The following is a 144,179-nucleotide window of genomic DNA, read 5'->3' as shown; positions in this document are numbered from 1 at the left end:
TGCAACCTCTTTCTCCTTTTCAAGTGTGAAAAGGTAAAGTATCTGATTTTTAAAGCCCTGGATCAGTGTATTCTTTCTATTTCTGTCTTTTCCCTTCTTATAATTATTCTCCCCTTTTGGAGTTCTGTGGTGTCTGTTTTTAAAGAAAGGAAGTAGCTGGGCATGGTGGCTCAGGCCTGTAATCCCAACATTTTGGGAGGCCAAGGTAAACGGATCACTTGAGGTCAGGAGTTTGAGACCAGCCTGGCCAACATGTCAAAACCTTGTCTCTATTAAAACTACAAAATTAGCTGGGTGTGGTGGTGTATGCCTGTAATCCCAGCTACTCGGGAGCCTGAGGCTTGAGAATCACTTGAACCTGGGAGACAGAGGTTATAGTGAGCAGAGATCGGGCCACTCCACTCCAGCCTGGGCAACAGAGCAAGACTCCGTCTCAAAAAAAAAAAAAAAAAAATTGGGCGCAGTGGCCCACACATGTAATCCTAGAACTTTGGGAGGTCAAGGCCGGCAGACCACTTGAGGTCAGGAGTTCGAAACCAGCCTGGCCAACATGGTGAAAACCCTGTCTCTATTAAAATACAAAAAACTTAGCCGGGCATGGTGGTGGGTGCCTGTAATCCCAGCTACTGGGGAGGCTGAGGCAGGAGAATTGCTTGAGCTGTGGAGGTGGAGGTTACACTGAGCCGAGATCACGCCACTGCACTCCCGCCTGGTTGATGGAGCAAGACTCCATTTCAGGAAAAAATAAATAAATAAAAAATAAAGGAAAAATAAATAAAGAAAGGAGGTGCATTTCTTTCTCTGTCTGAATGGGTAAGTGCTAATTATATTTTGCAGAACTTATGTGAGTCTACTCCCCCAGAGTTTAGAAAGAGCATAATTGTCTTGGTGTTTTTCCCTAATCTTCAGAGTATGCTGACTATAATGCTTAACAGTGCTTTCATTTTTATTAATACTAGAGAAATTCAGGCCTTTAGTGCTTTTCACTAAAGACTGTGGGAAGATGGTATAGCAAGTAATTACATTTTACTTCTAGCCCTTGTTCCCAACTGGTCCATTACTTCTTGATAACTTAATAAAGCTAAGAATAAAGTTCTTTCAGATTATTGAATAACTATTTTTTCTTTTAAGAGTCAAAGTCTCGCTCCATCACCCAGGCTGGAGAGCAGTGGCGCATTCACAGCTCACTGCAACTTTGAACTCCTGGGCTCAAGCCATCCTCCTGCCTCGGCCCCGCAAAATACTGGGATTAAAGGCATGAACCACCATGCTTGGCCTAAAAAACTATTTTTTCTGTCCTACAGAAATTATTATTGTTAGTTGAGGTTTTGTTCTGAGAAATACCAGACTATGGTAGAGCTCCCAAAAAGTTTCTCAAACAGTTTCATAAACCTAAGAATCTGTTCCATTGGGTTGCTTTTGGCCTCCAAATGTTTGAATTCATACAGAGTTGCCTAAAACAGTGAAGTAGGTGACTTAATTTTCCTTCTGCTATTGCAGAAGGATACACATGGAGGCAGTACAGTCTAATGGAGTCTGAGATTTGGAGTCAGCCTGGCATTTACCACCAGGATCTGTTGTGGATTATTAGTTGCATGATTATGTCCACTGGTGCAAATTGTTAAATCTATACCTCTGTTTTTGCCTATATAAAACAATGTTTTGTGAATTAATAAAATAATATTGTACATTTGGAAGGGTTAAATTAATTTTATATTAGTAAATATTAATAAATCACTTCTGAGTGGCAGACATTTGCTATATATCTCCATCCAGATGTCTTAGAGGTACCCAAACACAAAAAGTTCAATGCATAATTTGTTATTTTCCATTTTAGATCTGCTCCTCTCCCTACAGTCTTTTTTTTTTTTTTGAGATGCAGTCTCGCTTGTCGCCCAGACTGGAGAGCAGTGGCGTGATCTTGGCTCACTGCAACCTCTGTCTCCTGGGATCAAGCCATTCTCTTGCCTCAGCCTCCCAAGTAGTTGGGATTACAGGTGCACACCACCACACCCAGCTAATTTTTGTATTTTTAGTAGAGATGGGGTTTCACCATGTTGGCCAGCCTGGTTTCTAACTCCTGACCTCAAGTAATCCATCCACCTCGGCCTCCCAAAGTGCTGGGATTACAGGTGTGAGCCACTGCACCTGGCCCCTACAGTCTTTAAAAGGAATAATTCATCCTTCATGCAGTTGCCTTAGTCAGAAGCCAGGGACTTAGCCTAGATGCCTCCATCCTCTCTACCCATGGCATCCAGTCAGCACTAAACCGTGTTGATTCTATTTCCTACATATGTTCAAACCATGTCCCCTTCACTTCATTCTTAATTTAGGCTCTCATCATCTTTTGCCTGGACTATTACAATTGCCTCCTAACTAGTGTTTCTGCCCCCTCCTGTGTATCACACACATTAGTGACAGAATGATCGTGGCATTCCCATGCTTCCAGGTGCTGCAGCTCCTCAGGAGACGTCAAGTGCTTTATGGCATGTGCCTGCGACCTCTATGACCTCTTCTTTCACTGCATCTCCATGTGCCCTCTGTGAGCCAGCCACACCCCATGTGTTTGAAGTTCCTCTTCTTTTTGCCTGTAATGTCCTTTCTATCTCCTTGGCTGTCTACCAAATTCCTACCTTTTATTTTAATTTAATTTAATTTTATTTTATTTTATTTTATTTTATTTTGAGATGGAGTCTTGCTCTGTTGCCCAGGCTGGAGTGCAGTGGCACGATCTTGGCTCACTGCAAACTTCACCTTCTGATTCAAGCAATTCTTCTGTCTCAGCCTCCCGAGTAGCTGGGATTACAGGTGCCTGCCACCACGCCCGGCTAATTGCTGTATTTTTAGTAGAGACGGGGTTTCACCATATTGGTCAGGCTGGTCTCGAACTCCTGACCTCAGGTGATCTGCTTGCCTTGGCCTCCCAAAGTGCTGGGATTACAGGTGTGAGTCACCATGCCCAGCCCCAAATTCCTACTTTTTAAGGAGCTGCTTTTGCCATCTTGTCAATAAAGTCATTCTTGATCCTCTTTCACTCACTCTATACTGTCTCTTGCCACTCAGCCTCAAGAACTTCTTCTCTATCTCCTTCTCCTTCTTCTTTTTTTGAGACAGAGTCTCACTCTGTCAGCCAGGCTGGAGTGAGGTGTCACGATCTCAGCTCACTGCAAACTCTGCCTTCGGGGTTCAAGTGATTCTCATGCCTCAGCCTCTCCAGTAGCTGGGATTACAGGTGTGTGCCACCATGCTTGGCTAATTTTTGTATTTTTAGTAGAGATGGGATTTCACCATGTTGGCCAGGCTGGTCTTGAAATCCTGGCCTCAAATGATCCATCCACCTCAGCCTTCCAAAGTGTGGGATTACAGGCGTGAGCCACTGCACCCGGCCAAGAGATTCTTCTTTTCTACTTCCAAAGCACCTTCTATTCAACTCTATCTGGAGACCGTACATGTCTGCATTTAAGAGCCCAGACTCTGGAGTTAGCAAATGTGGGTTTGAATCTATCACTTATTAACTACGTAAATTTTTTTCTTGTTTTTTTTCCTTTTTTTTTTTTTTGAGACCGTCTCACTCTGTTTCTCAGGCTGGAATGCAGTGGTGCAATTTCGGCTCACTGCAACCTCCACCTCCCGGGTTCAAGCAATTCTCTGCCTCTGCCTCCCGAGTAGCTGGGATTACAGGCACCTGCCACCACATCTAGCTAATTTTTGTATTTTTTTTTTGAGACAGAGCCTTGCTCTGTTGCCCAGGCTGGAGGACAGTGGTGTGATCTCGGCTCACTGCAAGCTCCTCCACCTCCTGGGTTCATCCGCCATTCTCCTGCCTCAGCCTCTGGAGTAACTGGGACTACAGGTGCCCACTGCCACACGCAGCTAATTTTTGTATTTTTACTAGACACGGGGTTTCACCGTGTTAGCCAGGATGGTCTCCATCTGCTGACCTCGTGATCCACTCACCTTGGCCTCCCAAAGTGCTGGGATTACAGGCGTGAGCCACTGTGCTCGGCAATTTTTGTATTTTTAGTAGAGACCTGATTTCACCATCTTGGCCATGCTGGTCTTGAACTCCTGACTTAGTGATCCACCCACCTCAGCCTCCCAAAGTGCTGGGATTACAGGCGTGAGCCGCCAAGCCCAGCCATAAATTTTTTTCTTAAATTTTTTTTTTTTCCTGCTCACCGTCCCCCATTATATGACCTCTTTAAGCCCTAGTTTCCTGTTCTATAAATGGAGATAATATTTGATACATGGTAAGCACTTAATATAGTAATAAGTATTTTTATTGTTGCATTATTTAACTTTATTTTAATTGGTGATTTGTATGTATGGCTTCCTCTGCTGTCCATGAACATCTGAGGTCAGAACTTTGCTAACTAATTATTTAACAACATTAAGCGCTTATTATGATGTGCATATGTAATACATATGTGCACTTATGTAACCCTCTCAATGTTCTACCTGAGTCTAAGTTTGCTTGACTCCTAAATTCATGCTATTTTACCATACAGCCTTTTGGTTTTAATAGTAACCTTTTTTTTTCTTTTCCTTTTTCTTTTTTTTGAGACAGAGTCTCACTCCCATCATCCAGGCTGGAGTGCAGTAGCATGATCTTGGCTCATTGCAACCTCTGCTTTCCAGTTCATGCAATTCTCCTGTCTCAGCTGGGATTACAGGCATGTGCCACCAAGTCCAGCTAATTTTTTTTTTTTTTTTAAGTACAGATGAGATTTCACCATGTTGGCCAGGCTGGTCTCGAACTCCTGACCTCAGGTGATCTGCCCTCCTTGGCCTCCCAAAGTGCTGAGATTACATGCATGAGCTATTGTGCCCAGCCAATATTAACCTCTTTAGAGTCTTCTTACAATTCTGTGGTTCCATAAAAATTTATCAACAATAGTCTGATGCTTATACAAGGCAATTATTTCTAAACATTACTTTATTGCTTGACATAATGTAGAAATGGGATCAATCCAGTTAGAATTCAGGGACCTAACAATTGAGTTGCTTACAGGATTGTCTACAATGTATTAGTGAGTAATCAGGATTTAACCATATATTTGAATATATTTGGCTTTGTCTGCACAATCATCTTGATCATGATTCTAAACAGTCAATCAAATATGTTAGTTCGATCAACTTGTCAATTTATTTTTAAGAATGCAACTAGTTAAGTGACTCGGGTAGCTAGCTAGCACAGGTGATTTATTTTCCCTGTGTGTGTGTGTGTGATTATTATGGATAATTTCATCTTCTCCTTCCTAGAAAGTTTGTAGTCTTTATTAACTCAAATATTTGTATTCATATACTTTATTAGCCTTCATCCTACTTAAATGAGCGATACACACTTAATTTGAAACACCGCAACATTTATCTGTCTCTCTTTTTTTCAGACAGGGTCTTGCTCTGTCACTCAAGCTGGAGTGCATTGGTGCAACCTTGACCTCCTGGGCCCTAAGTGATCCTCCCACCTCAGCTTCCCAACTAGCTGGGACTACAGATGCACCACACCGCGTTTGGCTAATTTGTGTGTGTGCATGTGTGTAAAATTGTAGGCCGGTTTTGAACTCTTGGGCTCAAGTGATCCTCCTGCCTTGGCCTCCAAAAGTGCTGATTACAGGTGTGAGTCACAGTGCCTTGCCATCTCTGTCTCTTAATATGTTATAATTTCTTTTTTTTAAAATTTTATTTATTTATTTATTTTAGAGATCGGGGGGTGGCGGGGGGGGGTCTCACTATGTTGCCCAGGCTGGTCTTGAACTCCTGAGCTCAAGTGATCCTCTGGCCTTAGCCTCCCACAGTGCCAGGATTGCAGTTCTGAGCCACTATGCCCGGCCTGTTATAATTTCTAGTTTCAGAATTTCTGAAAAACAGTTTTGGTATCCCTCTTACCTTTTCATTATTCTTTTTTTTCTTTTCTTTCCTGGTCTTCTTTTTTTTTTTTTTTTTTTTTTTTTTTTGAGACAGAGTTTCTGCTCTTGTTTCCCGGGCTGGAGTGTAATGGCATGATTTCAGCTCACTGCAACCTCCTCCACCTCCTGGGTTCAAGCGATTCTCCTGCCTCAGCCTCTTGAGTAGCTGAGATTACAGGCATGCAGCATGCACCACCAGGCCCAGCTAATTCTTTATTTTTAGTAGAGATGGGGTTTCACCATGTTGGTCAAACTGGTCTCAAACTCCAGACCTCGGCGATCCACCCACTTTGGCCTCCCAAAGTGCTGGGATTACAGGTGTGAGCCACAACACCCTGCCCCTTTTCATTATTCTTAAGTAAAATTTCAACATCTTATATTTACTTGAATAATATTGAGCGACAAACTTCTAAAATAATAATCATTATCATCACTCATGTTTCATATTTCCATTTCCTGCACTGAGATCCATTAAGTGTTTTGGCCTCCACAATAGCCTCTCTTCCTCTTGCATCCTGTAAATAGGGTATTTTCTAGGTTTGGTTCTGTTCTTCTCTATTTACATTCTTATCCTTCGGGAATTTAGTTCAGTTTAATCTTCTAGGCAAAAAAAAAAAAAACTCCAAATCTTTCTCTCTGCTATTGTCTTTTCCATGTAACAGGCCCAGACTTGACTCCCTGAAAGCTCAGCTGCTCCTTGAACTACAACATGCTTGAAAATCAAACTCGTTTTCTTCTTTACAAACTGACTCCTCCTGATTTCTCTTTCTCTGTCAATAGTACCATCAGTCTCTCAGTCACTCTCAAAACTTTCAGGTTTTATATAACACATTTTCTTTATTCATTCATCTTTTGATTGACATTCAGGCTGTTTCTGCATCTTGGCTATTGTGAACAGTGCTGCAATGAATATAGGACTGCTAATATCTTTTGAGATCCAGAATTGAATTCTTTTTTTTTTTTTTTTTTTCTTAAGACAGAGTCTTGCTCTGTCGCCCAGCCTGGAGTGCAGTGGCACGATCTCGGCACACTGCAAGCTCCGCCTCCCGGGTTCATGCCATTCTCCTGCCTCAGCCTCTAGAGTAGCTGGGACTACAGGCACCTGCCACCACGCCCGGCTAAGTTTTTGTATTTTTTAGTAGAGACGGGGTTTCACCATGTTAGCCAGGATGGTCTCGATCTCCTGACCTAGTGATCCACCCGTCTCGGCGTCTCAAAGTCCTGGGATTACAGGTGTGAGCCACCGCACCCGGCCCAGAATTCAATTCTTTTATATCCCAGAAGAGGGATTGCTTGATCTTATGTTAGTTTTATTTTTAATTTTTTGAGAAACCTTCATACTGTTTTTCACAATGGCTGCACCATTTTGCATTTCTACCAACAGTGTCCAAATGTTCCAGTTTCTCTACATGTTGCCAGTACTTGCCATCTTTTATTTGCTAATAGCCTTCCTGACAGTTGTGAGGTGGTATCTCACAGTGGTTTTGATGTGCATATTTCAGATACTGGCCATTTGTATGTCTTTTTAGGAGAAATGTCTATTCAAGTCCTTAATTTAAAAAAAAAAAGAAGGAAATTCAGCAATATGCAATAACATGGATGAAACTTGAAGACGTTATGCTAAGTGAAATAAGCTAGTCACAGAAAGACAAATACTTCATAATTCTACTTACATGAGGTATCTAAAATCGTCCATTTCAATGAACCATAGAGTGGAATGGTGGTTGCCAGGGGTGGGGGCGGGGGGTGTGGGAAGAGAAAATGGGGATTTACTAATTAATGGGCATAAAGTTTCAGATAAGCAAGATGAATAAATTCTAGAGTTCTGCTGCACAACATTGTACCTATAATCAACAATAATGTCTTATACACTTAAAAAAATATTAACAGGGGCTGGGCACGGTGGTTCACGCCTGTGATCCCAGCACTTTGGGAGGCTGAGGAGAGTGGATCACCTGAGGTCAGGAGTTAAGAAACCAGCCTGCCAACATGGTGAAACCCTGTCTCTACTAATAATACAAAAATTAGCCAGACGTGGTGGCACACACCTGTAATCCCAGCTACTCCGGAGGCTGAGGCAGGAGACTGGCTTGAACCTGGGAGGCGGAGGTTGCAGTGAGCCAAGATCGCACCATTGCACTCCAGCCTGGGCAGCAAGAGTGAAACTCCATTTCCAAGGGAAAGAAAAAAAATGAACAGGGTAGATCTGGTATCATGTGTTCTTATCACAATACAACAAAACAAAATAACATCTTCAGGTTACCTTTCATCTCTTTGGTTTCCTTGGCAAGCAATCACCAAGTTCTAGAGCTATTTCCTTTGTTTTGGTCCTGTCTTTGGTACTGCTATGATCACTACTAAAGTGGACCCTGTTACCACTTGTGGTGCTGTAATAATTACCTTCTAATGGACCTCTGTATATTCAGAATCTTTTCTGATTTATTCTACATGAGCAACCTTCTTAGTACTCTACTACTCAAAAAGCCTCTTAATGACTGTCCACTGTTTCATAGAAGGAAATGGAAACTTCTTGACTTATAAAACTCAAGACTCTTAACAATCAAGTTTCAATTTGCCTTTCTTTCCTTCTCTTTTCCTGTTTCCTATCATGAAACCCCCTCTTTCAGCCAGGCCGTTTTGCCTATTCTTTCATGTTATACTCCACTTTTTACCTGGCTTCCAAATTCTCCCTTACTCATAGCCTATCCAGGACCTAATCATAATTTAAAGCTCAGGGAAAGAGGCTTCTCCTTCTCCTTCTCCTTCTTTCTTCCCAGCAAGGTTTCTTTGATTTAATTCAGAGCCATCTCATCTAGTTTTGAATTCCTGTATAATTTATCATACTGACATTTAGTGCCTTACTTTGTCAATTAACTTTTAATGCATATGCCTTAATTCTTTAATACATTGCTAATTTCTTTTCTTTTCTTTTTTTTTTTTTGAGACAGAGTCTCGCTCTGTTGCCCAGGCTGGAGTGCAGTGGCATTATCTCAGCTCACTGCAACCTCCGCCTCCTAGGTTCAAGTGATTCTCCTGCTTCAGCCTCCCAAGTAGGTGGGATTACAGGCATGCACCACCATGCCCAGCTAATTTTGTATTTTTAGTAGAGATGGGGTTTAACCATGTTGGCCAGGCTGGTCTCAAATTCCTGACCTCAGGTGATCCACCCAGTGTGGGCCACCGCGCCTGGCTGATATTGCTGATTTCTTGGTGCCAAGAACACATATACCTATATATCCATTAATACATACAATAGTGTCTTGAGCCCAAGAGTCATATACATTAAATTAAAAATTGGGACATATGGTGTGTGAAAATTTGTCTGTACACAGGACTGCCATTTTAACTTCAAGTACTCATGACTCATGGGGAACCCACCCAAATTTCGTGATCAGTTTATAAGTCCTTTGTGTTTGTGTATTTGTTTTCTAACTAATGTGTCTTGCAGCACAGTAAAGCCGATGTTATTTGGCATATATGAATGAAAAGTTTAACTTTTTTTATCTTATCTGATTTAACACAAAACAAGTAAATCAAAGCACGAAAATCAAATACATTAAACCTCAGAATATTCTTAGCTGATTTATTTTGACAAATGTTTAAATTATTTAGCTATTCTGAATTTATTTGATTTTAATTATTTATAGCAACACACTATAGTGCATTACTAAATGTCTTAAGGAGTGTTTTGTAAAAGTAGGCAGTATCTCAGTAATGATATCACTATAACTCTGCCATTTAATTTTTGCTGACAAGTGGCGGAGCCTGTAAGGATAATCGTAAGAAACATTAAGGAACAAGGCATATGCAGTTGATACAGGATGGCGCTGTATTTGCCTTTTGAATTCTTTGTGCCACTATAGTTTTTCAATACTTTTCAAAACTGCCAGCAGTTCAATAAGACTTTTAGTTCATTCTTGAGCTTAAAATATCATCTTCATATGCACTCAATACTATATGCCCAAATTTCTCAAGTGCTTACTTACTTACTTACTTTTTGCCAGCAGCACTTTTAAAGGGTGTTCCATTACATCCTAAATGTCCAAACCCCTTCTCCTTTTACTTCTGCCTGGAAAATTTTCAAAAGCACTTCAATTTTTAGGGACTGGGCATGGTGGCTTATGCCTATAATCCAAGCATTTTGGGAGGCCAGGGAGGGGTGGATCACTTGAGGTCAGGAGTTCGAGACCAGCCTGGCCAAAATGCTGAAACCCCGTCTCTACTAAAAATACAAAAAGTAGCTGGGCATGGTGGCAGGTGCCTGTAATCCCAGCTACTTGGGAGGCTGAGGCAGGAGAATTGGTTGAACATGAGAGGCAGAGGTTGCAGTGAGCTGAGATCTTGCCACTGTACCCCAGAATGGGTGACAGAGCGAGACTCAGTCTCAAACAAAACAAAACAAAACAAAACAAAACAGCACTTCAGGTTTTTTGTTTTGTTCTGTTTTGTTTTTTTAGACGGAGTTTTGCTCTTGTCACCCAGGCTGGAGTACAACGGTGTGATCTCAGCTCACTGCAACCTCCACCTCCCAGGTTCAAGAGATTCTCCTGCCTCAGCCTCCCAAGTAGCTGGGATTACAGGCACGCACCATAATGCCTGCCTAATTTTTGTATTTTTGTAGAGACAGGGTTTCACCATGTTGGCCAGGCTGGTCTTAACCTCCTGACCTCAGGTGGGCCGCCCACCTCAGCCTCCCAAAGTGCTGGGATTACAGGCGTGAGCCACTGTGCCCAGCTAGAACTTCAGTTTTTTAACAAGAATGCAGTAATCTACAATGTAGATTTTACATGGAATGACTCTAGATAATGGGAATAGTTTCCTTAGGCATTTTCCCTTGATTTTTTTCCCTTTGACAATTCTTAACAGAGGCTACTTAGTTATTCCTCAATGAGAAGGAGATTAACATAAAGAGGGCTATAGTAAGGCGTTCCCAGAATTTGTTGGCTTTGAGAGCAATACCAAAAGTAATCAGTGTATTCATTAACTCTGGATAGCAGCTGCGGGAAATACCCACTCTAAGATGTGTATTGCTAACAAACACTGGGACTATGATGTAATCCTAGGGCTTGTAAATAACTCAGAAAGTTATAAACCCTTCAGCACTATTCAAGTGAGGAAGGCACTATATTTTACAACTATAAATACTCTGTTTAGGCCGGGTGCAGTGGCTCACGCCTGTAATCCCAGCACTTTGGGATACACGACGGGTGTATCACCTGAGATGAGGAGTTCGAGACTAGCCTGGCCAACATGGCGAAACCCTGTCTCTATTAAAACTACAAAATTGAGCTGGGCGCAGTGGCTCATGCCTGTAATCCCAGCACTTTGGGAGGCCAAGGCAGGTGGATCATGAGGTCAAGAGATCGAGACAATCCTGGCCAACATGTTGAAACCCTGTCTCTACTAAAAATACAAAAAATAGCTGGGCATGGTGGCGCATGCCTGTACTCCCAGCTACTCGGGAGGCTGGGGCAGGAGAATTGCTTGAACCTGGGAGGTGGAGGTTGCAATGAGCCGAGATCGTGCCACTGCACTCCAGCTTGGGGACAGAGCTGTCTCAAAAAAAAAAAAAAAAAAACACTACAAAATTGGCTGGATTGCTTATGCCTGCAATCCCTGCACTTTGGGAGGCCGAAGTGGGTAGGTCACCTGAGGTCATGAGTTCAAGACCAGCCTGGCCAACATGATGAAACCCTGTCTCTACTAAAAATACGAAAAATTAGCCAGGCATGGTCATGGGCGCCTGTAATCCCAGCTGCTTGGGAGGCTGAGGCAGGAGAATTGCTTGAACCCCGGAGGCAGAGGTTGCAGTGAGCTGAGATTGGGCCACTGCACTCTAGCATGGGCAACAAGAGCGAAACTCCATCTCAAAAAAAAAAAAAAAACTACAAAATTAGCTGGCCGTGGTGGTGCATGCCTGTAATCCCAGATACTTGGGAGGCTGAGGCAGGAGAATCACATGAACCCGGGAGGTAGAGGTTGCAGTGAGCTGAGATCACACCATTGCACTCCAGCCGGGGTGACAGAGTGAGACTCCAACTCAAACAGATAATAAATAAATAAATAAATAAATACTCAGGTTACTGGAGAGATGGAAGCTACCGCAGGAAAGGGTCTTTCCAGTTTACATCACCCCTTTGGGTTTCATTTATGTGGTAACAGGATGGCTTAGCGCTTGATCCCCTTCAGTTTCCTTCTAGTGTGCCTTCCTCATTTGCAAAGGCTGGAAAGCAAAAATTTTAGATTTCCCAAACTCCTAGTGGCTATGTGTTTTTTAAAAAAACTTTTTAGTATAGACATTTTCAAACAAACATTTACAAAAGTAGATAGAATAGTATAATGTACTCCACATAAGCAAAAGCTCTAAAATACAGTAAGATGAGTGTGCTCAAAGGGGTTATCTTTTATTTTTATTTTTATTTTTTAAGAGTCGAAGTCTTGCTCTGTCACCCAGGCTGGCCTCAAACTCCTGGGCTCAAGCGTTTTCCTGCCTTGGCTTCTCAAAGTTGCCGGGATTTCAGTCATGAGCCATAACAGCCAACCATGAGATTATCTTTTATGTCACTCTAAACCTAACTAAGCTTTATTTTATGTACTATTTTTTTCCCATTTGTTTTTCTTTTCGTGTACATTTTAAAAATTGAGTATAACTTAACGTGCACATAAAAGTGTGGGTCGGTGAATTTTTACGTATGTATATACCATGTAACCACTCCTCACGTGAAGATATAAATTATCCTTTATGTCCCAGAAGTCTCCTTCCTGCTCTCTCCCAGTTGATATTTCTCCACAGTGTATTAGTTTCCTAGATTATCACAGACTGGGTGGCTTAAACCAACAGAAATTTATTCTTTCACAGATCTGGAGGCTAGAAGGTCAAAATCAAGGTATGGGTGAGGTTGATTCCTTCTGGATGCTCTGTGGGAGAATCTGTTCCATGCCCCTCTCCTAGACTCAGGTGGTTGCCAACAATCCCTGGTGTTCCTTAGCTTGCAGTGACCTCTCTCCAGTCTCTGCCTTCATCGTCACATGGCATTCTCCTTCTATATCTCTATGTCCAAATTGCCCTCTTCCTTTTTTTTTTTTTTTTTTTTGAGACGGAATTTCACTCTTGTTGCCCAGGCTGGAGTACAATGGCATGATCTCGGTTCACCACAACCTCCGCCTCCCAGGTTCAAGTAATTCTCCTGCCTCAGCCTCCTGAGTAGCTGGGATTACAGGCATGCGCCACCATGCCTAGCTAATTTTTTGTATTTTTAGTAGAGATGAGATTTCTCCATGTTGGTCAGGCTGGTCTCGAACTCCCGACCTCAGGTGATCTGCCCACCTTGGCCTCCCAAAGTGCTGGGATTACAGGTGTGAGCCACCGTGCCTGGTCCAAATTGTCCTCTTCTTATAAGGACATCAGTCATTGAATTAGGTCCCACCTGAATCCACTCTGATCTTATCCTACTTGATTACATTCTCATAGACCCTATTTCCAAATAAGGTCACATTCACAGGTACCTGGATTAGGACTTTGACATATTTTCTGTGGGGACACAATTCAATTCATAACACCAAAGGTAACCACTATTCTGACTCTTATCATAATGGGTTAGTTTTACCTTCTTGGTTTTCTTGAAATTCACATAAATGGAAGCATGCAGTATGTAATGGCTTTTGTCACTCAATATTATGCATGTGAGATTCATCTCAATTTGTTTCCCATAGCAGTACTTTGTTCTTTTCATGCACTATAGTATTGTAGGAATATACAACAGTTTATTCTGTTGACGGGTACTTGGGTGTTTTCCAGTTTGAGACTATAATTAATAAAAATGGAGCCGGGTGCAGTGGCTCACACCTGTAACCCAGCACTTTGGGAGGCTGAGGCAGGTGAATTGCTTAAGCTCAGGAGTTTGAGACTAGCCTGGGCAGCCTGGCAAAACCCTGTCTCTACAAAAAATACAAAAATTAGCTGGGCGTAGTGGCACACATCTGTGTTCCCAGCTACTTGGGAGGCAGAGGTGAAGGATCACTTAAACCTGGGAGGTGGAGGTTGCAGTGAGCCAAGATTGTGCCGCTGCACTCCAGCCTGGGTGACAGAGTGAGAAACTGTCTCAAAAAAAAAAAAAGATTATGAACATTCTTGTGTTCTTGTAACATTAATGCGAATACGTATTCATTTTCTCTTGTGCATACACCTAGGAGTGGGTTTGCAGGGTCATGGCATATGCATATGTTCAGCTCTAGCAGCTATACTGCCAAAAAGTTTTCTAAACTGGTTATACTTCTTTCTATTCCTGCCAGCAGTATATTAGAATTCCAGTAGTTACACATCCTTATCAATTTTGGTATTATCATTTAAAAAGTTAGCAGTTCCTTTGGGCATGTAGTGGAATGTCATTGCATTTCTTTGATGACTAATGATAGTGAATATCTTATGTTTATTGATCATTTGGATATTATTAATTTGGAACTGTGTTTTATCCATAATACTTCTGATACCAACTACTGTGATCTGTTTCTACCCATAGAACACTTCTGGCACCAAATGTGTGGGTTTTTTTTTCCCTGACATCAACTAGCTCTCCAGCTCTTCAGATACCAACTGGATTTCCTACAGTTCTATCTGATGTTATGTACTTTGAGTTGGCATCGGATGCAACAAATTAAGGGTTCAGTCCTACAAGGCTGCCCGCACTTCAGATGTCAATTGCACTGAGGGCCTCCCTTCTTTTGAATGACCAGCTATAAATCGGGAGTTCCCATGATCCCCCCCTCAGGTTCTATAATTTGCTAGAACGGCCCACAGAACTCAGGAAAACTGTTTGCTTACATTTACTGATCTAGTATAAAGAACACAACTCAGGAGCAGCCAAATAAAAGAAATATATAGGGCAAGGTATGGGGAAGAGGCATACAGCTTCCATGCCCTCTCTGGGTGCCCCATCTTCCCAGCACCTCAACATGTTCACCAACCCAGAAACTCTCCAAACCCCATTGTTTCTGGTTTTTATGGAAACTTCATTATGGTGGCATAATTGATTGTATCATTGGCCATTGGTGATTGAACTCAATCTCCACCTCTTCCCTCCTTCCCAGAGGTGAGGTGGGGGCCAAAGTTCCAACTCTCTAATCACATGGTTGATTCCTCTGGCTACCATCCTCCAACCTACAGCTATCTAGGGAACCACCAAGAATCACCTTATTAGTGTTATTTTAGGTTTAGTTGAAAGGAGTTTACTATGAATAACAAAAGACGCTCCTCTTAGGTCAGAGATTCCAAAGGTTTTAGGAGTTCTGTGCCAGTAATTGGGATGAAGACCAAATACGTATCTTTCATTATATCACAACATCACAGATGTCTTATTTTGTGAAGGGCCTATAAAAATAGAAATTTTTTTTCTTTTTAGTTTTCCCTTTTTCTTTTTCTTTTCTTTCTTTCTTTTTTTTTTGAAACGGAGTCTTGCTCTGTTGCCTAGGCTCTGGAGTGCAGTGGCGCAATCTCAGCTCACTGCAAGCTCCATCTCCCAGGTTCACGCCATTCTCCTGCCTCAGCCTCCTGAGTAGCTGGGACTATAGGCACCTGCCACCACGCCCAGCTAATTTTTTGTATTTTTAGTAGAGACGGGGTTTCACCGTGTTAGCCAGGATGGTCTTGATCTCCTGACCTCGTGATCCGCCCGCCTCGGCCTCCCAAAGTGCTGGGATTACAGGCGTGAGCCACCACACCAGGCCTATAAAAATATTCTGCTGGCTGGGTGTGGTGGCTCATGGCAGTAATCTAGCAGTTTGGGAGGCCAAGGCGGGCGGATCACCTAAGGTTGGGAGTTCGAGACCAGCCTGACCAACATGGAGAAACCCTGTCTCTACTAAAAATACAAAATTAGCCGGGCGTGGTGGCGCATGCCTGTAATCCCAGCTACTCCCGGAGGCTGAGGCAGGAGAATCGCCTGAATTCAGGAGGCAGAGGTTGCAGTGAGCTGAGATCATACCATTACACTCCAGCCTGGGCAACAAGAGCAAAACTCCGTCTCAAAAAAAAAAAAAAAAATTTTGCTGGCCAGTTGTGGTGGCTCATGACTATAATTCCAGCACTTTGGGAGGCTGAAGCTAGAAGATCGCTTGACCCAGGAGTTTGATACCATCCTGGGCAACATTGTAGCAACCCTGTCTCTACCAAAAATAATAATAAACTAATTAAATTTTACAAAGAAAAAAATTAACACAAAGAAAAATGAGCAAAATTTTTTGTCTACTTTTTGCTTGGGCTGTCTTTTTCTTTTGGATTTATATCAGTTTTTATGTATATAGATATAAGTCTTTTGACCGGGTGCGGTGGCTCACACCTATAATCTCAGCACTTTGGGAGGCCGAGGCGGGCAGATCACTTGAGGTCAGGAGTTTGAGACCAGCTTGGCCAACATGGTGAAACCCTGTCTCTACTATACTAACAAAAAAAATTAGCCGGGCGTGGTGGTGCATGCCTGTAATCCCAGCTATTTGGGAGGCTGAGGCAGAAGAATCGATGGAATCTGGGAGGCAGAGGTTGCAGTGAACCAAGATCATGCCACTGCACTCCAGCCTGGGCAACAGAGTGAGACTCTGTCTCAAAAAAAAAAAAAAAAAAAAAAAATTAAGATGTGAGTCTTTTGGCAGATGTATGTATTGTAATTTTTCTTTTTCCTCCCGAGACGGAGTTTTGCTCTGTCACCCAGGCTGGAGTGCAGTGGCGCAATCTCAGCTCACTGCAACCTGCACCTCCTGGGTTCAAGCAGTTCTCCTGCTTCAGCCTCCTGAGTAGTTGGGATTACAGGTGCCCATCACCACACCTGGCTAATTTTTGTATTTTTAATAGAGACGGGGTTTCGCCATGTTGGCCAGGCTGGTCTCGAACTCTGACCTTGTCATCTACCCGCTTCAGACTCCCAAAGTGCTGGGATTACAGGCATGAGCCATTGTGCCTGGCCTAATATTTTAAAATAAATAAATCTGTTGCTGGATTTAAAAAATTGTTTTAATGGCTCAACACTTTTATATTATAGATTAAGTAAATGCAAAATTCCATTTCAGGCAGTAATGTCAATTAGACACCTGAATGACCCTTCAAACTAAACAAAATATAAGGCACATAAAATAATTTAAAATGCATTACTGAGCTGATGTGAAAGTAATAATGTTAGCAGCGGAACATATCCAAGTCACAGAGCACCAAAGTATGTTACTGACAGCAACTACATAAAGGTCTGTAGCAACCTCAGTTCTTGCCTCTTAAGAAGAAAGAATTCACCTGACAGGCATAAAGCAGAGTGAGAGATCCAGGCAAATTCAGAGCAGGAATTAAAGTTTATGAAAAAGTTTTAGGGCAGCAATGAAAGGAAGTGAAGTACACTTGGAAGAGGGCCAAGTGAGGGACTTGGGAGAGTCGAGTGCACAGTCTGACCTTTTGACTTGGGGTTTTATATGTTGGCATGCTTCCAGGGTCTTGCATTACTTCTCCCCTGATTCTTCCCTTGGAGTGGGTGTCCACATGTGCAGTGGCCTGCTGGCGCTTGGGAGGTGAGCATGTGCGCGTGTTTACTGGAGTTGTATGCATGCTCATTTGAGGCATTCTTCCCTTACCAGTTAAGTGTTCCTATAAGGTCATATACCAGTTAAACTCCACCATTTTGCCTCTTAGTGCGCATGTGTGAGCCTGCTTGCCCAACTCCTAAGATCTTATCAGGAAGCTGCTGATCACGAGCTTCAGGTTTTTCTATATATTGGGAGACTGCTTTTGCCTGGTGCTGGCTGCAACCAAGAGAGAAAGTTAACAACTGCCTGACCATCACCTGATGGTTGCCTAACATTTCTGGTAGAGCAAGAGGCCCTCTCCTGCCCTGCTCATACCTGACTAATTACTTACTGTAACAATAACTCTGCAGAGGCCTCCAAACAAAAGAAAACTCAGAGACCTTGAGAGGTAATATGATAAAGACAGTATTTGCCCTGGAGTTTTCTGCTAACTCTTGAAGAATGTGAGTCTTCTGCTTTGAAGACCTCTTGGAGCTACTTCTTTAATTATAGAAGTTAAAGTCCGGGACATACTTGGGTGAGAAATTTAGAAATCAGCCTTCTTGTCAGAGGCATTTGGACCAGAGCAACTCCATCTTGAATAGGAGCTAGGTAAAATGAGGCTGAAACCTACTGGCTGCATTCCTAGATGGTTAAGTCATTCTAAGACACAGGATGAGATTGGGGTTTGGCACCAGATACAGGTCATAAAGACCTTGCTGATAAGACAGCTTGCAGTAAAGAAGCCAGCTAAAACCCACCAAAACCAAGATGGCCACAAGAGTGACCTCTGGTGGTCCTCACTGCTACACTCCCACCAGCGCCATGACAGTTTACAAATGCCATGGCAACATCAGGAAGTTACCCTATATGGTCTAAAAAGGAGAGGCACGAATAATCTACCTCTTGTTTAGCATATAATCAAGAAATAGCCAGCCAGGCTTGGTGGCTCACGCCTGTAATCACAGCACTTTGGGAGGCCGAGACGGGCGGATCACGAGGTCAGGAGATCCAGACCATCCTGGCTAACACACTGAAACCCCGTCTCTACTAAAAATATAAAAAATTAGCTGGGTGTGGTGGTGGGTTCCTGTAGTCCCAGCTACTCAGGAGACTGAGGCAGGAGAATGGCGTGAACCCAGGAGGCAGAGCTGGCAGTGAGCTGAGATTGCACCACTGTACTCCAGCCTGGGAGATAGAGTGAGACTCCATCTCAAAAAAAAAAAAAAAGAAAGAAAATATGAAGCTCCGAGGCCAGGCGCCATGGCTCACATCTGCAATCCCAGCACTTTGGGAGGCCAGAGCAGGCGGATCACCTGAGGTTAGGAGTTCGAGACCAGCCTCGCCAAAATGGTGAAATCCCCATCTCTACAAAAATACAAAAATGAGCCAGGCCTTGTGGCAGGTGCCTGTCATTCTAGGTACTGGGGAGATTGAGGCAGGAGAATCGCTTGAACCCAGGAGGAGGAGGTTGCAGTGAGCCAAGATCATGCCACTGCACTCCAGCCTGGGCAACAGAACAAGACTCCGTCTCAAAAAAAAAAAAAAAAAAGAAAAGAAAAGAAAATATGAGGATCCTTGTTAAAAAAATTATGAAAAATTTCAAGATGGCAGTAGTAGGCATGGTGGCTCTGCCTGTAATCTCAGCACTTTGGGAGGCCAGAGCAGGCAGATCACCTGAGGTCAGGAGTCCAAGACCAGCCTGGCCAACATGGTGAAACTGGTCTCTACTAAAAATACAAAAATTAGCTGGGCGTGGTGGCGTGCACCTGTAATCCCAGCTACTCAGGAGGCTGAGGCAGGAGAATCGTTTGAGCCAGGGAGGCAGAGGTTGCAGTGAGCTGAAAAAGTGCACCATTGCACTCCAGCCTGGGCGACAGAGCGAGACTCAGTCTCAAAAAAAAAAAAAAAAAAACCGATGACAACAGCAGAGCATGAGAGCAAGTGCTATGGTTTAAATGTGTCCCCACCAAAATTCAAGTGTTGAAACTTAATGGCCAGTGTAATGATAGTAAGAGGTGGTGCCTTTAAGAGGTGATTAGCTCATGAGGGCTCCTACCCTTTGGAATGGGATTAAGTCTTTTAAGAGAGGATTCACATAGGTTCAGGTTGGCTTGCCTTTCTGCCTTCACCCTGTGAGGACACAGGGATCCCCCTCTCCACAAGATACAGCAATAAGGTCCCATCCAGGAAGCAGAGAGCAGCCCTTTCCAGACAACTGAACCTGCTGGTGCCTTGATCTTGGACTTCTCAGGTTCCAGAACTATGAGAAAATTAATTTATTTTCTTTCTTTCTTTTTTGAGACATTCTTGCTCTGTTGCCCAGGCTGGAGTGCAATGACTTGATCTTGGCTCACTGCAACTTCCGCCTCCTGGGTTCAAGCGATACTCGTGCCTCAGCCTCCCAAGTAGCTGGGATTACAGGTGCACACCATCATACCCAGCTAATTTTTTGTATTTTTAGTAGAGACAGGGTTTCACCATGTTGGCCAGGCTGGTCTTAAACTCCTGACTTCAAGTGATTCTCAGCCTCCTAAAGTGCAGGGATTATAGGCCTGAGCCACCGTGTATCTTCTTTATGAACTATCCAGTATTTTGTTATAGCAGCACAAACAGACTAAGACACCAAGCATGGGGCCCTTTGTGACTACATAGGTCGTACATCCACAAATCTGGCCCTAGGTACTATACTGCTGAATGACTGTTACATAATCATTAATTATATGAAACAACAATAATACTGTTCTGTGGTGGGCAGGCATATGAAAACCTACCCCAAAGGCCGAGGGAGCTGAGAGACCATAGAAAGAGGCTGACAAATCCAGTTTCTCATAAAGCAATATTTAACAGGACTTACTAACAGAAGCTTTGTCTCATGCAACTGCAAATTTGTGGATCCTTGCAGTTACCCCCAAGACCCAGGGCTTATATTCAATAATAGGGAATTTGCCGAAGGGCCGGACATACAGTAAGTATGTGAAACTATAAATCTTAAGAGGCATTCTCGGAACTGGAGTTAATCACAAATCAACATGGATTAGCATATGGAGTCGATTTAGCTTCCACAAATCTGTACTTTGCAGGTGAGAAGAAGCAAGCTAGAACTAAATTACTAGATAACAACAGCATATAAGCTGGGAGAGTTATAAAGTATTCTAAGTTTCTTGCATTGTTTGGGAAGAGGATAAAACTTTTGATTAATTTTAGACTTCGCTAAGTTTGCATGTTAGAATAGCTATGACTACTATGAGAGAATAGGCATAGGTAACAAAACTTCCAAACAAGAGAAAAAACTCAGCCAGTTCAAAAGAAGGCAAGACAGAGAGAGACAGAAACATTAAGACAAGTTGCAAACTACATAGTAATTTGGTATAAATAAATCAAAATATGTCAGTAATCATCCTATGTGTAAATAGACTAAACTGTCCAATGAAAAGGCAAAGATTAAAGCAGATTTAGCAGTTCAAGTAACAAAAAGAAAAAAAAAAAGAAAAGGCAAAGAGACTAAAAACAAAACAAAGCTGGGCGCGGTGGCTCACGCCTGTAATCCCAGCACTTTGGGAGGCTGAGGTGGGTGGATCACCTGAGGTCAGGAGTTCAAGACCAGCCTGGCCAACATGGTGAAACCCTGCCTCTACTAAAAATACAAAATTAGCCAGGCACAGTGGCATGCACCTGTAATCCCAGCTACTTGGGAGGCTGAGGCAGGAGAATCACTTGAACCCAGGAGGCAGAGGTTGCAGTGAGCCGAGATTGCCATTGCACTACAGCCTGGGCAACAAGAGGAAAACTCCGTCTCAAAAACAAAAAACAAAACAAAACAAAATCCAGCTATGTGCTGTTTCAAGATATATATATATATCATTATTATACAGAAATATTGAAAAGCAATGAATAGAAAAAATATGCCAGGCCAATACCAACTAAAATGAAGTTGGAAAAGCTATATTAGCATCAGAAAAAATAGACTTTCACACAAAAAGTATTAGGGCAGATAAAGAGTGTCATGTCATAATAATAAAATACTCAACAGAGATGTGTAGCAAAAACTACTCTGTACCTAATAATAAAAATTTAAAACATATGAAGTAAATATTGACAGTTTTATAGTGAGAAACTAAGTTTCTATTTCTTCCTATAATGGAAGAATAGGTTGGTTCTCAAATTTTAGTCTATCTCATGATCCTATGATGGGCTTGTTAAAAGAGATTGCTAGGCCCAACTCCAGAGCTTCTGATTCAATAGGTCTAGGATGGGGTCTGAGAATTTCCACTTCTCACAAGCACCTGAGAGAAGCACCTAGTTCTCAGGTGCTGCTGCTGTTTCTGATTCAGGCCTATGCTTTGAGAACCACTGGTTTAACAAATATTTTAGAAATTGATAGATAATATAGACAAAAAAAATCAGTAGGAGACTGAATATTTGTTCAAATGGACATGTTAAAACACTGAGGACTGGGCACGGTGGCTCATGCCTGTAATCCCAACACTTTGGGAGGCCAAGGCCAACGGATCACTTGAGGTCAGGAGTTTGAGAACAGCCTGGCCAACACGGTGAAACCCCGTCTCTAGTAAAAATACAAAAATGAGCCAGGCGTGGTGGCGGGTGCCTGTAATTCCAGCTACTCGGGAGGCTAAGGCAGGAGAATCGCTTGAACCTGGGAGAAGGAGGCTTCAGTGAGCTGAAATCACACCACTGCACTCCAGCTTGGGCGACAGAGTGAGGCTCCATCTCAAAAAACAAAAACAAAAACAAAACAACCAACCAACCAACCAAACAAACAAAAAACACATTGAGAATAAACATTCCGCCAGGCATGGTGGCTCACGCCTATAATCCTAGCACTTTGGGAGGCCGAGGCAGGTGGATCACCTGAGATTGGGAGTTTGAGACCAGCCTGACCAACGTGGAGAAACCCCGTCTCTACTAAAAATACAAAATTAGCCGGGTGTGGTGGTGCATGTAATCCCAGCTACTCAGGAGGCTGAGGCAGGAGAATCGCTTGAACCTGGGAGGCGGAGGTTGCAGTGAACTGAGATGGCGCCATTGCACTCCAGCTTGGGCAACAAGAGCAAAACTCTGTCTCAAAAAAAAAAAAAAGAAAACGAAAAACAAAAAACAAACAAAAAAATTATTTTACACACACATGAAAAACATTTATCAAAACTGACCATGTACTAGGTCTTAAAACTTATCTCAATATTTTCAAAATATTGAAAGTATCAGGTCAGGTCAGGCATGGTGGCTCACACTTGTAATCCCAATGATTTGGGAGGCCAGGAGTTCTAGACCAGCCTGGGCGACATGGATAAAACCAGTCTCTACAAAAAATTTAAAAATTAGCCAGGTGTGGTGGTGCTCGCCTGTAGTCCCAGCTACTCCGGAATCTGAGGCAGAAGCATCCTGTGAGCCCATGAGTTTGAGGCTGCACTGAGTTATGACTATACCACTGCACTCCAGCCTGGGTGACAGAGTGAGACCCTATCTCTGAAAAAAAAAAAAAAGTATCATATAGCCTACATTATCATACAATTAAGTTAGAAATCAACTATAGAAAATAATTAAAAACTTGGCCAGGCGCGGTGGCCCACGCCTGTAATTCTAACACTTTGGGAGGCCATGGCATGCGGATCACCTGACGTCAGGAGTTCGAGACCAGCCTGGTCAATATGGCGAAACCCCATCTCTACTAAAACTACAAAAATTAACCAGGCATGGTGGCTTATGCCTATAGTCCCAGCTACTCAGGAGGCTGAGGAGGGAGAATCACTTGAACCCGGGCGGCGGAGGTTGCAGTGAGCCGAGATCACACCACTGCACTCCAGTCTGGTGACAGAACGAGACTCCGTCTCCAAAAAAAAAAAAAAAAAAGTTAAAAACTCTTATTATGCTTGGAAATTAAGGGACGTGTCTTTCCAACTCACAAGTCAAAGAAGAAATTACAATGGAAACTGGAAAATACGTAGAAGTGAATGATAGTAAAGCCATTATCAAAACTGGTGAGAGGCAGCTCAAAATTAATGAGTTTAGAACACAATTTAAAGAGTTAGGGAAAAAGCAACATAAGCCCAAATAATGTAGAAGGAAGGAAATAATATAAATTGGAACAAAAATTACTGAAGTAGGGCAAGGGTCGGTGGTTCAAACCTGTAATCTCAGCACTTTGGGAGGTCAAGACGGCAGATAGCTTGACCCCACGAGTTGGAGACCAGCCTGGGCAACCCAGTCTGTACAAAAGATACAAAAACAGCTAGGCATGGCAGCTCGCACCTGTGGTCCCAGCTACTTGGGAGGCTGAGGTGGGAGGATCACCTGAGCCTGGGAGTTTGAGGCTACAGTGAGCCATGTTCACGCCACTGCACTCCAGCCTAGGTGAGACTCTATCTCAAAAATAAATAAATAAATAAGTAAATAAATAAAACATAGAGAGGATTAAAAAAGAGTTCCCAGAGGAAGGAATCCCTTTGCTTAGCATTGAAGGATAAGACTTCCCCTTAATCTAACGGAAAGGTATAGCTGTGCAAAATGGCATATTGTAGTTCACGAGCTGTAAGTAACTTGGTCTGGCTAGAGGGATAGTGGTTGTAAGTGGGTGCAGAAGAGTGAAGAAAGGAAAAGGCAGTGAGAGAGGCACTGAGATTAATACATTAAAATTCATGGAAGATGTGTATGAAAAGATAAAAAGAAATAAATATTTTTGGGAGGTCACTTTATGGTTTAGCTTCTTTTGAGTGCTAACATGATTCTCAAGATACTTATGGGGCTGTTCTTCATAGATGGGCAGGAAATTCTTTGTGGGCGGGAGAACACAATATAAGAAATTAAAGAACAAGATAATTTCAGATAATTTCTGTATTAGTTTGTTAGAGTTGCCATAACAAGATACAACAGATTGAGTGGCTTAACACATTTATTTTCTCACAGTCTTGGAGGTTAGAAGTCTGAAATCAAGATGGTGGCAGAACTGGCTTTTTTGTTGAGACAGAGTTTCACTCCTATGGCCCAGGCTGGAGTACAATGGTGCGATCTCCGCTCACTGCAACCTCTGCCTCCCAGGTTCAAGTGATTCTCCTGCCTTGGCCTCCCAAGTAGCTGGAACTACAGGCATGTGCCACCATAACCGGCTAATTTTGTATTTTTAGTAGAGACGGAGTTTCTCCATGTTGGTCAGGCTCATCTCAAATTCCTGACTTCAGGTGATCCGCCCGCCTCAGCCTTTGGAAGTGCTGGGATTACAGGCCTGAGCCACCGCGCCAAGCCAGAACTGGTTTCTTTTGAAGCATCTCTCGTAGCTTGTAGAGGGCCATCTCTCTATGTCTTCAGATGGTCTTCCCTCTGTAACTGTCTGTGTCTTAATTTCCTCTTGTTATAAGGATACTAAGCCGGGCGCAGTGGCTCACACCTGTAATACTAGCACTTTGGGAGGCCGAGGTGGGCGGATCACCTGAGGTCAGGAGTTCCAGACCAGCCTGACCAACATGGAGAAACCTCATCTCTACTAAAAATACAAAATTAGCCGGGCATGGAGGCGCATGCCTGTAATCCCAGTTACTCGGGAGGCTGAGGCAGGAGAATCGCTTGAACCCAGGAGGCGGAGGTTGCGGTGAGCCGAGATTGCACCATTGCACTCCAGCCTGGGCGAAAAGAGCGAAAACTCCGTCTCAAAAAAACAAAACAAAACAAAAAAAGGATACTAGTTATATTGGATTAGGGCCTACCCTAATGTCTTCATTATAACTTAATACCTCGAAAGACCTCATCACTGCAATCACATTCTGAGGCACTGGAGGTTAGGACTTCAACATATGAATTTTGGTAGAACTCATTATAGCCCCCCGTCCACCTCTCCTCCAAATTCATAAGCTCACCCTGTTCTAACAGCCCCAGAAATCTTAACTCATTTCAGCATCAAGTCTAAGCACAAAATATCATCTAAATCAGGTATCGGTGAGACTCATAGGAGTTATGATTTGTCCTGAGGCAAAATTCCTCTCCAGCTGTGAATCTATAAAACCAGTCAAGTTATCTGCTTCCAAAATACAATGATGGCATAGGCATAGCATAGACTTTCCCATTCCAAAAGTCAGAAATAAAAAATAAATCCCAGCCAGATGCGGTGGCTCACGCCTATAATGACAGCACTTTGGTGGCCGAGGCGGGTGGATCACCTGAGGTCAGGAGTTCGAGACTAGCCTGGCCAATATGGCGAAACCCTGTCTCTATTAAAAATGCAAACATTAACCAGACGTGGTAGCTTATGCCTGTAGTCCCAGCTACTCAGGAGGCTGAGGAGGGAGAATTGCTTGAACCCAGGAGGCGGAGGTTGCAGTGAGTCAAGATCATGCCACTGCACTCCAGCCTGTGTGACAGAGTGAGACTCTGTCTCCAAAAAACAAACAAACAAACAAACAAAGACTAAGTCTCCAGAATAATCTTTGGCTTGATGCTCTGTCCTCGGCCCACCAGGGTGGTGGTCCATCCCCTCAGCCCTGGGTGACTTCAATATATAAATTTCTGGGCAGGGGGCAGTGCACAATTCAGCCCCCAACAATTCCTACAATGAAAATGTAACCTATCAATTTGATAGGGAGAGACTGGGAACCAGTGGATTAAGTCAAGGACATCTCTAAGGAGGCAACACTGGACCTAAGACTATGCTTAGATCTGAAGGCAGATTATTCCAGGCAGAGGAAATGAGGCAATAGAAATAAAGGGAAAGAGAAAGAGCACAGTATGCAGGTTGAAGAGTTAGGCAGGGCATTTAAGCTAGAGCAAGGAGCCTAAATTTCATGCTAAATACAACAGGCGGGCATTGTAGGCTTATAAGCAGGGGAGAGTGACCTTATTTCATAGGAATTTTGGGTAATGGACTGTAGGGAGGCAAGAATAGAATAAGTAAGAAGATATACCAGTCTGTTGCAGCATATAGGCCACAGATATTGGTGGTTTGGCCTATGGTGGTGAAGACAGAGAAAAGGGAATGGATTTCAGATATATTTTGAAAATGAATATAAAAACTGGGCTGGGCGTGGTGGCTCATGCTTGTAATCCCAGTACTTTGGGAGGCCGAGGCGGGTGGATCACCTGAGGTCAGGAGTTCAAGATCAGCCTGACCAATATGGTGAAACACTGTCTCTACTAAAAATACAAAAATTAGCCAGGTGTGGCGGCGTGTGACTGTAGCCCCAGCCACTAGGGAGGCTGAGACAAGAGAATTGCTTGAACCTGGGAGGCAGAGGTTGCAGTGAACCGAAATCGTGCCACTGTACTCCAGCCTGGGCGACAGAGTGAGACTCTGTCTCAAAAAAAAAAAAAGAAAAGAAAAAAAAAGGAAAGATTGGCTATTGAATTGAATGAGAGAGGTAAGAGAAAAGGAGAAACCATGTATGATCCCTAGATTCTTTTATTTTTAAAATTAATTTTTTTTTTTCCATAGAAATGAGGTCTTACTTTACTGCTTGTTTCAAACTCCTGGCCTCAAGTGATCCTCCCAGCTCAGCCTCCCAAAGTGCTGGGATTACAGGCATGAGCCACCATGCCTGGCAGATCTCTAGTTTCTTAGTTTGAGAACTGATAGACTGAAGTGCTTTATATTGCAATGGGTGTAAGTGAGGAAAGGAAGAAATGGAGGAACAGAGAGAGTTTTGTTTGGGCCATGTTTGAGATGCCTTTAAGACTTCCTAGTGGATATGGCAAGTCAGCAATTATATATACAAATCTGAAGCTCAGGGGAAGCCTGTGCTGGAGCTAAAAAATTCAGGGAGTCATTATCCTATGGTTGGTATTTTAAACCACTGCATTAGACAAAAAGGGACTGCTATGGTTAATGACACAGTTTAAAACTTCTCAAGATGATTTTTTGTTTTTCTCTTTTGTGTTTTTATTTTTTGTACAATCTATATTTGTTTCCTTTTCATCTTCCCTTCAGTACTTATTTTAGAAGTTAGATGACCTCAGGAAAGGGGATTCAGGCAATGGTACCTGGAAAAGAGGTGAAGTGAAGAGAAATCTTTCAGGACTGTAAGCAGAAAAGAAGGGGTGAAGTGGGAGCTGGCTGGGACCAAGGGATAATGAGGAAAAAGCTCATTTTTGGAGCCTTTACTCCTCAATTAAATAATAATGTTAGGCTGGGCACGGTGGCTCATGCCTTTTTGGCGGTTTTGGGGAACGGAGTCTCACTGTGTCACCCAGGCTGGAGTACAGTGGTGTAATCTTGGCCCACTGCAACCTCTGCCTCCCAGGCTCAAGCTTTTTTATTTTTTTTCTGAGGCAGAGTCAGTCTCGCTCTGTCACCCGGGCTGGAGTGCAGTGGTGCGACCTCAGCTCACTGCACTGCAACCTCTGCCTCCTGGGTTCAAGCAATTCTCCTGCCTCAGCCTCCCGAGTAGCTGGGATTACAGGCACCCACCACCACACCCCGCTAATTTTTGTATTTTTAGTAGCAACAGGGTTTCACCATGTTGGCCAGGTTGGTCTTGAACTCCTGACCTTAGGTGATCCACCCGTCTTGGCCTCCCAAAGTGCTGGGATTACAGGTGTGAGCCACTGCACCCAGCCTAGCTCAAGCTCTTTTAATCCCAACACTTTCAGAGGCCAAGGAGGGAGGACCACTTGAGCCCAGGAGTTCAAGACCATCCTGGGCAACATGGAGAAACCCCATCTCTACAGAAAATACAAGAAATTAGCTGAGCATGGTGGTGCACACCTGTGGTCCAAGCTACTTGGAAGGCTGAGGTGGGAGGATCACTTGAGCCTGAGGAAGTTGAGGCTGCAGTGAGCCGTGATCACACCACTACAATCCAGCCTGGGTGAGAGAGTGAGACCTTGTCTCAAAAAAAAAAAAGCTGGGCGTGGTAGCTCACGCCTGTAATCCCAGCACTTTGGGAGGCCAAGGCGGGTGGATCACTAGGTCAGGAGTTCAAAACCAGCCTGGCCAACTTGGTGAAACCCCGTCTCTACGAAAAATACAAAAATTAGCTGGGCGTGGTGGCAGTTGCCTGTAATCCCAGCTATTACAGAGGCTGAGGCAGGAGAATAGCTTGAACCCGGGAGGCCAAGGCTGCAGTGAGCCCAGATCGCGCCACTGCACTCCAGCCTGAGTGACAGAACGAGACTCTGTCTCAAAAATAAATAAATAAATAAATAAATAAAATAAAAATAAGGGCAGTTAGGGTTGTGTAAAGTACTTTCCTCTGTATTAAATTGTAAACAATATGAAGACAAGAACCAAGTCTTAATTACTCCTACATTCTTCATGCCATCTAGCATGGGGCCCTGAACATAGTAGGTGTTCTAAAATGTGTTTGGAGGGAAAGAAGGAAGGAAAGTTGGATGGAAGAGTAAAAGTATCTGTCACATATTGAATATCAGAGATCACATCTAGAAATGTGGTCTGCACATAATTTGCATTCAACCAATATATAGTTGATTGATTTGTAATGTGTCCTTTAATAAGATAATGGTAATAAGGCAAATTCTCTAAACAAAGTTGCCATCTAAGCAGATAGTATTATTGATTCCCTCTGCTTAATGACAGGTAATTCTGACTTATTTTTCTTTTTTTTTTTTGAGATGGAGTCTCACTCTGTCGCCCAGGCTGTAGTGCAGTGGCGCGATCTCAGCTCACTGCAAGCTCGGCCTCCCGGGTTCACGCCGTTCTCCTGCCTCAGCCTCCCGAGTAGCTGGGACTACAGGCGCCCACCACCGCGCCCAGCTAATTTTTTGTATTTTTAGTGGAGACAGGGTTTCACTGTGGTCTCAATCTCCTGACCTCATGATCCGCCTGCCTTGGCCTCCCAAAGTGCTGGGATTACAGGCGTGAGCCACCACGCCGGGCCAATTCTGACATTTTCATTTGTTTGGTACCTTGTGTACTAATCTAGGCCATTCAAATAGAAGACAGATTGACACTCATCAGTATTCTTCGAATACTTGTGAAAGAGAAAATAAAGAGGCTTAGCTGGAATAATGCAGCTATTGTCCTTGTGAGCCTCAAGTATAGTAGCAATAAATGTATTCAATAGGATGCTGCAAACAGAATTTTTTAAAATAAAGCTTTTTAAGTAAGTGTTTTAAAATGAACTTTAATTATAGATTATATTTGGAAAGTTCCCATTGAATGTTTATAGAAATGACTTTAGTTTAACTACCTTAAACACTGGTTCTAGATTAAAGAAGTCTTAATTCTTTTTTTTTTTTTTTTTTGAGACAGGGTCTCATTCTGTCACCCATGTTGGAGTGGAGTGGCATGTTCATGGCTCACTGCAGCCTGCACCTCCCAGGCTCAAGGAATCCTCCTACCTCAGCCTCCTGTATAGCTGGGGCCACAGGTGCAAGTTACCATGCCCAGCTAATTTTTATGTTTATTATTTATTTATTTTTTTGTAGAGATGGGGTCTTGCTATACTGCCCAGGCTGGTCTCAAATTCCTGGCTTCAAGTGATCCTCTGCCTTGGCCTTCCAAAGCCACTTCTTTACTACTGTGATATTTTTAGTATTCAAATATTCCTCACAAATAATATAATATAAAATCGTGGCTGGGCATGGTGGCTCATGCCTGTAATCGCAGTACTTTGGGAGGCTGAGGTGGGTGGATCACCTGCAGTCAGGAGTTCAAGACCAGCCTGGTCAATGTGGTGAAACCCCATCTCTACTAAAAATATACAAATTAGCTGGGTGTGGTGGCCTTTGCCTGTAGTCCCAGCTACTTGGGAGGCTGAGGCAGGAGAATTGCTTGAACCCAGGAGGCAGAGGTTGCAGTGAGCCGAGACCATGCCACTGCACTCCAGCCTGGGCGACAGAATGATACTCCATCTCAAAAAAAAAAAAAATCATAAACACTTAGTGCATTAGGCTGTTCTTATGTTGCTATAAAGAAATATCTGAGGCTGAGTAAGTTATTAAGAAAAGAGATTTAGGTCAGGCACAGTGGCACATACCTATAATTCCAGCACTTTGTGGGGCTGAGGCCAGAGGATTGCTTGAGCCCAGGAGTTCGAGACCAGCCTGGAGAACATAGTGAGACTCCATCTCTACAAAAATTTTAAAAATATAAAAATTAGCCAGGATGGTAGTGCATGCTTATAGTCCCAGCTACTCAGGAGGCTAAGGTGGGAGGATTGCCTGAGCCCAGGAGGTCGAGACTGCAGTAAGCCATGATTGTGCCACTGCACTGCAGCCTGGGTGACAGAGCAAGATCCTGTCTCAAATAATAATAATGAGATTTAATTGGTGGCTCAGAGTTCTGTAGGCTTTACAGGAAGCATGGCGCTGGCATTTGCTTCTGGTGAGGCCTCAATAAGCTTACAATCACAGTGGAAGGTGACGGAGAACCAGCATGTCACATGGCAAGAGTGGGGGGAGTTTTTTTTTTGAGACGGAGTTTCACTCTTATTGCCCAGGCTGGAGTGCAGTGGTGTGATCTCGGCTCATTTTGCAACCTTCACCTCTCGGGTTCCAGCAATTCTCCTGCTTGAGCCTCCCAAGTAACTGGGATTACAGGCTTGCACCACCACGTATTTTGTATTTTTAGTAGAGACGGGGTTTCACCATGTTGGCCAGGCTGGTCTTGAACTCCTGACGTCAGGTGATACACCTGCCTTGGCCTCCCAAAGTTCTGGGGTTACAGGTGTGAGCCACCACACTTGGCCAGTTCCAGACTCTTTTAAACAACCAGATCTTGTGTAAACTGAGTGAGAACTCATTTCTCATTAAGGAGATGGTGCTAAAGCTTTCATGAGGGATCTATCCCATTGATCCAATTACCTCCCACTAGGCCCCACCTCTAACTTTGGGAGTCACATTTCAACATGAGATTTGGAGGGGACAAACATCCAAAACCATCACTTAGAACTACAGTCTTATTATTTTTTTAAATGGATGGTAATCTTAACATGGATGTGACTATCATAGCTTTTCTTATTCAGTATGTTGTATTTGGTGAGATCTAAAAAGTATATCTATCTATAATTATTTTTACAAGCAATGAGAAAAAGATAATGGGAAAGAGGCTCATACATGCTTGTCAATTAAATTGGAAAGACAGCTTGGTGCTTTTAATGTCAGTATCAATCAGTTACAATTCTGAAGATCTTGGACAATTTACTTAGTCTTTTCTGAATTTTAGCTTACTCACCTGAAAAACAGTATTAATTATGCCTGAGAGCAATTTGCAAAGCATTTGTGGCAGACCATAGGTGGCTGCAACAATATCCTCCATCCCATATGCTCTTTTCCCATGTGATGGTGACACCCTGTTCCTTTGAAAGGTGGGGTCTACATTCCCTTCCTTTGAGCCTGGGTGGGTTTGGGACTATGGTGGTAATGAGACTACAGGACTTTTTTGGCTAGGTCATGAAAGGAGATACTGAGAAAGAATAGAAAAATAAACAGTGTTTTTTTTTGTTTTTTTTGTTTTTTTTTGAAACTGGCCTGGCACTTATAGCTGAGCCATATTATTATTATTATTATTATTTTTGAGACAGAGTCTCGTTCTGTCACCCAGGCCAGAATGCAGTGGCGTGATCTTGGCTCACTGCAACCTCTGCCCCCTGGGTTCAAGCAATTCTCCTGCCTCAGCCTCCCCAGTAGCTACCACACCCGGCTTTTTGTATTTTTAGTAGAGACCAGGTTTTGCTATGTTGGCCAGGCTGGTCTCGAACTCCTGACCTCAGGTGATTCGCCCGCTTCACCCTTCAAAAGTGCTGGGATTACAGGCATGAGCCATCGCGCCCAGCCTTCATATTATTCTTTTATAGGACATAATCTAACAGAATATCATTCTCAAACGAGATTATCCTGAGACCATGATAAAACAAAGCAAGGCTAGCTCATAATCTTCTCTAAGCACAAAAACAATGTCATTGTGCCACCGGTATAATACCAACTCTGGGCTTTTTGCCAAAATGAGTGATTGCTAGTTCTTTACCAATTACAGTTTTTCCTTCACCCAAGTCTGCCCTCCATATAGATGTCTTGAGATACCAATAAGAATTGCATCCAAACAGCCTCCAATCTAGAGTGAACTCCTGCTTCCTTAGACCCTTCGTCAAATCACTCAAACAAGCTAATATCCTATATATATTTAGTTCTTTCTAACTCCCTGTTACTGAGAATCTATGGTTCCCACACCACATGAATTCTCTCTCACAGCAAGGAGTAGTAAGTTCAACTTGTTGAACTACATATACATTCACAGTGGCCTTGGTTTGAGGATATTGACAATAAGCTCTTGCTTTTTTCTCTTAGGGCACTTGCTTGGGGTAAGAAACAGCTGCCAGCTGCCACGTAAGCAGACCAATTATCCTGAAGTCACCTGGCTATGAGGAAGCCCAAATTAGCAAATTAGGCCACAAAGAGAGACCACATGGAAAGGCCCTGAAACTAAATGGAGAGAGAGAGAGAGAGAGAGAGAGAGAGACAGAGATGCTGGTTAGGCACTCAATGCTCCAGCCCAAACCTCCCACTCTAACCCTTGCCTTCTCACTTCAGCTACCTTCTGACTGCAACCACAAGAGAGATCTCGAGCCAGAACCGCCTGGCCCACACCTTCCTAAATTCCTGACCCACAGAAACCGCAAGGGATAATAAAATGATTGCTGTTTGAAGCCTCTATGATTTGGGGTGATTTGATACATATAATAGAAAATCTAAATTAACTGGCACACAGTAGGCGCTCAATAAGTGGTAGCTGTTATTTTGTAATTGTAAGAAGTAAAGTTACTATGTGCAAAATCCCCAACACCTAACTTATTTTTCCAGTAAATTTCCATTGACATAAACTTGTGGATCGGTGCCCACAGATCCACTCAATGTATTTTAATTCTGATACCAAAATAAGGTAGACTGATCAATACTCCTCAGCAGGGATGAGCTCATTTTGGAGCAATGCTAGAGCAGTACTACTATTGCCACTTTTTGAGGAGGATTTTGTGTTTAAGAAATACATATAATTTTGTCCATAACTTTAGAATGCATGTCAGTGGTTAATTATATTTCCTGGCCCCATTGTCTCCTGGGGGTGACATGTTGAGCCTAATACGTTTTATTTGTTTGTTTGTTTGTTTGAGACGGAGTTTTGCTCTTGTTGCCCAGGCTGGAGTGCAATGGCACAATCTCGGCTCACTGCAACCTCTGCCTCCTGGGTTCAAGGAATTCTCCTGCCTCAGCTACTGCCCAAGTAGCTGGGATTAGAGTCATGTGCCACCATGCCAGGCTACTTTTTTGTATTTAGTAGAGATGGGGTTTCACCATGTTGGTGGGGCTAGTCTTGAACTCCTGACCTCAGGTGATCCACCTGCCTTGGCCTCTCAAAGTGCTGGGATTACAGGCATGAGCCACCACGTCCAGCTGAGCTTAATATGTTTTAAATTAAGATTAATGTGACCTATTGAAAAATGTCTTAATTGTACATTTTTTAAATTGCAAAGGCAGTATATGCTCATAGTAAGAGCACAAAATGAAGATATATGGCAATCTGTCACCCCCTTATTCATTCCCCGCCCCCATCCCCAACCACTCACATGATTTAACCATTATCAATAACCTGTTATGTATTCTTCCAAATCCTTTTTCTTGCTTATATAATAAACACAGCAAATATAAATATATGTCTATCAATGTATTAATATATGTATATATAAAGATATTTAGTTGGTAGCTTTTATTAAAATGTAACCGTATTATACAGTTACCCTAAAATTTGCTTTTTTCACTTGACAGTATACCCTGATTTCTATAAATTAGTGTATACACATCCGCATTTGTTTCCTATGGCTGCTGTAATAAATCACCAATTTAGTGGCTTAAAACAACGTAGATTCATTCTCTTACAGTTCTGGAGGTCAGAAGTCTGAAATCAGTTTCACTGGCCTGTTGTCAAGCCTAAAGTTGTCAGGGCTACTTTCTTCTGGAGCCTCTGAGCTTCTGGTGGCTGCATGTATTCCTTGGCTTGTGTTAGCCTTTCTCTGTCTTCAAAGTGTATCACTTCAACCTCTGCTTACATTATATCACTTTCTTTTCTTTCTGTTTCCCTCCTTTTTTTGGTGGTGGTGGTGGTGGTGGGGACAGTCTTGCTATGTCACCCAGGCTGGAGTGCAATGGCACGATCTGGACTCACTGCAACCTCTGCCTCCTGCGTTCAAGTGATTCCCCTGCCTCAGCCTCCTGAGTAGCTGGGATTACAGGCATGCACCACCATGCCCGGATAATTTTTGTATTTTTAATAGAGATGGGGTTTCGCCATGGTGGCAAAACTGGTCTCGAACTCCTGACCTCGTGATCCACCTGCTTCGGTCTTTCGAAGTGCTGGGATTACAGGTGTAAGCCTCCATGCCTGGCCTCTGTTTCCCTCCTATGACACTGTGATTACATTATGGCCCGCAGGATAATCTCTCCATCTCATGATGTGTAACTTAATCACATACGCAAAGTCCATTTTGCCACTCAAGGCAACATTCACAGGTTCTAGGCATTAGGACCTGGATATTTTGGGGGACATTATTCAGCTTGCTACAATGTCTAAATTCATCTTTTAATTTCATGTATTTATACAAAGGCATACACTTGACATAACAGGGACTCTATTGGCGGGTGTGGTGGCTCACACCTGTAATCCCAGCACTTTGGGAGGCCGAGGCAGGTGAATCACGAGGTCAGGAGATCGAGACCAACCTGGCCAACATGGTGAAATCCTGTCTCTACTAAAAATACAAGAATTAGCCGGACATGGGCGCGTGCCTGTAGTCCCAGCTACTTGGGAGGCTGAGGCAGGAGAATTGCTTGAACCAGGGAGTTGGAGGTTGCAGTGAGCTGAGATCGCACCACTGTATTCCAGCCTGACAAAGAGAGACTCCATCTGAAAAAAAAGGGGGGACTCTATTATATGTGCCGGAGTGTGTGTGTGTGTGTGTGTGTATGTGTGTTTTAAGAGACTGTCTCACTATGTTGCCCCAGGCTGGTCTGAAACTCCTGAGCTCAAACAATCCTCCTGCCTCAGCCTCCTGAAGTGTTGGGATTACAGGCGTGAGCTACTGCGCCTTTCCCCCCACCCTCTTTTAAAGTTACTTGTGTTGACGTGTATCTTCTATTTTTCTTCATACTCACATAATCAAACATAGTAGTCCTCCCTTATGTTTCAAGACCCCTGGTGGATGTCTGAAACTGCAGAGAGTATTTAGCCCTATACAGTATATACTTTTTTCCTACACATACCTATAATAAAATTTAATTTATAAAATTGGCACAGTAAGAAATTAACAACTCATAATAAAATAGAACAATTATAACAATATACTGTAATAAAAGTTATGTGAATGTGGTCTCTCTCTCAAAATATCTTACTATACTCTAGTCACCTATTTTCAGAGGGTAATTGGCTGTGGTAACTAAAACCATGGAAATCAAAACCTCAGGTAAGGAGGTGACTACTGTATATATTGCAAATAAAAAATCAAATTTGGTTAAGGAGAGACTTTATTTGAAGGGATTATTGCAAATGGGGATGGGTGGGGACTGTGGGGAAGGGTTCCTGCAGTAGGAGGGGGTCTATTCCCTACCGGTGGGAAGTGGAATGAAAAGGTGGCTCTCCATTGGATAATAGATTAGAGAATGTTTCACCCTGAGGCCAACTTCTCAGGAGGGGCTATTAAGGAGGGGTTACCTGCGGCTCAGGGTCAGGGCGGGCGAAAGTTCAGAGTATGAGGGAGGAAGAGAAATTCAACCAAAATCTTTGATTAAAAAAAAAAAAGTTGGGAGGCTTCTTTTCTTTTCTCTTTCTTTCTTTCTTTTTTTTTTTTTTTTGAGACAGTTTTACTCTGTTGCCCAGGCTGAAGTGCAGTGGCACGATTTCGGCTCATTGCAACCTCTGCCTCCCGGGTTCAAGCGGTTCTCCTGCCTCAGCCTCCCGAGTAGCTAGATTACAGGCGCACACCAAAACGCCGGGCTAATTTTTGTAGTTTTAGTAGAGACGGGATTTCGCCATTTTGGTCAGGCTGGTCTCGAACTCCTGACCTCCGGTAATCCACCCGCTTCGGTCTCCCAAAGCACTGGGATTACAGGCGTGAGCCACCGCGCCCGGCCTAGGAAGGTTTCTTAGTTGTCATTATTTTGCAGGAGCACAGGGCGCAGGTAGAATTCAACGTTGTCAATATGCAGGGTTAAATGAGTTGTTTACTTTAAAAAAGTGAGATCTTAAATGTGCTTCTAATGTCCTCTTGTTTCATGATATGCTTGTATTATAATACTTAATTAGTCTCTACGGATGACCACGTTCTTAGTTTCAAAGGTTTTTTTGAGGTTCCTGCAGCTGCTAAACTTGGGGTTCCTGAAGCCATATTTTATTTTCGAAAGCTGTTTTTTTTTTCTTAGACACCTCTTACAGAATTGCCAGCTCGTCTGCATAGCCTGTCTATTTGAACATACGTTTATTTTGCCCCACCCCAACCCCCAAAGCAGGTGGCCAGGGGAAAAAAAAAAGTCCCAACACCTTTTCTTTTGTTTTCTGGATCTCCTCCTTTCCGGAAGCAGGGGGACAGTGACAGGAACTTTTCGACCCCAGCTTAGTCTCTTAATCCCTCTTTGGCCCGTGGAAGCCTCGGAAGGCGTGGCTAGGGCAGGGCATCCCAGCCGAGCGCCGGGGGTTGGCACCGTCTCTCTCCCTGGCACGGGGGAGACAACTGAATACTGAAAGACAAAACCAACACACCGTGAAGAATGAGCCACGCCTCCATCCACGCCACAAAGGCACGTTTCCAAGATCTTTTTAGGATCTTACCCATGTTTTGCAGGGAAAAGCGACACAGACCTGAAGCGCCTTCAGGTTTTTTTTTTTTTTTAAGACGACGTCTCGCTCTGTTGCCCAGGCTGGAGTGCAAAGGCGCTATCTCGGCTCACAACCGCCGCCTCCCGGGTTCAAGCGATTCTCCTGCCTCAGCCTCTCTAGTAGCTGGGACTACAGGCACCCGTCACCACGCCCGGCTAATTTTTGTATTTTTAGTAGAGACAGGGTTTCACCATATTTCCCAGTCTGGTCTGGAACTCCTGACCTCAGGTGATCCACCCGCCTCGGCCTCCCAAAGCGTTGGGATTACAGGCGTGAGCCAATGCGCCCTGCCAGCCTTCAGTTATTTTAATGAAACGATCTTGTACAAATCAGCCAGAGGGAGGGAGAGTGGGAGGGAAGAGGAGGGATCAGCCAGTCCTTCCAGTTAGGAGACTCCCGGCTCACTCACTGCTTCTAACTCACTGCTCACTCACCGCTTCTTAGCTTAGGAATCACCTACAATAACCTCGTGTCACTGTATCTTGTGATTTCAAACAAGGAACCCTAAAAACCTGAAAGGCACACTGCGTGCCGCTCAACAATAAGGCTCGGCTGTCAAGACGAAAAAAAAATTGCCCTTTCTCCTCCTGCCACCCTGGAGGTGCCAGGTTGTAATCTGCAAATGTATTGTCTGGCCCTTAGGGCTTGACAGTTAATGATTGGTCGCTGAAGGAGCCGGGCGGAGGAGCGAGAGGGACGCGAGCAGGCGAGCGAGGGAGGGAGCGCAGGGCCCGAGCGGAGCCCCGGCCGGCCGCACAGGCGCCGCCTCCCGTCTTCCGGGACCCGGCACTTCGGGGGTTTTGGGCGCCGGAGACGCGCAAAGGCGCCGATGGAGGCAGACTCGCCGGCGGGCCCCGGCGCCCCAGAGCCCCTCGCGGAGGGAGCGGCGGGCGAGTTCGCCAGCGTGCTGCGCAGGATAAAAGGCAAACTCTTCACATGGTGAGTGGAAGGCGCGCGCTGCAGCTCCGCCGGAGCGCGGGGGCGGCTGCGGGCCGGGCGCGCACGTGGACACGGAGCACACGCTCTGAGGCCCCCAGCAGGGAGGCAGAGGTGGCGGCCGCACGGACTTTGGTTCGGGGCGCAACACGCGCACCAGGGATGGTGCGCTTCACCTGGCCTCGGGAAGCACTTGGTGCGTCTCCCTCGGCTCCCGTTTCGAAATCGTGGCAATGTATTTTAGAGGATTTGGGGGGAAATCCACCCTGTTGGCACTATTAGGTCGGTCCTCTGGGGCGTTCCGCCGTGGAGGGACGAGGTCCCTGGGGATGCTGTGAAGGAGGAGTGCCCACCTCGGGCTGGGCAGGTGGGTGAGCGCCACTTCCTGGCGCTGGCGCCGGCGCCCTCATTCCGTCTGTTGCCGAGCCCGCCAGACTGGGCGCGGTGATTCAAGAGTTGACCGAAGTGAAAAATCCTGGTTAAGTTTTGTGCTGCTGCCGGGCGGGAGACCAGAGCTGGCTGTCTCTTCCTGGGCCTGAGCGAGGTGATATAGCTACCCCCAGGGCTGGGGTCCAGGGAAGCCTGTTTGTGGTATCACTATGCTCTGTGCAAAGTAGGGACAAATATTTTTAAGGAGTGGGCAGCGACTCTAGAAAGCGTTTCTGTGGTTGCTGGAGGACTTGCACGCTGGAAATGAAAGAACCCAGGACCTAAATAGTGAAAGACATTTATTGGGCATTCGCTCTGTGTCAGGTACTGTGCATAACAATTTATGTGGATAATATCAGCTAATCCTCACCACTTTAGGAGATGGTACTATTGTTATATCCACTTTGCCGCTGGAGAAACAAAGAAGGCTAAGCAATTTGCCCAAGGCCATTGCTTTGGCAATGATCTTTAAGGGGTGATGATCTTTAAGGGGTGATGCGTTCAAGCCCTAGTCTAAACAGCGTTGGCCACTGACAACTCATGAAACAGACATTTGATTTTTTTTCATATTAACAAAGCGAATTTCCCTGTAACGATTGTGAAAGATAGTCCTGAAAAGCCATACCATTTTAAAAACGAGATCGATAAAGGTGTAAGCATTTTTTTATCATATAAATATAGTTTAAAATTGATGCATGTGTTTAAAGGGGAAAGTTGGCCAAAAACCACCTTGTAGCATCCAGTTGTGTATGTCCTGATACATTTGTTAAAAGTTCTCAGCTGGGAGGCAATTCAGTGTAATGGCTAAGGGCACTCACATTCTGGACTCAAATCCTGGCTGGGTGACCTTGGACAAGTCAGTTCTCTGTGCTCCAGTTCCCTCCCTTCCCTCCCTCTCTCCCTCCCTTCCTTCCTTCCTTCTCTCTCTCCTTCCTTCCTTCCCTCTCTCCGTCTTTCCGTCCTTCCTTCCTTCCTTCGACGAGTCAGTTATCTGTGCTCCAGTTCCCTCCCTCCCTCCTTCCCTCCCTCCTTCCTTCCTTCCTTCCATCTTGGACAAGTCACTTAACTTCTCTGTGCTCCAGTCTCCCTCCCTCCCTTCCTTCCTCCCTTCCTTCCACTGGGTGACCTTGGACAAGTCAGTTCTCTGTGCTCCAGTTCCCTCCCTCCCTCCCTTCCTTCCTTCTTTCCTTCCTTCCTACCTTCCTTCCTGCCTGCCTTCCTTCGTTCCTGGACAAGTCACTTCTCTGTGCTCCAGTCTCCCTCCCTCCCTCCCTTCCTTCTTGGACAAGTCACTTAACTTCTCTGTGCTCCAGTCTCCCTCTCTCTTTTCCCTCCCTCCCTCCCTTCCTTCCTTCCTGATGGAGTCTCATTCTGTCACCCAGGCCTGACTGAGGGCAGAGGCTCGATCTCAGCTAACTGCAACCTCAACCTTTCGGGTTCAAGCGATTATCCTGCCTCAGCCCCCGAAGTAGCTGGGATTACAGACGTGTACCACCACGCCTGGCTAATTTTTTCATACTTTTAGTAGAGATGGGGTTTCCCTGTGTTGACCAGGCTGGTCTTGAACTCTTGACCTCAAGTGATCCACCCACCTCCGCCTCCCAAAGTAGTGGGATTACAGGCGTGAGCCACTGCGCCCAGCCTGTGCTCCAGTTTTCTTATTTGTAAAATGGAGGTAACAGTACCTACCTTGTAGGGCTGTTACAAGGATTAATTGGGTGACTATGCAGGAGAGGGCAGACAGAGCCTGGCTCCTTTCAGTGCTCTATATGGGTTAGTTGTTACCATTAGCTCTCTCTATTCTTGGGTGATGGGAACATGTGGTGATTGCTTCAGGAGATGCCAGTGGCCTTGAGGCTGGGGCAGATGATATGGCAAGATGTATGTTTAACAAGATGTGATAAGAATTAACAATGGGAGGCCGGGCGCGGTGGCTCATGTCTGTAATCCCTGCACTTTGGGAGGCCGAGGCGGGCGGATCACGAGGTCAGGAGATCGAGACCATCCTGGCTAACACGGTGAAACCCTGTCTTTACTAAAAATACAAAATTAGCCGGGTGTGGTGGCGGGCACCTGTAGTCCCAGCTACTTGGGAGGCTGAGGCAGGAGAATGGCGCGAACCCGGGAGGCGGAGCTTGCAGTGAGCCGAGATCGCGCCACTGCACTCCAGCCTGGGCGACAGAGCAAGACTCCGTCTCAAAAAAAAAAAAAAAAGAATTAACAATGATTTTCTTTTCTTTTCTTTTCTTTTTTTTTTTTTTTGAGACAGAGTTTTGCTCTTGTTGCCCAGGCTGGAGTGCAGTGGCACGATCTTGGCTCACTGCAACCTCTGCCTCCCAGGTTCAAGTGATTCTCCTGCCTCAGCCTCCTGAGTAGCTAGGATTACAGGTGTCTGCCACCATGCCCGGCTAATTTTTAGTAGAGACAGCGTTTCACCATGTTGGCCAGGCTGGTCTTGAGCTCCTGACCTCAGGTGATCCATCCACCTCAGCCTCCCAAAGTGCTGGGATTACAGGCTTGAGCCACCGTGCCTGGCCTGATTTTTTTTTTTTTCTCTCCTAATGTTCTGATACTTTTGGAATCCGGGTATGTTTTATAATCAGTCTAGTAGTCTCCTAAATATGAGATTTCTTTTGTTTACGAATGTCCTTTTTATGTATCTCTTTGAGGGCTTTTTCCTTTCTTGTGGAATAGCGGTTGTGGGCATTTTTTTTTTTTTCAGACAGAATTTCACTCTTGTTGCCCAGGCTGGAGTTCAATGGCGCGATCTCGGCTCACTGCAACCTCCGCCTCCCGGATTCAAGCTATTCTTCTGCCTCAGCCTGCCAAGTAGCTGGGACTACAGGCATGCACCACCACACCTGGCTAATTTTGTATTTTTAGTAGAGATGGGGTTTCTCCATGTTGGTCAGGCTGTTCTCGAACTCCCAACCTCAGGTGATCCGCCTGCCTCGGCCTCCCAAAGTGCTGGGATTACAGGTGTGAGCCACACGCCTGGCCATGGATGAAGTTCTTTAACAGCAGAAATGGTGTCTTTTTCTCTTTTATATCTACCACAACCCTTAGCATATGAATGAATGAATGAGTGAATGACTGAGGGATGACAAAGGTTCTCAAGTCTTCCTTTCCATTCTGCCTCCCTCCCTGAACTCTTCCCTTTATTGGTCTTTATTCCAAGGGTCTTGGGCTGAGCTTCTTGTTTGGTTGGCTGGGCTCTTTTGGTAATTAAAGTTTCCATTCCTACCTCTGGCAGCCATCCAAGCACTTGGATTTTGGATTGCAGTTTCTTTATCTGACCCAGCAATCAGAAAAGAGTGGTTTACCAGATATCCAGTATGCCTAATACTCAATATTTTAAGCTTTGTTGTCAAAACTCATGTGCCAAGTTTGAGTAGCTTTGTGAATCCCCACCTGTGGCCAGGGAACCAAGGGTGGGAGAGTGTAGAAAGAGGTTGGTGAATGGATATGATGTGTTATCACCATATGGGCAAGACACAGAGAGAGATTTATAACCACATAGCTCATTTCTACTTCTTTTACCAAAAAGGGGCAAGAAGAGCCTTTTTGGGCAACTGGGTACTAAATATAGGGAGAAGACTGGGGCCTAGAGCTTGTTATGTTTTCATTATGAGGAGAATATGTTCTAAGTGACCCCAGCTCTTAATATACCTGCCCCCATAGGGTACAGACAACTTTTCTCTGTGATTAGGAATATCAGATCACTCATTCAATGAAAGTTTATTGAACACTTACTGTGTGCCAGGCATTCATGATAATGAGAACCATATATTCCTTAGTGGAATCTGTAATTTTGGCTTTTGCAATTTATTGCTGTCAACTGAAGTGAAAAATATTGTGATAGAAGACCATGGACTTCCAGGAATATCTGAGAATACTTATTTAATTATTATTATTATTACCATTTTTTGAGACAGGGTCTCGCTCTGTTGGCCAGGCTGGAGTGCAGTGGCTGATCATGGCTTACTGCAGCCTCGACCTCCCTGGTTCAAGTGATCCTCCCACCTCAGCCTCCTGAGTAGCTGGGACTACGGCGTGCACCACCATGTACTACTAATTTTTTTTGTTTTATTTTGGTTTGTTTTTCCGTAGAGACAGGGTTTCACCATGTTGCCCAGGCTGGTCTCAAACTCTTGGGCTCAAGTGATCCACCTGCCTTGGCTTTCCAAAATGTTGGGATTACAGGGGTGGGCCACTGCGCCTGGTATTATTATTTAATTGTATACTGTCAGACAGTTTACATTCTGACACATAGATCCTAATTTATTCATGGATATGTTTTTAGGTTTTAATTTTAGTTTTTGTAGGGACAAAATCTTACTATGTCACTCAGGCTGATCTTGAACTCCTGGGCTTAAGCAGTCCTCCCGTCTTGGCCTCCTAAAATGTTGGGATCACAGGCATGAGTCACTGCACCAGGCCTATTCATATATTTTAAAAATGTGTATTCCTTATAACAACCATCAACTTTATATCTCTAGCAAAAACCTTTAATTATTATTTTATATATTTATCTTTTTCCCGTAAAATAGATGGTAAGCTTTTCGAGGGCATGGATTTTATCATATTCCTTTTGTAGCAGAGTGCTGGACATGGTTTATTCATTGATTCTTTCAGTCACCAAGCCTTGGACATCTGTAATGTTCTAGGCTTCAGACTAGTCTCTTTGGCCATAACGAATAGGACTAAGTTCCTGCTCTAGAGAAAGCTCATAATCAAATTATGGTAAAAAGTTATGATAAGTGCTATAAAGATAAGTACAAGGTTCAGCAATGGCACAAAGAAGGGCAGAGACCAAGTCTACCAGGGTGAGATAGGGTTGGGGAGCTTGAGAGGGAAGGTGATCGGGATTATGAAGCCTGAATGAGTTTTCCAGGTGGCCTAGGTGAGGAAGGGTAGTCTAGGCTTGAAAGTGCCAGAAAGTGTTTTGCTTAAGGAACTTCAAGTAGCTTGGTGTGAAGGGGTCATGGGCTGGAGGAGGGAAGGATAATAGGTGGTCAGTCTACACCCACATTCCTTTGTTTTTTTGAGATGGAGCCCTAGGCTGGAGTGCAGTGACGTGATCTCCTGAGTTCAAGCGAGTCTCCTGTCTCAGCTTCCTGAGTAGCTGGGATTATAAGCATGGGCCACCACGCCTGGCTATTTTTTTTTTTTTTTTTTGAGATGGAGTCTTGCTCTGTTGCCCAGGCTGGAGTGCAGTGGTGCAATCTCGGCTCATTGTAGCCTCTGCCTCTTGGGTTCAAGTGATTCTCCTGCCTCAGCCTCCCTAGTAGTAGCTGGGATTACAGGTGCATGCCACCATGCCTGGCTAATTTTTGTATTTTTAGTAGAGACAGGGTTTTGCCATGTTGGCCAGGCTGGTCTTGAACTCCTGACCTCAGGTGACCTGCTCATCTCGGCCCCCTCCAAAGTGCTGGGATTACAGGCGTGAGCCACTGCACCCAGCCAGTTTAATTTTGTTTTATTTTTTTTGTTTTTTTTTGAGGTGGAGCCTCGCACTGTTGCTCCAGCTGGAATGCAGTAGCGCAATCTCGGCTCACTGCAACCTCTGCCTCCCAGGTTCAAGTGATTCTCCTGCCTCAGCCTCCCGAGTAGCTGGGATTACAGGCGTGAGCCACTGTGCCCAGACAATATTGTGGTTTTAGCAGAGATGGGGTTTCATCATGTTGGCTGAGCTGGTCTTGAACTCCTGGCCTCAAGTGATCCGCCTCCCTTGGCCTCCCAAAGTGCTGGGATTACAGGCATGAGCCACCACGCCAGGCCAACACCCACACTCCTTGTTATTGTCTAGCAACAGGTCTGGGATACACCTGTGCTTTCTCCTTTCATTTTGGTTTCTGCCTTCCAAAGGGTAAAGTCCTAGACATTTTTGAAGAAGTCATTTAGTTGTGCTTAACTGTGCAGACTTTATGCAATCAACAGACGTCTATTGAACGCTCACTGTGTATGCAGCATAAATCCTAAGCTGGTATGTATCCCTGCTGAAGGGTATTGTTTTGTAGTGTTATTTAAACAAAGATGTAAAGTTAGGGATCTTTTGTGGCTTGTGCAGTTCCCTGGGGAATTGGGGAACTCTGGATTCTACTAGTCTCCATAAATTCTCCTCCCTTCCCCCTTTTTACTATGAAATTATTTAGTATCTGCCCATTCTACTAGACTCCAGGAATCAGGAATCATATCTAGTTATGGCCATTGTATATTCTGATTGTTACATTACTGACCTTGCAATAGATTCACAAAAAATATGGGATGCATGGCTGAGAATGAATCCTTAATACCAATAGGCATTGTATAAAAGATTACATCTCTTTTTTTAGAAAAAATTTCCACTCTGCATTATATGTTTGTGACCCAGTCATGTTGTTTTGTTCATCTAGTGTGTTTCTCAACCTCAGCCTTCTTTTTTTTTTTTTTAAATTTATTTTTATTTTTATTTTTTTTGAGACAGAGTTTCTCTCGTCACCCAGGCTGGAGTGGAATGGCGCGATCTCCAGTCACTGCAACCTCCGTCTCCTGGGTTCAAGCCATTCTTTAGCCTCAGCCTCCCAAGTAGCTGGGATTACAGGCGCCTGCCACCATGCCTGGCTAATTTTTGTATTTTTAGTAAAGACAGGGTTTCTTTCTTTTTTTTTTTTTTTTTTTGAGACAGCATCTCACTTTGTTGCCCCGGCTAGAGTACAGTGGCATGGTCTCGGCTCACTGCAACTTCCACCACCTCCCGGGTTCAAGCGATTCTCCTGCTTCAGCCTCCTGAGTAGCTGGGACTACAGGCACGTGCCACCACGCCCGGCTAATTTTTGTATTTATAGTAGAGATGGGGTTTCACCACATTGGCCAGGCTGGTCTCGAACTCCTGACCTCGTGATCCACCCACCTCAGCCTCCCAAAGTGCTGGGATTACAGGCGTGAGCCACCGCGCCTGGCTAAAGACAGGGTTTCACCATGTTGGCCAGGCTAGTCGCAAATTCCCAACCTCAGGTGATCTACCCACCTCAGCCTCCCAAAGTGCTGGCATTACAGGCATAAGACACTGTGCCCAATCAACCTCAGCCTTCTTGACATTTTGAGTTGACTAATTCTTTTTTTTTTTTTTTGGAGACGGAGTCTCATTCCAGGCTGGAGTGCAGTGGCATGATCTCGGGTCACTGCAGCCTCCCCCTCTTGGTTCAAACGAATATCTTGCCTCAGCCTCTCGAGTAGCTGGGATTACAGGCACTTGCCACCACGTTCGGCTAATTTTTGTATCTTTAAAAGAGATGGGGTTTCACCATGTTGGGCAGGCTGGTCTTGAACTCCTGACCTCAAGTGATCCACACGCCTCGGCCTCCCAATGTGCTGGGCTTATAGAAGTGAGCCACGGCGCCCGGCCTTGAGTTGACTATTTGTTGGGGCTGTTCTGTAAGATGTAGATCTCTGGCCCCACCCCATAAATGCCAGTATAGCACCCTCACCCCCACTCCCAGTTGTGATATTCAAAAGTGTCTCCAGACATTGCCAAATTGTCTTCTTGGGGACAAAAATCATCCCTGATTGAGAACCACTGATCTAGTCTATTGTTTTTACCTGCTACAGAGTATTCTGTGGTTCCGTGGTCCATCCACCAGTGTTAGACAACCAGACAGCTTCCAACTCCCAGCCTCCACAAACATCACTGTGATGACCACTCTCATACATGTCCCCTATGTGCTGAAGAAAGAGATGATAGCCAGGCTTGGGTCTGAGTCCCTCTAGGTAGAGGGGAGGGGATGCACCTCAAGATGGAGAAATCTTGGGCACTGCAGAATCACCGTTGATTTCTGTTGTTCAGCGACTGTCCATTAAGCTATTCCTATCAGCTGCTCTGAAAGAAGGACGAGGCAGTCTCTCTAGGTTACAGCCCATTAGCCCAAGGAGCTTGGAGAGGGTAGGTGAAGAATGATTGCTGGCTGGACAGCCTGAACCTGTTTTATTAATTTCTCAACACTGGAGGGAGTTGTTAAAGGGGCAGGCATGTACCGTAGGGAGAGGTAAGACTGGAATTGAAAAGCTTTTCTCCAGCATGCCCTCCATTGGGCCTCTGGCTCCTCTCTCTGCCCCAGGCTGTAGTCTCCTTCTTCCCCTAGACCAGTTCTAGACAACCTTTGGGTTATTCCTTCTTTTGTTTGCTTCTTTCTTCTGGTTGACTTGAAGGAAGTCAGTGCTTATTCCCTGTCTTGACAGCGCTTCCAGAATAGTCCTAGAGTCCACCTCCCCCTTCAATCCCTATTGTCTTTTTTTTTTTTTTTTCCAAGACGGAGTCTTGCTCTGTCGCCCAGGCTGGAGTGCAGTGGTGCAGTCTCGGCTCACTGCAACTTTTGCCTCCCGGGTTCAAGCGATTCTCCTGCCTCAGCCTCCCGAGTAGCTGGAATTACAGGTGCCTGCCACCATGCCTGGCTGGTTTTTGTATTTTTAGTAGAGACGGGGTTTCACCATGTTGGCCAGGCTGGTCTTGAACTTCCGACCTCAGGTGATCTGCCCACCTCGGCCTCCCAAAGTGCTGGGATTACAGATGTGAGCCACCGCACCTGGCCTCAATCCCTATTGTCACTAATTCAGTTCAAGCCTTTATCGTCTCTCACTTAGACTCTTGTAATAGCTTCCATCCATGCCTCCATCTGTCCCCGACCCCAATCATCTCGCTACACAGAAGTCAGAGTGATGCCTAATAAAATGAAAGAGTATTAATGGCTGTCATCAAATGAGAATTCGCTGTGTATCAGGCACCCTACTTACATTTCATCAATCCTCATGACAATCCTACAAAAATAGGTTTTTTATTCTGTTTTGACAGACAGAGCAGGTAAGTAACTTACCCAAGACACTTGGCTGGTGAGAGGCAGAGCTGAGATAGTTTCATTTGATTCTGAAATCCAGAGCTGCTTTACTCTTTCAAAAATCTCATGTGATATGACTAGTTTACTCAAAAAAATTAAAAGAAAAAAAGAAAGAAATCTCAGTGCATTATGCTCAGGCTGAAAAACTTTTGGGATTCTTCCCATCACCTACCCCAGTGGTTTGCAAACCAGAGGAGCTCTTGGGGTTCCCGGGAGGTTCCTTAGGGTTCACCATGGGAGACAAGTAGGGGATAGGAGCTGGTGGGCTTCTGGGCTGGCCTCTGGCGCCCACCAGGGTGTGCTGCTATTGCTTGTTTTATAGTTGGGCTTTTATGCCAGATTAATAACAATAATACTGTACACTGGATAACTTCCAAGCCAAAGACACTTATTTCTCATGGTCTGGAGGCTGGGAAGTCTGAGACCAAGGTGCCTGCAGGTTTGATGTCCCCTGGTTCATAGTCAGCTGTTTTCTTTCTATGTCCTCACCTGGTAAAAAGGGTTTGGGAGCTCCCTGGAGTCCCTTTTGTAAGGACACTAATCCCATTTATGTAGACTCCGCCTTCATGACCTAATCATCTCCCAGAGGCCCCACCTCCAAATAGTATCATATTAGGGATTAAGTTTCAACATATGAATTTTGAGGAGACACAAATATTAAGTCTATACCAATGCTATTTGAAGAAAGGGTTCTGCAGCTAAAACAAATCTGAAAGCCACTGTTTATTGGTTAGAGCTCAAACTGCTGCCCCTCCTCCTCTCCTCACCCTTCTCTCCTCTTTCTTCTTCCTCTTTACCTGAACGTAATAATTATTTTTTTAAGTTTTCTTTTTTATTGTGGTAAAATATGCATAACGTAAAATGTACCATTTTAGCCATTTTTATGTGTACCATTCAGGGGGATTAAGTACCTTTGTAATACTGTGCAATCATCACCATATCTGTTTCCAGAACTTGATTATTATCCCAAACTCTGTACATTTCAAATAATAACTCTGCACTCCCCCTCCCCACCCCCTGGCCACTATGGTTCTACTTTCTGTCTCTATGAATTTGACTTTTCTAGGTACTTCATATAAATGGAATCATTTGGCACTTGTCATTTTGTGAGAGTTCAGGCTTCTCAACATGAACTATGAGGCTTTCCATCACGGGCCCACTTCCCTCTCCAGGCTCACCTCCCAGAATGTCCCTCTCTCACTTGGCACTTGGTCCAGAGACACTGACCTGCTGGTGATTCCCTTGTGCACACCATACCTGCGCCTTTGCACTTGTAGTCCCCTCCTGGGATTGCTTTCGCTGTTAGCACCAACTTAGGAAATCTTCTTCCCTGTTTCCTCTCTGTCCCTCCCGACACACATCTTCGGTTGGGTGCCCCTCTGTGTACCTGTTCCTACCTCATCATCGCACTTCTTCTATTGTAATGTTAAGTATAATTATCACTTGCCTGGGAGAGTGCCTTTTTAAGGACAGAGATGATAATTCATCTTTGAAGTTCCTGCAGTACTTTATGCCTGGCACAGATCTGAAATGGTAGCAATTCCTCCCATGAGATGTATGAGTTAAGACTGAAATAAAAATTAGGCTATTTCTGAATAGCTTTCAGAGATTATTTTTGAAGGTAGCCACATTTGTGGAAGAAGTGAATTGCCTCCCCAGGAAATTGCTTGTGTAGGTAAGTTTTGGTACCTTTATGAAAAAGCTATAATAGACTGCGTGAGGTTGCTCATGCCTGTGATCCCAGCACTTTGGAACACCGAGACAGGAAGCTTTCTGGAGCTCAGGAGTTCAAGACCAGCCTGGGCAACAAAGCGAGACTCCTGTCTCTACAAAAAAATAAAAAATAGAATATTAGCCATGTGCAGTGGTGTAGGCCTATAATCCTAGCTACTTGGAAGGCTGAAGCAGGAGGATCACTTGAGCTTGTGAGTCCAGTATTTGAAAGGCACTCCACTGCACTCTAGCCTGGGCAACAGGGTAAGTCCCTATCTGTAAAAGAAAAGCTGTGAAAACTTATGTCATTATTTACTGGAGATCATTAGAGAGAACAAATCATTTCACACAGGTTAATTTTCCAGATAATTTAAAACTCATTCTTTTAAGCATTCAAATTCACTTTTTTTTTTTTTGAGAGTCTCGCTCTGACGCTCAGGCTGGAGTGCAGCGGTGTGATCTTGGCTCACTGCAGCCTCCGCCTCCCGGGTTTAAGCGATTCTCCTGCCTCAGCCTCCTGGGTAGCTGGGATTACAGGCGCCTGCTACCACGCCAGCTAAGCTTTGTATTTTTGTAGAGATGGGGTTTGACCATGTTAGGCCAGTCTGGCCTTGAACTCTTGACCTCAAGTGATCCGCCCACCTTGGCCTCCCAAAGTGCTGGCATTACATGCTTGAGCCACTGCTCCCAGCCTAAAATTCACTTTTAAATCCAGTTGAATGACACTATTTATGTAATGGATTGTTAACTTCTACTATTTCATTTATTTATAATTTCGGCAGCAATTCTTTGAGGATTAATTGGTTTGTACTGAACAACTGTCTTAGGGTAGGCCAAGCCATTTAGTTACTTAGTGGGTCCATTTGCAACTAATCCTGGAGATTTTGCCAAGAAAAAAAAAATTATTTAAAAATTTTCATGGCATATTTAAGACAAATATATGAGACTACTCTTTTGATAAACAGTACATTTATCGTGGTATCACGTTTCCTCCATGATTCAGGATCATCATCATTAACTTTTTTCTGCTGAGAGGCAACAGTATGTTCATGGGCATTGATATGAATTATATGTCTGATTTTTTTCAGCCTTTTTTCTCCCAGGTTGTCATGTGTGATTTTTTTTTTTTCTGTTACCAATCATATCTCTGGAACCCTGTGTTCTTTCTAAATTACGATTTCTACGGTATTAACACTGTAGAAACCAGATAACTCAGTTTCTTAGAATTGCTTGTAGTCGAAGTATAAATAGACCCCAAATAAAGATTTGAATGGTTTTCATTTTAACAAATTATAAAAGCCATCCGGAGATTTTGAGCTGTTTATTTTGGATGATGACAGGAGCCTATGTTATTTTTTTAAGACAGAATCTTGTGCTGGAGTGCAATGGCGCGATCTCGGCTCACTGCAACCTCCGCCTCCTGGGTTCAAGTAATTCTCCTGCCTCAGCCTCCTGAGTAGCGTGGATTACAGGCGCACACCACCACGCCCAGCTAATTTTTGTATTTTTAGTAGAGATGGGGTTTTACCATGTTGGCCAGGCTGCTCTCGAACTCCTGACCTCAAGTGATCCGCCCGCCTCAGCCTCCCAAAGTGCTGGGATTACAGGCGGAGCCACCATGCCCAGCCAGAGCTTACGTTATTTAAAGCCGTCAGACAAGAGATGTGTCACAAAAACTTGGTTATTTATGTTAATGATGCACAGAGAGATTCCATGAAAAAACACAGATAAGTCCAAAACTTCTTTCTAGTCATTTCTTTTTCGTTTCTTTTTTTTTTTGGAGATGGGGTCTCACTCTGTCACCCAGGCTGGAGTGCAGTGGCACAAACATGGCTCCCTGCAGCCTCGACTTCCTAGGCTCAAGCAATCCTCCAGCTTCAGCCTCCTGAGTAGCTGGGTTTTGCCATGTTGCCCAGGCTGGTCTTGAACTCCTGGGCTCAGGCGATCTGCCCGCCTTGGCCTCCCAAAGTGCTGGGATTACAGGTGTGAACCTTCTAGTCATTTCTTAAAAATGTAAGGGTACTTAAGGAAAAAACAGATTCCGTTTCTTTAGTCTAACACAGCCTTACTAAGGAGGATGGTGTTGTGCTGGGTGGCTGCAGTAGATCTTCCCAGAGAATTGTGGGGATATTCCTACTCCAGAAGTGTTTAGGATATACTTGGGGGAAGAGCATTTCCTAAGCTTTTCACTGTGATATCAAGCAAGAAATAAAAATAATAATAACGTTTGTTGAGTAAGGCTTACTTTGTGCACTGAGCAACCACACTATTCTGGGATCTCAGGGTGAATTAACTCATGTAATTCTTACAATAACTTTATTTATTATTTATTATTTATTTATTTATTTATTTATTGGAGAAGGAGTCTGGCTCTGTCACCTAGGCTGGAGTGCAGTGGCGCGATCTCAGTTCACTGCAACCTCTGCCTCCTGGGTTCAAGCGATTCTTCTGCTTCCGCCTCCTGAGTAGCTGGGATTACAGGTGCATGCCACCAGGCCCGGCTAATTTTTGTATTTTTAGTAGAGAGGAGATTTCACCATGTTGGCCAGGCTGATCTCAAACTCCTGTCCTTAGGTGATCCGTCTGTCTCGGCCTCCCAAAGTGCTGGGATTATAGGCGGGAGCCACCGCGCCTGGCCCTTATAATAACTTTCTGTGGCAGGTATTATAATACTATTATTGCTAGTGCCATTTCACAGATGTGAAAGTTGGAGCACGGCAAGGTGAGGTAATTTTCCCTAACAGTATTAGTCACACAGTAGTAAGGAATGCAACCAGGCTTCCCCCTCAGGCAGTCTGGCCCCCAGAGCCTGTGCTCTTACTCACTCTACCTTTCTGTCTCTTGTGATAGGGCAACAAAGAAAAAACAGACCTTGGGCAGTCTATCCCTTGGCTTGTTCTAGATTATTTGTATCTCTAGGGATGGCAAAGAGTATATAAAGTCAGATAAAAAGAATGCATCTTCTGGGAGCATTATTTAGTTTTTAGACCCTAGTTGCATGGAAATGGATTAATCATAATCACTGGCCTATGACACACTCTCATTGTAGGCCCATGAATGGCTTAAAAAATATATATATATATATATTTTTTTAAGATACAGAGTCTCACTCTGTCACCCAGGCTAGAGTGCCATGGTGTGATCATAGTTCACTGCAGGCTTGAACTCAAGTGATCCTCTTGCCTTGGCTTCCAGAGTCACTAGGAATACAGGGGTGCATCACTAGACCTAATTTAAAAAAATTTTTTGTAGAAATGGGGTCTTGCTATTTTGCCCAGGCTGATCTTGAACACCTGGCTCAAATGATCCTCCCACCTTGGCCTCTCAAAGTGCTGGGATTATAGGCGTGAGCCACTCTGCTCAGCCTCAATTAATTTTTTTTTTTTTTTTTGAGACAGAGTTTCGCTCTTGTTGCCCAGGCTGGAGTGCAATGGTGCGATCTTGGCTCACTGTAACCTCCACCTCTCGGGTTCAAGCGATTCTCCTGCCTCCGCCTCCCGAGTAGCTGAGATTAGCCTGGCTAATTTTGTAGTTTTAGTAGAGATGGGGTTTCTCCATGTTGGTCAGTCTGGTCTTAAACTCCTGACCTCAGGTGATCTGCCCACCTCGGCCTCCCAAAGTGCTGGGATTACAGGCGTCAGCCACTGTGCCTGGCCAGCCTCAATTGCTTTTTTAATATAGTAAGTTCCCATAAACCCATCACCAGTTCTAAAGCTAGAATTTACATGTACCTAGACCAAAGATAGTCACAATCTAGAATTTTCCTTTCACTGTTCCTTTGTTCTCATTTTAATATTGCTTTGTACCTCTGTATTTCTAAAAGTATGCTTTTATTATCATGTTTGACTTTATAAAAAGGATATCATGCTCTATAATCTGGTGAGATTTATATTCCCTTATATCATGTTGCTAAAATTAATTCATATTGTTGCAGATGCTGATGCTGTATACAAACACTCACTTTGACTCTATGTAGTATTCTTTCTTTTTTTTTTTTTTTGAGATGGAGTTTCGCTCTTGTTGGCCAGGCTGGAGTGCAATGGCATGATCTCCGCTCACTGCAACCTCTGCCTCCTGGGTTCAAGAGATTCTCCTGCTTCAGCCTCCCGAGTAGCTGAGATTACAGGCATGTGTCACCATGTCCGGCTAATTTGGTAATTTTAGTAGAGATGGGGTTTCTCCATGTTGGTCAGGCTGGTCTTGAACTCTCAACCTCAGATGATCCACCCGCCTCAGCCTCCCAAAGTGCTGGGATTACAGGCGTGAGCCACCGCTCCTGGCGGCGACTGTATGTAATATTCTTTCCTGTGAATATACCACACTTTATTCATTCATGCTGTTGATGGGCATTTGGGTTTTTTTCCAGGTTTTTTGCTATTGTGTACAGACTTCTAGAAACACTCTTCTGCAGATCTCCTGTTGATCATGTGTAAAGGGCTTCTTTCATTCACAGACATGCACATATACATATATCTAGGAGCCGAATTGCTGGTTTATAGGGCAGGTGATTGTTAGACTTCATAAAATAATGCCAAAATGTTTTCCAAAGCAGTCGTATCAATTTTCACTCCTAAATTAGCCAGGTATGGTGGTACACACCTGTAGTCCCAGCTACTGGGGAGGCTGAGGTGGGAGGATCGCTTGAGCCCAAGAGGTGGAGGTTGCAGTGAGCTGAGATTACACCACTGCATTCCAGCCTGGGTGACAGAGTGAGGCAGTACTAAAAAATTTTATTTTTAATTAGAGGGGTGTGGTGGCACATTGCCTGTAATCCCAGCTACCTGGGAGGCTGAGGCATGAGAACTGCTTGAACCCAGGAGGCAGAGTTTGCAGTGAGCTGACATCATGCTACTGCACTTCAGCCTGGCAACAAAGTGAGACTCTGGCTCAAAAAATAAAAACATTAAAATTTTTTTTCCACTCCCACCAGCTGTATATGAGAAATCCCGTAAAACAACTTCCAGTCAAGCTTTACTTTTTTTTTTTTTTTTTTTTAGACGAAGTCTCACTCTGTCGCCCAGGCTGGAGTGTAGTGGCACAATCTTGGTTCACTGCCTCCCAGTTTCAAGTGATTCTCGTGCCTCAGCCTCCTGAGTAGCTGGGGTTACAGGCACACCACCACGCCCGGCTAATTTTTGTATTTGTATTTTTTTTATTTTTCTTTATTTTTCTTTTTTTTGAGACGGAGTCTCGTTCTGTCACCCAGGCTGGAGTGCAGTGGCACGATCTCAGCTCACTGCAACCTCCGCCTCCTGGGTTCATGCAATTCTCCTGCCTCAGCCTCCTGAGTAGCTGGGATTACAGGCGTACACCACCACGCCCGGCTAATTTTTTGTGTATTTTTAGTAGAGACGGGGTTTCACTATGTTGGCCAGACTGGTCTCGACCTCCTGACTTCGTGATCCGCCCGCCTGGGCCTTAATTTTTGTATTTTTAGTAGAGACAGGGTTTCGCCACGTTGGCTAGGCTGGTTTTGAACTTCTGGCCTCAACTGATTCACCTGCCTCATCCTCCCAAAATGCTGGGATTACAAGTGTGAGCCACTGCTCCCGGCCAGGCTTTAAAATTTTTGACGGTCAAATGAATGTAAAATAACATCTTAATTTACATATGCCTGATCCCTAATGAAGTTGGGTCTCTGTGTATGTTTATTGGCTTTAGTGTACTTTTTTTTTTTTTTTTTTGAGATGGAGTCTCTTTCGTCCAGGCTGGAGTGCAGTGGCACAGTCTTGGCTCACTGTGGCCTCTGCCTCCTGGATTCAAGCAATTCTCCTGCCTCAGCCTCCCGAGGAGTTGGGATGACAGGTCTGCACCACCACACTTGGCTAATTTTTGTATTTTTAGTAGAGACACGGTTTCACCATGTTGGTCAGGCTGGTCTTGAACCCCTGACCTCAGGTGATCCACCCGCCTTGGCATCCCAAAGTGCTGGGATTACAGGTGTGAGCCTGAACCACCACACCCGGCCGGCCTTAGTGTAGTTCTGTGAAGTGCTGCTGTTCTGTGAAATACCCACCTTTTCCATATTATTTTCCTATTAAACAGATTGTTCTATACACATGGCAACTTAATGGATTTAAAGATCCCACCTGAGACTGACAAAATTTTGGCTTGCGTCAGGTTCCCCAATAATCCTCGTTTAGTTCTTGTGTGGTAGTGGAAGTTGAAAAGTTTTTGAGCCTATTCAGAGTTGTCTGGATTAAATTAGGAGAAGGTGAAGCTAGTTTAAGGGAGGCGTATGACAGTTTTTCTGGTTTGGGGCCTGTAGGGTGTTGAAAGCTAGAAAGGATGACATGACTCATAGGAAATCTCCCCGCCGCCTCCGCTTCCCTCACTGGGCCAGGTCTCCACGAGCTTTCTAGATTAGTCACAGACTCCTGTTTTCTTCAGGTGCCTGATTGGTGTGTGACGAGTGTAGTAGGTCAGTTGTTAGAGGTACTGGTGGTGTCCAGCTCACCACTGGCATAGGAAAGAAAAAAAAGAGGATTTATTACTTTACAGAATCATAGAGGGTTACACTGCCAAACCACAGAGAGACCAGAGAAGCAGCAGGAGCCAGGAGTCCAAACCACAGCAGGATTCTGTGTAAGCCTTTGTGGACTGCGTTTGCTGTTGGCTTCATTCTTCCAGCTGCACGCCAGTTGATTATCTTCATCTGAGGATTGCATTTGACAATTTAGATCACACAAAACACAAAATGAACAAACCCCTCAAGTGTTGAAAGCGATTTTTGTTTTGATAATCCGCAATGAGGGAAATCTAGCTTTTACAATAGTTAAAGAGAATCGTCCTTCAGAACCTTCTGTTCTGCCTCAATGGGCAGGCAGTGTTAAGAATTGAACATTTTATGTGGCTTCTTGGCTGCCTGTTGAGAACAGGGTTTGTTTGTGCTCAGTCCCTGTGCCAGACTGGGATGGGCAGAGGGAGAGTTGTATGCCTGTCTCAGGGATGTACTCTTTTGCAATCCAGACTTGTGAAATGGCAGCACGTTTATTACCAACCCTAATGCCATGCTTCCTGATCCTACCTGCCTCCCACCCCAGCACCCACCTTTTCAGCCCCCCTGGAGCTCCTCTGTGTCTTTTGGAGTGTGTCCATGTTTGTGCTCCTCTTAGAATTTTTCTCACAGAAGAGTTGTGGGGAGGGAGGATCCTGGAGGCAGAGGCCACATACTCCGTATATTGCCCACAGTTGAATGCTGCCCTCTTTATTTTGTCCTCTTCCCCCTAATCTAGGCAATAGACTTAAGTTCCTCTGACCCATATCCAAAGAGAATAGGTGATTTGAAGATGTGTTTCAGGTTGGGTGTGGAGGCTTACACCTGTAATCCCAGCACTTTAGGAGGCCAAGGCAGGGGATCACCTGAGGTTGGGGAGTTTGAGACCAGCCTGACCAACATGGAGAAACCCCATATCTACTAAAAATACAAAATTAGCCAGGCGCATGCCTGTAATGCCAGCTACTTGGGAGGCTGAGGCAGGAGAATTGCTTGAACCCGGGAGGCAGAGGTTGCGATGAGCCGAGATTGCACCATTGCAATCCATCCTGGGCTACAAGAGCAAAACTCCATCTCAAAAAAAAAGGAAATGTGTTTCACACTTTCTCATTTCAGCCAGTGAAAGCCAGAGGACAAAGAGAAGGATATCATAAATGGATTTTATATTTTCCCTTATTTTTATCAGAACACCCCTTATTAAAATAATTGTAGAACATATAACCATATGGGTTTGGCTAATCAGTGCCCTTTGTTAGAGAGGCGGGGTAATGTGTTTTCTTGTTTTTCTTTTTTTGAAATGGTGTCTTGCCCCATTGTCCAGGCTGGAGTGCAGTGGGGTGATCTCTGCTCACTGTAACCTCTGCCTCCCGGGTTCAAGTGATCCTCCCACCTCAGCCTCTTGAGTAGCGGGATTATAAGCATGTGCCATGATGCCCAGCTAATTTTTGTATTTTTAGTAGAGACGGGGTTTCACCATGTTGGCCAGGCTGGTCTTGAACTCCTGACCTCAAGTGATCCCCACATCTTGGCCTCCCAAAGTGCTGGGAATACAGGAGTGAGCCACTGCGTCCAGCCAGAGCCAGGGTAATTTGTACCAATTTATCTCCCTGTATGGTATCATAATCGTCAATATTACATATGGTATATTTTATTGTTATCAGGGAAGTAGTGTATGGAACGGGAAAAATATAGACTTACTAATTTTCTGATCTTGGAAAAGTTACTTCTGAACAGCTGAAACTATTACAACGGTTTTTCAACAGTATAATTGTACTAATAATCTCTATCTCACAAGAGTTTTTGTGATATTTAAGAGAAACATATCGGCCGGGTGTGGTGGCTTACGCCTGTAATCCCAGCACTTTGGGAGGCCGAGATGGGCAGATCGCCTGAGGTCAGTAGTTTGAGACCAGCTTGGGCAATATGGCGAAACCCCATCTCTACTAAAAATATGAAAATAAGCCGGGCATGGAGGTGCACGCCTGTAGTCCCACCTACTTGGGAGGCTGAGGCAGGAGAATCGCTTGAACCCAGGAGGCAGAGGTTGCAGTGAGATGAGATAGCGCCACTGCACTCCCACCTGGGGGACAGAGCAAGACTGTCTCAAAAAAAAAAAAAAAAAAAGAGGGCCGGGCACAGTGGCTCATGCTTGTAATCCCAGCACTTTGGGAGGCTGAGGCAGGCGGATCACCTGAGGTCAGGAGTTCGAGACCAACCTTGCCAACATGGTGAAACCCCGCCTCTACTAAAAATACAAAAATTAGCTGGGCGTGGTGGCAGGCGCCTGTAATCCCAGCTGTTTGGGAGACTGATTCAGGAGAATTGCTTGAACCCAGGAGGTGGAGGTTGCAGTGAGCCGAGAGTACGCCATTGTACTCCAGCCTGGGTGACAAAAGCAAAACTCCATCTCAAAAGAAAAGAAAAGAAACATCATATATAAGTACTTAGTGTGGCACCCACACACATTTATTTTTATTAAGCCACTTCACTTTTGTTGAAGTAAGAAAGGTTTTATGAATCCCTAATAAATGCAAGTAGTATACTTGCAGTGTAACAGTGGTTATGAGCTCAGCCTCTGGAGCCACACTGCTTGGGTTGGTCTCCAGGTTCTGCCATTTGCTAGCTGTGTGATGTTGGGCAAGTTACTTAACATCTCTGTGCCTCCATTTCTGTTATCTGTAAATAGCAATAATAATGGTACCCATCTCAGGATTGTTGGGAGGATTAAATCAATTAGTGCTTGGTATATAGTATACACTCAATAAGTGTTAGATGTCATAATTATTATTACCAGTACTATTACTAGATATCGTGAGACTATGTGTGTATAAGGTGGGGGTGGGTGGCAAAAAATCCATAACACGATGTCTGCATTTAGAATCTAGTAAAGCAAGTGGAACATATAAAACACTACAGGCAGAATACAGAAAATGGAAAAAGAGGATTACAACCAAAATGTCATAGGAATTTAGAGGTCATCATTCTGGTAGTGTGTGCCTTTCTTACTGTCTTTATTCCCACAATTAATTTACTTTTTTATTTTTATTTTTATTTTGAGACAAAGTCTCACTCTGTCGCCCAGGCTGGAGCGCAGTGGCGCCATCCCAACTCACTGCTACCTCTGCCTCCCAGGTTCAACTGATTCTCCTGCGTCAGCCTCCCGAGTAGCTGGGATTACAGGTCTGTGCAACCACGCCCAGCTAAATTTTTGTATTTTTTTTTTTAGTAGAGACGGGGCTTCTCCATGTTGGCCAGGCTGGTTTCGAACTCCTGACCTCAGATGATCCACCTGCCTCGGCCTCCCAAAGTGCTGGGATTACAGGCATGAGCTGCTGCTCCTGGCCTTATTTCAGTTTTTTAGCATGGCAGAATGTAAAGAACACAGGCTTTGGAATCATATTTGGATTTTAATCTAGTGCTGCTATTTATTTGGCACATAAACTTGGTTAAAAGACTTAAATGCTGGCAAAATGATACATATATAGTGTTGTATGAACATGCAGTATGTTAATATACGTAAGAGCTCATCAGTGGCTGGCACTTCCCTGTCTTTTATTATGTAGGGGATGGGACAGTACTAATGTGTCCCCTGTGTTCTTCACTAAGAGTCACATGGGACATAATGCATAAGAATAAATCACTGGATTTATACTTTCAATTTTTGTTGGTTTGCATGGAACTAGTTCAGCAGTTTCTGGCTCGATGGCATGGTTTTATTTTCTCCCTGGCAAACGATGAAAGTGTTTTAATCCAAGGTGGCTCCCGATCAGCTTTGCCTGCAGTTTTTTAATAGACTCTTTATTTGATGTGATTATTTCGTTACTAAGGAAATTCACTGAGATGAATGTAAATAGTTATAACATTATGATTCAAGTGTTGTTTTAAAGTATCACATGCATTGTTGACTTTGTATATTAGTTTTCTATTGCTGTCGTAACAAATTACCTCCAATTTAGTGGCTTAAAACAACACCAATTTATTATCTTACTGTTCTGTAGGTCAGAAGGCCAACACTGATCTTCCCGGGCTAAAAATCAAAGTGTTGCAGGTGTTGCATTCTTTTCTGGAGGTTTTAGGGGAAAATCAGTTCCTTGCCTTTTCCACCTTCTGGAAGCTGCCTGCCTTCCTTGGCTTGTGACTTCAAAGCTAGGAACGTTGCATTTCTCTGAGCCTTCTGTAGTTATAGCTCCTTCTGACTACAGCTGGGAAAGGTTCTCGCTTTTAAAGTCTCATGTGATTAGATTGGGGCTACCTGGTTAATCCACATCTACAAAGTCCCTTTTGCCTTGTAAGGTAACCTATTCACAGGTTTAGGGGTGAGGGAGAGAGTGTGGACACTTTTGGAGGGCCAGTATTCTTCCACCTATATTTAGTGGTAGAACCTATAAATGATGCCCCCCACCAGAAAAAAAAAAGCTTTAGAGCACAAAGAAATAAGAACACCTAGATGTTGGTGAAAATGTACGCAATAGTTCTACAGCTTTCTAGAGCTCATGAACAGCAGGGAAACAAAAAAGAAAAAGAAAAAATGTAAGTGATAATTCATAAAATGTCAAGGAAACCTCTACTCAACTCTTTTACCCACAACCTTTTACACATACTCAGTGTTTGAAATAATAAACCAATAATTGCTACTGACTGTTTAAGTTATACTACAGATTAGAAAAATACTGATTCCTTTGGATGACCTGCATGTTCAGGCTCCATTCATGCTGGAGAATTTACAATGCTGTCCCCTTTGCTGGGATGACAATTCCTATAGCCCTTCTCTTGACCCAAACAACTTGTCTTTATTCTTCAAGTCAAGACCTTATCAGTAAGGCCTTCCACAAATCCCAGATTTGGTTAGATCTCATCCTACCTTGTACATCTCTTTGTTCACCCTCACCACATTTGGAATTGTTGCTTTACTATTCTTCTTCACTGCTGTTTTGTGAATTCCATGAGGACAGGGGCTCCATTTCTCTGTGTTCCCATAGCTTTACACAGTGTTAGGATCTAAAAAAACATGTGCTGAATTGAATTGGGTACCATTAAGGAGATGGTAATAAGAGTCATTGTGTTTGGGAGGCCGAGGCAGGCAGATCGCTTGAGTCCAGGAGTTCCAGACCAGCGTGGGGAACATGGTGAAACCCTGTCTCTACTAAAAATACAAAAAATTAGCTGGGCATGGTGGTGTACACCTGTAGTCTCAGTTACTTGGGGGATGAGGTGGAAAATCACTTGAGCCCAGGAGGCTGCAATGAACCCTGATTATGCCACTGTGCTCCAGTTTGGGCGACAGAGTGAGACCCGACCCTGTCTCAAAAAAAGGAAAAAAAGAAAAGTCACTGTGGGCTATTGAAGCTGCCTTCCAAGTTTGGACTATTTCTGCTAAGCAGGGAAGGAAAATTTGCACACATTCCAGTCTCTAGGTAAAAGTCTTGAAGTGGTGTGCTACTGCAAAGGCCTCGCTTGAAAAAAGACACAGGTATAACCTCTGTTTTGATTGTTTTGAGATAGATGACCTCCTGCAGACAAGGCTGTAGTTTACCAGGTGTGCTGTGTTCAGCCCGTAGGTGCAGTTACCTTCAAATACCTTAAGTGGCTGTTTGCCCTTGCTCCACGCTTTTCTGTTTTTGCATGTGAGTGTTTGTGTTAATGATTTAAGGCATTGAATGTTGGCCTCTTTAACTAGCACCCATTTGATTTTCTGCGTAACTCTCAGTTTCTACAGGACTTGATATTGGTAGCTTTTATCTTATTGGCCATGGGATGATATTATGATGGTTTACAGTTGTCAGGTATTACAGGAGTTGTGTATTTCGGTAGTGTGGACAATATGATTGGAGTGTGTTAGGATATTTGTGCATGCAAAATTCCAAATTAAATGTATAATAATTATAATTCTATAGTAACTGAATCTGTAGTCATGCAATATGTTATCTATTATAAAATGTATGGAAAAATAGATATGAGTATATATGAGTATATATGATCAGATAAAGGTTGGGCATTTATAGAGAGAAATCGCATTAGCCTGTATTTTTACAGCTGTGGAAATCTAGCCTATGTTTTTGTAGCTTCATTCATTTTCTATTTCTTTGAGATGGAGTTTCACTCTTGTCGCCCAGGGTGGAGTGCAATAGTGCGATCTCGGCTCACTGCAACCTCCGCCCCCTGGGTTCAAGTGATTCTCCTGCCTCAGCCTCCCAAGTAGCTGGGTTTACAGACATGCGCCACCACACCCAGCTAATTTTGTATTTTTAGTAGAGATGGGGTTTTACCACGTTGGCCAGGCTGTTCTCGAACTCCTGACCTCAGGTTATCCACCCACCTTAGCCTCCCAAAGTGCTGGGATTACAGGCATGAGCCACTGTGCCTGGCCGCTTGCTTCATTTTCATCAACATTTGGATGCATCCTCTATTTGGAATTTATTTTAACAAGAGTCATGTAGGAGGGAACATGGTTAGCAAAAGCACTCTACTTAGTGCCAGTAGGTTTGTATTTTGCACCTGATTCTGATACTTTTGAACAGCATCAGTTAGGCAACCCATTTCACCTCTTTCTTTTTTTTTTTTTTTGAGACAGAGTCTCACTCTATTGCCCAGGCTGGAGTGCAGTGGTGTAATCTTGGCTCACTGCAACCTCTGCCTCCCAGATTCAAGCAATTCTCCTGCCTGAGCCTCCCGAATAGCTGGGATTACAGGCATGTGCCACCACGCCTGGCTAATTTTTGTATTTTTAGTAGAGACAGAGTTTCACCATGTTGGCCAGGATGGTCTCGATCTCTTGACCTCGTGATCTGCCCCTCTCAGCCTCCCAAAGTGCTGGGATTACAGGCGTGAGACACTGCGTCCAGCCATTTCACCTCTCTTAGCTTCAATTTCTTCATCTGCAACCACACAGCATTGGCAAATGGATCAAAAATAAAATAAGATAGGGTATAGAAGAGTTTTTGTAAACTGTGAGGCACTATAAAAAACATAGACAAGGTATTCTGATGGGGTCCATTAGCATGAATGTAATAAATAAATAAATAATACTTGATGATGATGGATGCCCCACTGGCAAGTTCAGGGATCTTTAAGTCAGCAGTTTGGAAATCTCGAATTTTCAACAGAGGATCACAGACCAGAAGAGGTTGGGAGAGAAACAAAAGATAGAATGTGAGCTGCAAATCCAAATTAGCCACAAGGATTAAACATAAGGAGTCAAGGGGAAGCCTTCCAATGTTATAATTAGTGTTTTCTTCTAGTCCCTGTACTTTCCTGGTTCTTTTAAGACAGAATGTAGTTTTTTTTTTTTTTTTTTTGAGACAGGGTCTCACTCTGTCACCCAGGCTGGAGTGCAGTGGCATGATCATGGCTCACTGCAGCCTTGAACTCCCTGGGGTCAGGTGATCCTTTCACCTCAGCCTCCTATATAGCTGGGACTATAGGTGCGTGCCATCATGCCTGGCTAATTTTTGCATTTTTTTCTGTAGAGAAGGCATTTGATCATGTTGCCCAGGCTGGTCTCGCACTCTTGGGCTTCAGCGGTCTGCCACCTTGGCCTCTCAAAGTGCTGGGATTATAGGCGTGAGCCACCACACTTGGCTGTAAATAGATTTCTCATTGTTTGAAAACTAGTATATACAAAATAAAAAGAAAATAACAAAAAATTTCCACAATCCCACCCAAATTATCTGGTTCTTTTAAGGTTTAGTCAATCAGGCAATCTGATCCATCAATGAATTCTTCTTCAAGTCATTGACTTCCAAACCCTCCCACTACTATCTTTTGGCTCCAGGCCTTCTCTTGTTCTCGCAGATTCAGAATAGAATGAACCAGTTCTGGGAACTAACAACACTGGGAATGCTCAGAGGTAGAAGTTGTCTTGATTGGAAATATCCTGAGTTACAACTGAAGTGACTGGATATAACCTAGTGGATTACTTGCTGGATCAAGACCTATACTAAGCTTGCTCTGCTCTAAACTTCTGTTGTATTGCTATAGAATACTGCAAAATTAGCTCACCCACCCCCTCCTTTAGTCTAAGAAATGCAGTATAACATTTGGTGAAGATTAGCAGAAAAAAAATATTTTGCCAATTTCAGAAATGTCCTGCTCCATAAGAAACTATAACTGGTGTTATAATTTATAGGGTAATTTTTGGAAAAGCTTGCTTTATTGCTTCATTAAATAGTGAGACTGTGGTTTTGGCAAAACCTTATGAACATATTTCTACAGTTGTAGATAAGAAGGCTGACACCTGAACCTCTTGGTTTCTATTCTTTGCCGGAATTTTCCAGTTCTCTTTGTCTGGAACATCATGATCAGTTCATTTGGTAGTGACCAGTCTCTGGAGAAAGTAGCTCTTGCTGTTCAAACTTACACTTATACTTGAAAATAAAGGTCGTAGTTTTTAATGAGAATTGTCACTGCTAACTTTGACAGATGGTCACAAGATGACCATGTCAAAAGAAAAACCTATCTGGGATATATAGAATTAAAGTTACTTGGTGTATCTAGAACAAGGGCAAAGAAATTACATGTCCCCCCACTTCATGAAGATACTTTTGTATCTGCCTTGCAACCAGATAAGATTGTCTTGTTGGTTGGGTGTGGTGGTGCACGTCTATAATCCCAGTGCTTTGGGAGGCCCAGGCATGAGGATCGCCTGAGGCAAGGAGTTTGAGACCAGCCTGGGCAACGTAGTGAGGCCTTGTCTCTACCAAAATTTTAAAAATTAGCTGGGTGTGGTGGCATGTGCCTGTAGTCCCAGCTACATGGTAGGCTGAGATGGGAGCAGATACTATCACCCTATCCCATTCCAATGAGTTTTGCAACTTATTTTACATTTTTATTTTTAAGTTGAATACTTCCTGATAGTCACATTTGGGTTGACACATTTCCAAGTTAAACTGTAGATTGATTTCTCCTTGTAATCCATTTGTTCCTACTTGTTCCAGTTGAACTAACAGAGGTTTCAGAAAGGTCAGCTTTCTCTGGTGGCATTTTTTAGCTTTGCAGCAATTCTGCCAGCCCATATTCATTCATATCCTGGATAAACAAAGATGAATATGACACTGTTTCTGTCTTTTAGGAGCTTGTGACCTACCTGGGGAGCCATACACATAGTAAGTAGAATACAGTGTGAGACATTTTATATTAGATCAGCAATCTTCAGGTTTTTCTTCCATTACGAACCCCTTTTAGTATTATTTTTTGCCAGGAATCTTATGTTTTGAAAGATTTTGACACCCTTTCCCCAATAGTCATTTGTTAAGTAATAATGAGTTTATTTTTTTCTCTCTCTCTTTTAACTAATCAGACACTAGAACTTCTGATTAGCAAGAGAAAATGACTGTTGCCACACTTGGTTGATACAATTAGAGCTGAAGGCAAATACATGTGATGTTTTGGCTTGTCTGAACAGCCTTGGCATGGGTACATGTAGGGTTTCTGTTGGCTTAAAAAAAAAGTTTTATAGGAACATTTAAATAAAAGTAGAGGCTATTCTCTTTTTTTTTTTTTTTTTTTTTTTGAGACTGAGTCTTGCTCTGTCTCCCAGGCTGGAGGGCAGTGGCATGATCTTGGCTCACTGCAAGCTCTGCCTCCCGGGTTCACACCATTCTCCTGCCTCAGCCTCCTGAGTATCTGGGACTACAGGCGCCCGCCACCTTGCCCAGCTAATTTTTTTTTTTGTATTTTTAGTGAGATGGGGTTTCACCGTATTAGCCGGGATGGTCTCGATCTCCTGACTTCGTGATCCGCCCGCCTCGGCCTCCCAGAGTGCTGGGATTACAGGCATGAGTCACCGTGCCTGGCCAAGTAGAGGCTATTCTCTACTGTGATGACAACCCAGTTTCCTTCTTATTTTTTTTTAAGATGGAGTCTTGCTCTGTTGCCCAGGCTGGAGTGCAGTGGTGTGTTCTCGGATCACTGCAACCTCTGCCTCCTGGGCTCAAGTGACCCTCCTGCCTCAGCCTCCCAAGTGGGCTACAGGCATGTGCCACCACGTCCAGCTAATTTTTGTATTTTTAGTAGAGATGAGGTTTTGCCATGTTGGCCAGGCTGGTCTTGAACTCCTGGCTTCAAGTGATCCGCCCGCCTCGGCCTCCCAAAGTGCTAGAATTACAGGTGTGAGCCACTGCAACCTGCCCCCATCACCCAGTTTCAATGAATATAAGCAGTTCATTCTTGTTGCATTTATACACTTCCACTTTCTTCCTCCTGGATGATCTTAAAGTAAATCTCAGGCATCATGTAATTTAATGCACAGATCAATATTAATCTCTAACAGATAAGAACTTAAAAGCAATTATAATACCATCATTCCATCTAAACAGTAACAATAATTCCTTAATATAAAATACCCAGTTCATATTAAAATTTTCTCAATTATCTAATAATTAAAAAAAAGTTTGTTCAACTCACAATGCAAATAAGGCCCATATATTTTAATGGGTTGTTATGTTTATATCATTTTCTCTCTTAGGCTTATCTTCCTCTCTTTTTGCTTGCAATTTATTTGTAAAGAAATGGTTCATTTATTGTGTGGTTTTCCATATTTTGGTTTTTGTTGATTGTGTCTTTCTGATAAGTTAACAGTATTTTCTTTCCTTCTTTTTTTTTTTTTTTTTGAGATGGAGTCTCACTCTCTTGCTAGGCTGGAGTGCAGTGGCGTGATATCTCACTGCAACCTCCGCCTCCCGGGTTCAAGTGATTCTCCTGCCTCAGCCTCCCGAGTAGCTGGGGCTACAGGCACCCACCACCACGCCCAGCTAATTTTTGTGTTTTTAGTAGAGATGGGGTTTCACCATGTTGGCCAGGATGGTCTCGATATCTTGACCTCATGATCTGCCCGCCTCGGCCTCCCACAGTGCTGAGATTACAGGCGTGAGCCACTGCACCCAGCCAACAGTATTTTCTTCTTAGGATAATGTTTTTAAATGCATAAATATATAAGATTATAATGGAAACCAATTGCAAAGATTTAGTTGTCAAATTATTAAAAAGCAAATTGGGATATATGTTAATATAGAGGCTTCTTTTCTTTAAAATTTACTAAGTAACAAAATATCACAATGAGTTTTGAATTACGATTTTTTTTTTTAAGAGATGGCATCTTGCTCTGTTGCCCAGGCTGGAATGCAGTGGTGCCATCATAGTTCACTGCAGCTTCAAACTCCTTGGCTGAAGCAATTCTGCCTCCTCAGCCTACCACGTAGCTGGGACTACAAGCATGCACAATCACACCCAGCTTTTTTTTTTTTTTTTTTTTTTAACTTTTATAGAGATGAGGTCTTGCTATTTTACCCAGGCTGGTCTCCAACTTGTGGCCTTAGGTAATCCTCCCGCCTTGCCCTTCCCAACGTGCTAGGATTAGAGGTGTGAGCCAGCATGCCTGGTTTACCATGATTTTGGAGTAGTGATGAATATAAATTTTATTTGAAATTTTAGCTATAGTTGCCATACAAAGTGAAAATATCTGTGAAGTCTTTTGGCAGCAAAGTCTTAAGTATTGCTAGCACCACTATAGTTTGTTGCCTATGTTTATAATTGAAGGGATTGTTAAATTTTAGTTCAATGTTACTGAAAATGAGGATATATATATTTTTTTCTACTGAAGTTCATAGACCCTAGAATATTTTCATGGACCTGGTCCATGTGCCCCAGGTTAAAAACTCTGTAGTTTTTTTTTTGTGTGTGAGATTTCATAGGTATTATGTACTACCATCAAGAAGTGTCTTAGTTTAGTTTGTTTTTTGTTGCTATAAAAATATGCAAGACTGGTAATTTATACAGAAAAGAAGTTTATTTCGTACAGCTCTAAAGGCTGGGAAGTCCAAAGATTGGGCAGCTGCATCTGTTTGGCTTCTGGTGAGGGCCTCGTACTGTGTCATAGCATGGTGGAAGGCATCACGGGACGAGAAGGGTGCACTGGGAGTCAAACAGGCTTTTTTTTTTTTTGAGATGTAGTCTTACTCTGTCACCCAGACTGTAGTGCAGTGGCACGATCTCTGTTCACTGCAGCCTCTGCTTCCTGTGTTCAAATGATTCTCCTGCTTCAGCCTCCCAAGTAGCTGGGATCACAGGCACCTGCCACCATGCCTGGCTAATTTTTGTATTTTTAGTAGAGATGGGTTTCACCATGTTGACCAGGCTGGTCTCGAACTCCTGACCTCAGGTGATTGGCCCACCTCAGCCTCCCAAAGTGCTGGGATTACAGGCATGAGCTTTTTTTTTTTTCCTTTTTTTTTTCCTACCAACCTCCCACTCCAAGACACAGTCTCACTCTGTTGTCCAGGCTGGAGTGCAGTGGCGCGATCTTGGCTCACTGCAGCCTCCGCCTGCCAGGTTCAAGCAATTCTCCTGCCTCAGCCTCCTGAGTAGCTGGGACTACAGGCGTGCGCCACCACTCCCGGCTAATTTTTTGTATTTTTGGTAGAGACAGGGTTTCACCATGTTGGCCAGGCTGGTCTCGAACTTCTGGCCTCAAGTGATCCGCCCGCCTCGGCCTCCCAAAGTGCTGGGATTACAGGCATGAGCCACCGCGCCTGGCCAAGATTAAGTTTCAGCATGAGTTTTAGAGGGGACAGATACTCAAATCATAGCAGGAGACATATAATTTTTTCTTGTCTCTTTCTTTTTTGTTATGTTAGGAGCTATTGATGTTTTGTCTAGATCCATTATTTTATTAGGGCTCCTAAAGTGATATTTTATTTGTCATCCCATCTTAATTTATTATACAGACTATTTCCACAAGGACAAACTCCTTTTCATCAACTCTTTGATTACCCTGAGATATAATTTGTATAAGAAGGGCAGGATAAACATTAATTCATTTCTTTTATTCACCAGTCTTCAAAATAGTAAGTTCATTCCCTAGCACCCTCCAAAGAAGACCAGCAAGTTAAAAAAATTTTTTAGTATTGCTATTTTTTTTTTTTTTTTTGAGATGGAGTTTAGGTCTTTAACCTAGGCTGGAGTGCAGTGGTGCGATCTCAGCCCACTGCAACCTCCGCCTTCTGGTTTCAAGCGATTCTCCTGCCTCAGCCTCCTGAGTAGCTGGGATTACAGGCTTCCCGCCACTGGCACAGCTAATTTTTGTATTTTTAATAGAGACGTGGCCAGGCTGGTCTTGAACTCCTGACCTTGTGATCCACCGGCCTCAGCCTCCCAAAGTGCTGGGATTACAGGCCTGAGCCACCGTGCCCAGCCAGTATTGCTGTTAACTCATGGGTTTAAACATTTGAGGTGTTTCAGTCCATTGCAGTTATTCTTCCCAGTGCTAAGAATTTATTTTTGTCATAGATTCAATCCTTAGTTTTCTTGCTATTTGGTGTGACAAGATGTTTCAGGCTTATTTTGTACATTTCCTGCCCCAGGTCTGAAATCAGCCATTCTCCAAAAAGCTCTAGTTCTTTTTATTTTTGTTTACTTACTTATTTAATTATTTATTTTGAGACGGAGTATTACTCTGTCGCCCAGGCTGGAGTGCAATGATGCAATCTCGGCTCACTGCAACCTGTGCTTCCTGGGTTCAAGTGATTCTCCTCACTCAGCTTCCTGGATAGTTGGGATTATGGGTGCTCCACCACACCCAGCTAATTTATTTTACTTATTTTTTTTTGAGACAGAGTCTTGCTCTGTCGCCCAGGCTGGAGTGCAGTGGTGTGATCTCGGCTCACTGCAACCACTGCCTCCTGGGTTCTAGTGATTCTCTTGCCTCAGCCTTCTGAGTAGCTGGGATTACAGGTGCATGCCACCATGCCCGGCTGATTTTTGTATTTTTAGTAGAGACGGGGTTTCGCCATGGTGGCCAGGCTGGTCTGAACTCCTGAGCTCAGGTGATCCTCCCGCCCCGGCCTCCTGAGGTGTTGGGATTACAGGCGTGAGCCACCACATCCAGCCATTTTTGTATTTTTAGTAGAGATGGGGTTTCACCCTGTTGGCCAGGCTAGTCTTGAACACCTGACCTCAAGTGATCCACCCACCTTGGCCTCGCAAAGTGCTGGTATTACAGGTGTGAGCCACCACGCCCAGCTCCTAGTTCTTTTTAGCAGGAGGTAGTATTTAGTTGACATTATCTAGGCACTAGGGGTGTTCATAATTAATGGATTAGTCATTGTTTCAGAGCTTTTTAGGGGAAAGAGATAGGATATATATGTATATATTATGAAATACTCATGACATACTACGAAGTACTCATGAGTCAGTTGTACCTTTCAGTAAAGTTCAAAACTATAAGGTTTTTAACTCAGCCTCTTCAATCTTACATCTTCATCTTCTTTTTTCTATATGTCCCAATGAATACATCAATATTCATATTGTATATGTATGTATATACAATATTCATATATCAATATGTATATACAATATTCATATATCAATATGTATATACAATATTCATATATCAATATGTATATACAATATTCATATATCAATATGTATATACAATATTCATATATCAATATGTATATACAATATTCATATATCAATATGTATATACAATATTCATATATCAATATGTATATACAATATTCATATATCAATATGTATATACAATATTCATATATCAATATGTATATACAATATTCATATATCAATATGTATATACAATATTCATATATCAATATGTATATACAATATTCATATATCAATATGTATATACAATATTCATATATCAATATGTATATACAATATTCATATATCAATATGTATATACAATATTCATATATCAATATGTATATACAATATTCATATATCAATATGTATATACAATATTCATATATCAATATGTATATACAATATTCATATATCAATATGTATATACAATATTCATATATCAATATGTATATACAATAGTCATATTGTAGGGGGACACAGCACTCAAAACCAGAAGAGGTTAAAGGGGCTCCCATCAATATAATTTTCTTATTTTCTGTATTCCACAGTATTTGTACATACTCCCAGAATAATATCAACACCATATCAAAACAGTTTAAGCTATTGTACGGTTCTTTTTGATCCTATGGTATATTTTATTAGGAGTGTACTGCCAAATTAGTATGTTTTAAAGTCCCTTGAAATAGTTCCTGTTTGGTTTTGCTACCAATTTTTAAAACATCAAGTTTATTTTAAATTTTATTTTAGATGTGGCTTTTTTAAATTTAATTTTTGTTTTACATAATTGTAAGTTATGTAACATACTTACATGGCCTCAAAGGCAAATCTATAAAACAAGGTATAGTCAGACATACACCTTTTACTTTGCTCCCTCTGCTGTCCTCCCTATACACAACTTTTAAAAAGTTTTGTTTTGGCTGGGTGCGGTGGCTCATGTCTGTAATCCCAGCACTTTGGGAGGCCAAGGAGAATGGATCACCTGAGGTCAGGAGTTCGAGACCAGCCTGACCAACATGGAGAAACCCTGTCTCTACTAAAAATACAAAATTGGTCGGGCATGGTGGCGCATGCCTGTAATCCCCGCTACTTGGGAAGTGGAGGTTGCAGTGAGCCCAGATCGAGCTATTGCACTCCAGCATGGACAACAAGAGCAAAACTCCATCTCAAAAAAAAAAAAAAGTTTTATCTTTCCTTTTAAAAAATTAACAAAATTATAGATAAATATTTGCATTCCATACCCATTTTTCTCCACATTTGCTTCCTTTTTTAAAAAGGTATACCTGGCAGTCACTTTATAACAGTACATATAAATATGTGCCTTGCTTTTTATAGCTGTACAGTAGTACTCCTGTGTGTTTATTCAGCTAGTCTCCCATTGTTAGACATTTTGTTTTTTTCCTTTAGTCTTTTGCTAGTATAAATAGTGCTGCAATGAATAGCTTTGTAAATACACCTTTTTGTATTTTTGCCAGAGTTGCCTTGGGGTAGATTCCTTGAGACAAAATTGCTAGAAATTGTCAAGTCAGCACCCCCAAACTCTCCCACTGAAATAGAGATTTATTATTTTGCGCTTTTACAGCGACAGTCAGAAGTACTATTAAGTTTTTGAAGTGTCAAAAACGGATCCTGAACAGCCCATGGATTGCATTCACTTCTTCCATGGATTCCTAAAAGTTGAGAGACCTCAGAATCAGAAGCATTGCTGTAGACCCTTGCTCACTCAAAGTCTGGTCCATGGACCAGCAGCATAAGTATCTCCTGAGAGCTTGTTAGGAATGTGGAATCTCAGGCCGGGCGCGGTGGCTCACGCCTGTAATCCCAACAACTTTGGGGGGCCAAGGTGGGCGGATCACGAGGTCAGGAGTGTGAGAACAGCCTGACCAACATGGTGAAACTCATCTCTACTAAAACTACAAAAATTAGCTGGGCGTGTTGGCAGGCGCCTGTAATCCCAGCTATTTGAGAGGCTGAGGCAGGAGAATCGCTTGAACCCAGGAGGTGGAGGTTGCGGTGAGCCGCGATCGTGCCACTGGACTCCAGCCTGGGCAACAGATCGAGACTCCATCTCAAAAAAAAAAGAAAAAAAAGAAAGAAATGTGGAATCTCAGGCCTCTCTCCAAACCTACTGAATCAGAAGCTGCACTTTAACAAGAGCCTTAGATGATTCATATCACATGAAAGTTTGAGAAGCACCAGGCTAGAGCTGTGTTATTCAATACTATAACCCCCAGCCACATGTGGTTATTTAAATGAAAATTAATTAAAATAGAATAAAACAAAAAATTCAGTTCCTCATTTATACTAGCCACATTTCAAGTGCTCAAGAGCTACTTTTCAAACATTTCCATCGTTGTGGTAACATATACAGTATTGCACAATGCTGATCCCTGGCTTCACTGTCTAATTTGGTAGCCATTCTCCATATATGGCCATTTTATTTAAGTTGAAATGAAATTACATTAAACATTCAATTCCTCATTCACATTAGCCATGTTTCAAACACTCAGTGGCTGCATATGGGTAGAGGCTACTCTATTGGATGGTGCATATATAGAATAGACAGGTATGGTCAAGAGGTTACCAAAAGACAGGGCAAGCCAGAGTAAGGAAGGAAATAAAATGCACTCAGTGCCTCAGGTGGGTGGATGTGCTAGGTACTTTTATAGGTTACATCAATTAACCCTTAGGCGCATAAAGGTGGTATTACAATCACTTAAAAAAGATATAAGAGAACTACCTAACACTAATAAAGAGTAGAGTTAGATCTTTGGATTCAAAGACTAGGATTCTTTCTGCTATGTTCAGAAGGAATAATCTTTTCCTGAAGGCCACATCCAAATTGCACTCTCTACTAGCCTTTTCCAGAACAACACATGGTGTGAACCACTGTTTTCACTTGCCTGTACCTGTTTCTCTTCTCTTTTTCATGTTTCAAATTTAAATCCAGACCCCGGTTTTATCTAACTCTGGAGTTTGTATTTTTTCCACTGTAACATTCATTGAGTTTACTTTTGAGGGCCTCTTGTCTACAGTATTGTCTGCCTTGCATTTTAACATGATGCCATCTTCATAATAGTAGCATTTTTTGTTAACTTAATAAACATTTACTGAGCACCTATTCCCGAGTAAGACATCATCCAGTGAGCAAAAAGAAAACACTGATTTCCTTTCTTTTACTTGCCTTCTTTGTGAGGTGATCATATATGCCACTACACTATCTATTTTTTAAAATTTGACTTTTTTAGCTACTTTGAGTTTTGAATATGACTAACAGAATGTAGGTTCTTCACAATTGCAAGCTACTTATGCTTACTAGAATTAGATGATACATTGATGGCTAAACTTTTGAATCGTAGGAATATGGAGATGGAAAGAAAACAGTTCATCTTGGCTGCTACTCACTATGTAAAGAAAAGCTACTTATAATTTCTTTCTTTTCTTTTTTCTTTTTTTTTTTTTTTTTTGAGACTGTCTTGTTGTGTCGCCCAGGCTAGGATGAAGTGGCATGATCTTGGCTCACTGCAAACTCTGCTTCCTGGGATCAAGCGATTCTCTTGCCTCAGCCTCCTGAGTAGCTGGGACTATAGGTGCACGCCAACCACACCTTGCTAATTTTTGTACTTTTAGTAGATATGGGGTTTTGCCATGTTGGCCAGGCTGGTGTCAAACTCCTGGCCTCAAGTGATCTGCCCACCTCTGCTTCCCAAAGTGCTGGAATTACAGGTGTGAGTCACAGTGCCTGGCCAAAAACTACTTATAATTTATTTCCAAACATGCTTCCAATATAATTTAAAATGCTTTAGAAATAGAAACTGGGTAGCTTATGTGCAGAGTGTGAGAACTTGGCCTAAATGAATATTTCTTTTTGGGTTCATAATAGGATTTTTATAGACGTACTGGAAGTTATTATTCTTTACCAGGTATTTACAGGTGGCAGATGTAATGGATTTTAAAATCTCCACCAAGTAACTATGTTCCATAGGAGTCTTAGCATTAATATGAAATCCTGCCTTTAGCTGACAACATGCAACCTAGCAGCACAGATTTATTGAGACATAAATTGAAGGGAATGCATAATTTGCATTCAAATAATGCATCTTATCAGTCATTTGGAACTCCTTTTTTCCTTCAAATAAAAAGGAAAGAATAGTTTAGTGGTTTGCCGTCCTGATCGTGTCTTAGACTCATCTAGGAGACTTAAAATAGGCTGATACTTGGAATCTACCCCCTGAGAATCTGATCCAGTTGGTTAGGGCTGGGGTCTTGGTGTCAGTGTTATTTTTAAAGCCCAGTGATTTTTTAATATATAATCATTAGAGGACTGCCTATCTAATTTGAAATAGTAAATAAAGAAGAGCTAAAGAAATGAATGCATCCCATCATTGTGTCTCATATATATATTATATATATGTGTATATGAATGCGTCCCATCATTGTGTCTCATATATATATATATATATAATGTAAAACTAGTGTTTGAATTAGGCACAAACTTGTATTATGGCCTTTCCTGCATTCCTCAATCTCCCTGAAATACCTTTCAGGTGTGTGATTGTTTTGACTCCTCTGTGAACCTTCTCCAGGACGTCTTGAGCTTGCTTCTCCTTGGCTGCATGCACAACTCTTATTTTAACCCTTTCTCATTTTATTGTGATTTTGTGTTGGAGGTCTGTCTGACTCCTCACACAGAAAACTCCTGAGGTTGTTCAACAATAGCAAATGCCCTATTTGCCAGGCACTATTAATCAAGGAGAATATAATGTCGCTTTCCTCCTGGAGCTTAGAGTTTTGGGGAAAGAACAGTCATAAGCGGTGTGGTGGGTCCTATGATGGAGGGTTGTGGTATTTTGTGGGGGCACACAGTGGAGCTCCCCGATGTGTTCTGGGGAGAAGAAAGAGGGTCTGGGACTAGAAAATAGGTGAGTCTTAATTCTAAATTCCTTGTGCTTGGCACATATTAACAACCATTGAACTTTGGTGAATATATGACTGAGGAGCTTACTGACTGAAGACATAAATAAAAGTATATTTTCTTTGGAAATCAGGTACATAAGTATTTTGGAATGGAAGGGAGGTTATGATATAGATTTTAGGTTTCCTAGAAGAAAGAAGGAGGGAAATAAAGTGCCTCATGATCTTTTCTTCTTTCATTCCTTAATTTTTTTTTTTTTTTTTTTGAGACAGTCTCGCTTTGTCGCCCAGGCTGGAGTGCAGTGGTGTGATCTGCAGCTTCTGCCTCCTGGGTTCAAGTGATTCTCCCGCTTCAGCTTCCTAAGTAGCTGGAAGTACAGGCATGTGCCACCACAACTGGTTAATTTTTTTTGTATTTTTACAAAAAATACGGGGTTTCACCATGGGGTTTCACCATGTTGGCCCGGCTGGTCTTGAACTCCTGACCTCAAGTGATCCGCCCACCTTGGCCTCCCAAAGTGCTGGGATTACAGGCTTGAGTCACTGTGCCTGGCCTCATGCCTTAAATTCTTAAAGTTATAAAATAGATTCTAACAGTAATGTGGTTGGAAGTGACCTTACTCAGCCCATCTTCTACCTGTTTGTCCACTCCTGCCCTCGGTGATCCATAACTCTTGTTTGCTGTGTATTCTGGTAGCCTGGCTCCCCCAGTGTGAAGCTGCCTTGGGGAAGTTTGTCTTGGAGTTGGCTCATATCCTGCCATTGACGTTCATTTCAGTGGAGGTTCCGTTAGAAACACCGGGACAGGATCTATCCCAAGGTCAGATGCATGCTTCTTCTGGCAACTTTGCTGAAACAGGAACAGGTTTTGTTATGGTCTAGAGGGCTCCTCTGTTCAGAATTCACATGAACCAGGACCTTGTACAAGTTTATACAAACATGAATTTGGAGCTATAAGTAACAAAAATTGTTTTGAGGCCTTCAGTGTCTATAAGTCTGAGTGTTTTTGTCTTCTTTCTTCCTTTGTTCAATTTCCTACCCCCTCCCCACCAGCTTTTCTCTCTCACTCTTGCTCTCCTACTCTTCTATTATAGATGAGGTCATTATGATTTGGAGCCAAGAGAAGTGCATTCCTGTAACTTTAAATCTCCATACTCAATTTGTGATTCTCCTTTTTTTAGAAGATAGTTATGCTTTATAGTTGGAGGACAGCTTGCTTAATTGTGCTATTTTAGAATGCAGATATGAGCTTACTGTAGGAATTCTGTCAATTTGTGAAGAGGGCTTAATGCTTCCACACTTTTTATTCTCACTTATTTCAGATTTATAATTGCTTTCAAGTCCATTATGAGATGTGAAAAATGTTCTCAATTTGATTAGGTTATCAGCCACTTGGTTAGGGTTTCTGTGCCTGGTACTTTGGACATCCAGCTCCCCCATGATGTACAGGGAAGCAGTGTGACTACTGGGAGGAGAGAGATCAGGCCAGGCTCCTTCTTTCCTGACAGCAAGGCGAGGTACAGGGATGCTTTGAAGAAGGGTGTTTTGTTTTGTTTTGAGACAGAGTCTTGCTCTGTTGCCCAGGCTGGAGTGCAGTAGCACCATCTCGGCTCACTGCAGCCTCTGCCTCCCAGGTTCAAGCAATTCTGCTGTCTCAGCCTCCCGAGTAGCTGGGATTATAGGCACCTGCCACTATGCCCAGCTAATTTTTGTATTTTTAGTAGAGACGGGATTTCACTATGTCAGCCAGGTTGGTCTTGAACTCCTGACCTCAAGTGATCTGCCCACCTCAGCCTCCCAAAGTGCTGGGATTACAGGTGTGAGCCACTGCGCCTAGCCTGAAGGGGTTTTCTAATATAAACTCTGTTATAAAATCATAACAGGAGTTATACAGGAGGGGAAGAGAGGGATGAGGGGAAGGAGAGGAAGAAGAAAGAGATATAGAACATAGGAAGATACCAACTGTGAGGGATGACCCACCTGTTATCCCAAGACTGTGTGCTGTAGGAGGGATAGCAGATGTTTAATGGCCAGGAAATTTGGGCATTAACACTGCTCCTGTGTGATCTTAGGCAAAACACTACTCTCTTCTGGGCCCCAGTCTCCTTGATTAAAGTGGGTTAGTGCCAAGGTTCTGCAATTCTGAGACTTCCTTCCAGGGAAGAGAGGAAGTTTCCTTAGAGCCCTCCTACCTACTTACCTCTCTCCCTCCCTCCCTCCCTCCCTCCCTCCCTTCCTCCCTTCCTCCCTTCCTCCCTTCCTTCCTTCCTTCCTTCCCCTCCCTCTCTCTCTTTTCTCTCTCTTCCTTTTTTTTTTTCTTTTTTTTTTGGCAAACTCTCACTCTGTTGCCCAGGGGGCTGGAGTGCTGTGGTACAATCTCAGCTCACTGGAACCTACGCCTCTCAGGTTCAAGCGATTTTCCTCCCTCAGCCTTCCGAGAAGCTGGGATTACAGGCGTGTACCACCACACCCAGCTAAATTTTGTATTTTTAGTAGAGATGGGGTTTCACCATGTTGACCAAGCTGGTCTCAAACTCCTGACCTTGGGTAATCCACCCGCCTCGGCGTCTCAAAGTGCTGGGATTACAGGTGTGAGCCACCTTTAAGCAAATTTGAATCCTGTGATCTGGTCTTTTAATAGTTAGGAGCACTGATCTCTTCTGCCTTTTACGGACAGTATGATGATGGGTGAATTCTGGACCCGCTCTGAGTCATCTTCTCCATCTGTAACATGAGTGCAATAGGACTTTTCTCAGGGCTGTTGTCAGGATCATGTTATTGAGATTGTGAGCTGTGATGGGTATTAATTGAACAATGAAATATAGGAAAATTGGAACCATTTCCTCGGCCAGGTACCGCTCCCCACATGGTTCCTGAGAGAAGGATATGGCTGGGAATAATGACACAAAATGAATGAACTTTTTCAGCCTTTGGCTTTGGCCTCACATTCCTGGAGACTCCTGGTGCACTATACCGGACTAAGTGGTGAATTTCCTTTGTCTAGGATAGGGCAGCCTAAGACCCGAATCAATGCAAACCATGACTCCTTCAAGAGGAAGTGTGCGCAAGAGAAGGAAATAGCAACTCCTGGATCTGGTTTAGCTCATCAGCTGGTGCCTGGTAGAGCATGCTTAGAAAGAATGCTGCCTGTAGGGGAGCAAATCCTTAACGTTTTGCTCATCTTGGTGAAGATTTCCTCCAGTAACCTAACACAATGTCCTTGGATTTGGCCAGTTCTTGACATCATCACCTTCCCTTTGGAGAGTGGAGATTCCTTCCTTTTGAGAGTACCAGACTCAGCTACATGAAGTAATATAACCTTTTGGAGAGCAGTCTAGGAAAACAAAACTGAAGATGCTCATGCCCTAAGAACAAACACCATCTCGTCCAATTCCGTTCTTGGATTTATCTCCAGAGCAAGTGATTCCTTTAAACTTTATTATAGAAATAGAAAGTCATTATATTTGTAGGACACTCTGAGTTTCCTGCTCCCAGCAGAATGCAACTGGCTGGAATCTCTGCAGATGCCTTAGATGGCTCCCATCAGGCCATCCTGAGTACTGAGGAGATTAAATCTTAGCATATCTCTAACCCCCTCCTTTTTTTTTTTTTTTTTTTTTTTTAAATAGAGACAGGGTCCCACTTTGTTGCCCGGGGTGGTTTTGAACTCTTGGGCTCAAGCAATCCTCCTTCCTCAGCTTCCCAAAGTGCTGGAATTATGGGCATGAGCCACCACGCCTCACCATCTGTAATCCATTTCTACCACCTGGCTAAAAACTAGAAAAAACTCTTAGAAAATTACATCAAGAGACATATGAAAACAAAAAAGAAAAAGAAATACAACCAAAATATTCATCAACAGTGGAATGGATCAATAAAGCATGATGTAGTCATGTGGTAGAGTACTATACAGTACTGAAAAGGAAGAACAAGAACTCATGTATCAATATGGATGGCCCTCTCAAACCGTGTTGATCAAAACCACAATTGCAGAAGTATACACAGTATGATGCCGTCTATGTAAAATTTTGAAACAATACTATTTGTTGCTTAGGGATACTTACATAAATATTAAAATATATAGAAAAGCATCAAAATAATAAATACTAAGTTCTAATTAGTTACCTCAAGAAGGCTAAGAGATTAGAGAGAACACAGGTGGGCTACCTCGATGTTGCCAAATGTTTCTTTCTTTTCTTTTTTTCTTTTTTGTAGTGGTGTGATCTCAGCTCACTCTAACCTCTGCCTCTTGGGTTCAAGCTATTCTTGTGCCTCAGCCTCCCCACTAGCTGGGATTATAGGTGTGCACTACTGTGCCCGGCTAATTTTTGTGTTTTTAGTAGAGATGGGGTTTCAGCATGTTGCCCAGGCTGGTCTCGAATTCCTGGGCTCAAGTAATTCACCCGCCTCGGCCTCCCAAAGTGCTGGGATTACAGGCGTGAGCCACTGTGCCCAGCTGACAATTGTTTCTTTTTCTTTCTTTCTTTTTTTTTTTCTTGAGACAGAGTCTTGCTCTGTCACCCAGGCTGGAGTGCAGTGGCACGATCTCGGCTCACTGCAAACTCCACCTCCCGGGTTCAAGCGATTCTCCTACCTCAGCCTCCTGAGTAGCTGGGACTACAGGTGCATGCCACCACACCCGGCTAATTTTGTATTTTTAGTAGAGATGGGGTTTCACCATGTTGGTTAGGCTGGTCTCGAACTCCTGACTTCATGATCCACCCGCCTCAGCCTCCGAAAGTTGCTGGGATTACAGGCGTGAGCCACCATGAGCCACCGTGCCTGGCAAACTGTTTATTTTTTGAGGTGATAGATACATGGATACATGTTGATTATACATTATACATACTTTGTTGTGTGTTAGAAGAAATATTAAAAATTAAAAATGAAATAAGCTGTGAGAGTAGTTCAAGGTGAGGCTGGAGATTCAGATGATGGGTTGCCTGTAGGCCATTTTAAAGTGTGGCTTTCACCTAAGGCCAGAGGGGAACCGGCCACCGAAAGGTTTTAGACATGAGAAATGATCTCATCATATTAACACTCAGAACATCACTCCTGCTGCAGCGTGGACACTGGATTTGGGTAGAATGAGAGTAGGATAGGAAGAATGCTTAGAAAAAGTTTCCTCTTTGAAACACCATCTTCTCTACGCTTCCAGATTGTTTCTTCCTTCCTAGTTCTCCCCTTACCTCTCTGGCCATGCCCTCTTATCTCCATCTTTAATGAGTCTTCCCCCTCCAGCTCTTTTCTTTTCTTTCTTTCCTTTCTTCCTTTTGTCGTCTCATTCTGTCACCCAGGCTGGAGTGCAGTGGTGCAATCTCGGCTCACTGCAACCTCCGCCTCCTGGGTTCAAGCGATTCTCATGCCTCAGCCTTCCGAGTAGCTGGGATTACAGGCGCCCACCACCACACCCCGCTAATGTTTGTATTTTTAGTAGAGATGCGGTTTCACCATGTTGGCCAGGCTGGTCTCGAACTCAACCTCAAGTGACCTGCCTGCCTCGGCCTCCCAAAGTACTGGGGTTACAGATATGAGCCACCACACCCAGCCTCTCCAGCCCTTTAAATATTGCTGTTTCCCACAGTATTTCTTTTTTGCTCTCTTTTCTTCCCGATTTTTAGTTATACGCCTTAGTGATCTCATTATGTCCCCACATTCAGCCACCACCTTTATGCTCATGATTCTCAAGTTTATTTCTCCAATCCAATCCTTGCTTCCAGCTCCAAGCTGCCTACTGGACATTTCTTCTTGGCTGTCTCATAATTAAACAAAATCCAGCATGTCCAAAATGGAGCTATTATCCTTTCCAAATATGCCTTTTCCTTCTGCCTTTAGGATCTTGGTTAACCATATTGCTATCTATCCAATTATCTGATCCAGAAAATAGGTATTATTGTAGCCTCTTCTGTCTCAGTCAACTTGTTTCTTTAATTAGTTTCCATGTTAGAAATGCAGGGTAAGGGCCAGTCAGGGTGGCTCACCCTTGAAATCCTAGCACTTTGGGAGGCTGAGGTGGGAGGGTCCCTTGAGCCTAGGAGTTTGAGACCAGCCTGAGCACAGCCTGAGCAACACAGTGAAACCCCATCTCTACAAAAAAAAAAAAAAAAAAAAAAAAAGTATGGGCATGGTGGCATGTGCCTATAGTCCCAGTTATTTGGAGGCTGAAGTGGGAGGATTGCTTGAGTCTGGGAGGTCAAGACTGCAGTGAGCTGTGATTGCACCACTGCACTCTAGCCTGAGCAATAGAACAAGACCCTGTCTCAAAAAAAAAAAAAAGTCATACACACACACGTGTGTACTTTACAAAGTATATGTTATAGCCGAGTAATCAAAATGATCTCTAAATGGATGTTCAGTGAAATGGGGGAATATGCCTTTGTGGGAATGGAGGGGATCAGAAAAATAAAAGAGAATAAAAATGTAGTCCTTCAATAACTAACATTTTAATTTTTATTTCATAAAATGAAATGAAGAACCACCTGGAATAATTAGCATTTCCCTTTGTGTTTAGCAGTGCATGTGTGAGTGTGTGTGTGTGTAAGGTATAACTTATTTGCATGCTATTCCGATTTCTTCCCTTATTTTCTAGGAATATTTTGAAAACAATTGCCCTGGGTCAGATGTTGTCCTTGTGTATATGTGGGACAGCCATCACCAGCCAGTATTTGGCAGAAAGATACAAAGTGAACACCCCCATGCTTCAGAGCTTTATCAATTATTGCTTGCTGTTCCTAATTTATACAGTGATGCTGGCATTTCGATCAGGTATGTCAAATGTGGAAATTATCTTTTCAACAAAATTATCTTCATAAAAATTACTAGAAAAGTATGACACCTCTAAATTCCGTGAAAGTAGTGACTAGAGACTTATGCACAATTCTCTGAAATTGTTGATTAAAGTAAGTAGCACCATACTGTTTGTAACACAGAAGTTGTCCAAAAAAAATTGTTTTCTTTTTTTGTTGTTGTTGTTTGTTTTTGAGACAGGGTCTCACTCTGTCACCCAGGCTGGAGTGCAGTGGTGCAATCTCGACTCACTGCAGCCTTGACTTCCCAGGCTCAAGTGATCCACTCACCTCGGCCTCCCTAGTAAGCTGTGTCTATAGGAGTGTGCCACCATGCCTGGCTAATTTTTTTTTTTTTTTTTTTTTTTAGAGATGGGTTTTTGCCATGTGCCCTGGCTGGTCTCTAACTCCTGGGCTCAAGTGATCTGCCCACCTCAGCCTCCCAAAGTGCTAGGATTTCAGGTGTGAGCCACTGGACCCAACCTAAAAAGTGTAAATGTCATTACAAGTTAGGTTTTCCCCCCCAATTTTAAAAATATTTTAAAATATTAAGATGATATTAAAAACACTTAAAGTCAAGAAACTTGCTCTCCAAAATATTTACTTCCAACTAAATAAAGATGGTAAATGGCACGTCAGTTGCATGTGTAGCTCAGGTCTCTCTCTTTTTTTTTTTTTTTTATACAGAGTCTCGCTCTGTCACCCAGGCTGGAGTACAGTGGCACAATCTTGGCTCACTGCAACCTCTGCCTCTGGGGTTCAAGTGATTCTTGTGCCTCAGCCTCCTGTGTAGCTGGGATTACAGGCACGTGCCACCACACCTGGCTAATTTTTATATTTTTAGTGGAGATGTTGGCCAGACTGGTCTCGAACTCCTGACCTTACGTGATCTGTCTGCCTCGGCCTCCCAAAGTGTGGGGATTACAGGTGCCTGTCCAGCTTCATTACTTTTTAAAACTTTAGTTTAACCCTTTGTTGTACAGGGGTTTGAAGGTCTGATTCTAAGTTTACTACTTGCTTTTGAATGATGTGGCCGACATAGCAGAAGAAAAAGCCTCGCAAAGGTTAGTGAATCCAATGAACAAGGACAGCACTGTGCACACTTAGGAAATTAGAGTAATTTCTTTCATCCCATGCACCAGCTATCTAAAGGTCTTTATTGAAATTTAGGGCTGGGTGCAATGGCTCACACCTGTAACCCCAGCACTTAGGGAGGTCAAGGTGGATCACCTGAGGCCAGGAGTTCAAGACAAGCCTGAGCAACACGATGAAACTCCTTCTCTACAAAAAATACAAAAATTAGCTGGGCATGATGGCGTGTCCCTTGTAGTCCCAGCTACTTGGGAAGCTGAGGTGGAGGATGGCTTGATCCCAGGAGGCTGAGGTTGCAGTGAGCCAAGATCGCACCACTGCTCTCAAGCACAAATGAGAGACCAAGACCCTGTCTCCAAAGGAAAAAAAAAAAAGAGCTGGGAGTGGCACAGTACATGGTTAATAACCCTGGACTTTGCTCTTTGTGGAAGCACTGGCCTTCAGGAATTTGGTGAGACTCCCAAATACATCAGTGCAGTTAGTCTCCCTAAGGGATGGTTGTTAGGTGCTTCTCATGCCATTTGATGCTGAGGAAGACTAATTCTGTGTTTTTGTCTTGTTTTTTGTTTTTCTTCTGAGATGGAGTTTTGCTCTTGTTGCCCAGGCTGGAATGCAATGGCACGATCTCGGCTCAGTGCAACCTCTGCCTTCTGGGTTCAAGTGGTTTTCTTTTCTCAGCTTCCCTAGTAGCTGGAATTACAGGCACCTGCCACCACGCCCAGCTAATTTTTGTATTTTTAATAGAGACGGGGTTTCTCCATGTTGACCAGGCTGGTCTCGAACTCCTGACCTCAGGTGATCTGCCCACCTCGGCCTCCCAAAGTGCTGGGATTACAGGTGTGAGCCACTGCACCCGGCCTAATTCTGTGTTTTCCAGATGTTCCTGCTAATTGGATTTTACTGATAATTATTTGGTTACGATTCTCACTACTTTTATTTATTTGTGAGTTATCTTGCCATAAAACCTTCTCATATATGTGCCAACTCTGCATCTCCTGTGATGCCAGATTCTCCAAAGTAGTGAATCCAATTAATTTGAATACATATAATTTGGAGGAATAAAAGGTGTTTCTTCAGTGTGCCACTAAGCCTTTTCTCAAGCTTATCACAGACTTAATTTTCACTTGAAAGCACATCTCTTCCAAAAGAATGATCACTTGCAGACTTTTCTTTGAAGAAGCCCATGAATAGAAGTTAAATAACGAATTAATTTCTAGGAAAACATTCCATTTCCTAGGATAGTCCGTGGCTTGTCAGAAATGGCGACATACAAGCTCATATCCAGAAATTTTATTTCTGTTATGATAGGAAAGGGATTTTAAAAAAAAGTTATTTTATTTTTTTAAGTTCAACCATACAATATGCAGAATGTGCAGGTATGTTACATAGATAAACGTGTGCCATGGTGGTTTGCTGCAGCTATCAACCAATCACCTAAGTATTAAGTCCAGCATGTATTAGCTCTTTTCCTTAATGCTCTCCTCCCGCCCCACCCTCCCCCTTTTTTTTTTCTTAAAGAGGTGGAGTCCCATTATGTAAGCCCAGCTGGTCTTGAACTCCTGGGTTCCAGCTGTCCTCCACCCTTACCTCAACCTCCTGAGTAGCTGGGATTACAGGTGCACACCACTGTGCCCAGTTGGGAAAGGGAATTTAACCACTTTTCTCTTATTTTCATTCTGGTGCTTTTATTGAACACTTGGTCTCTGATGATACTTTAACCAGGGTTTCATACTAGAAAAAAATCTAACTCTGGTGAGCTGTTGCAGGAGTTTGGGTTTTGAAGAATGGAAACTAGGAGGGGGCCACATTAGAAATACACAAAGCCAGGCATGGTAGCTCACGCCTGAAATCCCAGCACTTTGGGAAGCTGAGGCAGGCAGATCACTTGAGCTCAGGAGTTCAAGACCAGCCTGGGCAACATGGTGAGACCCCCATCTCTGCTAAAAATACAAAAATAATTAGGTGGGTATGGTGGCATACGCTTGTGGTCCCAGCTACTCAGGAGGCTGAGGTGGAAGGATGGCTTGAACCCAGGAGGCAGAGGTTGCAGTGAGCCGAGATTGCACCACTGCACTCCAACTTGGGTAACAGAATGAGACCCTATCTCAAAAAGAAGAAGAAGAAGAAGAAAAAAAAAAAAAACACAAGAAACTCTTGCTTCTACTCTTTTATCTTCAAATCAACATGTATGGTATCATTTGCAAGTAACATGTACTAATCCAGATTTCTTTCAACCAGGCAGTGATAACCTTTTAGTAATCTTGAAAAGAAAATGGTGGAAGTACATCCTGCTGGGACTAGCAGATGTGGAAGCTAATTATGTGATCGTCAGAGCCTACCAGTACACAACTCTAACCAGTGTCCAGGTAAGAGGGAGCCCTCTGACCACTTTGGATTTTATAGCTTCAAAAGGAGAACACGAAGTCATATGTGTTGACCTAATTTTATAGAAAATCTCTTCACTTGAAGAAAACCTAAACACAGGTGGATGCTCTTTTCTAGTAGAGCATATGCTCTAATGAGTAATGTTTCCTAGAATTAGTGAAAATGTATACAAGTTAAGCTGCCCCCAAACTGCTATGACAGATTAGAACAGTTCCTACCAAATAAGCATAAATATTTAGTTGGCAGTTGATGCTGTGGTGTTGACACGTGTTCTGTTTTATATGTTGCTCAAACATGGCATATGAAAGTATACCTTTGTTCTATAGGAAAGTTGGAGCTTTGCAAGCATAGTAGATATTCATGACAAAGAAACCATTGGAAGAAACCCATCAGACATTTTTGGGAGAGGTGGTAGCCAGAGTTAAAACTCCCATCCCTATTTCTTTGTTAGGTTTATTCTTGCTGCATTGAAAGAAAAATATTCCTACATTGCAGAGGTTTTCAACTTTGTAAAGTTGAAGACAACTGATTTCAGTTGTCTTAATATTAGCAAACTGTGGGATGTGTTGTAACACTGACTCACCATTACTGACTACAAAATGTTTTATAAGTGGAGGTGAAAGTGAGATAGACTCAAATGCCAGGTTTAGGTGTCACAGTTTGTTTATAACTTTTTTTTCCATTTTTTTAAATAATAAAAAAAATGTGTGTATCAGATGTGGGATTTGAAGTTTATAACTTTTTGATATGTCCCTTTCTCACTATACAAAATACAGAGATGTTCTTACTTGACTCCAAATTTTAGGGACTGGAAAAATTGAAATTAGACTTATTTTGCATAGAAAATATAAGGATTGATGAGAACTCAGTATTTTTCCAATGTGAACCTACATTAAATGTTATTATCATTATATTAAATACTTTCTTTTCTGTAACATTGTGCTAAGCATTGTTCTCAGCAAACCTCTTGGATTTTGACCAGTATGGGTTAAAAAGCTGAGATAGGAAATGATATATTAAGACAGACACCATAGGAGGCACACAAAGAACCTAAAGTTTCGTAAAAATTAAACCCAGCAGTTACCTAGAGAATGAAGTTCCACTAATAGGAGTAAGTGTACTTTTAGCATGGGTTAATGAAGTACACATAAGTATGTAGAAAATGGCATTTTCTTGTCACATCTACTCTCATAATCTCACCTACATTTTAATTACTTGATTACAATTCCCAGGAATTTTGATCTCTAACTAATAATGATAAAAACTTTTGAATTGGTGCAAGGCCTAAACACAGTTAAACAGAACACTTACAGTTGGATAGTTGCGACTGAAGTTCATGCCTTCTTTCAATTTCAAAGAAATTGAAAACAACTTCTTTCACGCTAGCCTCTTAGAAAAACCTAAGCATTTGGTTGCCAAAAGTCATGCACTTACGGTCCTAGCAAAGAATATATTATAAAAAAGGCATCTAACAAGGTAATGTTTTCTTCAGCAGCAGCGACAGCTGTGACAGGAATGATTCAAGCTGGTTCTCCACCTGAGTAAATCTCTGGCCTGGGTAGTCCAAAAGGATGGAAATTTGGATTAGGTGGTCTTTGAACCTTCTTCTTAAGGATTCCTTAGAAGTTTCTGTAATTACCAACAGTCATGGGATAGTTCACGTGAAGATGATGATGTGGCCTAGGTTTCTGCTCTTGTCCCTTCCCACTTTACTGCCACATCAACCCATTTCCCACTCATGGCCTGCTCCTTCTCTCCTGTGCTGCTCTGTTCTTCCTAGAATGCAGTCCTTTTTGAAGCCTGCTCCCCTCATTGTCAAAGGCTAATTCAATTTTCATTTTCTCTTCTATACTCTATTGTACCTCTAATATGATCTAACTCATTTTAATACCCATGTCTCAGGGTCTGTCTTAGTACCCTGCTTACTGTGACTATACAATAATTTTAAAAAATAAAATTGATACTCTTAGAACTGAAACAATCAGAGAAGACATCCATACTTTTTTTTTTCCCCCTGAGAAGGAGTCTTGCTCTGTCACCCAGGCTGGAGTACAATGGCACGATCTCAGCTCACTGCAACCTCCGCCTCCCACGTTCAAGTGATTCTCCTGCCTTAGCCTCCTGAGCAGCTGGGATTACAGGCATGCGCCGCCACGCCCAGCTGTTTTTTTTTTTTTTTTTTGTATTTTGAGTAGATATGAGGTTTTGCCATGTTGGCCAGGCTGGTCTTGAACTCCTGACCTCAAGTGATCCTCCTGCCTTCATGTGATCCTCCTGCCTTGGCCTCCCATAGTGCTGGGATTACAGGCATGAGCCACCGCTCCCGGCCACCAAGAATACATTTTGAAAAGAAGGTTCACATGACTAAAGGTGATAGATATCAGATGAGAAGTCTTGGAATGTTAGAGTCGGAGGGAACCTGTGTCATCATTTCGTCTGATCTTTTTATTTTATATTTTGACTTGGAGAGTGACTGGCTGGGGCCACACAGCTAGCTGGTCAGTGTGGGGCCGGGGCCTGAGGTCTCTGGAGCTCTGACCATGACATAGGCAGCTCCCTCATTGCCCAACAAAAATTGTTAGAGGAAATTTAAGTTTGATTTTAAGACACAAGGATAAGGGACTCTTCTGTGGTAGTTCTTAGAATGTCTTTTTCTACTTTTTCTGCTTAAGGAATGTAGTTGAGATTTTGTTAAGCCATTATGACTGGATTCTGCTGGTGTCTTCGGGGACAGGGTATTATCATTTGCATCGTTTAATGTTTTGTTATTCAGGCAGGCTCAATAAAGCACTTAGGAGATTAGAGTTCTGAAGCTGGAATAAATAACAAGGCAAGATGCCCATTCCTACACATGATGCGTTGGACTCCACTGATGCTACTGCAGTGAAAGGCAATCAGTAAACAACTGTGGACAGGATCGAATGGGCTGCTGGAGATTTAGGGGCCTGTCTTGTTCAAGACTAAACAGATACAGAGAGAATCAGGGACAAGGTTTGAAACAACAAAAGGGTGAGCAATAAAACAGCAGTTTCAGGAATGTTACTAGTATAAGGAATATATTTCTCCCTTGAAAGAAATACATTGGAATGCATCAAGAATCTCTTGAATATATTTTATCCTTGAATGCACATTAAATTTGTGAATTTAAGAATTGAGCGAGTGCACTCTCTTTTTTAATCTTGCAAACAATTTTGGACCTGCTGTAATTTTGGCACGCTTAATCCCTCTGCCTTCCAGATGAGCAATATCAGGTGAATAGCTAGTGTTTTCTGGACCCAGTTTCAACAGGTGAGGGGGAGCACGTGAGGAGGATGAGCAAGCGTATTTGCCGTGAGCACGAGTGTGTCTCACATGGTGGGGTTGGACGCTTTGTCAGGGAGATGGTGTCTGTCCTCTCACAGTAACCCGTGCTTCTTTGTAGCACTTAGTCCAATTCCAGTGAAATATCTGGTGGTGTGATTATTTATTCCATGTCCTTTCTAGCTTTGTGTGCTCCTGAGGACACAGCTTGCTCTGTCCTGTTCACCTCTATTCCTAGCTCCTTTCACAGTGTCTCACACATGCAAGGTGTTTAACAAATATTTGTTGACTGAGTAAATGGTTGCATGCAGGAAGGAGTGTTTGTTTACTGAACTTAAAGATACACACAGGGCCAGGCGTGGTGGCTCACGCCTGTAATCCCAGCACTTTGGGAGGCCGAGGCAGACAGATCACCTGACGTCAGGAGTTCGAGACCAGCCTTGCCAACATGACAAAACCCCATCTCTACTAAAAAATACAAAAATTAGCTGGGCGTGGTGGCAAGCGGCTGTAATCCCAGCTCCTTGGGAGGCTGAGGCAGGAAGAATTGCTTAAATCCGAGATGGGGAGGTTGCAGTGAGCCGAGACTGCACCACTGCACTCCAGCTTGGGCAACAGAGCGAGACTCCATCTCAAATAATAATAATAATAATAAAATAAAAGATATACACAGGTGGGAGCATAGAGGTAAAGTGCACAGGCCCTTGGCAGAATTCTCATACTCAGCAACTGACTCTTCCATTGTATTTTATTATTTATTCATTTATTTTGAGACAGGGTCTCTCTGGGTTGTACAGGCTGGAGGTCAGTGGCACCATCACAGCGCACTGCATCCTTGAACTCCGGGCTCAAGTGATCCTCTCACCTTAGCCTCCCAAGTAGCTGGGACTACAGGCGTGCACCACCACACCCAAGCTTTTTTTTTTTTTTTGTACAGACAGGGTTTCACCATGTTGCCCAGGCTGATCTCGAACTCCTGGACTCAAGCAATCTGCCCACCACAGCCTCCCAAAGTGCTAAGATTACAGGCGTCAGCCACCGTGCCCAGCTGTCATTCCATTTTTAACTATGTGATTTTGGCAACTCATTTCACCTCTCTGTATCTTCATTTTCTCATGTATAAAATTAGATTGTAATTTCAGTCTCATAGAGTTGTTGTGAGGATTAAATGAGTGAATCCAGGTAAAGCTCTTAGTACAGGGCTGGCAATAATAAATGCTCAATAAATACTGACTCCTATTATAAATACTGACTATTATTTCTTAATTATCCATCTTTTAGCTAACGAGAGATATGTTTTAAACTGTTGATTCTCTTTCCATGCAGCTTTTGGATTGTTTTGGGATTCCTGTGTTGATGGCTCTGTCGTGGTTTATTCTTCATGCAAGATACAGAGTGATCCACTTCATCGCCGTGGCTGTCTGTCTGTTGGGTGTAGGAACCATGGTTGGTGCAGACATACTAGCAGGGAGGGAAGACAATTCAGGTGAGACAGTGTCACATGTTTGTGCTTCAATCACAGCAGAATTTTGTTTATGTTTTCACTTTTATTCTGCAAAGATACAGTAAAAAGCAGAAAATACATTCTGGTTAACTATGTTTAAAATTGTATTTTTAGATTTACTTGTATCTGGTATTTTGTAACTATCTCCACAAAACAATCTGTATGTTCCTACCAGCCCACAGTTTTTCTTCCTTTTTGTTACATTAAATAGTTTTGTTTGTCTCTTGAGAGCAAAGTTTCTTTATATATTTGCAATAATCTTTTGTCTCATACATTTAGATTGGTTACTGGAAAACCTACTGTCGATTCTTGTTTTTTTTGTTTGTTTGTTTTTATCAACAAAGAAACTTATTTACTGGAGTATTTCTTTTTAAGTCACTGTGTAGGTGAGAACAATTTGCCACACTTTGTGTTGAATTCAGTTGATAGTATAAAATCTAATTAAGGTCTATGAATTCATCCAATCTTCAAGTGAGTTAAATGTCTCCTTGGATTGAGAGAGAAAATTACAGTTGATACTATAAAATCTAATTAAGGTCCATGAATTCATCCAATCTACAAGTGAGTTAAATGTCTCCTTGGATTGAGAGAGAAAATTATAGTTGATAGTATAAAATCTAATTAAGGTCTATGAATTCACCCAGTCTACAAGTGAGTTAAGTGTCTCCTTGGATTGAGAGGGAAAATTACTTTGAAAGCAGTTTCCCGTTTTTCAAATTGACCTACCCCTTCAATGAACTCCATTAATTTGTCATGTCATGGAATCATTTTCTGAGGCCTTACATTATGATATATATCATCAATTTCTAGCTTGTTAGACTTCTGAGGAGTTAAATTATGAAAAATCACAGCAGAATTGCACCAGAAAGTGAGAAGAGTAAGAGATTTTAAACTTCTAGTAATCAGGTTGGGTGCGGTGGCTCACACCTGTAATCCCAACATTTTGGAAGGCCAAGGTGGGTGGATCACCTGAGGTCAGGAGTTCGAGACCAGCCTGGCCAACATGGTGAAACCTCCGTCTCTACCAAAAATACAAAAATTAGGCCAGGCACAGTGGCTCGCACCTGTAATCCCAGTACTTTGGGAGGCCAAGGTGAGCGGATCACTTGAGGTCAGGAGTTCAAGACCAGTACAAATACAAAAATTAGCCAGGCATGATGGAGGGTGCCTGTAATCCCAGCTACTTGGGAGGCTGAGGCAGGAGAATCACTTGAACCCGGAGGTGTAGGTTGCAGTGAGCTGAGATTGCGCCACTGCACTCCAGCCTGAGCGACAGAGCAAGACTGTCTCAAACACACACACACACACACACACACACACTCTCTCACACAAACTTCTAGTAACCAGTTTCTTCTTCTTTAGCGTCATTTAAATGAACACGAGTCAGATGACCGCCTGGAGGCACGCTGTGGAGGTTCACCTGTTGACAAGTGTTTTGCTTTCTGTGGCTTGTCTTCCTGCAGGGAGTGATGTATTGATTGGTGACATCTTGGTCCTTCTTGGGGCTTCTCTCTATGCCATTTCGAATGTTTGTGAGGAATACATCGTGAAGAAGCTGAGCAGACAGGAGTTTTTAGGAATGGTGGGCCTGTTTGGAACAATTATCAGTGGTATACAGCTGTAAGATTCTACAATTTTTCCTAAAAACAAAATAAGCAAATACATTATAGATGATAACTACTAATATTCATTGTTTATTTGGCCCAAATTCACATTTGGAATTTGTATTAGGTGGATGCAAGAGTAATTGTGGTTTTGCCATTACGTAATAACTTGCTGAGTGTCTATTAGAGGATTGTTAAAACATCAAGAATTACTTCCTATTTTCTTAAACATGTGTGTTGCTTAGGATTCCTGATTACCATGTGGTAGAGGCATTTGCCAGTATGGAGTTTTCTTTTTTAGTTATTTCCAGAAAATATTAACACATTAACTTCCTAAGCTTATTCAAAAACAAAGCATAATATCGTATTTTCCTCCTATACTTGACTATTATTGCAGAGCACCTGTAAGGGAGTCAAACATATCTTTATGAACTCCTTTGGTGTTATTCTTTGTCATTTTTATTAAAGATAGTTATTTTTATATTCTAAGACAAATTCAAAAGTCCATGTAATTCCTCACTTTAGCTGAAGTATAGTGACTAAAATGCTTATAAAATAGTGAAAATTAGCATGTGGATCTCTCTGTGACCTCTTGTTTTAATCTTAGATTGATTGTGGAATATAAAGATATTGCCAGCATTCAATGGGACTGGAAAATTGGTATGTAAAGAAATAATTCCTTTTAGTCAGCATTCTTTAACAAATAAATGAACACCTAGAAATATGTGCTTTATTTTAATAATATTTAGACGTCTTTGTAAAATCCAGGAGTGATTTAGTACATATCAGCTATAGTGGTTTACGTTGAGTTTTCTCTGAAAATTGGTAGATAAACTTCCATAAAAGTTAATTCTTAATCTTTACCTGCAGGAATAGCCTTTGCTTACTAGGAATCGTGAACAAGACTGGAGACTGACCTTTGGTCAAACCAGCTTTCAATTAGATCTGTATCTTGGGTCCTCAAACTTCTTGCGAAAGTTGTTTGCTTGATATAATTTGTGAAGCATTAACCTGAATCGTCAGTAGTGTGAAATCTCCCTCACCTCCCATTGCTCCTGTCATCTGATATTCCTAGGCATCTGCATAAATAAATAAAGGAAAAGAAAATGGTGATGGGACAGTCAGAAAAGATTGGAACCTGGTTAATGATGGAGTGGGGAGAAGTTAAATAGTACATAGGTATCATGGAAGATTGTCTACCATGGTTGATAATTTAATTCAATTAAATAACTTAGATTACAGGCCAGGTGCGGTGGTTCACGCCTGTAATCCCAGCACTTTGGGACGCCGAGGCGGGCTGATCTTGAGGTCAGGAGTTTGAGACCAGCCTGGCCAACATGGAGAAACCCGGTCTCTACTAAAAATACAAAAAAAAAAAAAAAAAAATAACCAGGCATGGTGGCGGGTGGCTATAATCTCAGCTACTTGGGAGGCTGAGGCAGGAGAATCACTTTAACCTGGGAGGCGGAGGTTGCAGTGAGCTGAGATTGCGCCACTGCACTCCAGCCCAGGCAACAGTGCGAGACTCCGTCTCAAAATAAATAAATAAAAATAAAAATAACTTAGATTGCTAGAAAGTGTGTGGGTGGGTGGGGGTGTGTGTGTGTGTGTGTGGAATATGGGATGAGATTAAAGAAGTAGTTGCAAAGCAGAGATACTGCTAATGTAGTCAACATCTACATGGCAAGCACTGTCCTAAAAAGGCTGATTACATTGTGCTGCCTCGGAGCACTTAATTTAATGAGATGAACAAAATACAATGGACCTAATAACTGTCTTTGATGTCTTTAAAGATACTTTATTCTGAATCCAATTATACAAATCATGTCCAACCAAACAAAAGCAAAGGAAAGATAATGAATGATTTTTCTTGACACGAGATGTTGATTCTCCCTTTATTGGCCTTTTATCACAGGCATCACTCTGTCCTGGCAGGGTGCGTAGCAAGGGGTGATAAGAGCAATGGACTCAGTCACACCATAAGCAGGATTTTCTGACCTTGATCATCCAATACCTTGTTGGATTTTTTGAGGTCCTTTATCTATATCACAACTTGCTATTAATATTCTTTTTTTGAGAGAGTTTATGGTCTCATTTGCAATGCTTACTGTTAACAAGGGGCTTTGTAGATAATATGTTAAAGGGTTAGGGAGTTTTATATGACAGCTAAGCCTCAAACTCCTTTGTCTTATGTTTTCTTGCCCTAATATTAGATATTCCATGTTTTTTTTCCATAGCCCTGCTGTTCGTGGCATTTGCCCTGTGTATGTTTTGCCTGTACAGCTTCATGCCATTGGTGATTAAAGTCACTAGTGCCACTTCCGTCAACCTGGGCATCCTGACAGCGGACCTCTACAGCCTTTTCGTTGGACTCTTTCTATTTGGCTATAAGGTAAACAAATAGATCATGTTCAAATAAGAATACTTGCTTGGATCCAAAAAACGTAGCAGGTTTCTTCAAGACTCTAGATAAAAAAATAAAACCTTCTCATCCTCTTGGCAAGAATTTCATTGGTCAGGCCTCCCTTTGCTGCTTCTGAATTAGAAAATAGGTTCACGTAAGAATTGCCCTTCTAGGGTTTTTCTAAAGAGTGAAATGCATGGATTTCATCTTCGATGGTATGGCCCAGGGCAGTAGCTTACGGAATTGTTAACGCATGTTTTCAGGTGATAAACAAGCTGACCCAGAGCTGCTGTTGACCTTGAGGGACAGTGTAACTTAGCCTGAGCACTAGGAGCTTTTCCATTCATTCTTTTTGCCCTGGTACACAGACAAAAAGTCTGGAGTACCTGATGGAAAGGAAAGAGAGATGGCCAGCTTATCATGCATGCATGATTGGAATGGTTCTGTCTTTGATAGTAATTTTATATCCTAAAGGTAATTCAGTCCAGTGGTTTTTCAGACTTTTTCTATCTACATCATCACAGCATTTACAAGCGTAACCTGCTGCCATCAGCAATGGGTCCTATTACATGTACTAATTCTCAAGGCAGGTGGGGTGGAAGGGAATATATCAGTGTCTTCAGGGGAAGCAAGAGAGCAAATATAGAGTTTGAAAAAATAACATCCTCAGAAAGTCTGATACCCCTTCCCTTGAGAATTGATTGAGCCATTCATTTTATTTATTTTATTTTATTATTTATTTATTTTTTTGAGATGGAGTCTCACTCTGTTGCCCAGGCTGGAGTGCGGTGGTGTGATCTCAGCTCACTGCAACCTCTGCTTCCCAGGTTCTAGTGATTCTCCTGCCTCAGCCTCCTGAGTAGCTGGGATTACAGGCACCCTCCATCATTCCTGGCTAATTTTTGTATTTTTGTAGAGATGGGGTTTCACCATGTTGGCCAGGCTGGTCTTGAACTCCTGACCTCAGATGATCTGCCCGCCTCAGCCTCCCAAAGTGCTGGGATTATAGGTGTGAGCCACCATGCCTGGTGGAGCCATTTATTTTAGACATGGAGAAACAAAGGCCTAGGGAGGTGATGTGCAGCTCAGTGACTTACCCTTAGTCAGCAGCTGGTTAATGGTAAAGCCAATACTAAGTCTTAGTTGTCAGTCATCTATCAGTCCAGGCTTCTTGCCACTGCACTTTCCATCTTAATTTTATTATTAAGATAAGAGTCTCAAGCTTATGATTGCATCATGTTAAAGTCTCATAATCAGAGAGAACCAAGTATATAGATTTTTTTTTCCAACTTCACAGCTAATTTGAAAATTCCTAGGGCAGCAGTTTAGCAGTTCTCTTTTTTTTCTTTTTTTTTTTTTTTCCCTTAGATCCAGGGCTTGCTGATCACTCTTTTTAAAAAATGCTTAAAAATTGGGAACCTCAGTCATTTATACCTATTATTTACCATATTATAAATGAAAACTGAGAAATTAAAAAATACATATTAACTCATTAAGAAAATAATAAGTTCATCATGTTATCATTTTTATGAAAAAATGTATTTTTCAAAATCAAAAAATAGTGAGAAGAATGTTATTGATTTATATTTAAAAAATCTCTTTACTCTGTGGCTTACTAGAAAACACCTGGATTCTCACATCTGCTTCTTCCTTCTGCCTTGTGATATCACATATCATGTAGCTTCTAGAACATTTCGTTGTGCACTTGCAAGACGATGAAAGCGAAATGGGCAAATAGCATTTTAGTATTATAGTAATGATAGTTTTGAGGGCCAGGTGCAATGGCTTACGCTTGTAATCCCAGCACTTTGGGAAGCTGAGGAGGGTGGATCACCTGAAGTCAAGAGTTCGAGACCAGCCATGGCCAACATGGTGAAACCCCCTCTTCACTAAAAATACAAAAATTAGCAGGACGTGGTGGTGGCACATGCCTGTAATCCCAGCTACTCGGGAGGCTGAGGCAGGAGAATCGCTTGAACCTGGGAGACAGAGGTTGCAGTGAGCTGAGATTGCGCCATTGCATTCCAGCCTGGGTAACAAGAGCAACTCCGTCTCAAAAAAAAAAAATAATAATAATAGCTTTCACTGTATAGATTCCTCCCCAGGGTTTTAGGTCCCCTCAAGGGTTTTGTATTATGCTTTGAGAACCCCTGCTTTAGAAATATCTCTTTTCGGCCTGGACAACATGGTAAAACCCCACCTCTATAAAAAAATACAAAAATAATTAGCCAGATATGGTAATGTGCACCTCTATCCCAGCCACTCCAGAGAGAGGCTGAAGTGGGAGGATCACTTGGGCCCAGGGAGGTCGAGGCTGCAGTGAGCCATGATCTGATCACACCACTGCACTCCAGCCTGGCTGACAGAGCGAGACCTGTCTTTTCTCAGCATGCCTTCGGTAAAGGATTGTTGACCTGCTTCCTATTTTTCTGACAGTCATTTGAGCAGATAGTTAGGATGCTGGCTGTTACCTGATAATTTTAGTTTCAGTAGAGGTTATCAACTATATTTCTTCGTCCTTGTAAAATTTTGTATCCAGACAAATCCTTATTTATGCTATTCCCAGAAGTCGGCCATGAACTCACAACACTTAGCTGAATTATTGATACATTAAGCTTAGTGGATTCTCAGAAATTTCTGCTTAAGGAGTGTAAACCTTTTTGCTTTGCAAGGTTACGTGTGAAGGAACCAGCTGTTATCTTTGCAGACTTGCTGATTAAGGTATTCCTGAACTAAGACTGAAGGAGTATTTATAGCTTATTGGTAACATCATTAAAAAAAAAGCCAGGCCAGGTGCGGTGGCTCATACCTGTAATCCCAGGACCTTGGGAGGCCGAGGCTGGCGGATCACGAGGTCAGGAGATCGAGACCATCCTGGCTAACATGGTGAAACCCTGTCTCTACTAAAAATACAAAAAATTAGCCGGGCGTGGTGGCATGCGCCTGTAGTCCCAGCTGCTCAGGAGGCTGAGGCAGGAGAATGGCGTGAACCCGGGAGGCGGAGCTTGCAGTGAGCCGAGATCGCGCCACTGCACTCCAGCCTGGGCAACAGAGCAAGACTGTCTCAAAAAAAAAAACAAAAAACAAAAAACACCAAAGTGTGCCGGGCACAGGGGCTCACGCCTGCACTTTGGGAGGCCAAGGCGGGCAGATCACGAGGTCGGGAGATCGAGACCATCCTGGCCAACATGGTGAAACCCCGTCTCTACTACAAATATAAAAATTAGCTCGGTGTGGTGGCGCGCATCTGTAGTCCCAGCAGGAGAATTACTTGAACCCGGGAGGTGGAGGTTGCAGTGAGCCGAGATCATGCCATTGCACTCCAGCCTGGGCGACAGGGCCAGACTCCGTCTAAACAAAAATAAAAAAAAAAAAAAAAAGGAAAATAAATAAATAAAGTCAAGGTGAATCAGAGAAGTCATCCTGATGGGTGCAGATTTTTTTCTGAGAGCCAAATTGTCATAGACTACAATGTCAGCCTTAAGTTTTCTGTGATGCCGTGGCTGCATTTCATCTGGCCACCACTAGGGGTGCTGGTGTCTTTATATAGCAGTTGCAGGCCAGTTGCTGGCTGGCTATAGCTTCAACTGCTTTTAACTTTAAAATGAAAAGTCCCTTTCTTATGTCATTTTTTGGCCACATAACTTTAAACTACTATTCTCAGAATCGGAGCATGCAGTTGATAAATTCCTTTCCAGTTATTTTGTGTTCCTTTGTCCCTGAATGTCTAATAGTTCATTCTTAGATCAGATTTTTACTATTTTTGGTCAAATGTTGTTTCAAGACTTACAGAGAAAAAAGCAAGTCTTCTGAAATCTTCAGAATAAATTACAGAGGTAGAAAAAACTCAGAGCATAATGAAGACACATAGCACTTTAGAAGTAGTTTGTTTTGTTTGCGACAGAGTCTTGCTCTGTCACCCAGGCTGGAGTGCAGTGGTGTGATCTCAGCTCACTGCAACCCCTGCATTCTGAGTTCAAGTGATTCTCATGCTTCAGCCTCCTGAGTAGCTGGGATTACAGGCACCTGCCACCAAACCCGGCTAATTTGTGTATTTTTAGTAGAGACGGGGTTTCACCATGTTGGCCAGGCTGGTCTCGAACTCCTGACCTCAGCTGATCTGCTTGCCTCAGCCTCCCAAAGTGCTAGGACTACAGGGCATGAGCCACTGAACCTGGCCAAGAAGTAGTTTTTAAAGGCAGATGGTAAGCTTAATATACTACCAGTTTTAAAAACTGTCTAAAATAACTTTGGCTCTAATTTTTTTGAAGCAGACAGTTGAAAAAGAGGCTCAGAATTTTTTACACTCATCCGTGTCAGACCTTAAGCACTCTGCCTCTCCTGAAATTGATCTTGAGTGAATATTTGCTGAATAAAGTAACTGCAAGAAACTTCCTGTATAGATCCAGACACAAAGAATTTTACAAGACAAAGAAGTAAGCGCCTCTAATTCAGGAGACTTGATCTCTTTATTAGTCTCTCCATGCTAATAAAAGTGACTCCATTTAATCACCTGCCTTCTTAAGAGAGACATGATAGTTTTTCTTCTGAACATTTAAAAGCAACCAAACCAAATATAACAGGTTTTGAACAAGTTATATAGGTTTTTTCACAGGTAACAGTGAACATTTTATGGGACAGCATGATTACCTTTCAAAATACCAACTTTAGGCTGGGTGCAAGTGGCTCACACCTGTAATCCCAGCACTTTGGGAGACCGAGGTGGGTGGGTCACTTCAGATCAGGAGTTTGAGACGAGCCTGGCCAACATGGTGAAACCCCATCTCTATTAAAAATACAAAAACTAGCTGGGCATGATGGTGGGCACCTGTAATCCCAGTTACTTGGGAGGCTGAGGCAGGAGAATTGCTTGAGCCCGGGAGATAGAGGTTGCACTGAGCTGAGACTGCACCACTGCGCTCCAGTCTGGGTGATAGAGCAAGACTCTGTCTCAAAAAATAAATAAAAATAACAACAACAACAAAAAAATACCAACTTTAAAAGTTTAGAGTACTCCAAATAGCTCTAACTTCCCCTAATATTCTCTGAATCAATTTTTTTCAACAAATGTGTATTAAACACCAGCTATGTGTTGGGCCCTGTGCCATGTATTAGATCCAAGAATGAAAGTCAGTGGTAGGAAATTGTAGTTGTCTGCTTAGCTTGACATTATTATTGGTTTTGCATTATCATTTAATCCAGGAAGCATTTTCCTGTCTTGGGGAGGGCTGTGGCTATTACATTCTTTAAGGAATTCTTAAGGTTTAGCATTAAGAAATAATTGAGCATCTATAACAAGTTAGCACATTAAAGCTGTTGGTGACCCAAGGAGCCCACAGATGGATGTGACCAGCAATCTACTTAATACTCATTTCAAAAAATTACTTATTTTTTTCTTTTACCTTTGGGCATGTATCTTGCTTTTTTTAAATTTTAAATTTTAGTTTTAGCGATAGGTTCTCACTATGTTGCCCAGGCTGGCCTCAAACTCCTGGGCTCGAGCGATCCTCCCACCTTAGCCTCCTGAGTAGCTGGGACTGCAGGTGCCTACCACTGTGCCAAGCTAGCTTGCTTTTTCTTCTCTCTCCGTCTCTGTCTTTCTCACTCCTTCCACCCCCTCCTTCTCATCTTCTTTCTCTTCCTTTTCCCTCCTTCCCTAGCCCATTCTGTTTTCTTATTGTTTTTCTCTGTCATCTCCTTATTTGAACTTTTTATTGGGCATAATATGAAACCGAAGCTAATTTAAAACTGTTTATTGGTGTGAATAAAATAGAATGCCCCATTCTTAATTTTTTATTGATACAAATATTTATACATATTTATGGGATACATAAGACATTTTGTTACATGCATAGACTGTGTACAAGTCAGAGTATTTAAGATGTCCATCACCTCGACTATTTATCATTTCAACTGTAGTCAACCTACTCTGCTGTCAAACATTAGAACTTATTCCTTCTATCTAACTGAATGTTTGTACCCAATAAACAACGTCCCTTAGGCTGGGCATGGTGGCTCATGCCTGTAATCCCACCACTTTGGGAAGCCAAGACACACGGATTGCTTGAGCTCAAGAGTTCGAGACCAGCCTGGGCAACATGGCACAACCCTGTCTCTACAAAAAAAATACAAAAATTAGCTGGGTATGTTGGTGCGCACCTGTAGTCCCAGCTAATTGGGAGGCTGAGGTGGGAGGATTGCTTGAGCCTGGGAGGCAGAGGTTGCAGTGAGCTGAAATTGAGCTACTGCACTCCAGCCTGGGTGACAGAGCCAGACCCTGTCTCAAAACAACAACCAACACAAAAACCTAACTTCTCTTTATCTCCCGCCCCCAATCCACACATCCTCCGCAGCCTCTGGTATCTGTCATTCTATGCTCTACCTCCACAAGATTGACTTTTTAAGCTCACACATATGAGTGAAACATGCATTATTTGTCTTTTTTTGCCCTAGTTTATTTCATTTAACTAATGACCTCTAGTTCCATCCATGTTGCTGCAAATGATAGGATTTCATTTTTTTTGTGGCCCAATAGTATCCTATTGTGTTTATATACCATATTTTCTTTATTCATTTGTCCACTGACAGACAGTTAGGTTGATTCCATATCTTTGCTGTTGTGAATAGTGCTGCAAAAAACAGATGAGTGCAAGTATCTCCCTTTGATATACTGATTTCTTTTCCTTTGGATAAATACCCAGTAGTGGGATTGCTGGATTGTATAGTAGTTCTATTTCTAGTTTTTTGAGAATCTCCATACTGTTTTCCATAGTGGCTCTACTATACTAATTTACATTCCCACCAGCAGTGTTTAAGAGTTCCCTTTTCTTTTTCTTTTCTTGAGATGGAGTTTTTGCTCTGCTGCCCAGGCTGGAGTGCAGTGGCATGATCTCGGCTCACTGCAACCTCCGCCTCCTGGGTTCAAGTGATTCTCCTGGATAGGTGCCCACCACCACGCCCGGCTAGTTTTTGTATTTTTAGTAGAGACGAGGTTTCTCCTTGTTGGCCAGGCTGGTCTCGAACTCTTGACCTCAGGTGATCCACCCGCCTCGGCCTCCCAAAGTGCTAGGATAACAGGCGTGGGCCATCGCATCTGGCCTAAGAATTCCTTTTCTATACATCCTTGCCAGCATGTTATTTTTTTGACTTTTTGATAATAGCCATTCTAACTGGGGTAAGATGATATCTCATTGTGGCTTTGATTTGCACTTTCCTGATGATTAGTGATGTTGAACATTTTTTCATATACCTGTTGGCCATTTATGTCTTCTTTTGGTGAATGTTTATTCATGTCCTTCGCCCACTTTTTAATAGGATTATTTGTTTTTCATTCTTTAGTTGTTTGAGTTACTTGTATACTCTGGCTATTAGTCCCTTGTTGGATTAATAGTTTGCAAATATTTTCTCCCATTCAAGAGGTTATCTTTTCACTCTGTTGATTGTCTTTTTTGCTGTGCAGAAACTTTTTAGTTTAATATAGTCCCATTTGTCTATTTTTGTTTGTGTTACCTGTGCTTTTGAGATGTTAGTGCCATAAAATCTTTGTCTAGACCAATGTCCTAAAGTGTTTCCCCTGTGTTTTCTTCCAGTAGCTTTACAGTTTTGGGTCTTATATTTAAGTCTTTAATCCCACCTTGAGTTGATTTTTTTATATGGTGAGAGATAGGAGTTCATTTTCATTTTATACCAATACCATGCTGTTTTGGTTGCCCAGGATTGCTTTGGCTATTTGGGCCCTTTTGTGGTTCCATATGAATTTTAGGATTGTGTTTTCTGTTTATGTGAAAAATAACATTGATATTTTGATAGGGATTGCATTGAATTTATAGATTGCTTTGGGCAGTATGCTCATTTTAATGAGATTAATTCTTCCAATCCATAAGCATAGGTCTTTCCATTTGTGTCATCTTCAATTTCTTTCATCAGCATTTTGTAGCTTTCCTTATAGAGATCTTTCACCTCCTTGGTTAAATTTATTCCCATTTTATTTTGTGTAGTTGTTGTAAATGGGATTGACTTCTTGGTTTCTATCTCAGCTAGTTCATTATTAGTGTATAGAAAAGCTACTGATTTTTATATGTTGATTTTGTATCCTACAACTTTACCTAATTTATTGATCAGATCTAAGAGCTATTTTGTGGCATCTTTAGGTTTTTCTGGATATAAGATCATGTCATCTACAAAGAGGGATAATTCAACTTCTTCTTTTCTAATTTGGATGCCTCTTATTTCTTTTTCTTGCCTAATTGCTCTGGCTAGGACTTCCAGTACTATGTTGAATATGAGTGGTGAAAGTGGGCATCCTTGTTTTTTTCCAGTTCTTAGAATTAAGGCTTTTATATTTTCCCCATTCAGTATGATGTTAGCTACTCCATGCCTAATTTTAAAATCAGGTTAGCAGGAATAATCATAAGTTGAGTTTGCTCTTTCCAACTGAAAGGAAAAAAAAGGCCCTGGGTATTTAATTACACATTAGTTACACTACACAGTTTCTCTAATTTTTAGTACACCATTCTTGGTCAGTCTTTAGCCACTCTCTTTCTGTGCTTTATCATGCTGCTAAAATTACATACTGATGGCCAGGCATGGTGCCTCACACCTGTAATCCCAGCAATCTGGGAGGCCGAGGCGAGCAGATCACGAGGTCTGGAGTTCGAGACCAGCCTGGCCAACATGGTGAAACCCCGCCTCTACCAAAAATACAAAATTAGCTGGGTGTGGTGGTGCACGCTTGTAGTCCCAACTACTCGGGAGGCTGAGGCAGAAGAATCGCTTGAACCCAGGAGGCAGAGGTTGCAGTGAGCCGAGATCACATCATTGCACTCCAGCCTGGGAGACAGAGTGAGACTCCATCTTAAAAAAAAAAAAAAATACAGACTGATTTCTTTAATACTTCAACTTTTATATGGATTTTCAACTCAAGAGGAAATATACAAAGTTCTTAATAGAATTTATTTAGACTTTTGGGGTATATCACTTTTCGACATATATACCCAATGAATTAGTGTTCTGTCCTCATTGCGTTTTGCTCTGGGTGGTGGTTTTCAGTCTTAGGAAGGGGAAAGTTGGGGAAGGTCACCAAAAACTCCATCCATACTTGTAAATTGTCTGTCAGAATGGGCTCCTGCTCTACTTGGTCCTTCTGGGAACAGAACGTATAAGATGCCTCTCACAGGGCTCTGTTCCTTATGATTTCCTCACTGGACCTTACACCAGTCACCTCTTTGGGCTTTGGATTCTTCTGGTATCTTAGGCTCTTTCTAGCTCTAAAATTCTGAATCTGCTCAGTCCACCATAAATTTTACTATGTAATACTTGCCTACAGAGACAAGATAATGTATTAAATTTTAGCAAAATGAATTTCATTGAATAGCACACATTGAGAGGCTGTTGAGCAGATGCCACTTCTGTACTTCCACATTTCATTATAGTCTTATGTTCCTCTGTTTCATACCAATATTATAAGCTGTGTCTAGGGTCTGAATGGGGCTCTCTGTGGTATCTATGAAGACCTTTTATTTTCTCCACTAAGTGGGACTACATGCAGAGTGGGGTGTAGCTGGATTATGACAGAGAAAAGCAAAGGTCCATTTCTCCTAAAGATCCAAGGATCCAGCTGGCTTATGTGCTGGGTGCTGTTGGCAGAGTCCCATCATTCACCAGCATACATGGGAAGGTTTTGTGCATTAGCATCTCCTTAAACAACTTTCAGGAAAAAGATCACGAGGCCAGGCATGGTGGCTCACGCCTGTAATCCCCCACACTTTGGGAGCCTGAGGCAGGCGGATTGCTTGAGCTCAGGTGTTCAAGACCAGCCTGGGCAACGTGGAAAAACCCCGTCTCTACAGAAAACACAAAAATTGGCCGGGTGTGGTGGTGAGTGCCTGTGGTCCCAGCTACTCTGGAGGTTGAGGCGGGAGGATCACTGGAGCCTGGGAGGTGGAGGTTGCAGTGAGCCAAGATTGTGCCACTGCACTCCAGCCTGGGCCACGGAGCGAGACCCTGTCTTAAAAAAAAAAAAGAAAAGAAAAAGATTATGAGAGGGTAATCCTCAAAGCACAGTTGGCAAAAGCCAGCAGCAAAGATGTGTATGTGAGGGGCACAATTCACTGCCTGTTCTTCCCTTCTAGTTTTCAGGACTCTACATCCTGTCCTTCACTGTCATCATGGTGGGGTTTATCCTGTACTGCTCCACCCCGACTCGCACGGCCGAGCCGGCTGAAAGCAGCGTGCCTCCAGTCACCAGCATTGGGATTGACAACCTGGGGCTGAAGCTGGAGGAGAACTTCCAGGAGACCCACTCTGCTGCCTTGTAGCTGGAGATGTACACCCATCCCCCACCAGGATAAAGCAGAGCCTGCTGCCTGCTGAGGGGACACTTGGGGAAATAGCAGACTCAGAATAGACACTCTACAACCCTGGGTTGGATCCAGTGGTTAGGTTTTAGAAAGGAACACTAAACAAAGTTCAAAAGTAGAAATACCAAAATAGAGCAGAAACCAAGCTAAGAGTGTGTTTCTGTGTTTGAGGACCAATATCTGTTCGTGTTGAGGAGATGAGGTGCGGACTCCACACTGGGGTCTTAGAGGCACCAGTGGGAAAGCAGGACCAGGGAGAGATCCAGGAGTGAGCCAGCCTCAGGCCAGGGCGGGAAAGCAGGCTGTCCAGGCTGGGCTTGGTGGTCAGGAACAGGGGCAGCTCACGGTGGGTCTGGAGTACGTTTCCTCTGTCAGAGGCTTCAAGGTTTTTTTTTTTTTTTTTGCTGAGGCAGTTATTGTCCACAGGCCTTTGGGTACAGATGAGGCCTTGGGGCTGACCGCATGTGGCAGAAAACGGGTGGGTTGAAAAGTCCTGAGATATAAGTATGAGTACTATACAAGCATTAAACTGGAGTGCAGTAAACCTAGAAACCCTCCCACAATTGTTTCGTTTTTTGTTTGAGACGCAGAGTCTAGAGTGCAGTGGCACAATCTCAGCTCACTGTAACCTCCGCCTCCTGGATTCAAGTGTGACTAGCTGGGATTACAAAAGCGTGTGGCCCCACGCCCAGCTAAGTTTTGTATTTTTAGTAGACATGGGGTTTCACCATGTTGCCCAGGCTGGTCTTGACCTCCTGACCTCAAGTGATCTGCCTGCCCCGACCTCCCAAAGTGCTGGGATTACAGGCATGAGCCACCATGCCAGGCCTGTTTTGCTTGTTTTTATAGAGAGATGGGGTTTCACTATGTTGCCCAGGCTAGTCTCAAGTTCCTGAGCTAAAGCGATCTGCCCACCTCGGCCTCTCAAAGTGCTAGGATTACAGATGTGAGCCACTGTGCCTGGCCTGTTTGTTTGTTTAAAACATTTCTCCATCACTCATTCCAGGTACCAGAGCAAACTCTGCTCTCGGAGCCTGTGATACTGGATATGTGCTCCACAGTTTCAATCCCAGGTCATACTCTCCAGCATTTTTCAGAGCTCCATATATATGTAGATGCCATCCTTTCCAAAAACTTCTCACGACCTCCTGGAATATTCCTGTTGATCTCATTTTATTTAGCATCAGCTCAAGAAACTAAGTCTTAGTGCACATTATCACAACAAAGAAAAAGCTTTGTTTTGCACATTATCACGACAAAGAAAAAGCTTTGTTTTTGTAACTGGTAAAAACAAGAAAAGATTATCATCAAAATGAAAATATAAAATTAATCATTTCTCACCGAAGAGTATGCCTGGGAGCCTCCAGTTGTTAAAAGAGGATACTATTACTACTTATCAAAAATTTGTAATGCCCTGTGATTTTTATGATACTTCTTCAATACAAAGTGTTAATATGTATCATCAGTATAATAACAACCAACAAAATGCCACTTTAAGAAAACTCTGTATGTAAATTTTTTGTAACAATGTAAAAAAGAAATGGGGAGTAAGTGTTCACATCATTAAAAGCCTTTGAATTCATGGAAATATATCAACTGTGTGTTTTCTTTGATTAACCAGTTCCCCTTGTGGATTTTTTTTTTCCAGTAAAACCATCCTTCAAAACCCTTGTGGATTTTTTTTTTTTTTGAGTCTCGCCCTGTTGCCCAGGCTGGAGTGCAATGGTGCCATCTCAGCTCACTGCAACCTCTGCCTCCCGGGTTCAGCAATTCTCCTACCTGGACTACAGGTATGCACCACCATGCCCAGCTAATTTTTGTATTTTTAGTAGACAGGGTATCACCATGTTGGCCAGGCTGGTCTCGAACTGACCTCAAGTGATCCACCCACCTCAGCCTCCCAAAGTGCTGGGATTACAGGCATGAGCCACCATGCCTGGCCTCCTTGTGGATTTTGAATGACTTGATATATTCAATAATTCTTCATATTCAATTTTGCAGAGTCATATCCTCTGTGGGGTGAGGCAAGCCTGTCTGTTTGGGGACTATGCTGGGATTCAAGGGAATTCAGAGCAAGCTCACCGATCATTTGCAGGAAAAACATTTTCCAATTCTGAATTACCACAATGAGTTTTTTTACTTTTTTGAGTGAAGTAACCTTTCATTTTCTGCAACCAATTAAAACTGCCTTTTCAATTGATGTTTGGTTTTTGCTCCTTAACTATGAGAGTGGGAAAGGTTATGTTAAAATGTTTGCCTCTTTTAGGAAGACTTTCAGTTTGATTAGCACACTGATGGCTTAGTTTTAAATTTGTGCTATTTTGCTCATTGTTTCATTTTATTTACACCAGTGACAGCTGCAGTCAGAAATGCAGTTGCTGATCCTCCAAGATTGCTGTTTGGTGAGCAGGGTCATTCACAAAGTCTTTGGTTACATATTTGGGTGTTTAGGATACATATACACCATGATGGACTTCAGAAAAAGGAAGTAGGCCGGGTGCAGTGGCTCAAGTCTGTAATCCCAGCACTGTTACATGCAGGTCTTTGTTCTTAGAGCTCCCAAGATGGTGGTGGGCCGCTCCCAAGATGGGGCAGGCCACTCCCAAGATGGCAGCAAGCCTTTTGTTCTCTGACCTGGGGTTCTTGGCCTCAATGGATTCCAAGGAATGGAACCTTGGGCCATGTGGTGAGTGTTATAGCTCTATTATAAGCCGTGGGTCACGGAAGAGAACCGTGGAACCCAGCAACTACTGTTCAGTTTGATTAGGACGAACCTGGGCACTTAGCCATGCAGGAACAATGGTGAGCCTTTAGCCTGATCAGGAGTGGCAATGGGCGCCTCGCTGGATCAGAAGCACAGCGGACACTCTGCCAGATCCGGAGGGGTGGAAGTCAACGGTGGGTCTACAATGGCAGCAAACAGCAGTGGTGGACGGCTCGGCTGGAGCCGTAACACGGACAAGAAGAGTGTGCAGTTGCAAGAATTAATAGAGTGAAAACAGAGTTCCCATACAATGGGAGGGGACCCAAAGGGGGTTGCCCGGTCCGGCTCGAATGCCTGGGTTCATATCCCGATCACTGTCCCCTCCCCATGCTCTCAGGCGATATATGATTTGACTATTTCTTTACCTCCTGCTTTTAGCCTAGTTTGTATTTTAGTGAGCCCTTTTTACTACCTGATTGGGTGTGAGCTGAGTTACTAGCCCTGTGTTTAAAGGTGGGTGAGGTCACCTTCCCCAGCTAGGCTTAGGAATTCTTAGCCTAGGAAATCCAGCTAGTCCTGTTTCTCAGCACTATGAGAAACTGAGGCAGGCAGATTACTTGAGGTCACGAGTTGGAGACCAGCTGGGTTAACATGGTGAAACCCTGTCTCTAAAAAACACAAAAATTAGCTGGGTGTGGTGGCATGCGCCTGTAGTCCCATCTGCTTCGGAGGCTGAAGCTGAAGGATCACTTGAGCCTGGGAGGTCGAGGCCCCAGTGAGCCGAGATCATGCCACTGCACTCCAGCCTGGGCAACAGACCCTGTCTCAAAAAAAAAAAAAAAAAAAAAATTAATTGAAAGGAAAGAAAAAGGAGATAGCATTTTTTGAACCCTAGGAAACCATCCAAATCTCAACTTACTTGTGTTGACTTTTTTTTTTTTTTGAGAGACATAGTCTTGCTCTGTTGCCCAGCCTTGGATGCAGTGTCCTGATCTTGGCTCACTGCAACCTCTGCCTCCTGGGTTCAAACGATTCTCCTGCCTCAGCCTCCCAAGAAGCTGAGACTACAGGGATGTGCCACCACGTCTGGCTAAGTTTTGTATTTTTAGTAGAGATGGGGTTTCACCATATTGGTCAGGCTGGTCTCGAACTCCTGACCTCGTGATCTGCTCACCTCGGCCTCCCAAAGTGCTGGGATTACAGGCGTGAGTCACCATGCCCGGCCATCTCTGTTAACTTTTAGAGACATACTTTGTTTATATATTCAAAAACATAAAACTAAACATTTTTAGAGAATAATTTTTGATGTATGTATTATACTGGAAAATACACCACCATAAGTGAAGGTTAATGTTTTAACATAATTGAGTTATCTCACTTGAGTCTGAGTGTTCTTAGAGAAACCTGAAGTCACCCCTTCCAACTAATATGATTTGTGTCCCTCCTCACTAAACAGATATTGAATGTTTATCGTGTCTAAGTATTTTAAAGGATACAGATGAAGAGATGTGTAGGGCAAAGCATGGGGGAAGGGGCGAGGGGCTTCCATGCTCTCCCTGGGCACACCACTTTCCAGGAACCTTCATGGCTTCAGCTATCCAGAAGCTCCTCGAACTCACTTCTCTTGGATTTGTTTTGTTGAGGGAAGTCTGGCTCTGTCATCCAGGCTGGAGTGCAGTGGCACAATCTCAGCTCACTGCAACCTCCGCCTCCTGGGTTCAAGGAATTCTTGTGCCTCAGCCTCAGGCATGAGCCACCATGCCCAGCTTTTTTTTTTTTTTTTGGTATTTTTGGTAGATACGGGTTTTCACCATGTTAGCCAGGCTGGTCTCAAACTCCTGCACTCCAGTGAGCTGTCCGCCTTGGCCTCCCAAAGTGCTGGGATTATAGGTGTGAGCCACTGTGCCTGGCCCTCTTGTGTTTTTATGGACGTTTCCTGATTCAGCATTCCTTCCCCCAGGGTATAGGGCGGGACTCTCTCTGGGGAGGGTCTGAAGACCCACAATCAGAAAAGCGGGCAAGGTTAGAGTCCTGCCTCGGGGCAGGTGACAGGAGGGCAGGAGAAAATTCTGTTTCCTGAGGCGTAACCCAACATAACAAAAGACTGTAATGGGGCTATGGGAGTTAGGAACCAGGAACTGGATGCAAACTAATATATATCATGACACCATAGGCCACCTCTGGTTTTCAACCATGGATCCCTTACAGCAAAACAAATACACAGAATCTTTAATAATTACTTTAGTCCATCATATTGTGTGACTGTCTCCCAGGCAGAGGCCACTCAAGTTTGCAAGCTTCCTTTTAACCTTGTCAGACTCCAAAAGCAGGAGTGGTCTTGGCAGGCACACTGCTTCGCCCTTTCAGGCACCTGGGATCATCGAGCTAAGAGACAGTGTCATCTCTTGCTCTGAGTCTCTTTAGAGTCATTAATATGATATTGGACTTTCCTCAATTTATAACGCACTTTTTCATTTATTTATTCTTGGCTATTCCTCCTTTTTTCCATTTGTCATTTAATTTTACCCGAATTTTCCCACTTTTGGAAGGGACATTAGGTTTGGCCACTGTGCTGATTCATGTTGCTGGTAGCAGTACCTGTCTAGCCAGTGCCTCCCCCTCAGTCCACGCCCATTCATAGAAGGAAGGGTCACATAGGTTCTGAACTAGTGAACTTTTTTTTTTTTTTTTTTTTTTTAAGACAGAGTCTCGCTCGCTCTGTCACCCAGGCTGGAGTGCAATGGTGTGATCCCAGCTCACTGCAACCTCTGCCTCCCAGGTTCAAGCGATTCTCCTTCCTCAGCCTCACGAGCAGCTGGGACTACAGGCACACGCCGCCGTGCCTGGTTCATTTTTGTATTTTTCTCAGTAGAGACGGGGTTTTATCATGTTGGCCAGGCTGGTCTCGAACTCCTGACCTCAGGTGATCCACCCACCTCAGCCTCCCAAAGTACTGGGATTACAGGCCTGAACCACCGCGCCCAGCCTGTATTTATTCTTAATCCCAATTTTTCCAGATGGGGTGAAGGCACAACCAACCCCTCATCAGGCCCTTAGGAATTCTGACAAAGTTTAAAAACATAGTGACAGTTTCCTGCTTAGAAATAATTCCTGCTTGCAGCACTTGTAGTTACAGCCCTGGTCCTAGGACCACTGCATTAGGAGTGGAGAGAAAAAAAATTTTTTTGGCCAGGCGCAGTGGCTCACGCCTGTAATCCCAGCACTTTGGGAGGCCAAGGAGGGTGGATCACGAGGTCACGAGATCGAGACCATCCTGGCTAACACGGTGAAACCTCGTCTCTACTAATAATACAAAAAAATTAGCCGGGCATGGTGGCGGGCGCCTGTAGCCTCAGCTACTGGGAGGCTGAGGCAGAAGAATGGCGTGAACCCGGGAGGCAGAGCTTGCAGTAGGCTGAGATGGCGCCACGGCACTCCAGCCTGGGCGACAGAGCAAGACTTTGTTTCAAAAAAAAAAAAAAAAAAATTTTTTTTTGAGGTGATTTTGAAACCACCTTTGCAAAATTATAACTGAGACAATGCAAGAACTCTAACCTAACCAACTCTATCTTGCTTCTAACCTCCAAGCTGTCTTTGTTTATTCCTGGGCATAGACTAAACTAACTTTGGGAGGAACTTAGTTTATAGGCTATAGTTTAAAACAAAGATGAAGCTGGGCATGGTGGCTCACACCTGTAATCCCAGCACTTCGGGAGGCAGAGGCGGGCAGATCAACTGAGGTTGGGATTTCAAGACCAGCCTGGCCAACATGGTGAAATCCTGTCTCTACTAAAATACTAAAATTAGCAGGGCATGGTGGTGGGTGCCTATAATCCCAGCTACTTGGGAGGCTGAGGCAGGAGAATCGCTTGAACCCAAGAGGCAGAGGTTGCAGTGAGCCAAGATCGCACCATTGCACTCCAGCCTGGGTGACAGAATGAGACTTTGTCTCAAAAAATAAAAATAAATAAATAAAACAAAAATGGTAACAGCCCTTTCCCTAAAACAAGCCTCCTTGCCTGGGGACTGGACTACTAACATCAGCCACAAGATAAGAAATTATGGTTTAGAAGTCATGCAGCTGGAGGCTACAAGATTCTGACCCTTTCTAAGCTGCTCCTATGATCAGTGCTTGAGATATTTTGCAGACCCTGCACTTGATGGATCAACTGGCACCACCCAGATTGACTAACTGGCTCATCTGATATGTGGCCCTCACCCCGGAACAGACTCAGTGCAAGAGGACAGCTTCAATTCCCTTTGATTTCATCTCTTACCTAATCAACTAGCACTCGTGGCTCACTGGCTTCTCCCCACCCACCAAGTTGTCCTCCCGAATGCTTGGGGAGACTGATCTGAGTAATAATAAAACTCTACTCTTCCACACAGCTGGGTCTGCGTGAATTGCTCTTTCTCTATGGCAATTCCCCTGTTTTGATAAATCAGCTCTGTCTAGGCAACAGGCAAGGTGAACCCACTGGGCGGTTACAATTTGGGGAAGAAAGAAAAAATTATAGTAATTATACCAGTGTATCCCTCCCTTGGCAAGAATTGTATAGTCATTACCAACATCCTCCCCAGCCCCCCCTTCCCCAGATCAACCAGAAGGAGAAAAAAACATCTAGTTGGCGAGATTCTAGTTCCACTCATTTTGAGTGTGAGCACACACTCGTGAAGGTGTGTAAGCCAGCCATTCATAATTTTATCTCCCCCACTTTAGGAAACCAATGTTTCAATTGTCCATTCTACTCCTCTATTACTCTAAGAAGGATATCTCTCCACCTACTGTTGGACATTATGAGTTTTGTACAAGTAGTTTCAACTTTCCCAATAATGTAAATAATCAAGGAATTTGAAAACCTTGACCTCTCACTTTAATTATCATCTAGCCCAATTCCCTTTTTAAAGATAAATAAGGGAAGGCACAGGAAAGCGATGTGTTTTGTCTGAGTTTTATGCCAAACAAAAATGGATTCCTAGTTCATTACTGGCTTCCTAGTTCATTACTAATTCTCAGACTTAGCAGAATGTCAGAAACACTGGAGATGCTTTTAAAAATAGAGATTATCAAGACCTATCCCAGAACTACTGAGTCAATCTCCAGGGGTGGAGGCCAGGGATCTCTGAGCACACATTTCCTAAAATATTTTGCTTAATAATAAACCTGGGCTTGGTGTGGTGGCTCACACCTTTAAACCCAGCCCTATGGGAGGCCAAGGCGGGAGGATTGCTTGAGGCCAGGAGGCCAGAAGTTCAAGGTCAGCCTGGGTAACACAGTGATACCTTGTCTGTACAAAAAAGAAGAAAAAAAAATAGGCATGGTGGCATGCATCTGTAGTCCCAGCTCTATTCAGGAGGTTGAGATAGGAGGCTCACTTGAGCCCAGACATTTGAGGTTGCAGTGAGTTATGATTGCCACCACTGCACTCCAGCCTAGGTGAGAGCAAGACCCTGTGTCAAAAAAATAAATAAATAAAATAAAAAAAATAAACCTCTATCTCTATAGGGATGATGGTGTAATGGTGAAGTAGAGAATCTCAGGTGACAAAAATCCCATCTGTCCATCAAGGTTGATCTCAAATGTAGTCTCTTAGGAACCCTTTCTCAGCCTGTGTCCCACCCGCCTTTAAGCTTCCATAGTCTTTGCTCGTATCTTCCTTTTAGCGCTTACCACAGTGCTTGCGGTTTATCTACCTACCCTTCCTCACCCCAGTTGGAGCTCTTGTAGGTCAACAGTGGCCTTTTTTCCTTTTTTTTTTTTTTTGAGACGGGAGTCTCACTCTGCACCAGGCTGGAGTGCAGTGGCATGATCTCGGCTCAATGCAACCTCTGCCTCCAGGTTCAAGCAATTCTCCTGCCTCAGCCTCCCGGGTAGCTGGGATTAAAGGCACCCGCCACCAAGCCTGGCTAATTTTTTGTATTTTTTAGTAGAGACGGGGTTTCATCATGTTGGCCAGGGTGGTCTTGAACTCCTGACCTCAGTTGATCCGCCCGCCTCCGCCTCCTTAAATGCTGGGATTATAGGCGTGAGCCACCGTGCCCGGCCCCTTTCTTCATCTTTCTAGCCCATTGGTCAGCTCACCTCTTGGGTTAAATAAACTTTACCTTTGGTCCCAGTACAGAACACTGAAGCGGACACTGACCTAAAGTAAAGCCTTCTATGTAGACACATGTGGTTAGCAAGTTGTCCTACCCTGCTCTGTTCTCTTTCCTCCTGTGCCTTTCAGTCCTAGTCTTTCCCTTTGCCTGCTCCTCATCTGGAAAGGGGCAGAGGAGTTCCAATCAGGGCATCCCAAGTTAAAAAACAATGTCCCAGAGAAGCAATGGTATGAATGACAGCTATTATATCATAATACTGTGCAAGGCTATGCATCCTGGTTTAAAGAAATTTGTGAGAACTGGGAGTTTAACCAGCCTGTATAACACTGCTTCCTTGAAAAATTTATTTTCAAGCATCTGGCTTACATGAGATCTTAAAATTTTTTTTAAAATAATATATTTTAATCAATATATTTAAAATATTATTTCAGTGTGTCACTAGCCACATTTCATGACCCAATAGCCGCATGTGGCTGGTGACTACCCTGTTAACAATGAAGTCTTAACTTTTTCAAATTAGACTGTTAGAGTAGGTGGGCTGGCAAACATGAACACCGCAGGAGAGAGCTTTCCCTAAGGAACCTTAGGCAACCATCCGGTGATGGTCAGGCGGTTTTTAAACTCTGTCTAAAATAATAACTGGTCACAGCCAGCACCAGGGAAAGGCGGTCTCCCAATAGATAGAAAACACCTGAAGCTGGTTATCAGCAGCTTCCCAATAAGATCTTAGGAGCTGAGTGAGTGTGCTCACCCATGCACACTAAGATGCAAAATAGCGGAGTTTAACTGGTATAGGACATCCTTCTAGGAAAGCTGGACTGGTAAGGGCAAAAAAATGCCTCAAATGAGCATGCGCACAACTTCAGTAAACACACTGCGCATGCGACCCCTCCCGAGTGCTGGCAGGCACTGCACACGCCGACAGTCTACCCAAAGGAAAAATCAAGGGAGGAGAGACTCAAAACTCTATTTGGATCTCTGAAGTCACCTGCTTGGTCCTCTTCCAAGTGTACTTTACTTTTTTTTCCTGCTCTAAAGTTTTTTTCAAAAAAAAAAATTGAGACAGAACCTAACTGTCGTCCAGGCTGGAGTGCAATGGCGTGATGTTGGCTCATTGCAGCCTCTGCCCTCCGGGTTTAAGCAATTCTCCTGCCTCAGCCTTCGGAGTAGCTGGGATTAAAGGGGCACACCACAACGCCCAGCTAATTTTTGTGTTTTTTAGTAGAGTTGGGGGGTCTCACTATGTTGACCAGGCTAGTCTGGCCTCGAATGATCCATCCACCTGCCTCGGCCTCCCAAAGTGCTGGGATTACAGGTGTGAGCCACCACGCCTGGCCCCTGCTCTAAAGCTTTTTAATAAACTTTCATTCCTGCTCTAAAACGTGTCTTGGTCTCTCACTCTGCCTTGACTCTTAGACTAATTATTTCCTCTGAGGAGGCAAGAATCCAGTTGCTGCAGACCTATGCAGAATCACGGCTGCTCACAAGACTCTCCTAGGGATTGTTGATATAAATTGTCTCATTACAGAGATTGAATCTAAGTTATCACAACATTTAAAATCAGAAATACGTTTGATAACAACCATTTTCATAAATAATCTTTCAGTGAGTATTTTACTATAAAATTCCATTCATGAAGATAAGAAATAATTTATCCAAATGCGTGCTGATCCCTGAGGCTAAAAATCAGGAGCAAGCACAAGCTTTTGAAACACACCTTCTTTAGTTGAAAACCTCCTCTAAGGCCGGGCGCGGTGGCTCACGCCTGTAATCCCAGCACTTTGGGAGGCCGAGGCAGGTAGATCACAAGGTCAGGAGTTCGTGACCAGCCTGGCTAATGCGGTGAAATCCTGTTTCGACTAAAAATACAAAAAAAATTAGCTGGGTGTGGTGGTGGGTGCCTGTAGTCTCAGCTACTTGGGAGGCTGAGGCAGGAGAATGGCGTGAACCCGGGCGGCAGAGCTTGCAGTGAGCCGAGATCACGCCACTGCACTCCAGCCTGGGCAACAGAGCAAGACTCCATCTCAAAAAAAAAAAAAAAAGAAAGAAAAAAGAAAACCTCCTCTAAATGCTTTTTTAAAGCCTGTTAGAACAATATTTATTGATTTTAAAATATTTTTTGTAGACATTCATGCCAAAAAAAAAAAAAAAAAAAAAAAACCCAGCCGGGCGCGGTGCCTCACGTCTGTAATCCCAGCACTTTGGGAGGCCGAGGTGGGCGGATCACCTGTGGTCAGAAGTTCGAGACCAGCCTGACCAATATGGAGAAACCCTGCTGTACTAAAAATACAAAATTAGCCGGGCATGGTGGCGCATGCCTGTAATCCCAGCTACCTGGGAGGCTGAGGCGGGAGAATCACTTGAACCTGGGAGGCGGAGGTTGCAGTGAGCCGAGATTGTACCATTGCACTCCAGCCTGGGCAAGAAGAGCAAAATTACGTCTCAAAAAAGAAAAAGAAACAAAAACCAAAAAACAAACAAACAAAAAAACAGCAACACTGGTGGCTGGCACCTGTAATCCCAGCACTTTGGGAGGCTGAGGTGGGAGGACTGTTTGAGCCCAACAGTTGGAGACCAGCCTGGGCAACATAGTTGCAACATAGCCGTCCCCCACCCCCCATTAAATTGGAAAAAAAAAAGTATTTAAAAAAAGTCCAAACCCTACTGATGAATAGTATAACAGAGTTGCTACATTTTCCACAGTGTTGTGTAGATGAAGTATACTGTGCAACTGGACTGGGGTAACACTGTAAGAAGAGAGGATTTTGCTGGTGTCACTGTCACTATTTGTGTTTTGAAACAAAGTTGTCTTCAGCCTCTTAAGGAATTGGTATATATTTATGGGTGAACTTTCCAGCAGGTGGCGCTTTAACAAGTCTAACAACCTAAAGACCGTTTGCATAAACAATAGTGTTGTCATTTTATAGTGCTTCCATAACGTCCTGTAAATCAAAGTGTTTTGTTTTAAAAAGGGTATTATAAAGACTGTCCTCATCAGGGGCTGCCTTTGGTTAACAGATGAATAATTGTTGGAAGCTAAACAATGGGTACACGTGGACACACAGAGTGGAATAATAGATATTGGAGACTCCAAAAAGTGACAGGGTGGGAGGGAGGTGAGGGTTGAAAAATTACCTGTTGGGTACAGTGTTCATTATTTGGGTGATGGGTACACGAAAAGCCCAGACTTCACCACTACCCAATATACACGTGTAAGAAACCTGCACTTGTACACACATATATATGTAATAAATATATAAAATATATATTATATATTTTTTTCTTTTTTCCCTTTTTTTTTAAGCCTCTATGGCACTGGTATGTCAGGCCAGGTTTCCATTATCAACCAGAACGTCAGTTTCACTAACCTTTTTCTGATAAATGCGTAAGTTAAACATTAAAAAACTGAAGAAATTGGTGCCTGAGGGTGAGCGCTGGAATGCAAAAACAAACCCATTAAGACCTGGCCTGGGTTTTCTCTGGCCCTAAAGTCTGATCAAATAATAAAAGCATTCTTACACATACATCTCGTGCCAGAGCTCATTCAAGATGAAGAAACTTTCCAAGACTCTAGAGAAAGCTTTCCAGACCCTAGACCCTAGTTAAAGATTAGATATAGATCGAATGAAACACTGCCACTTGTAGGTGCAGTCCCACACATAGGCATATAACTTAGAATATGTATAAGCATTGCAAAAAAAAACCTTGTAAATTTGAGTTGGTCGGGTGAGTTACTCTGACCTTCTCCCTGAAACTGGTTGCAGAAATAAACTCCCTTCTTTCTCAGTCTGTCTGCATCTCATTATTGAACTATGAGAACAAGCAGCTGGACCCCTCGTTCTGTCTGGGTATACTGGCAGAGGAACAGACACATAGATCAATTGGACCTAGGAAGAAACTCACACAAATATGCTGAAATTAATTTTTGACAAAAGTGCAAAAGCAGTTCAATAGAGGAAAGATAGTCTTTTCAACAAGTGGTGCTGGAGCAATTGGACATCTACTGGGAAAAAAATAAACATTGACTATGTCGGTTAGGAAAAACTGTTGAAGAACTGGGGTCCCGGCCAGGTGCGGTGGCTCACACCTGTAATCCCAGCATTTTCGGAGGCTGAGGCAGATGGATCACCTGAAGTCAGGAGTTTGAGACCAGCCTGGCCAACAACATGGTAAAACCAGGTCTCTTCTAAAAATACAAACATTAGCTGGGCGTGGTGGCTTGTGCCTGTAATCCCAGCTACTTGGGAGGCTGAGGCAGGAGAATTGCTTGAACCCAGGAGACAGAGGTTGCAGTGAGCCAACACAGTGCTACTGTACTCCAGCCTCAGCGACAGAGTGAGAATCTGTCTCAAAAAAAAAAAAACCCAAAAAACAAAAACAAAGAATTGGGGTCTCAGAAAAGTTGAAATATCTGTCTCAGGTCACACAGAGTTTGGTGGCTAAGGTAAAAACGGAAACCAGGATTTTAACCTTTCAGTTTAGTCAGCAGCAAAAGTCTCCGCTCTGTAAATTCTGAAGGGGTCATGGTTGCTGTGGAACTGCTGAGAAAGCAAATGCAAATGCATCTCTAATGAGAGCTGTTGAGATGATTTTCTTGGAAAAACTAGCTTGGTAATACAGTTTTATCTGCAATGCTGGGGGCTGCCCTTTTAAGAAGCTGTCTACAGTTTGTCTCTGTGAGGTCTTATGTATGCCTAGTCACGATTCTCTTTTCTGTCATAATTATGGTGATGTGCCATTTCATCTACATTTAATCACTTAGTATCTGGACATATCCTCAGCCTTCAAAATACATCAATAAATCAGGGAAATTTAGCAGATAGCCACTTAGCTGATTAAAAGGCAAGAGATTTATGAGGAAATTAGATAATGCTGACCGTGCAGTTCTCTAGTAGTCCTATAAAGGGTGTTTTGAGAAGTCTGGCAATATATAAATGGTGTATTAGGGGGAGCAAAACCTCTCCAGAACGACAAAATTTTACCCATCCTTCATGCATAAACCTGTAGGATTTAATGTTCCAAGCTTTCTTCTCCCAATGCTCAAACTTTTACAATGTACCTTAATCCTCAGTTTAAATACTATCCTCTTCTAGCAATCTTTTCTTTTCTTTTCTTTTGAGACGGAGTTTTGCTCTTGTTGGCCAGGCTGGAGTGCAATGGTGCAATCTCGTCTCATCACAACCTCCACCTCCCAGGTTCAAGCAATTCTCCTGCCTCAGCCTCCTGAGTAGCTGGGATTACAGGCATGCATCACCATGCCCAGCTAATTTTGTGTTTTTAGTAGAGATGGGGTTTCTCCATGTTGGTCAGGCTGGATCTCGAACTCCCGACCTCAGGTGATCTGCCTGCCTTGACCTCCCAAAGTGCTGGGATTACCGGTGTGAGCCCCTGCACCCAGCCTCTTCCAGCAATCTTAATTTAAAATGTGAACACTTTTGGAGAAGGAAATGAAAGAATTCGTACCAATTTTAAGAGGCCATTTGAACAATTATTAGCTCCAACTGACCATAAACAAGCATTCAGATGGTTCCATATATGCCTCACTCAATCAGCTATTACATTCACTTCCTGCCCATTGGGGAGGCCACAGTCTACACACAATGCGTGATGTAGAGAACTTGTAGTGCTAGTAGATGGGGATTCCATGCTGTCTGTCCATTTATGCTGCTATAACAGAACACCCAGAGAGTTCATTCCTTCTTACACCATGAGAGGACATAGTGTATCTACAAGCCAGGAAGAATGACTTCACCAGACATGGATTCTGTTGGCAGCTTGATCTTGGACTTCCCAGCCTCCAGAACTGTGAGAAATAAATTTCTGTTGTTCATGAGCCAGCTAATCTATAGTATTTTCGTTATAGCAGTGTGAATGGACCAAGACATGCCTTATTCTACTTTGCAGTGTGTCAAAATCTTAATGGAATGGGAAAGGTCAGAAACAAACACTTTTTAAATATTCAACATAGAACCAGACATAAAGCCTTAAAAATAACAGGAACTCAGTAATATTGCATTTGCATTTGTTGATTAACTATGCTTTTTCCTATGTTCTATCAGATCCTAAACTTGTGAATCACTACTTTTTGTTTGGGTAAGTAGTAATAATCCTACAATGTAACAAAGCAAAAAGTGATTTAATATTCAAGACATTGCCCAAATATGATATCTCTAAATTGCATATTAATCTTTTCCAGAAAGTCTTTCTTGGCATAATGTAAATGGGACAGAATAAAGAATTTTAGAAGATGCTTGATGAGGAAGTGCTACTCCTATTTAGGAAAAGGAAAGCTTAATTCAATAGGTTATATTTTCTATGGCTGGAACATATGCTATTGACAAATGACAAACAAAGTAAATAAGAGGGGAATGAGAGGAACATATGATTATTCCGGTGTTAACATGAATGTTTGTGAAAATGACTATATTTGGGAGCCAGAATCTGCATATCTGAGTAGATGATTCACACTCTTACAGACTCTCCAGACGACTGCTTAGGATTGAAGAAACGGGTTCTATCATTAAAAAGCTGGATGATCTAGGGTGATTCTTTGTCACTTCCCTTTCATAACTCTCATTGGTCTAACAGTAGTATGTGTCTGGCAATGGACTATTTTTTAAAAACATACATTGTCTTATTTAAACTTCACATCTTAAGGAGGCATATACTATTTATATCTCCATTTAACCAATGAGGAAATGAAGGCTTGTACCAGGCAGGATAGAATTAGGTTATGCTACTGTAACAACACCAAATATCTTATTGGCTTAAAACAAGATTTAATTTTTGGCTGGCTGGGCACGGTGGCTCACACCCATAATCCTAGCACTTTGGGAGGCCAAGGTGGGAGGACTGCTTGTGCCCAGGAGTCCAAGACCAGCCTGGGCAACATAGTGAGATCCCATCTCTATAAAAAATAAAAAATTAGCTGGGCATGGTGGCATACATCTGTAGTTCCAGCTACTTGAGTTTAGGTGGGAGGATTGTTTGAGCCTAGAAGGTTGTGGCTACAGTGAGCCCTAATTACACCACTGCACTCCAGCCTGGGTGACAGACCAAGACCTTGTCAAAAAAAATTATTTTTTGGCCATACTACAGTCCCACTGTGGGCTTCAGATTTTGGTCACTTCCCTGACACAGACCTGCTACCCAGGGAACTATTAGAAATGCCAGCCAGATAAGTGATCTCTTGAGCCCAGGAGTTTGAGACCAGCCTGGGCAACATGGTGAGACCCTGTCTCTACAAAAAAATACAAAATTAGCTAGGTGTGGTGGTGCTTACCTGTAGTTCCAACTACTCAGGATGCTGAGGTGGAAGAATCCCTTAAGCCTAGGTAGTCGAGGCTGCAGTGAGCTGTGATCATGCCACTGCACTCCAGCCTGGTGACAGAGCAAGAACTTGCCTCCCACCCCTGTATCCCACAAAAAGAGAGAATGAATAAAAACCTGCTGAAGCTTAGCTACACATGTTGCAGTACCTGATACTTAGCATTTTTTCTCTGTTGTCCAGGCTGGAGTGTAGTGATGTGATTACAGTTCACTGGACTCAAGTGTTCCTCCCACCTCAGCCTCCTGAGTAGCTAGGGCCACAGATGTGCATCATCACACCTGACTAAATTTTTTTTTTTTTTTTTTTTTTTTTTGAGACGAAGTTTCACTCCCGTTGCCCAGGCTGGAGTACAATGACACGATCTCAGCCCACCACAACCTCCACCTCCCGGGTTCAAGCGATTCTCCTGCCTCAGCCTCCCAAGTAGCTGGGATTACAGGCATGCACCACTACGCCTGGCTAATTTTGTATTTTTAGTAGAGATGGGGTTTCTTCATGTTGGCCAGGCTGGTCTCGAACTTCCGACCTCAGGTGATCCACCTGCCTCGGCCTCCCAAAGTGCTGAGATTACAGGCATGAGCTACCACACCTGGCCAAAATTTTTTTTTTTTTAATAGAGATAGCAGTATCACTGTGTTGCCCAGGCAGGTCTTGGACTCCTGGGCTCAAGTGATCCTCCTGCCTCAGCCTCCCAAATTGCTGGGACAAAAGGCATGAACCATCATGCCTGGTTATACTTAGCATTTTAATTTATATGCAATCATCCCTTAAAGTGTCAACTGGACTTAGGCACTTAAAAGGACTGATTTAAGTGTCTACTGCCCAGAATGATGGACTTTTTTTCCTGCCTAGGAGTTTGCATCTTTTTTTTTTTTTTTCTTTCCTCTGAAACAGACTCTTGCTCTGTCAGCCTGGCTGGAGTGCAGTGGCGTGATCTTGATTCACTGCAACCTCCGCCTCCCAGGTTCAAGCAATTCTCCTGCCTCAGCCTCCCGAGTAGCTGGGATTATAGGCGCCCGCCACAGCACCCGGATAATTTTTTTTATTTTTAATGGAGATGGGGTTTCACCATGTTGGCCAGGCTGGTCTTGAACTCTTGATCTCAAGTGATCCACCCGCCTCGGCCTCCCAAAGTGCTGGGATTACAGGCGTGAGCCACCATGCCTGGCCAGGAGTTTGCATCTTTAGGGGTCAAATAATTTTAAAATGTTCAATCCTCAAAACACAGAATATCCTCTCTTCCTCTACCAAAGCAAGCCCATCAACCCTCCTAAGGGATGCAACTTTTTTTTTTTTTTGAGACCGAGTTTCGCTGTTTCACTCGGGCTGGAGTGAAGTGGGCAATCTCGGCTCACTGCAACCTCCACCTCCTGGGTTCAAGTGATTCTCCTGCGTCAGCCTCCCGAGTAGCTGGGATTACAGGTGCGTGCCACCATGTCTGGCTAATTTTTTGTATTTTCAGTAGAGACGGGGTTTTACCATGTTGGCCAGGCTGGTCTCAAACTCCTGACCTCAGGTGATCCGCCCGCATTGCCCTCCCAAAGTGCTGGGATTACAGGCACGAGCTACTGAGCCCAGCCAGGATGCAACTCTTAATACTCATCTTTTTAGAGGACATGCCCCCAAGAGATTCTAATATATTCATATAAAATTCTGGAGCAATGACTATTTTTAATGACTCTAAGCTATTCTATTCCCTTTCGAAAAGATGATGTGCTCAATGCATCTATGGCAGTTTTCTAGTACCTTCCTTGCTGAAAAAGAGAAAAAACAACCCATCAATTTATCTGGGTCATTTCACTAAATTATTAGGATGATTCACACTTAAGAATAAACAATCAGGTTTTGAAAAATCTAATAAATTTTAAAAATAATATAAGAAAAATACATCCACATTGTATGGGAAATAAATTAGAAATAAAAATCTGACGATTGTTCTTTAAAGCCTAACACCTACCAGAAATCTTTTCTCTGATGGGGATTAATAGCTATTTGTACTTTATTGCCATGGTGATAAAATTTGTTTCTAATGGTATTATTTCAATTTTGCCCAATGGAAAAATTAGTTTGTGATTTTCTCACAACCATAAAATGTATTTCCAACAATACAGCTGTGAATTTTAGTTTATTATCTCCCTGTTTCATATTTAGTTTTTTTTTTTTTTTTTAAGGAGGCTTGTGTTCTAAGGGATTCTAATACATTAGCTAATTGTGTGTGCTCTAGTGGCAGAATCTATCAATTAATAGTTCTGTAATCTTTAAAAAATTTTTATTTTAATAGGTTTTTGGGAGAACAGGTAGTGTTTGGTTACATGAATAAATTCTTTACTGGTGATTTTGGAGATTTGGGTGCACCCTAGCAGTGTACTGTACCCAGTGTGTGATTTTTTTTTTTTTTTCTTGAGACAGTCTCGCTCCGTTGCCCAGGCTGGAGTGCAGTGGTGCGATCTCATCTCACTGCAACCTCCGCCTCCCGGGTTCAAGCAATTGTGCTGCCTCACCCTCCCGACTAGCTGGGACTACAGGTCCCCGCCACCACGCCCGGCTAATTTTTGTATTTTTAGTAGAGATGGGGGTTTCACTATGTTGGCCAGGATGGTCTCCATCTCTTCACCTTGTGATCCACCTGCGTTGGCCTCCCAAAGTGCTGGGATTACAGGCGTGAGCCACCACACCTGGCCCAATGTGTAGTCTTTTATCCCACACCTCTCTCCTGCTCTTCCCCCCATGTCCTCAATCATGTCAGTTTTATACCTTTTGTCTCTTGATGTTGTCAACTTCTGCCTCTTATTCACTCTCCAGTCTTCAATAAAGACTTTGAAACTTGGCTTATAGGTTTCCCACCCAGAATCCTCCATCACTTGAATGATTCATGGCCAATTCCCCTTGAACCTCATAACTTCTTTATCTCCTTAATGCCAATGACTGTTACCTTAATTTCTCTCTAGCAGCTACTCCCATATTACATCTAAAGTTTGTTACCGCTCAGAAGTGCTTTCCCTGTCTTAAATTCGTGTATTCCAGATGCTGAGCACAATTCACCTCTTCAAACCCAGCACAGCCATTTTGTATACTCCCCTGAACTCTTATTCTTAAAGAACGTTGACTTTTTCCCCCTTCTTGAGTACTTTTTCTTCTCTCTACACCCTGCTTGGAGTCTGGTTGATTGCTTGGACTTCTTCCATTCCACCTACACCATTTGCTTGTACCCACATCTTGCCCAGCAAAACTCCAATGCTAAATCAATACTTAATCAGTCCTCCATTACCTGCTTGACATAATATCTGGTCTAACCTAGGAAATGTGTGTTGGAGAATCCTCAGGGTGGAGTTTTTAGGCCAGCTCTTTCCTAGCCAAGGGGCATCTGTGATAGTGGGTAAGTCATCAGCAGTTTAGTAGTGAAAGCCTCCTTTAGTGAATCAACTATATCCCATCTATATTCCATTGTTCTTTGGTTTCTTTAGGCATTTCTGATAGTTCATTTCTCACCCTTTCTTTTCTTTTTTTATCTTTTTTCTTTCCAGAGTCTTGCTGTATCGCCCAGGTTGGAGTGCAGTGGCATGATCTTGGCTCACTCCAACCTCCGCCTCCTGGATTCGAGTGATTCTCAGCTTCTCTAGTAGCTGAGATTACAGGCTCCCACCACCACACCCAGGTAACTTTTATATTTTTAGTAGAGATGGGGTTTCACCATGTTGGCCAGGCTGGTCTCGAACTCCTGACCTCAGGTGATCTGCCCACCTCGGCCTCCCAAAGTGCTGGGATTACAGGCGTGAACCACCGTGCTAGGCCGAGGGAATTTCTTAGAAAGTTGAAGGGGAAGGCCCAGGCGTGGTGACTCACACCTGTAATCCCAGCACTTTGGAAGGCCAGGAGGGCGGATTGCCTGAGGTCAGGAGTTCGAGACCAGCCTGGCCAACATGGTTAAACCCCATCTCTACTAAAAATACAAAATTTAGCCAGACATGGTGGTAGGTGCCTGTAATCTCAGCTACTTGGGAGGCCGAGGCAGGAGAATCACTTGAACCCAGAAGGCGGAGGTTGCAGTGAGCCGAGATTCTGCCACTGCACTCCAGCCTGGGCAACAGAGTGACAACATTCTGTCTAAAAAAAAAAAAGTTGGAGGGGAATTGGGAATTGTGTAGTGGTCCAGTGTTCAGGCTTTGGAAAAATACTTGTATTCTGTATTTAAATCCCACATATCCTTTGGGACTCTGGGTAAGCTACTTGACCTCTCTGAGCCTTAGTATTCTCACCTCAGTAGTTTCACCTCCAGAATTAAGATTCAGAATGCAAAGAGCTCAGCACAATCCTTAACACACAGTGAACACTCATTAAATGGTAGCTGGTATTATGGTAGAGGAGTTTATCTTACTTTGTTGGTATACTTGAAGATCAAAAGAAAACATTGTAACAGAAGGAAAAAGACCAAAAAAACAAAAACAATAAAAGGAGAATACATTGTACATAGTAGCTGTTCAATAAATAACTGTTGAATATAATTGCCTTTAGAAAATAATCTTTTTTGGGTGGATTCTCACCTTGGGGGCTCCTTTGATCTTTTTAAAAATTAAGTCTTCACCCTATATATGTCAATGATCAATTATGAAAAACTGAAGTACAGACAAGAGTAAGTAACAAAAAATTCCCTCAATTCTCCCAAACAGAGACAATCACTATCAACAATTTAGAGAATATCTTTCCAGATCTTTATTTTATTTTTTTGACAGAGTCTCTCTTTGTCACCCACGCTGGAGTGCAGTGGCACTATCTCAGCTCACTGCAACCTCTGCCTCCCAGGCTCAAGTGATCCTCCCATCTCAGTCTCACCAAGTAGCTAGGACTACAAGCAGGCAGGCACCACCACATCTTGCTAATTTTTGTATTTTTAGTAGAGCTGGGGTTTTGCCATGTTGGCCAGGCTGGTCTTGAACCCCTGGCCTCAAGTAATTCACCCACCTCAGCCTCCCAAAGTGCTGGGATTATAGGCCTGAGCCACGGCGCCCAGCCTCCTTTCCAGATCTTTATGCATATACACATATGAAAAAGTTTGCACAAATATATACATGTAGTCTGCATGTATTGGACCATATAGTACATATCATTTTGTAATTTGCTTTTTTGCACTTAGTGAAATGTCATAGACATCTTTCCAAGTCAGAGAATATTGCTCCTCCTAAGAATTGAATAACACCCACTTGAACAGATATCCTGAGGCTTGGTAAAAATCAGGAAACTGTACACTAGATGGCGGTGTTGAAATAAAAATTTTGGAAAATAAATACGTGTATTAACTAATGCAAGAACAAGAAGCTCCTGGGACTTCTTCAGTCAAGTCTTGTTATTGACATCCTGATAATTAATAACTGGTGAAAGAACATATATCTGATCAAGATTGTATTACTTTGGAGGCTCCATATTCCCCCAGCTTGGGCTGCAAACATCAGCTCTTAAGACTCTTCAAGGTTTGTAAGACTGCATTCAGATTTGTTTTATCATCCATCTGTGAAACTGAAAACTTGCCCTCTATGAATAAGCTGCTTGCCATCTCTTTCACACACTCTTCTGGATGCCTGTACGAGACACAGCAGATGGACTGATACTTTTTCTGCCTCCCCAGCCTGAAAAGCAACTCTGAATCCTGCACCACTTCTGTTGCAACAGAGGAAGCCTTGCCCCATGGTAATTATGGGAGAAACATCTCCATGTCTGGTTTAAGGCACTCTGTGGGTGGTGCTTCACTCTGAGATTCCAAGTCTCAGGGACCTTTATGTGACTCTCTCTGGAATGTATATTCTCCATAGCAACTGTCCACAGAGAATGTGTCACCTGGGCCTTCTGAGTCCCAGCCTTCCTTGGGTCAGATGGTCAGATTTAGTCAGTGTTTTTTTTTTTTTTTTGAGACAGAGTGTTGCTCTATTGCCCAGGCTGGCGTGATCTTGGTTCACCACAACCTCCGCCTTCCAGGTTCAAGTGATTCTCCTGCCTCAGCCTCCTGAGTAGCTGGGACTACAGGTGCATGTCACTATGCTCGACTAATTTTGTATTTTTAGAGAGATGGGGTTTCACTATGTTGGCCAGGCTGGTCTCAAACTCCCGACCTCATGATCCTCCCACCTCAGCCTCCCAAAGTTCTGGGATTACAGGCATGAGCCACCGCGCCCGGCTACCATGTTTTTTGTAGATAGTTTCCAAAATCCCTGATCCCAACAAATACACATCACACACACCCTTTGGTACTTGTACAGTACAATCTATTGGGAGAGAGTGCAAAATGCAAGTCTGGAATTGCAGTTTAGCCACTAACTAACATTGGGATCTTGGTTAAACCCCTTAGCTTGCCTATTTCTCTACCTCTGTTTTGTTAAATATGAGTAACAATGATACTTGGCCCCATTCTAGGGTATCAAATACATAGATTATACAGGTACTTAGGGTCCTCCCAATTCCACTCATAAAATACGAGAAAAACATTTTAAAAGAATTTGATTTCTTTCTTTCTTTCTCTCTCTCTCTCTGTCTCTCAAAAGAGCCTCACTCTGTCACCCAGGCTGGAGTACAGTGGTATGATCTCAGCTGACTGCAACCTCTGCCTCCCGGGTTCAAGCCATTCTTCTTCTGCCTCAGCTTCCCAAGTAGCTGGAATTACAGGCTCCCGCCACCACGCCCAGCTAATTTTTGTATTTTTAGTAGAGACAGGGTTTCACCATGTTGGCTAGGCTGGTCTCGAACTCCTAACCTCAGGTGATCCGCCCACCTCAGTTTCTCAAAGTGCTAGGATTACAGGCGTGAGCCACCGTGCCTCGCCAGAATTTGATTACTTCTGTTATTAAAAACAGTCATCATGGGGAGAATCAGAATATGAGTGTTTTTTTTTTTCACATTTATTTTATGATTTCGTTTGTTTTTATCTTGTGCTACACTGACTTCTCACACTCCACAGCAGAGGTCCTAGAAGCATAGTACCATGAAAATATGATTGAGGACTTGAAGGTATTTTCAGAGTCAGAGCACAGTCATGTCACACTCACTGATAGTAACTCCATGGGTCTATTATAGCACTGAGTCATGGACACGCATTTCATCTTAAGGGAAGCAACACAAAGGGATGAGAAGCAGCTTTGTTCCCACAGACTCTATGAAAAGCCACAAGTGACACTTGCTCTGGGAGCTGACTGTTCTGGCTTTATTTAGCTGGAGAAAATGAGGTCTGGCTTAAAATGACAGCCTAAATAGGGAGATCTTGAAGTGATGGTTTGGGAGATGTCATTGATGAAGGTTTAAAGACAATCTAGCTCCCTTCCTGGTCATAGGCAACCAACAAGAGAGTTAACTAGCAACCCAAATGAAACTTGTCAATTTGATAACCTTCAACATGACTGAGTTCAATTCAATATATTTCAATCCAAAGAATGGCTTTTGTTTTTGAGATGGAATTTTGCTCTTGTCACCCAGGCCAGAGTGCAATGGTGTGATCTTGGCTCACTGCCACCTCCGCCTCCCAGTTTCTAGTGATTCTCCTGCCTCAGCCTCCTGAGTAGCTGGGATTGCAGGCGTGTACCACCAAGTCTGGCTAATTTTGTATTTTGAGTAGAGATGGGGTTTCACCATGTTGGCCAGGCTGGTCTCAAACTCCTGACCTCAGGTGATCTGCTCGCCTTGCCCTCCCAAAGTGCTGGGATTACAGGCATGAGCCACTGTGCCCAACCCAAAGAATGGCTTTTGAGTACTTACTCTGGCTAGGGTATGTGAAAGATAAATAAGTGAATCCGATTTCAGGAGGTGTAATCTAGAAGATATGTATATACATACATACATACATACACACACACACACACACACACACACACACACACACCTCTACTGTAGGGTGATAAACCCAGTTAGTTTGTCTGTCTTGTTTATCGCCTTATATCCAGTGTCTGGAACATAATAGAAGCTCATTATTTTTTGGATGAAGAAATATATAATCTATGTGAAGCAAAATATAACAACTGCTGTCAGAGAAATAAAAAGTGATGATTGAGTACAGAAGGGATAAAAAGTAATATCGATTAAAAGGAAGAAGGAAGGCCAGGTGCAGTGGCTCATGCCTATAATCCCAGTACTTTGGGAGGCCAAGGTGGGTGGATTGTTTCAGCCCAGGAGTTCTAGACCAGCCAGGGCAACATGGTGAAACCTTCTCTCTCCAAAAAATACAACACACTAGCTGGGTGTGGTGACACATGCCTGTAGTCCCACTGCTCAGGAGGCTGAGGTAGGAGGATCACCTGAGCCTGGGAAGTTGAGGCTGCAGTGAGCCATGACTGCACCCTGCACTGCAGCCTGAGCAGCAAAGCGAGACCCTGTTTCAAGGAAGAGTCACAAGGAAAGGAAGTATTTGAACAGAACCTTGAGGGATGGGTGGAATTTTCATAGGAAAAGGAAAGTTGATTGAGATTGATCCCTTGCTTCAGGAGGACACATGATGAGCACAGACAGAGAAGTCAGGAGACAAGAGAAAGATAAACTTAACAAAAAACAAAAACAAAAATAAGCAAACACACATAGGCTTTCTGTGGCAGTTGCTGCTTAAAGCACTTTACAAACACTAACTCATTTATTTCCTTGTTAATTTCTTCCTTGTTCCTGTGGTCATTCTAGAACATGTTGTTAAATATCCATGTATTTGTACAGTTTCCAAAGTTTCTTTTTTTATCAATTTCTAATTTTATTCCATTGTGATCTGAGAATAAATTGATATGACTTCAATTAAAAAAAATTTTTTGAGATTTGTTTTGTGTCCTAACATATGGTCTATCCTGGAGAATGTTCCACGTGCTGATGAGAAGAATGTGTATTCTGTGGCTGTTGGGTAGAATGTTCTGTAAATGTTAGTTAGGTCCATTTGTTCTAAAGTACACAGTTAAAATCCAAAATTTCTTTGTTAATTTCTGTCTAGATGATCTGTCTAATGCTGAGAGTAGGGTGTTGAAGTCTCCCACTATTATTGCACTGGACTCTATCTCACCCTTTAGATCTAATAACATTTAGTTTTATTCCATGCACTCAGATGAGTGCTTCGGTGTTATATATGTTTAGAATTGTTATATTGTCTCTTTTTGTGAGACGGAGTCTCGCTCTGTCGCCCATGCTGGAGTGCAGTGGTGTGACCTCTGCTCACTGCAACCTCCGCCTCCTGGGTTCAAGCGATTCTCCTGCCTCAGCTTCCTGAGTAGCTGGGATTACAGGCACATGCCACCACGCCTGGCTAATTCTTGAATTTTTAGAAGAGATGGGGTTTCGCCATGTTGCTCAGTCTGGTCTCAAATTTCTGACCTTAGGTGATCCGCCCGCCTTGGCCTCCCAAAGTGCTAGGATTACAGGTATGAACCACCACACCTGGCCTAGAACTGTTATATTCTCTTGCTGAATTGATCCCTTTATCATTATATAATGCCCTTTTTTGTATAATGTCTCTTTTTACTGTCTTTTACTTAAAGTCTGCTTTTTCTGATATAAGTATAGCTACTCCTGCTCACTTTTGGTTTCCATTTGCATGGACTATCTCTTTCCATCCCTTTCTTGTCAGTCTATTTGGTGTCTTTACAAGGGAGATGAGTTTCTTATAGGCAGCATATAGTTCAGTAATTTTTAAAATCCATTCAGCTAGTCTCTCTCATTCTCTGACTGTATATATTTAGTCAGAGTCATCCTTCAAAATATATGTATTTTGAGGCAAGTTCTCACTCTATTGCCCAGGCTAGAGTGCAGCAGCATGGTCTTGGCTCACTGCAGCCTATGCCTCCTGGCTCAAGCAATCCTCTCACCTCAGCCTCCTGAGTAGCTGGGACTACAATTTCATGCCACCATGCTTGGTTAATTTTTACACTTTTTTTTTTCAGTTTTTATTTTTATTTTTTTAGAGACAAGTTCTCACTATATTGTCCAGTTGGTCATGAACTCCTGGGTTCAAGCAATCCTCCTGCCTCAGCCTCCCAAAGTGCTGGGATTACAGACATGAGCCACAGCACCTGGCCTCAGTCTATTATCTTTTAAGTAAAACATTAAATTCATTTACATTCAAGGTTATTGCTGATATATGACAGCTTATTCCAGTCATTCTATTAATTGGTTTCTGGTTGTTTTGTATATCCTTTGTTCCCTTCTTTCTCTCTTATTGCTTATCATTGTGGTTTGGTGGTTTTCTGCAGTAGTAACATTTGAGTCTTTTCTCTCCCTGATTTGTGTGTTTGCTGTACCAGTGGGTTTCATGCTTTCATGTGTTTTCATGATAATAGATATTGTTCTTTTGCTTCCAGGTATAGGTCTTGGAATGTGACTTTGTATCTCTTCCCATCAAGAGATGGAATCTGGAGTTGTTTTTTGACTTGCCTTGGACAATCACTGCAGCAGAAGCAACTCTGTTCAAGTTCTAAACTTATGCCTCAAAAGAGATACACACTTCTTTTTCCATAGGTTAATGGGGGTATGGGTAGTATTTGGTTACATAAATTCTTTAGTGGTGATTTGTGAGATTTTGGTGCATCCACCACCTGAGCACTATACACTGCATCCTATTTGTAGTCTTTTATCCCTCACCTCCCTCACACCCTTCCTCCCAAGTCCCCAAAGTCCACTGTATCATTCTCAGGCCTTTACTTCTTCATAACTTAGCCTTGACATATCAGTGATATCATATGATCTTTGGCTTTCCATTGCTGAGTTACTTCACTTAGAATAATAGTCTCCAATCTCATCCAGGTCTTGTGAATGCTATTAATTCATTTCTTTTTATGGCTGAGTAGTATTCCACAGTTTCTTTATCCACTCGTTGATTGATGGGCATTTGGGTGGGTTCCACGATTTTGCAATTGCAAATTGTGCTGCTATAAGCATGTGTGTGGAAATATCTTTTTCGTATAATGACTTCTTTTCCTCTGGGTAGACACTCAGTGGTGGGATTGCTGGATCAAATGGTAGTTCTACCTTTAGTTCTTTAAGGAATCTCCACACTGTTTTCCATATTGGCTATACTAGTTTACATTTCCACCAGCAGTGTAGAAGTGTTCCCTGATCACCATATCCATGCCAACATCTATTGGTTTTTAATTTTTTGATTATGGCCATCCTTGCAGGAGTAATATGGTATCGCATTGTGGTTTTGACTTGCATTTACCTGATCATTAGTGATGTTGAGCATTTTTTCTTATGTTTGTTGGTCATTTGTATATCTTCTTTTGAGAATTGTCTATTCATGTCCTTAGTCTACTTTTTGATGAGTTTGTTTGCTTTTTTCTTGCTGATTTGTTTGAGTTCACTGGATATTAATCCTTTGTCAGATGTATAGACTGTGAAGATTTTTCTCCCACTCTGTGGGTTGTCTGTTTACTCTGCGGGCTGGTCCTTTTGCCGTGCAAAAGCTCTTTAGTTTAATTAAGTCCCAGCTATTTATCTTTTTTTTTCTTTTTTTTTTTGAGACGAAGTTTCACTCTTGTTGCCCAGGCTGGAATGCAATGGCGCAATCTCGGCTCACCACAACCTCCGCCTCCCAGGTTCAAGCAATTCTCCTGCCTCAGCCTCCCGAGTAGCTGGGACTACAGGCATGCACTACGCCTGGCTAATTTTGTATTTTTAGTAGAGACGGGGTTTCTCCATGTTGAGGCTGGTCTCAAACTCCTAACCTCAGGTGATCCGCCCACCTCAGCCTCGCAAAGTGCTGGGATTACAGGCGTGAGCCACCATGCCCGGCCTTATCTTAGTTTTTATTGCATTTGCTTTTGGGTTCTTGGTCATGAAATTCTTGCCTAAGCCAATGTTTAGAAGGATTTTTCCAGTGTTATCTTCCAGAATTTTTATAGTTTCAGGCCTTAGATCTAAGCCCTTAATCCATCGTGGGTTGCTTTTTGTATCAGGTGAGAGATGAGGATCCAGTTTCATTCTCCTACATGTGGCTAGCCAATTATCCCAGCACCATTTGTTGACAAGATTGTCCTTTCCCCACTTTACATTTTTATTTGCTTTGTTGAAGATCAGTTGGCTGTAAGTATTTGGGTTTATTTCTGGGTTCTCTATTCTGTTCCATTGGTCTATGTGCCTATTTTTTACACCAGTACCACACTGTTTTGGTGACTATGGCCTTAAAGTATAGTTTGAAATCAGATAGTGTGAGGCCTCCAGTTTTGTTCTTTTTGCTTAGTCTTGCTTTGACTATGTGGGCTCTTTTTTGGTTCCATATGAATTTTAGAATTGTTTTGTCTAATTCTGAGAAGAATGATGGTGGTAATCTGAAGGGGATTGCATTGCATTTGTAGATTGCTTTTGGCAGTGTGGTCATTTTCACAATATTGATTCTACCCATTCATGAACATGGGAAGTGTTTCCATTTGTTTGTGTCCTCTGTGATTTCTTACAGCAGTGTTTTGCAGTTTTCCTTGTAGAGGTCTTTTGCCTCCTTTGTTAGGTATATTCCTAAGTATTTCTTTTTTCAGCTATTGTAAAAGGGGTTGAGTTCTTGATTTGATTCTCTGCTTGGTCGCTGTTGGTATATAGAAGAGCTACTGATTTGTGTAGATTAATCTTGTATCCAGAAACTTTGCAGAATTCTTTCGTCAGTTCTAGGAGCTTTCTGCAGGAGTCTTTAGGGTTTTAAAGGTAAATGATCATATAGTCAGCAAACAGTGACAGTTTGACTTCCTCTTCACTGATTTGGATGCCCTTTATTTCTTCCTCTTGTCTGATTTGCTCTGGCTAGAATTTCCAGTACTAAGTTGAAAAGGAGTGGTGAGAGTGTGCATCCTTGTCTTGTTCCGGTTGTCAAAGGGAATGTTTTCAACTTTTCCCCATTCAGCATTATGTTGGCTGTGGGTTTGTCATAGATGGCTTTTTGTTACATTGAGGTATGTTCCTTGTATGCTGATTTTGCTGAGAGTTTTAATCATAAAGGAATGCTAGATTTCACTGAATGCTTTTTCTGCATCTATTGAGATGATCTTGTGATTTTTTAGTTCTGTTTATGTGATATATTACATTTATTGACTTGTGTGTTAAACCATCCCCCATATACCTGGTATGAAACCCACTTGATCATAGTGGATTATCTTTTTGGTATGTTGTTGGATTCGGTTAGCTAGTATCTTGTTAAAGATTTTAGCATCTATGTTCATCAAGGATATTGGTCTGTACTTTTCTCTTTTGTTTATGTCCTTTCCTGGTTTTGGTATTAGGGTGATGCTGGCTTCATAGAATGAACTAGGGAGGGTTCCTTCTTTCTCTTTCTTGTGGAATAGTGTCAAAAAGATTGGTACCAATTCTTCTTTGAATGTCTGGTAGAATTCTGCTGTGAATCCCTCTGGTCCTGGGCTTTTTTTGTTGTTGTTGTTGTTAGTAATTTTTAAATTGCCATTTCAATCTCGCTGCTTGTTATTGGTCTGTTCAGGGTATCTAATTCTTCCTGATTTAAGCTAGGAAGGTTGTGTTTTTCCAGGAATTTATCCAACTCTTCTTGGTTTTCTAGTTTATGTGCATAAAGGTGTTCATAGTAGTCTTGAATGATCTTTTGTATTTCAGTGGTGTCAGTTGTAACATCTCCTGTTTTGTTTCTTAATGAAGTTATTTGGATTTTCTTTCTTTTCTTGGTTAATCTTGCTAATGGTCTATTAATTTTATTTATCTTTTCAAAGAACAAGCTTTTTGTTTCATTTATCTTTTGTATTTTTTTTTGTTTCAATTTCATTTAGTTCTTCTCTGATCTTGTTTATTTCCTTTTTTCTGCTGGGTTTGGGTTTGGTTAGTTCTTGTTCCTCTAGTTCCTTGAAGTGTGACATTAGAATTTCAGTTTGTGCTTCTTTAGTCTTTTTGATGTAGGCATTTATAGCTATAAACTTTCCTCTTAGCACCACCTTTGCTGTATATCCCAGAGGTTTTGATAGGTTGTGTCATTATTGTTGTTCAGTTCAAAGAATTTTTAAATATCCATCTTGATTTTGTTTTTAACTCAATGATCATTCAGGGCAGGTTATTTAATTTCCATGTATTTGCATGGTTTGGAAGGTTCCTTTTGGAGTTGAATTCCAGCTTTATTCCACTGTGGTCTGAGAGAGTGCTTGATATAATTTCAATTTTCTTAAATTTATTGAGGCTCGTTTTGAGGGCTATCATATGGTCTATCTTAGAGAAAGTTTCATGCACTGTTGAACAGTATATGTATTCTGTGGTTGTTGGATGAAATGTTCTGTATATATCTGTTAAATCCATTTGTTCCAAGGTATAGTTTAAATCCATTGTTTCTTTGTTGACTTTGTCTGGATGACCTGTCTAGTGTTGTCAGTGGAGTATTGAAGCTGCCCACTATTATTTTGTTGCTCTCCATCTCATTTCTTAGGTCTATTAGGAATTGTTTTATAAATTTGGGAGCTCCAGTGTTAGGTGCATATATGTTTAGGATTGTGATATTCTCCTGTTGGACAAGGCCTTTTACCATTATATAACGTTCCTCTTTGTCTCTTTTATTTTTACGTTTTGAGATGGAGTCTCGCTCTGTCACCCAGACTGGAGTGCAGTGGCACAATCTTGGCTCACTGCAACCTCCACCCCCTGGGTTCAAGTGATTCTTCTGCCTCAGCCTCCTGAGTAGCTGGGATTACAGGCATGTGCCACCATGCCCGGCTATTTTTTGTATTTTCAGTAGAGATGGGGTTTCTCCATGTTGGCCAGGCTGGTCTGGAACTCCTGACCTCAGGTAATCTGCCTGTCTTGGCCTCCCAAAATGCTGGGATTACAGGGGTGAGCCACTGTGCCCGGCTTCTCTTTGTCTCTTTTAACTGCTGTTGCTTTAAAGTTTGTTTTGTCTGATATAAGAATAGCTACGCCTGCTCACTTTTGGTATCCATTTGCATGAAATGCTTTTTTCCGTCACTTTACTTTAAGCTTATGTGAGTCCTTATGTATTAGGTGAGTCTCCTGAAGGCAGCAGATTGTTGGTTGGTGAGTTTTATCCATTCTGCAGTTCTGTATCTTTTAAATGGAACATTTAGGTCATTTACATTCAATGTTAGTATTGAGATGTGAGGTACCATTGCATTCAACATGCTATTTGTTTCTTGTGTACCTTGGTGTTTTTTTTTTTTTTTTTTTGGCTTTTTAACTTGTATTTTTGTTTCATAGGTCCTATATGGTTTGTGCTTTAAAGAGGTTCTGTTTTGATGTGTTTCCAGGATTTGTTTCAAGATTTAGAGCTCCTTTAACCGTTCTTATAGTAGCTGGTGGCTTATTAGTGATGAATTCTCTCAGCATTTGTCTGAAAAAGACTGTCTTTCCTTCATATATGATGCTTAGTTTTGCTGTACACGAAATTCTTGGCTGATAATTGTTTTGTTTGAGGAGGCTAAAGATAGGGCCCCAATCCTTCTAGCTTGTAGGGTTTCTACTGAGAAATCTGCTGTTAATCTGACAGGTTTTCCTTTATAGGTTACCTGGTGCTTTGTCTCACAGCTCTTAAGATTCATTCCTTCATCTTAACTTTAGATAACCTGATGACAATGTGCCTAGGTGATGACCTTTTTATGATGATTTTCCCAGGTGTTCATCGTTCTTCTTGTATTTGTGAGAGGTTAAGCCAGCTGGGCTTCTGGGTCAGGTGGGGACTTGGAGAACTTCTATGTCTAGCTAAAGGATTGTAAATGCACCAATCAGTGCTCCGCGTCTAGCTAAAGGTTTGTAAACACACCAATCAGTGCTCTGTGTCTAGCTAATCAGGTAGGGGACTTGGAGAACTTTTCTGTCTAAAGGATTGTAAATGCACCAATCAGCGCTCTGTGTCTGGCTAAAGGTTTGTAAACACACCAATCAGCGCTCTGTGTCTAGCTAATCGGGTGGGGACTTGGAGAACTTTTCTGTCTAGCTAAAGGATTGTAAATTCACCAATCAGTGCTCTGTGTCTAGCTAAAGGTTTGTAAACACACCAATCAGCACTCTGTGTCTAGCTAAAGGTTTGTAAACACACCAATCAGCACTCTGTAAAAATGCACCAATCAGCACTGTGTCTAGCTAAAGGTTTGTAAACGCACCAATCAGCACTCTGTAAAACGGGCCAATCAGCACTCCGTAAAATGGACCAATCAGCTCTCTGTAAAATGAACTATTCAGCAGGATGTGGGTTGGGCCAAATAAGGGAATAAAAGCAGGCCATCCAAGGCAGCACCGGCAACGTGCTAGGGTCCCCTTCCACACTGTGGAAGCTTTGTTCTTTCACTCTTCACAATAAATCTTGCTGCTGCTCACTCTTTGGGTCCGCACTACCTTTATGAGCTGTAACACTCAATGCGAAGGTCTGCGGCTTCACTCCTGAAGTCAGCGAGATCACGAACCCACCGGGAGGGATGAACAACTCTGGACGCGCCACCTTTAAGAGCTGTAACACTCACTGTGAAGGTCTGCGGCTTCACTCCTGAAGTCAGCAAGACCACGAACCCACCAGGAGGAATGAACAACTCCAGACACACCACCTTGAAGAGCTGTAACACTCACTGCAAAGGTCTGTGGCTTCACTCCTGAAGTCAGCAAGACCACGAACCCACCAGAATGAATAAACTCTGGGCATATCTGAACATCTGAAGAACAAACTCTAGACACACCATCTTTAAGAACTGTAACCCTGCGAGGGTCCATGGCTTAATTCTTGAAGTCAGCGAGACCAAGAACCCACGGGAACCAATTCCAGACACATTTGGATGTCTAGGTCTCTAGGAAGGCTGGGGAAGTTTTCCTCTATTATTCCCCCAAATATGTTTTCCAAACTTTTAGATTTCTCTTCTTCCTCAGAAACACTGATTATTCTTAGGTTTGGTTGTTTAACGTAATTCCAGACTTCTTGGAGGCTTTGTTCATATTCTCTTCTTTTTTTTTGTCTTTGTTGGATTGGGTTAATTCAAAGACCTTGTCTTCGAGCTCTGAATTTCTTTCTTCTACTTGTTCATTTCTATTGCTGAGACTTTCCAGAGCATTTTGCATTTCCATAAGTGTGTCCAATGTTCCTTGAAGTTTTGATTGTGTTTTCTTTATGCTATTTCCTCAAATATTTCTCCCTTTGCTTCTTGTATCGTTTTTTGGATTTCCTTGCATTGAGATTCACCTTTCTCTACTGCCTCCCTGATTAGCTTAATAACTAACTTTCTGAATTCTTTTTCAGATAAATCAGGGATTTCTTCTTGGTTTGGATCCATTGCTGGTGAGCTAGTGTGATTTTCTGGCAGATGTTAAAGAGCCTTGTTTTGTCATATTACCAGAGTTGGTTTTCTGGTTCCTTCTCATTTGGATAGACTCTGTCAGAGGGAAGGTCTTGGGCCGAAGGCTGTTGTTCAGATTCTTTTGTCCCACGGGGTGTTCCCTTGATGTAGTCCTCTTATTTTCATATGGATGTGGCTTCCTATGAGCTGAGCTGCAGTGACTGTTATCTCTCTTCTGGGTCTAGCCACCCCGTCTACCAGGCTCTGGGCTGGTATTGAGGGTTGTCTGCACAACGTCCTGTGATATGAACTGTCTATGGATCTCTCAGCCATGGATACCAGCACCTGTTCCAGTGGAGGTGGCAGGGGGTTGAAATGGACTCTGTGAGGGTTCTTAGCTTTGGTGGCTTAATGGTCTATTTTTGTGCTGGTTGGCCTCCTGCCAACCACTTGGAGGAGGTTGGTACTTTCCAGAGAGTATCAGCTATAGTGGTATAGAGAGGAACTGGTGGTGGGTGGGGCCCTAGAACTCCCAAGAGTATATGCCCTTTGTCTTCAGCTACCAGGGTTGGTTAGGAAGGTCCACCGGGTAGGGGCAGGGCTAAGTGTGTCTGAGCTCAGACTCTCCTTGGGTGGGTCTTGCTGTGGCTGCTGTGGGGAATAGGGGTGAGGTTTCTAGGTCAATGGAGTTATGTACCTAGGAGGATTATGGCTGCCTCTGCTGAGTCATGCATGTTGTCAGGGAAGTGGGGGAAAGCAGGCAGTCACAGGCCTCACCCAGCTCCCACGCAATCCAAAGGGTCGGTCTCACTCCCACTGTGCCCCTCCAACAGCCCTGAGTCTGTTTCCAGGCAGTGGGAGAGCAGGGCTTGAGAACTTGCCCCAGGCTACCTGTCTCCCAGCTGCAAAAATAAAGGGCTTTGGTTCTTCCCCCATCTATAGAGTCTGCACACCAGATTCACACCCTCCCCCAAGTCCTGGCCAGGAGGCTTCTCACCGGGTTCAAATTGTTACAAAGTTCACCTGGAGACTTCCTTCTCCCTGTGGTGTTTACCCCTGCACCTCTGTCCACCCTCCCAAAGGATCCTTGCAGTGCTAGGCAGGAATGGCCTGCTTGGGGACCCAACGAGCTCCCAGGACCTTTCTTGCTGCTTCCTCTACCCCTGTATTTCACTTGGCTCTCTAAATTGACTCAGCTCCAGGTATGGTCAGAAAATTCTCCCGCAAACTAGACCTTCAGTTTCCCCAGTGGGGGTGTGTGTTCGGGAGTGGAGGATCTCCCTTTCACACTTCTGCAGTTTGGGCACAGTGTTTGGGGTGTCTCCTGGGTCTTGCAGGAGCAGTCCACTTCCTTCAGAGGGTCTGTGGGTCCTCTCGGGACTCCTGGTTTGTTATTGAAGTTCTGGAGCTTAAGTTCATGATGTGAGCCTCCACACACTGCTCTGTCCATCTGAGTCAGAGCTGCAATCTACTCCTGCCTCCCATCTGCCATGATGATCATAGTCAGAAGGTGCTACACATTTTTAAATTACCACATCTCACAGGAACTTACTCACTATGGGGAGGACAGTCCCAAGAGGATGGTACTAAACCATTTGTGAGAAATATTCCCCCACGGTCCAACCACCTGCCACCAGGCCTCACCTCCAACACAAGGAATTACAATTCAACATGTGATACGGGTGGGGACACAGATCCAAACCATCCCATACATGCTTCTTATCTCACCCTTGGGACCTAGCCTGCTGCCATGTGAACAAGCCTGGGCTACCCTCCTGGCTAATGAGAGACACTGGCCCTGTTACCTCCTCAGCTCTAGATGGCAGTAGACAATTCCCAGAACTATTCAGCTGAGTGCAGCCCAAATTGCTAACCCACAAAAACATAAATAAATTGTGCTGTTTTAAGCCACTAAGCTTTGGGATAGTTTGTTAAGCAGCAGAAGCTAATTGATACTTGACTACACACTATGCTGCCTCTAGATTATACTTACTTTGTACAACAAATTTCATAGATGATTTTGCATGTTGTCTCATTTAATTTTCACAATTACTACATGAGATGGGATCTAAAAAAAATAGAGATTGTGGGAATTTAATTAACTTGTCCAACATCAATTGCTAATGAGTGAAAGAAGCAGAGTTAAAATGTATAAAATAGGCTGGGCATGGTAGCTCATGCCTGTAATCCCAGCATTCTGGAAGGCTGAGGCAGGTGGATCACTTGAGGTCAGGAGTTTGTTTGAGACCAGCCTGGCCAACATGGTGAAACCCCATCTCTACTGAATATACAAAAATTAGCCAGGCGTGGCGGCACATGCCTGTAGTTCCAGCTACTTGGGAGGTTGAAGCACAAGAATCACTTGAACCCAGGAGGTGGAGGTTTCAGTGAGTTGAGATCACACCACTGCACTCCAGCCTGGATGACAGAGTGAGACTCCGTCTCAAAAAAAAAAAAAAAAAAAAAGGGCTAAAATTTGTAAAATTTCCGAAAAATCGTAGGTCAAATGAGACTTCAATCACTGCTGCTAAGGAACAGAGGCTACTTCCGATTCCGATTCCAGATATGATGGTGAATGAGCAGAGCTGCTGGCTGTCTCTTCTAACTGAACTGTAGAGATGCCATGGAAATGAGAGAAAAGCTCTGGGATTTGAAGTACTAACGCAAAATTCGTGAGAAACCTTTGAGGAGATGCAAAGTGATTATGACCTGGTATGAAAAGGAAAACTCAGTTTGGGTAGAAGGCCAGGCTCCAGTGGGATGGAGGGGCAAGGAGACTTTGAGATATGTGTTTTTTTTGTATATTGTCCTGGGTAGATCACTGATATCTCTATAGTAAGTAGAAAAGAAATGTAGTAGTTCCAGCCCAAAGCCTCAAGTCAGTGGGACAAAAGCAGCGCGGTTGGCTGGAGTGAGGAACAGTTAACAATGGGGCAGAATTGAGTCTTTGTGTGTTCCCCTACTCTCTCCCATCTCCCCACACTTCTAGGATTGGAGAGTTGAAATGGGGGGAGAAAGGATCTTTCAGTGGATATCTTTGAGGGTAAAGGTTTATGTAGCTTCTGCAATAATCTGGTATGAGGGTCAGAATTACCTGGTGAAGTTGTAAAATATGAAATGACACTCATCCTCCCCAACTCCCCAGAAATGGCACAAGCAAGAGTCTGGGCCTTAGCTCCTCACTCTGGGTACACATTACCAGGGGAAAATGAACTCAGAGGCAACAAAATATTGAAATAGTGGAGGAGTCCAATCTGTTTGATGGAAAAACCACCACCCAAATGACCTATGCTGGAGGAACCAGAATTGGTGTAAGACATGAACCATGATTTAAAAATAAGCTTAATAAATATCCTCAAAGAAACAGGAGATTATATTGGTTAATATGAAGCAAGGACAAAAAAACAAAAACGATCCAAGTAGATATCTCAGATATAAAAAGTATAATACTTGAAATATGGATTCAACAGATATGGCACTGAGCAGAGTGAATATAGACAATAATTAATGAGCTAGAATATCAGGTCAAGAAACTGCCTTAGGTGCCTAAAGAATTAAGGCCCTAGCTTTAACTTGCAACAAGTACTGGAGTTTGTTGGAACAAATTCTGTCTCTCCTCTCTTGTATTTGTTTTTTTTGTTTTTTTTTTTTCCAGATGGAGTCTCACTCTGTTGCCCAGGCTGGAGTGCAGTGGCACAATCTCAGCTCACTGCAACCTCAGTCTCCCAGGTTCAAGCAATCCTCCCACCTCAGCCTCCCAAGTAGCTAGGATTACAGGTGTGCACCACCACACCAGGCTAATTTTTTTTTGGTATTTTTAGTAGAGATGGGGTTTCACCATGTTGACCAGGCTGGTCTTGAACTCCTGACCTCAAGTGATCTACCCGCCTTGGTCTCCCAAGCATAAGCCACCACACTCATCCTCATTTGTATTTCTTTTCTCTCTTAGATATAAAGGAAGTACTATATATGCACAGTTCTGCACCTTGCTTTTTCATTAAACAAAAATGCCCAGAGATTCTTCCATAGTAAAATAAAAGATCTTCCTCATTTTATATTTTGTAAATGTGTGTTTTTGTTTTCTTCTTCCTCATTTTCTTTTATAGTTGTACATTACTTCATTGTGTGGATGTATTATAGTTTACCCTAATATCCCTCAGCGATGATATTTGCTTTTTTTTTTTTTTTTTTTTTGAGATGGTGTCTCCTCTGTTGTCCAGGCTGGAGTGCAGTGGCGTGATCTCAGCTCACTGCAACCTCTGCCTCCCGGTTTCAAGCAATTCTCCTGCCTCAGCCTCCTGAGTAGCTGGGACTACAGGTGCACGCCACCATGACCAGCTAATTTTTTTATTTTTAGTAGAGACGGGGTTTCACCATGTAGGCCAGGCTGGTCTCGAACTCCTAACCTCATGATCTGCCTGCCTCGCCTCCCAAAGTGCCGGGATTATAGGCGTGAGCCAGTAAGCCACTGTGCCTGACTGATGTTTGAATTCTTTTCAGTCTTACTGCAGTGGATATCCTTGTTTTTTTTGTTTTTTGAGACAGGGTCTGGCTCTGTCATCCAGGCTGGAGGGCAGTGGTGCGATATTGGCTCAGTGCAACCTCCGCCTCCGGGGCTCAAGCCATCCTCCCACCTCAGCCTCCCCAGTAGCTGGAACTAAAGGGGCACACCATCACACTTGGCTAATTTTTGTATTTTTCATAGTGATGGGGTTTTGCCATATTGGCCAGGCTGGTCTCAAATTCCTGAGCTCAAGCTATTTGCCCACCTCAGCCTCCCAGAGTGCTGGGATTCCAGGAATGAGCCAGTGTGCCAAGCCCACTACTACTTTTTAACATAGTGAAGAAGGTCCTAGCCAGTGTTAAACAAGAAAAGGGTCTAAGAGATACTAGGACTGAAATGAAAAAGATAAAACCACATCTGTTCAACATATAAATATATTATTTTTTAAATTTCTAAAATTTTTATAGAGATGAGATCTCTCTTTGTTGCCCAAGCCAGTCTCATACTCCTAGGTTCAAACAATCCTCCTACGTTGGTCTCCTGATGTGTTGGGATTTCAGACATGAGCCACCATGCCTGGCCTAAATATATAACAAATAAAAATATTTGGCAAAATTGCTGGAGACAGGATCAACTTATAAAAATCAACACTGTTTCTCTCTAGGCTAGTAATAGCAAACGTGAACATAATATAGAAAATAAGATTTTGTTGACAATAGCAGTAACAAGTGTGTAAGAGAAAGGATCATTAAAACATGGCAGGCTGGGTGTGGTGGCTCATGCCTGTAATCCTATCACTTTGGGAGGCTGAGGTGGGCATATCACCTGAGGTTAGGAGTTCAAGACCAACCTGGCCGACATGATGAAACCCCATCTCTACAAAAATACAAAAATTAGCTGGGCATAATGGCGGGTCCCTGTAATCCCAGCTACTCATGAGGCTGAGGCAGGAGAATCACTTGAACCCGGGATGCGGAGTTTGCAGTGAGCCGAGATCGCGCCATTGCACTCCAGCCTGGGCAACAGAGTGAGACTGCATCTTAAAAAACAAAAAACACAGTGGATAAAGACTGAAATCGTTAGAAGCTTTGAAGTAGATATTCATGCAGGAATTCATATGTCTTAAACATGGTAATGAAATGACAAAAGTAAGCAGCATATTGAAATTATATTAGAAGTACATACAAACTCATCACAATTTTCATGAGTTCATGAAATATGCCTATTTCAGGACATTATATAATATGCATCAGAGTTAGTGATGTAGGAGTAAAGGATAAAGGCAAAAATTAAAGAGATAAAGCAGGAGGGATGTTTTGCATGGACTGATGATGATAATGTGTTAAGAATTAGGATCATGCTTAATTTAATCCTTCACCTAAGGTAGAACAACACAAAACAAAACCTCATAAACAGAAATCCCTACAAATCCACAGGGACTAGGCTCATCTTACACTGGGCAAGCGAAAGCTGCCTAAGTGAATCATTAGAAATCTCATGGCACGCTAAGAAGGTGAATGATAGATTTTCTAAGCATGCAAGCACTCTGTTGAAATAAATTCAGCACTCTGTTAAATCAAAGCCTCTATGCCTTAAGTGAAATGGCAGATGTGGTACCTATGACATTTTGCTCCCCCCTGGGACCTGATCATAAGAAACTCACTGGATTTTCTCACATGGGACTTGGTTAGCAAAATGTAGTTTTCCATTATTGTGTGGTGACTGTCACTTCACAGGCTTTAAAATGGGAAGCAACTGTCAATGACCTTGAGTCACATTCATGGTTAGAATATTTTTGCCTGCTGGAATATTCAGTATAAACCACCATCTCCTGTTGATGGAATTCACATCAGAGCCCCTCTGGGTGATGTGCATAGTCCTAAAGAGGGTTGAGTTTCAAGTGGCTTAA

At 42.9% G+C, this 144,179-nt stretch overlaps 1 protein-coding gene across 3 annotated transcripts; it reads left to right on the top strand.

Moving 5' to 3' along the window:
* The first annotated feature begins 37,658 nt into the window (after positions 1–37,658).
* SLC35F2 (solute carrier family 35 member F2) lies at positions 37,659–124,198 on the top strand. Of its 3 annotated transcripts, none has more exons than XM_024255905.3 (8): positions 37,659–38,205; positions 81,587–81,762; positions 85,113–85,240; positions 89,886–90,045; positions 91,527–91,683; positions 92,275–92,327; positions 93,905–94,059; positions 104,202–106,021. In XM_024255905.3, the coding sequence occupies exons 1-8, from the start codon at positions 38,096–38,098 to the stop codon at positions 104,385–104,387; spliced, it is 1,125 nt and encodes a 374-aa protein (XP_024111673.1). In that variant the 5' UTR covers positions 37,659–38,095; the 3' UTR covers positions 104,388–106,021. The 3 variants fall into 3 exon arrangements, with proteins under 3 accessions (XP_024111673.1, XP_054380963.1, XP_054380965.1); XM_054524988.2 differs by lacking the exon at positions 104,202–106,021 and adding an exon at positions 124,087–124,198 and having other exon boundaries at positions 37,961–38,205; XM_054524990.2 differs by lacking the exon at positions 104,202–106,021 and adding an exon at positions 106,078–106,629 and having other exon boundaries at positions 37,961–38,205.
* Positions 124,199–144,179: the final 19,981 nt, after the last annotated feature.

This window comes from Pongo abelii, chromosome 9 (assembly GCF_028885655.2).
Source record: "Pongo abelii isolate AG06213 chromosome 9, NHGRI_mPonAbe1-v2.0_pri, whole genome shotgun sequence".
Classification (NCBI taxonomy): Eukaryota; Metazoa; Chordata; class Mammalia; order Primates; family Hominidae; genus Pongo; species Pongo abelii.
The sequence above is the reverse complement of the archived record's forward strand: the minus strand, read 5'-3'. Positions and strand labels throughout refer to the sequence as shown.

What these genes read in the sequence shown, in the direction of transcription:
- SLC35F2 (XM_024255905.3), top strand. Translation starts at nt 38,096, where the DNA reads ATGGAGGCAGACTCGCCGGCGGGCCCCGGCGCCCCAGAGCCCCTCGCG. An exon ending in AGGGAGGGAAGACAATTCAG is followed by an intron (nt 90,046 to 91,526) that starts GTGAGACAGTGT and finishes GTCTTCCTGCAG; the next exon opens with GGAGTGATGTATTGATTGGT. An exon ending in ATTATCAGTGGTATACAGCT is followed by an intron (nt 91,684 to 92,274) that starts GTAAGATTCTAC and finishes TTTTAATCTTAG; the next exon opens with ATTGATTGTGGAATATAAAG.